Source organism: Artibeus jamaicensis, unplaced genomic scaffold (genome assembly GCF_021234435.1).
Source record: "Artibeus jamaicensis isolate MK-2021 breed Jamaican fruit bat unplaced genomic scaffold, CSHL_Jam_final scaffold_537, whole genome shotgun sequence".
In the NCBI taxonomy this organism is placed as follows: domain Eukaryota; kingdom Metazoa; phylum Chordata; class Mammalia; order Chiroptera; family Phyllostomidae; genus Artibeus; species Artibeus jamaicensis.
The window spans coordinates 43,773,041-43,915,061 of NW_026522047.1; the positions used below are offsets into that span (position 1 = coordinate 43,773,041).

At 50.6% G+C, this 142,021-nt stretch overlaps 3 protein-coding genes across 3 annotated transcripts; all 3 read right to left on the bottom strand.

The window, feature by feature from the left end:
- Positions 1-10,377: 10,377 nt before the first annotated feature.
- On the bottom strand, positions 10,378-78,317 carry LOC119056011 (mucin-16). The gene is given in 64 exon segments (XM_053658467.1): positions 10,378-10,470; positions 12,027-12,106; positions 12,302-12,343; positions 13,725-13,891; positions 15,861-15,928; positions 16,246-16,409; positions 17,435-17,583; positions 18,374-18,441; positions 18,767-18,897; positions 20,192-20,364; positions 20,529-20,596; positions 20,688-20,809; positions 21,743-21,808; positions 23,116-23,151; positions 24,561-24,733; positions 25,539-25,606; positions 25,702-25,826; positions 28,990-29,025; positions 29,304-29,476; positions 29,926-29,993; positions 30,085-30,209; positions 31,684-31,719; positions 32,245-32,330; positions 32,332-32,562; positions 33,237-33,304; positions 33,563-33,687; positions 33,811-33,846; positions 33,958-34,130; positions 37,048-37,115; positions 37,311-37,435; positions 38,968-39,030; positions 39,262-39,297; positions 39,616-39,788; positions 41,391-41,458; positions 41,795-41,916; positions 44,019-44,075; positions 44,274-44,309; positions 44,420-44,592; positions 45,189-45,256; positions 45,533-45,657; positions 46,788-46,847; positions 47,108-47,143; positions 47,583-47,755; positions 48,400-48,467; positions 48,560-48,690; positions 50,562-50,627; positions 50,839-50,874; positions 51,182-51,354; positions 52,883-52,950; positions 53,148-53,272; positions 54,026-54,106; positions 54,304-54,339; positions 56,965-57,000; positions 59,007-59,179; positions 61,057-61,124; positions 61,212-61,342; positions 61,966-62,031; positions 62,257-62,292; positions 64,152-64,324; positions 67,436-67,503; positions 67,583-67,707; positions 68,933-69,361; positions 69,782-70,171; positions 76,543-78,317. Coding segments are annotated over 64 exon segments (8,085 nt in total). The 5' UTR covers positions 77,816-78,317.
- An 850-nt stretch (positions 78,318-79,167) lies between these two features.
- Positions 79,168-82,469, bottom strand: LOC128626354 (mucin-16-like). The gene has a single exon (XM_053658468.1). It carries the CDS (start codon positions 82,318-82,320, stop codon positions 79,168-79,170), a length of 3,153 nt encoding a protein of 1,050 aa, XP_053514443.1. The 5' UTR covers positions 82,321-82,469.
- Positions 82,470-82,495: 26 nt separating this feature from the next.
- LOC128626355 (mucin-16-like) lies at positions 82,496-85,557 on the bottom strand. Its single transcript, XM_053658469.1, has 3 exons — positions 85,185-85,557; positions 82,659-83,306; positions 82,496-82,551 (listed from the first exon to the last, which is right to left on the bottom strand). Exons 1-3 carry the CDS (start codon positions 85,507-85,509, stop codon positions 82,496-82,498), a joined length of 1,029 nt encoding a protein of 342 aa, XP_053514444.1. The 5' UTR covers positions 85,510-85,557.
- Positions 85,558-142,021: the final 56,464 nt, after the last annotated feature.

The following is a 142,021-nucleotide window of genomic DNA, read 5'->3' on the forward strand; positions in this document are numbered from 1 at the left end:
ACGGTCCCCTCAAGGCGCCCATGGTACCTGTGAGCGGATGCGCTGGACCGCGACCCAGATCGGGTAGGGGCGACAGTCAGCTCCCACAGCCCCTGCAGGGGCCGCCTGGGCGAGGAGGCCAGTGGGACCAGCCGGTCAACTGTGTTTGACAGTTGCTAGGAGACGGAGAGGCTATGCGGGGGCGGGACTTCCTGCCACAGCCACTGGCCTCGCATTCAGCGTACGTACAAAGTTTGGCTCTCCAAATTTGGAAATCAATTAGTTGCATCATTCATCGGCTCACTCATTCAATCTTTAAAAAAATTTCCGCTGTGAACGTGAGCACCTGTGATACGCCTGACCATTACTTACAGTGTGGGGAAAAAGGCAAAGCAAGCAACGGGCCCTGCAAACTGAGATCCCCCAAGCCCATCCCAGACCTTTCTCACATAGACTTTGCTTCTGTCCCCAATGTCTTTAAAATTTCATGAAAATTCTGTTAGTGATTGTGAGCCCAACCGGAGCTGAGGAAACAGGCTTCGAGCAGTGCAGCGATTTGCCTGAGGTCAGACAGGGAGTATGGGCAACATTGCATCCAAAGCTCGGTATCCGCTGTAAAACCCCACCCCCACCCCCACCCTCCTAGGCGAGCCCTGGCTGCTGTTCCCTCTGTAGAAGTCTACCGACCGCTGAAGGGGAGGGACACCTGGCAGAGGTGACTGAAAGGAAGGGGCAGAGGCAGGCTTCACGAAGGAGGAGACAAAAGCCAAACTTTGGGGTTTGCCAAGCAGTAAAAGCAAGAGAGGGCATAGCAGTCAGAGGCACCGGCATATGCAAAGGCCCGGAGGGGTGAAAGAATGTGGCAAGTTCAGGTGAGGGATGATGAGGCTGGAGTGGTGGGTGGGGCTCCTGGTCCACGGCCATGGAAGGCAGGCAGGGCACTAAGACTGTGAGCAATGGGGGGAGTCATGCTAGGTTTTCTGGCCAGAGACGTTAGTACCACTCAGTAGTAGTTCATTCAAGAGACTGAGACCTGACATTCCACACACACTTAACTGCTGGGAAAACTGAGGCTTTGAGCTGAGATATGACCCACCCACGGTCAAAGAGCAACCTGTGGCAGAGCTGTAGCTGGAACCCAGGGCCCCTGCCTTCTAGTGCCCATCTCCCTTGATTACTCCCAGGGGCTGAAAGAAACTCCTTCCACAATGCTGCCCACTGACTGGGGCCCTCCGATACTCTTAAAGTTCAATCAATCTAAAAAATAACACTGGACCTTAAACGCCCACCATTGAATGCCATACCTTGAGGTTCCACCAGCAGCCTGGGGGTTACAGGCTATAAACCAGGAAGTGTAAACAGCTGCACAGAAGGCTGTAGGAATAAAGTCTCCAGGTCACAGCAACTCCCCAAAGGTCCCACAACAAGGGAAGGTCGGTGATACCACGGACAGACAGCAGGCTTCCTGCTTTTCAGGTCCCACCTGCTGGCCCAGGGCTGGCTTCCCTCCAAAGGGTCTTTGACCACATTACCACTCAGGGCAGCAGCCAATCTTTCCCGCACCTTCTGTTGGGACAGCCCTGAGCTCAGGATTGAGAAGCCATTGTCTGGGTCAAAGGGCAAATGCCAGGTCCTGGGTGTGTACCAGAATCACCCAGGAACATTGCAGAACTTTAATTCTGAGGCTGCACTCCAGACCTCAGGAATTGATTTTCCTGGGGGTGAGACTTAGGAACTGGTAACAAACTGTATTTTCCAAGGACAAGCACCTGAACATATTTCCTCCCACATGTTCTACTTACAGTGTGACGTCAACACTCCTTGAATACTGTAATGGGTATAGTCTTCTCTCTTGAACCCAGATAGACTTTGTAACCACCTCAACTGATAGAGTATAGTGAAAAATGACACTATATGACTTCAAACGCCATACAACTACCATGCGTAGTAAGTCTTCACTTAACATCATCAATAGGTTCTGTGACTTCAAGTGAAAGAACACACACCAAAAACAATTTTATCATGGGTTAATTGATATAAACAACAGTTAGGCTCTTACAGCATCTCGCTGATGTTATAATGAAATAATCAACAAAAAGACATTGTTTCAAGGCCTGCTCTAATTTTGCCTTGTTCTCTTGGGGCACTCATCCTAAAAGATCCGACCACAACGCTGGGAAGTAGCACAAACAGCCGCATGGAAAAGACACGTGAGATGCGCTGGCCAACAGCCCCAGCTGTTCCCCGCTGACTTCCAGCCTCAATTACCACGCATAGTGAGAGCACCAGACTTGCAATAATCCCAGCTCCTGGTCTTTGAAACACTGCGTACAGCAGAAACCAGTTGCCTTGACTAAGCCCTCCCCAAATTGTGGAATTGTGACCAAAGTAAATTATTATCATTTTAAGCTACTAAGTTTAGGGATGACTTGTTGCACAATAACAAATACCTGGAACAGAACGCATATGTTTTAAAGTTACCTCCAAGAATCTTGCACAGCCAAGATTTGGAACTACTGCCCTGAGAGAGGTGGTGTCCAGGTCAAAACCCAGGGCATCATGGGGTGGAATGAGGGCAAAAATTATAAACACACAGGTTCTAAGGTGTAAGAGGTGGGTTCATAACCTCACCTTAGAAAGATGGTTTCAGGGTTGACAAAGTCAAAGCAAAAGGGGGCATCTGTTTCAGTTGTCTACTGCTGCGTAACAAACCATACCAAAACTTAGGGGCATAAAATTGCCACTCGTTACTCTTCAAAATTCTATGGGTTCACTGGTGTTGCCTGGGCTTACTCACAGGCCTATGCTCAGCTGGAGGGTCAACAGGGCTGGAAAGCCCAAAATGGCACCACTCAAATGTCTTGCAGTTGGTGCCATTGGATGTGGCACCTCTCCTACCCTGCACGTGGCCCCTGACCCCACCCCCAGGCTGAACTGGCTTTGTCACATGGCATTCTCAGGGCAGGGTTTCAAGAGGCCAAAGGTGGAAGCTGCAAGGCCTCTTAGGGCCTAGGCCGGTAACTGGCACAATGTTACTTCACCATATCCCACCTATAAAGAAACTCTGAGACTTCTGGCCAAGATGGAGGCATAGGTGGAAACACTGTGCCTTCTTGCACAACCAAATTTAAAGACAACAAAGATTTAGAAACAAAAATGCAACCAAACAGACAGTAAAGTAAACTGTACTGAAGTCCAAGAACAACGAACCATTCATCCAGACTGGTAAGAGGGGCGGAGTTGGTGGCAGCAGAGAGGGGTCCTGGCAGGGGGAGGCAGTGATTGGCGACCTGGGAAGGCACAGATGGAAACCCAGTAAGGCTCACAAGGTAGCTGGCTGACCAAGGACACACATTTGCATGCAGAGAAACCAGCCAGGTTTAAAAATGGTCAGCGAGACAGACCACACAACACAGGGCCCCAGTGATGGGAAATAAAGTCTAAAAGCACTGACTGGAAAAACTTTCTGGGGCTGAGGTGTTGGGAGAGGCTCCTAGTCCCACAGGAAAGTTCATTGGGGAGACCTACAGGGTCCTAGAACAAACACAAGCCCACCCACCCGGGAACCAGCACCAAAAGAGCCCAATTTGCTTGTGGGAAGTGGCAGAGAGGACTAAAATCTGAGAGAGAGCAGGAAAAACACCATAGCTCCCTCTCTGACCCCATCTGCAGTCACAACCCAGGGACTGGGCTGACCCGCCCCGGTGAACACCTAAGCTTTCGCCCCTCACATGTAACAGGTGCAAACAGACCAAAACGTTATGGCTCAAGCAGAAGAACAGCTCAAAGCCCCAGAGCCAATACTTCTAAGTGACCAAGAGATAGCCAACCTATCAGATGCAGTTCAAAACACTGATCAGGTAATCAGGATGCTCACTGAACTGGTTAATTAGTCACAAATTAGATGAAAAAAATGAAAGCTACACTAAGTGAAATGAAGCAAATTGCATAGGGAACCAATAGTGATGGAAACAAACCTGGGACTAAAATCAATGGAGTGGACCAGAAGGAAGAAAGAAATGACCAAACAGAAAAGAATGAAGAAGCAAGAATTCAAAAAAAATGAAGAGAGGCTTAGGAACCTCCAGGATAGCTTTAAACATCCCAACATCCAAATTATAGGGGTACCAGAAGGGGAAGAGGAACAGCAACAAGTGGAAAATGTATTTGAACAAATAATAATTGAGAACTTCCCCAATCTGGCAAAGGAAATAGACTTCCAGGAAGTCCAGGAAGCTCAGAGAGTCTCAGATAAGTTGGACCCAAGGAGGAACACACCAAGGCACATCATAATTACATTACCCAAGATTAAAATAAAGGAGAGAATTCTAGAAACAGCAAGAGATAAGGGGACAATCACCTATAAAGAAGTTCCCATCAGACTGTTGGCTGATTTCTTAAAAGAGAACTTACAGACAAGAAGGGGCTGGAAAGAAGTTTTCCAAGTCATGAAATCCAAAGACCTACATTCAAGATTGCTCTATTCAGCAGAGCTTTCATCTAGAATGGAAGGGCAGATAAGGCGCTTCTCAGATGAGGTCAAGGAGTTCATCATCGCCAAGTCCTTATTATATGAAATGTTAAAAGGACTTATCTAAGAAAAAGAAGATAAAAAAATATGAACAGTGAAAGGACAGCAAACTCACAGTTATCAACAACCACACCTAAAACAAAAGCAAATTAAGAGGACAGCTAGATCAGGAGTGAACCATAGAAATGAAGATCACGTGGAGGGTTAGCAACAGGGGAGTGGGAGGAGGAGAAGGGGGGAGAAGGTACAGAAAATAAATAGCATAGACAGTAGATAGAAAATAGACGGGAGGGGGCAAGAATAATATGGGAAATGTAGAAGCTGAAGAACTTGTGACACATGGACATGAACTAGAGGGGGGGTAATGGAGGGAGGGAGTGGGGGAAGTGACAGGGAGAAAATGGGACAATTATAATGGCATAATCAATAAAATATATTAAAAAATAAAGAAAGAAACTCTGAGGCCGTTCCTGGAAATGGTGGCCAGGAGGAGAGACTTGAGGCAGTGATAGAGCCCAGTGGCCTAGGCACAAAGGCTGGAGTCGAGGGTCTCGGCTGGTGACTCGAGCATCTCATCCACGTGTCCCAGTGGCTGATGAGTGCCTTGGTGGACCACTAGGGGCTGGACCACAGCATGGAGAATGAGATGGTGGTGGACTGGCTTACGTGGATGGGTCCCCCCGAGGTTGCTGGGGTTCAGTCCTTGGGGAGTCACTACCCCCATTTTCCTTGAAAGCCCCAAAGGGGGTGCCCTGTCAACTGGGTAACTGGTTACACCTGGAACCCCCGGGCCCTGCTACTAAGACACTGCCAGATGGCTGACCTTCGCTCCTAGGCAACTGTGAGCACGTGAGCTGGAAGTGTCAACAGAAGGGCCGCAGTCCCTCAGAGGTTTACTGTGGGCCAGCCCTTGGGGAGTCTGCACTCACTACCTACATATGGTGTCCACCAGTGTCTTTCTTGGGGCCAAAGTTGGGAGGGTCTGAACCTCCACACAGGGGACTATTTTCTCCAACAGCTCTAGTGGGATTTCCTTGCCAGCTGGTTAGCTGGTTACATGTGGAGCCCCGGGCCCTGCCACAATTTCCTGCCAAGCAGGTTAACCTGGGCTCTGAGGCAACTATCACCATGCCACCTGGGACCCCCTATCTACTGGGGGGTGGGGTCTCCCCGATGTTTGTGGGGGCCCAACCCTTGAGGGGTCTGCATTCTCTTCCTACCTATCAAGATACCAATTGTGTATTTCACAGAACTAGAAGAAACAATCCAAAAATTTACACGGAACCAAAAAAGACTCCAAATAGCCTCAGCAATCTTGAGAGAAAAGAACAAAGTTGGAGGAATCATGTTACCTGATAGCAAACTATACTACAATGCCATAGTAATCAAAACAGCATGGCACTGGCATAAAAACAGACAGAAAAATCAATGAAACAGCACAGAGAACCCAGAAATAAACCCATGCATATATGGCCAACTAATATTTGACAAAAGAGACAAGAACATACAATAGGGTAGGGACAGTTTATTCAATAAATGATGTTAGAAAAATTGGATGGATACATGCAAAAAAAAAAAAAAAGAAACTAGACCACCTTCTTATACCATATACAAAAATAATCTTAAAATGGATTAAAAGCTTAAATGTAAAACTGAAAACCATAACACTCTTGAGTAATTTCTCTATGTTTTCTTGGACATTTTTCTTAGTAATATATATTTTTTCCTAATATGCCTCTTCAGTCAAGGAAAACAAAAGAAAAAATAAACAAATGGGACTACATCAAACTAAAAAGTTGTTGTACAGCAAAGGAAACCATCAGAAAATTGAAAGACAACCACTGAATGAGAGAACATATTCACCAATGATACATCTGATAAGGGGTTAACATCCAAAATTTGTGAAGAAATCATACAACAAAACACCAAAAAAAAAGCGCCAAACTAAAACAAACCCAAACAACCCAATTGAAAAATGGGAAAAGGACCTGAATAGATACTTCACCCAAGAGGGCATACAGAAGGTCGATAGACATATGAAAAGATGCTCAGTGGCATTAAGCACCATAGAAATGCAAATTAAACACACAATGAGATATCATCTCTCTGATGAGAGTCAGAATGGCTCTCATCAATAAGTCAACAAACAACAAGCGCTAGTGAGGATGCGGAGAAAAGGGAACCTTCATGCACTGTTGGTGGGAATGCAGACTGGTGCAGCCACTGTGGAAAACTGTGAAGGTTGCTAAAAAGATAAAAATGAAACTGCCTTAGGACTCAGAAATTCCACTTCTGGGCAAGTATCTGAAGAAACCTAAAACACTGATTCAAAAGAATATATGAACCTCCATGTTTATTGCAGCATTATTTACATTAGCCAAGCTATAGAAGCAGTCCACGTGCCCATCAACAGAGGAGGGGATAAAAAAAGCCATGGTGTGTATATACAATGAAATATGATATGATCATAAAAAAGAATAAAATCTTACCATTTGCTATGGCATGGATGGACCTAGAGGGTATTATACTAAGTGAAATAAGTCAGTTAGAGGAAGACAAATATCATGAATTCATTTACATGGGGAATCTAAAAACAATATAAATGAACAAACAAAACAGAAACAGACTCATGGATATAGAGAGCAGACTGACGGTTGCCAAATAGGAGGGGTGCTGTGGGACTGGGTGAAAAAGGTGAAGGGATTGACAAGTGCAGATTGGTAGTTACAGAATAGTCATGGAGAATGTAATCAATAATATTATAATAAATATGAATGGTGCTAGATGGGTACTGAAAATATCAGGGGGACTACTTATAAAGTATATGATTGTCTACCCACTGTGCTGTGTGCACCTGAAAATAGTATTCAGTCAATATTGAATACAAACTGTAATGGAAAAAAATAAAAACAGGAAAAATCCTCACCCATAATAAATGCATTGGTGTGTGGCTGCAGGAATGGTTAACTCAGTACTGAAAGGAGTCAGGGCTCTCTTTCAACTACTCTATGATTCTCAGTCATTTCCTCATTGTCACAAGAAGGCTGCTGCAGCCCCAAACATCACATCCTCACATGATAATGTCCAAAGGCGGGAAGAAATGGCATTTCCTTTCCTGAGCTTCTTTTCCTAAGGGATAAAAATCTGTTCCACAGGCTTCTCAGAAGATTTTGCCTTTGATCCTAGTGAATAAATTGGGACCCAGAACTGCAAAGGGGGCTGGGAGCATGAGTGTTCATCGAGGGAGGCTGACTTTGCCATGATAGCCATTGTGTACAGAGCCAGCAGGGTCAGCCACAGCCAATCTGGGGTCTTCCTTAGGGACAACAGAGACAGCTTACCTGTGCAGAATAAGGATTAAAATAGGGCGGGCCCACATCCCACACTCCTGCAGGAAGTTAGCTGAACCCCCTCTTCTCCCACAGGTCAGAGGGCACCCAGCTCCCAGCCTCGCTAGGAGCCACCTGAGAGCCAGAAGACAAGAGCAGTAAACCTGAGGATGGTGGAACCAGAGGACCAGACCCCCGTCCAGAGGGGGCTTGGCAGTCGGACAGCAGCTCTGGGAGCAGAGCCCTGGATGAAGGGTTGTTTCCACAAACTCAGGCCTATTGCCAGGCTCACCGTCAGTGGGCAGTGCCCTCAGCCTTGCTCCCAGGGTCCCGACTGCCCTGATGCTGCCATCTGATCTCCAAACAGAACTCGCTCCCCCACCTGCTGAGGCTGGGCTTCCTGAGCTCACAGGTGCCTTTTCCCCAGGCCTGAGAGCACAGACACCCAGTGGGGCTGTGGTGGAGGCGGTGTCCTGGGACACAGGTCCTGGATCAGGACACTGGATCTCAGCCAAGTTGTGTGCCCCCTGCACAGATGAGTAAACCAAGACTTGAAAGGAAGTGTGATTTCTTTTGATTTAGATTTAATGGAGAATATTTTGGTTGCAAGTGAAAGGATCTATCTCAGGTTATCTGGAGTGAAAAGCAGGAATTAATTAGAACATGGAGCTGGGAAGAACAGTTTCAGAAAACCAGCTCATGTGAGCTGCAGGCTCAGCTTGATCCAGAGCAGGGGGACTGGAAATCCGTCTCCCATTAGTTCCACACAATGATGGGTTAGGGCCCAGTGACCCGGGATGGAATAAACCCCTCATTGTCAGAGGTGTATGAACAAGAGCTGGATGGTCATTCCTAAAGAAGATCATAAAGAGGACTTGACCTCCATGACTGAGATGCCAGGTCCTAAAATGGTATAATGCCCATCTCTGAGGATGCAGACAGGCCTTGGCTTGTTGTGTCATCTTAGAAAGCAGAGAAGAGAAAGAGGGTCTCCCTCCCTCAGGGTCCCCGTGGAAAACCCAAGAAGGGGCTCTGATTGGCTAGCTCCACTCCTGGGCCAGGAATGGGAAAAGGAGCCCCTGGCCTTGGGGTCCCATCCCTGGGCATGGGGAGGGGAGAGAGGTTGTGTGGGAGAGGGCAAAGTGGTACCAGGAGCTGAAATTAGTTATTTTAATGGAATCTCTTCTTCTCTGTCCTCCTATGTATTCATCTTGAATTGTAGTAGAATGTATTTTTAATGTCTTATTTTTTAAAACTAACTTTCACACTTATTGTTCTTTCTTTTCCTCGAAACCCCTGTGGCAGTTTTCTGGGTTCACAGTTCTTCCTGATGTACATTCTTTACTGGTTTTCTCGACAAAGCCCTAGGGGTGGTCTGCTTTGAGATCGTCTGTATGTACGTAAAAATGTCTTTATATCTTTCTTTGACAAATCGCATAGCTAGGAGTTTAGTTTCTTAGTAATTATTTTTCCTTATTATTTAATATTTCTTAGCCTCCCTCTCTTTATGGGAATAAAGTGGGAATAAGCCCTAAGGTTAGTGAGTGTAACTGGGACAATGCGGTCGGAGCTGGTCAGTCATGTTGCTTAGCAGATGTGAAGTTGTCATAATGATAGTTATTATAATCTCCAGAAAGTACGTTCTCAGAGAATGACTGCTTAAGACTGAGGAGCAGAAGTTCACACCAAAAAAAAAAAAATGGAATGGTTGGCATCACAGGGACTTCAATTTTTAGCCCTTGGGTATCTTCAGCTTGTGGCCACCTGCAGAATGTGCTGAGGTCATATAGCCCATTTCTGCAAACCCAGCTCAGGACGGCACCGCTGGCCTCGTGCCTGCAATGCTTTGCGCTGCTTAGTGGGGAGCTTCTGCTATAGTGGTCCAGTTGCTTTCTGTGCAGAGAAATGTTAAAAAAGACTCATCCTCTCATATTTCCCCCCTGAGTTTTATTCATTGGTACATCCAAAGCAGACACTACTTTCTAGAGCCTGGATTCTGGTCACTTCAGCTCCCAAGTCCTAGGGCTGAATGCAGAGTCATTTCTAATCCATTCCCTCCATTCCAGCCTGTTTTCTGTCTTGGAGAACCATGAGCCAAGAGGTGTCACGGAGGCAGGGTCATCTGGAAGTCCCGGCGAATGTGAACTTCAGGGAAGGAAGTACTGTCAGGGAGCCTGAGACTGCCAGGGCTTTGGGGGCGGGGAAGACGGAGGAACCGAGGTAGGCGTGGTGGCTGACACACATCAGGGGAGGCGTGTTCCAAAGTTTCCCGAGAAGGGGAACCTCAAGGTGAAGAGGGTGCGATGTCAGACCATGGCAGTTTCTGCTTCGGTGTTCTCGGGGGTCCAGTGATATGAAAGCGCAAGACAGATTTTGCAGTAGCCCTCAGGACTTGAGGAAGGGGAAGGATTTTATCTTAGCTTCTTGTGAATCAGATGGGGGCCGTGTTACGAAGGGCCCGGAGACTGTGATGGACCAGCGTGGCTGATTTCTGTTCCAGCCAAGCTCCTCTGGACCCTGGGCCTCGGGCAGATCTCATCACTGCAGCGTCCTTGGATCTGGGTGGGGCAGGTTCCAGGCATCCTTGCCGAATCTCAGAATCTCCCTCCTTCTTTGCCGGCACATGGTGACCTGTGGAGGTGAGGAGGGGACCTCAGAATGGACTGCTCACATGCCCAAGTGTGGGAGACTGGCCAAAGCCACAGAGACCAGAAGCGTCCCTCTCCTTTTTTAATTTAATTTTCTCCCTCGGTCCTCTTTTCGTCTTTCCTTTTTTTCCTCTTTTATTGCTTTCTTTCTCTCCCCCTTTTCGCTCTCATTTGTTCTACCGTTTGCCCTCTACTAACCATTTCTATCGCCCCCTCCCTCCCCGCCTCCCTTCCTCACTTCTTCCTTCCCTGTCCCCACGCTGTAGCTTAAGTGGGGTATGACCGACATACAGTAAACTGCATGTATTTAAAGTGAACGACTCATTGTCTCCCGAAGTGTTTTCATGCCCCTTCTGTAATTCCTTCTTACCTGCCATGGGCAGACACGTTCTTACTCTCAGGCAGCCGCCGCAGTGGTTTCTGTCCCTACTGATTAGCTAGTATTTTGTAAAATTTGTGTACAGATGGCATCATACAGTCTCTTCCTTACCTAGCTACTTTCACTCAGCATAGGTATTGTGACATATACACATGCCATTGTGTATGTTAGTAATTCTTTCTTTTTTATTGCTGAAAAACACCGCATTGTGGGGTTATGTCATGGCTTGTGCATCCATCCACCTGCTGGTGGGCGTCTTGGCTGTTTTCCGTTTGGGGCTGGTACAAACAAACCTCGTCTGGACATTTGTGTGGAAGCATCCACAGATGTGCGTTTTTATTTCCCTTGCATAAGTTCCTAGGGGCGAAATGGCATGGTAGGTTTTCTCTTGCACTCCCTGAGAGTTACGGCTGCTTCACATACTCACCAACATCCGTCATATTCATTCTTTATAATATTTTAGCCATTCTCCTATGTGGTGGTAGCTCTACCCTAAGACGGACTTGTGACGTCAGTCCCAGGTCCCTAATGGTTAATGCTGTTAGGGAAAGAAACCAGCAGGCCACACACAGACCAGCAAAAACACTTGCAAACGTGTGTCCATCAGGGGACTTGTATTTATAACACGGCCACGAGCCCCACAACAGCAAGGCTGTGTTCTGAGAAATGTGTCGTTGGGGGACTGCCTGCGGAGCATGTCACAGCACAAAACGACACATGATGAAACCAAGCACAGGAGAGAACAATGCTACCAGGTGACCTAGTAAGTCAGCGTGAGATGTGTGAGGCTGCTGCCCACATAACACGAGATGCTGTTTTCCAGCTACAAAGCGTGCACTCTAAAATGATAAGAAAAGTGGTATAGTAAGTGCCTAGCCATTGTTTATTTTAGTTGTTAAGTACTATGTACTACACACAATTTATACTTTGATCCAAGTGGACATGCGGTAGGTTTGTTTATACCAGCATCAGCACGAACACGTCAGTAATCTGCTTTGCCACGAGGTGGCAGGGAGTTTTCAGTTCCATCGTAATCGTATGTGAACACCGTCATGTATGTGGCCCATCACTGACACAAATATTGTTACGTGATGCAGGACTGTCTATAAAAAATGCTCACTACCCAATGGCAAGAAGACAAGCATTACTTCCTCACTTACCAGGAAACAGCAGATCAGGCACGTGATGAGCGCCAAGAGTCCCACCAGGCAGGTCAGGATGATGGCCCAGAAGGGGACGTCTGGGGAGACAAGTGCCGGGCTGAGCCGCCTCCTCGCATTCCCGCAGGGACCTTGCTCCCGCGCTGTGCCTCAGCAGTGCTTGACATGGGCTGGCCAACGGTTGTTATCATGCAAGTTCTCGTGTACAGAGTTCTTATGGATGAGGCACAGCATCAAGATATTCCCTCCCACCTCAGGGCTGCTGGGAGGCTTACCTGAATTCTTAGTCAGGGCGTCATGTCTGCTTGGAGCATACCCTGGCAGGGAATAAAGTGGAGCACGCATGTGAGTGTTAATAAAACCCCTCAAACACGGAGAAAAATAGAACAATATCATAAGCATCCATCACCTAGTTTTAGCAATGTATATTTCATACAATTAAAACAATATTTCATCCAGTGCACGAATTAGTAACACTTGCCACTCTTTCTCATCTCATGTTTTCACTGAGATAACAAAACAGACATCATGATGTTTCACTCCATTTCAGTTTGCATCTCTAAAAAATGAGGATGCTTTGCTGCATAACCCAAGGCCATTAGCACACCACAAGAGTGTGTCAAATTAAATCAGATTCCTACCTCTGGGCAGGTGGACTTAAAGTCGGCTGGATCTTCTTAGGATCCTCAGGGGAGGATGGCTCATCCCAGGCAGCAAAGGGGCAAGCACATGGGATCTCTCTAAATAGGTAAATCCCCACTCACAACCTCTCTTCTCTGCTTAGAAACACATTCACCCCATTCTTCTTTATCCAGTTGTTTTATGCTCATTTTCCAGGATTCACCTATAATATAATTTCCTCCAGGAAGACTTCCCTGATTACCACTTCTCTGATTACCAGGTATGGACTGGTTTACATCACTGACAATTGCCTATTCTTTTCAACTACACCATAAACTCCATGAGGGTAGGGACACATTGCACCCGTGGCCGTGGGGGGAGGGTTGCAGGTCCCCCACTTCTACAGTTTCTCCCTACCCGACTTCTTAAGATGTACGGTCCAATATGGAGCTGTCACGAAGGGCTACTTAAATCACATTTAATTTTAATTAAATGAAATTAAAAATCTGGTACCTCATAACATAATCAGTAACAATAAAAACAAGTCGTGTTAGCCACATGTCAGACGCCCAATCGCTCTGGGCGGCTAATGTCCTGGACGGCACAAGTAGAGAACGTTACCATCGCTGCAGGAAGTTCTATTCAGTGGTGATGAGCTACAGCAGTGCTAGGCAGACTACAGCCTGTGGGCCCAGTCAGGCCCACTGCCTGTTTCTGTACAGCCTGTGAACCAGAAAGTGGATCCATCCCATCACACCCGTCAAGGCTGCTTCACCCATAGTTTGCTGCTGAAAGCCCTCACTCACCGTTGGTCAACTGATAAGGAGATGGAAGCCCAGAGTGGGAAAAGGGCTAGGCTGGGGCACGGGGCGAAGTGAAGGCAAACGCCTCCTATATCCCACTGGGTGTCCTTTCCTCTCCCTCAGCAGTGTGCAAAGCCAGGGGGACTGTAGCACTGCCTGCCAGCCTGAGAGAGTTCGATGCTGACTCATCCCCAGCCCTCCAGATCCCCAGAAACATACCCAGGTGTGGAAGTTAGACCCCCCCACTCCTGTCTCAATAACCAGGGAGTCTTACCATCCACTAGGACACTGCTCCTGTCCAGGGTGAAGTTCTGCAGCTGGGTACCATTCTGGGTCAACTGGAGAAATTCCTCATAGATGGCGACTCTGTCCATGACCTGTGCCGACAGTGAGACGTGACACAGGGAGTCCACCCCAGTGTGGTTGCTGTGCGGGACAGACCTGGAAGTGCAGAGGGGCAAACGGGGGTCTGGAATCCTGTCCCTGACGCTGGGTTCCCTGTCCTGAGCCTGCCAGAGAGAACTTCCTGCAGTGATGTAAACGTCTGTGCCTGCCTGTCCAATCTAGTCGTTAGTAGCCACAAGTTGTTACCGTGAAAATGCAACTGGTGTGTGTGAGCGAAGAACTCAATATTTCATGCCATGTAATTTGTAAATAAAGAGCCTCAGGGAGAACATTTTTGAAATGGAGTGAGGACTTCTGAAAACCCATAAAAACACAGTAGAGATGGTTGAAATCAACTTTTCAAAAGCCAGAAATGAACCAAAGGCTTGTAACTATTTGAGGAGCGTTTTGTTAAGAAAAACAGCTGAATCATGATAGAGAGAAGAAGCACTGTGGCACCATGACTTATCACATTCTTCCCCTTCTGCTCTCACAACGTCCTCAGTAATTTGAAATACATCTGTCTTAGAACCACGGTAACTGGGAAAACCAGCAGCCAAGGGGCCATAGTGGGTTTGGAGTTTCCCCAAAAGGTGCATCCCAATTTGTTTCCACTTGACCAGGAGTCTGGCAACTCCTGGAGATACCCCCATTCTCAGGGCTTCTCTTTATTTGACTCAGAGCTTGCTCAGCAAGGAAAGCCTATCCCCAGGGAACTTGCTAAAAACAATCAGTGGTGACTGTGTTTGCATTGTAGCTGCATGAGGGAGCAATATCAGTTGAGTCAGGCAAGAGGTGAATCAAAAGCTGAAAAGACACGTTGGGGGAATGAGATGTTCACCAGGCTTTGCAAATCTCCAGGGCACCGGAGGGCACCCAGAGGGCCACAAGAATGCAGGTCTGTGTGCATGTCCAGGAAAGACCCGAAAAAGTCTCAATCACTCCTCTCTACCTGAAAAGTTGGCTTAATATATTTAAAAATTGGTTAATGTAATCCACCATAGTAACAGAATAAAGTACAAGCACCACATTATCTTAATTCATACACACAAAAGAATCTCACAAGATAGGTCTCTTATGATTAAAAAAAACTGCTGAACAACTCGGAGATTTTAAGAAGAAATCTCTCAACCTGATAAACAGTCCCCAAGAAAAACCCGCACCCAATGCTGCAGTCAACGGTTAAAAAAAACAGAAAAGTTTTCCCCAAGGCCAGGAACAAGACAATGCTGTCTGCCCTCATCTCATATGTTAATCATATTGTGTTAGACATTTTAATGAGAACAAGTAGGCAAGAAAAAGAAATTTGAAAAGGCACCCAGATTGGAAAAGAAGATGTAAAACTGTTGACTTTTGCAGATGATATGATACTGTATGTGGAAAATTCTGAGCACACACACACACAAAAAAACACAAGCACACAATATGTGAGTGATATCTCAACAGGTGTATGAAAATTTAAACTGCCACAGGGGGTTACTGACATTGTCTAATCACATTGTCCACAGCACTGGACAACATGAGTAGACTGCTGGATTCTAAGTCATTTCATGATAGCTCTCATCTTCCAAGGATTGTGGATTCAGGAGCTGATCACTTTCTCTCTTTTCAAAAGATTTTATTTATTTATTCTTAGACAGAGGGGAAGGGTGGGAGAAAGAGAGGGAGAGAAACATCAGTGTGTGGTTAGCTGTCATGCACCCCCTACTGGGGACCTGGCCCACAACCCAGGCTTGTGCCTTGACTGAGAATTGAACCAGTGACACTTGATTTATAGGCTGGCACTCAATCCACTGAGCTACACCAGCAAGGGCTCAGGATGTGTTTGCTTAAGACATGTATTCTACAGTCCATATCCCATGGACTCCAAAACCAGGCACCTCCATCTATGCTGAGGTTTTTATATTCCTAGGGTGCTCTTGTGTAACAGCTAGGAACTGAAAGGTTGTAGCATAGGGATACTGTTACCTAAAAACGACGGTGTATCCTTTATGTAAAAAAGAAGCTTACAGATTTTAGAACTCACCTGAACGCTAAAACTTGACAGTCGGAAAAATAACTTTTGATGCTGCTGTTTTGGAAGAGATGGTTGAGCTGAAAGACAAGATAATGTTTCTTTCATCAAAATCCCAACCTGGGAGGTCTCAGAGAATGTTCAGCTACTGAGCAAACTTTTTTCTTGGCTTGACAAAGACTAGTGCAGGTATGTGTACCAAAAAAAAAAAAAAAAGGCCTTGTTCCAGTGTATGACCCTGGCACAGCTAGTGAACCTGTCTGTGCCTCTTTCTTCATCTGTAAAAAGGGAGTAGGAACCTGTATTCATGAAGTGTTATGAAAGTTACCAACTGACTACCTAGCAACCATACATCTGTTCCTACTTGGGAACAGAGTAGACACAACTCCATTCTCACCGCGTTCTCCACACTTCTCTTGCTCCGCTGGTGTTTGGTGGTGCCTGGCTGGGCTATATCCTGGACATACAGTAGGTTGGTGACGGTGAAATTCAGCTGGAAGTGCTGAGAGCTGGGACTGCTGGTTGGTTTGTCTGTCGGCAGATGAACTGATGTCTCCACTTCTAGAGTAAAAAGAAAGTATAAAATTCCCATATTGTCCAAGGTTTTAGTAAGAGGTTATTCAAGCCAGTCTACTTATTTCTGGTAACATGACCTGAAGTGGGTTTTTATAGGTGGGCTATAGAAGACCCTCCATCCACCTGCCCACCTTGAATCTATTCATTTGTCTACCTCTCCAACCGCCTTTCCATCAGGAATGTGAGAGTTGACTAGGACGTTTGGGGGCGGAGACCGGGCCTCCCTGAGGCATAGTTGGCAAGTGCAGGTGCTGACCACCCCACTAGGCATGTCGCACACCTTTGCTGACCTAGGTTCCTAACGTGTCTTGCTGCCTCTGGTCCTCTTTCCCCTCCCAATCCATTCTCCATGCAGCACCCAGAGACAAGCTTTTCAAAGCAGAGCTCAGAGTGTGCTGTGTTCTTCCACAAACCATTCCAGTGCCCAAGAAAGTCCCTGACCACCTCTTTAGCCTCAGCTGTCACCTTTCCCATGTCAAAGTGCATGCACCAGCCACGACACACTTCTTACAGTTTCTGCAAATATACCACGCTCTTCATATCTTCTAGGTTAAAGACACATGCAGCCCAATCATCTATCTCTTTCCATAGGCTGGGTCCTGTTCTCCACCACACCTTAGTTTCTTTATCACTTCCTCTTGAAAACATTCTAAGACAAGGATGTGTGTCCCTCCTTGTGGTTCCTACAGGCTCTTGAAATCCCCTTATAGGAATTTCCACAGTGTATCATTAGTACCTATTTACTTGTATTGAATATCAGTTCAATGAATGAGTGAATGACTCACAAATAGAGAACCTAAAAAGACACCTCAGGATCCTCCACGTTTGGAGTTGGAAAAACAAGGATTCCTTTGAAGGCAGTTGCTGCATGTTCTCTCCTGCCTCCTGCTGGATGACCCGCTGCCATGAACACTCCCCCACCAGAGCCTACTTCCATTCCGCTGCTGCTGAAAAGACCCATCCCTCCTCCAAGCCCCATCTCTGCATGAAACCAGCCTCGCATCTTGCACCTGTCACTTGAATATCCGCCAAATGATAGGTGGCGCCCAACCAGTGGGATGAAGCATTGAGGGTCCTGTCCAGAAAGACTTGCTTCACCACGCTGGGGTCTACACTGGAGGAGAACAGTTCCCGGATGGTGACGGACATGGAGCCCAACCTAGAGTCAGAGATTGTGGGGACTCAGCCAGCATCCAACACTGGCAGTGCCCCCGAGTTCCTGCTTCACAAGAGTCAAAGACTTAAGGGCAAAGACAGTGGGGGATCACCTGCCTGCCTTTTCCCTTGGGATAGAGAAGAGACCTTGATCCAGGAGGGAAGGTTTTTAGGAGTTGAGGAGGTACTAGTGATGAACATCTACTGGGCACCCCTAAGCAGTAACTTACACATTCCCCCGCCATCGCTGTGGTAGAAGGTATTATTATAACTATTCCCATGTGAAACACCAAGAAACTGAAGTTTGGAAATATTCAAAGTTCAACATTCAGCTTCAGTACTCAAAACAATGTGTCCCATGATCCTCCTCTCCAGTGTAGATGTCCTAGTTCCTTGATCTGTCCCTCACAGACCTGGGGGACAACCCAGCTTGGACAGTTGTTCACTTTGCGGAGCCTCAGTTTTCCCACCTGAACAATGGGGGCAATCATTGTATCCACCCACGGGTGGAGGATTAAATGAGTTGATCATGCATGACAGTGCTCAGCATGGAGCCAGGCCATAATAAATCTTATTATTGGGCTGATAATAGTTGAAAGTGTCCAGAAGGGGAGAAAGTGGTGGATGCTGAGGGTTGGTGGCCCCATGAGGCTAATCCTTTTCCCACCTATGGAAGAGGATGGTAGGATTAGCTGACAGGGATGTGGGGAGAATGGCACCATGTCAGTACTTTCAGATCAGAGATGTGCCACAGGCTACCAGCTCAGCCAATGCTTCGAATCTTCTCAACTTACTTCAAGTCAGTAACTAAGCAGGAGTGGAATGCATCTTGTAACTGGCTGCCTCTGTAAAGTTTGGTGACCTAGAATAAAGGGGAGAGGGAGTGGGTGAGACAGGGTGGAGACAGCCACTGGAGCCAGTGAAAGAACACAGGCCTTAGACCATGGGAGGCCTGACTTTGCTCCCAACTCAGTGTGACTTTAGGCACACAGCTCCCCCTTCTGAGCCTCACTCTGCCCATCTGGGAAATGGGGAAGGCAGCCATGGCTCTGCCTCTGGAAACTAAGAGAACTCAGAATCTAATTTGAGTAAACTGAAGCATTGACACAATCACTTAGTAGATATAAGTTAGAGGGATGAGAGGGGCACTGGGGCAAGGAGAGATGAAAGGGTTGAGAGAGACACACCTTGTCCTGGATGTCCCTCAGCAGGGTGGTGTACTCGGAGGACATGGGGTCTGGGTTGCTAAGATTCCAGTTGATGATGCGGAAATTTAGCTGGTACTCACTCGGGATAAACGCACTCTGGGGGGCATAGCCTGCGCCATGAAAAAGAAGAAAAGACAGGTGGAGATGCTTGACTTGGAGCACCGAGGCACGGTATCACAGAGAGCCTGACTGGGTTCAGAATCAGCCAATGTCAGGCCACACCCTAGGCCCTGTGGGTGTCCCTAAATGGAAAGTCACCCAAAGAGTGGGGAAAAGTGGGAATTTACAGGGATTCTCCTGAGCTGAGCTTCTATGTTTGAGCTTATGCAGTGACTACTTTGTGGGATGCTTTTTCCACCCTTTTCTCTCCCTGGAAAATCCACCCTTCTATTCATGCTCCAGAAGCCCAAAGATACGGAGTCCAGAAGAGCAGGGAGCCACCCATCTATCTTGTTCTTGTCATGCCCCAGTGCCTAATACAGGTCTGGGCACAAATATATTTTTCAGGAACCTCTCAATTTGTTCCCCATCTCTGATCAGAGATGCAACTGGTTACATGGTGTTGCTGCAATTTTTGTGTCCCTAAGTAACCATTAGTTCACTTGACTATGAGTTTTCAGGGACAGAAGTTTGACTTTTACCCCATATCCATCCAGATCATGGTTTGGGACAGAATTCTCACACATATGCATTTGCTGTGAATGAACGGGAACTGCAGCAGATGATGACAGATGAGGGGCTGAGACTCTCATCTTTTTGTTTGTTCCCTCATTCATTCACCCGTTGAGTACTACAGTGCGCCAACATGTGAATAACTGAGGATTCGGTGCCTCAGTAGGAAAACCTGATTTTGCAGAGTTGGATAATTAAGCAAGTAATGGCAGTCAAGTGTGGTGAGTGTTCGTGTGGTGCCTCCCTAGGGACTCTGGACCATGTATAACAGGCTTCCTCATCTTCAGAACTACTGCCTTTGGGACTATAGAATTCTTGGTGGTGGGGTTCTCCTGTGTATTGAAGGATATCAGCAACATCCCAGCCTCTGTCTACTAGATGCCAATAGCCCTGTCTCCCAGAAGAGACAATTAAAAATGCCTCCAACATTGCCCAGTACCTATGGTGGCGGGGGGCAGAACTGCCCCTGGGTGAGAACAACTGCAATAGAGGGGCCTCAACTTAGAAGAAGCCCTGGCCCAAGAGTAAGGTGTCTGTAATTCTGGTTTTGAATTAAAATTCATTACATTAATTTGGTTTAAAATTTTCATGTTGCCTGGAATAATAGGAAAGACCCTCCCCACAGATGCTGGGGAGGTATCTCCCAGATAGAACTTGGACTGATTTTCTTAAAGGAATAAAGCAAAGATATGTAACAATCACTGTAAATCCGAGTTCAACATAAAAACTCACCATTGACAAAGAGGCTGCCTGGGACCAGGGTGTAGGGGCCCAGTTGGGTGACTCTGTGGGTCAGCTGGCTGAGCTCCCAGTACAGCCGATCTCTGTCGAGCCCGTGGTCCAAGGGGTTAGGGGGGTAGGTGCAGATGGCATCCACGCTGGTGGCTGCCCCACCCTTCTCAGGCCTGGGGAGAGAGGGATGTGGGGACTCTAGAGAGAGAGATTCTGAAAACTCTGAGTGTGGGGGCTAGAAAGATGGAGAAGCAAATGGGAGATCAGTGGGAAGACCGAAAAGGGGATGGTCACCAAAAGTGGCCATTACTGGCAAATGCTCAGGAAAGAGTCTTACCTGAGGGAGATCAGTCTGCAATCCACACAGCAGGGGCCCAGACTGCTCTTCTTGAACAAGGATCTGAGCTGGAGAGAAAGGAGCAGGAAGAGGAGCAAGAGGATGATGGGCTGGGTGAGCTTTATCACCCATCAGGAGCTGCCGGGCCCAGGGTCTCACCAGGTGCTGCAGGACCCTCTCAGTGGAGTTGAATGTGGACGAACCGTTGCTCATGTCTGCTGAGTACTGGAGGTTGGAGATGGTGAAGTTGAGCGTGAGGGTCTCCAGGTTGCCCAACAGAGCTGCAAGAAGGGGAGGGGAGTGATGGCAGTCACTGAGACCTGAGTCCCAGTGAGTCCTGCAATCTGATCATCTGTTGTTGTCTCTTCCAGGGCACCACCCACGCCACGCCAATGCGGTCAAGTTCAAATCATTATATCCACTCAGTAATATGAGTATTGCTCACCTCCCCTTCAGGTCACACCAATTCCACATGCAGGATGATCCTCATACATCACCTCTCTCTATCCGTCTCCTAGTCCCATTCTTACCTTCTCTCACCGGGACCAACACCCCAGCAGGCTCAGTGGACACCCTGTCTCAAAGAGGTTCTCTACATTGAATACTAGCAGGAATTTCTGAAACAGAAGTCTCACTATCGTCACCACTTCTCTATATCAGCCCTGATTCTCTGTGGTCTTCCATGTTGGGCTCAAGCTTGTTGACCTTGCACTCAGGCTCCTTCCCAGTCTTGTTCTTGCCAACCTTTCAGTTTCATGTATCCACCTACTCCATATTAAGTTTTATGCTTCAAGCAAACCAAATTCCTCCTAATTCTCTACGCTATGCTGCTTGTGCCCATTGACCCTTTGCTCATGGAATCCCGCCTGCCAGGGGATCCCCTCTTGTGCCCTGTTTGCCTAGAGCTCTCCTACTCTTCTTAAAGGGTCTGTTTGAGTGAAACTTTCACCAGAAAGCTCTTCCCACTCAAATTATGCAGAAGCCTCTTCCCCAAACACCCCCCATTGTGTTATAAGGGTCTGTTAATCCCCCAAGCCTAGGGACAGGAAGGCAGGCATTAAACTGAATTGTTGGTATAATCTTTGGGATCAGGATAATCCCCCTAAAACTAGGAGTTTCACACCCTGCCTTCCCAGTTCCTGTGTGACAGTTGTCTGGTGGAGGATTGGGGCTGGCTAGCTTCTCTTAGGGAGGAAAAGGGACCCCACAAATACCTGTGGTTGCCTCTGGTTGCACAGGGGATGATGAGGTGGGCAGGAATGTGGTGGCTGGCTCAGGAGCTGTGAAAATGGCTGTTATCATGGAGGAACAGACCCCCCCCCCCCCGCTGCAAAAGTGGGTGAAGTCCCATTAGGCTGTCATGGGCTCCAGCAGAGGTTGTCCCAGGAAAACCACTCACAGGTGTACCATAAATGAGAATGAGCAAAGGAGTGATTGTGTGAGCAGTGGGGTGAGCAAACCTGTGAATAAAATGAAGTCAAGAGAGTAAGAGTGGGAAAATAAGAGAGAGATTGAACAAAGAAGACAGAAAATGGACAGAAAAATGGGATACCTGGGCCCTGGCTGGTGTAGCTCAGTGGATTGAGCGCGGGCCTGTGAACCAGACAATCGAGGTTCGATTCCCAGTCAGGGCACATACCAGGGTTGCAGGCCGGTTCCCAGCAGGGGACACACAAAAGGCAACCATACATTGATGTTTCTCTCCCTCTCTCCTTCCCTTCCCCTCTAAAGATAAATAAATAAAATCTTTTTAAAAAATGGGATACCTGGGATACCTGGATGGACAGAGGAAGAACTAATAAATGAAGGGCCAAAGAGTGATCAGGGAAAATGAAGACAAGTTAGAAAGATAGAAGGAAAAAAGGAGAGGGAAGGACAGACAGGTGAATGGCAAGAAGGATGGGTGGAGAGACGGTTAAAAAGGAGAGAAGAATAAACTCACAGAAGCTGGAGAGATGAATAGAAGGACAGATAGAGGGCAAACAGGTGATAAGCAGAAGAATGGTTGTTTGGGTGGATGAATGGAGGGAAGGAAAGAAAGAGAGGGGGAAGGATGAATGGAAAGGATGAAGGGAGGGGTGGGGAGAGAGGAGAGGAGAGGGAGGAAAAATGTGTGTGAGAAAGGGAAAGGTGCTGGGATAATGGAAGACTACCTGGGTTAAAGGTTAAATGAAAGGACCAGTGAAGGAGTGCGTGGGCGGATGTGGCCTAACCACTGAGCAGCCACTGGAGTTTGCAGCTTGACGCTGAGGCTCCTTGTGGGGCCCCTATAAAGGATTTTGTTGGACAACAAAAATGTTGGAAGTGAACTTCGAGTCACTATCTGACCTCAAACCCCTCTCCCCGTAGGGAATGCTTGTTCAAATTGCTTCTTCCAACCCAAAGGATGTGGGGAATTTAGAAAGCCAATATTGTGGATGCAGGTCCAAAATGGGCCAAGGACTCAGCATTCTTCCTCCCACTCAGACCTTGGCCCCGCTCAGAAGACCAGCCTGAGTTTGAGGCAATCTCCATTTGACAGTGAGGGAAAAGCTGGGCTCAAAGACCCAGGGAGGCTGAAATGGGCACTGGAGGCAAAGATACGTACTTGGAGGAGGCTCATCTGGACCTTGTTCATTATAACCTGGAAATAAACAAGTCCCAGGTAAGGGGCGGTGGCAGGACAATCCCGGATGTTCTATGCGTTTGACCATGTGGGGTTCCTGCCTGGATTCCTTTCCCTGCACATACCAGGTGAGTTTCTACACACCTTCTAAGGTGAGACTCAAGTGTGATATCCACTATAAAGGCTTTCCTGATCCTTCCATTAAAAATGACCCTTTTCTACCCACCTATCCAGCGTGCCCCCAACAAGAGACTCTCACACACTTGTTTATCTCACACACATACGTGTATCCCCCCACATATCCATATATGCCATCACCTTCCCTCCCTCCTTCCCTCCCTCCCTCCCTCCCTCCATATTCACTCTATCCCTCCATCCAGTGAATATTTATCGGGACTTATTATGGTCCAAGTTCCATGCCATTTGGGGAATATACACTGAACAAAACAGTCTCTGTCCCAGTGGAGCTTACATGAGGACAGACTGTGCCGGTAGCCTGAATCTGTCCCTGGTGCCAGGCGTAAGGCCTGGCTTACAGTAGATGATTGGTAAGTGCCAAGTGAGTGAATAAAATGAAGCATGTAAGTTGTGCAGTTTGCAAAGGGGGTGTCAATCCTAAAGCGGCCCCTGCAATGGCCAAAGTGAAGGGAACAGATGTGAACTCAGAACACGAAGACCCCGACTGGCCACAAACCTACTGAGGGTGTGTGCAGGCCCCCTCCTCCCTCTGTACTTCTGTGTCCCTCCTCGCTAAAGTGGGAGTCATAGAGGACCAGATGGTCTGCCCGACCACCTGATGGGGCCATGGGGACAAGAAAGTGTGCATTGCTGAGTACCATTTCCGGGTTGTAGATGGAGAGGAGGGAAGCTGAGTTATTCCAATCAAACAACCACACCATACTCTGTTTCTCAGAACCCCAGACGAGGGTTGCCCTTTAAACCCTGTTGCTCCTGGATTCTAGGCTGACAGCCAGAATGTCCGAAGCTTGGATTCCCTGGATGTTCAGAGGCCTGCCTTTCCTCCCTGGCATAGGGTCCCACCCAGCAGAGAAGTGTATCCTTGGTCAAGGGAGAGACAAAAGCAGGGAGGGGAGAGGGCTGTGGGATTTTTTTTCCCCAAGTGTCTTCCAGAAAGACTGGCACTAGGTACTGACAAACTAGGGATTGTGACCTGGCTCCACCCACTCTCACGCTACAACCACTTACACAAATTACTTAACCTTTCTAAGCCTCAGTTTATTTATCTGTAAAATAGCTTTAATCAAGGATCAGCCTTACAGGGTATCTGGTGGGGGGAGGGAGAAGAGTCCATGTGGAGTAGAGATTCACACCTGAGTTTGTCTCAACTTTTCCCCTGGAGGACGGCTAAATGGGAGCCCTCTGGAGTCAGGGGGCGGCCCCAGTGGAGGGGGCTGAGAACTGCTAACCATTGAGGTAGAGGCTGTCCTTATCCAGAGAGTAGGGGCCCAGCCGAGTGATGCCCCGGGTCTGCCGGCTCAGCTCATGGAACACCTGCTCGGCAGGCAGACCTGGGCCGCTGGGAGGCTGGCGGTAGGTGCAGAGAAAGTCCACCCTTGTATTGGCGCCATTATTCACAGACCTGGGGAAGAAGAGGTTGACCTTTGGGGGATGCAGTTCACTGGGCACCTCTCCACCTGTGGGCCTTGCCCCCCTCAGACCCCATGTTTCAGCCTTGAAGAAACTTTGGCAGTTTCTCTACCAGGCCTCTGCCACCCCAGGACTTTGCACCTGTGGTGACTTCTGTCTCGAAGTCTCTTCCCCTCTCTCCTTCCCTGGGACACAGCTCAGAAGTCACCTGCCCAGAGAGGTCCCTCTGTCCCCCTGGGTAAACCTCCTTCCCCACCACTCTCTACTGTTGCTTTGCAGCACCTTACCACACCTGAGAGCACTTTACTTCAGTGTTTACTCCCTGACTCCTGTCTGCCCTCTCCACTGGATGAGGGCAGCGGCAGGGCCTGTCTTGTCACTGTGCTACCTGCTCCCCGCCTCAGAGGTGCTGCTCCATCGTGCCAATTGGATGAAAATGTGAATCGAGAGGTTCTTTGTAAATACCAACAGAACACAATCTGACCCAGAGGCGTGAAAATAATTGCCCATTGGATACAGACTTTTTGCCTGGGGTGATGAAAAGTTTTGGAACTAGATGGTGACAATGGGTGTACAACATTGTGCCTGTAACTGATGTCACTGAATTGTGTATCTAAAAATCATGTACTTAAAAGGGTAGTTTTGTGCCTATATGTGTTTTTTTGCAATATAAAAAAAATGTGACTTTGAAAAATAGAGGCAGAAAAGGACTGTCCAAGAACAGCCTGCCACAACCAGGGGTGTCCCCCACAGTCAGAAGTCCTTTGAGGGTGGGCTACGGGGGCCTGTGCTCTCACCTTAGCGAGGTGACCCTGCAACCTGCGTATCGGGAACCAAGGCTGCTTCTCCAGAACAACCGGCTGAGCTGGAGAGGAAGGAGAGGGCCAGTGTGGGTCAGAGGCAGGCACCAGTCTCTGGGACAGGCCATGGAGGGGTGGGAGGGGTAAGCAGGCCTCTCACCAGATGCTGCATGAGGGTGTTTGTGATGTTGAACTTGAGGGAGCCTGGATGGCCCATGTCTGCCGAGTAGTGTAGGTTGTTGATGGTGAAATTCAGGGTGAAAGGCTCCTCCTTGACCTCTGCAGCTATGGCGGGTGCAGAGAGAGCCAGTGCTCACAGGGAGGTTGGGGGGCCCAATGTCCATTTCAGAGTGGGAACTCCTAGGGCCCATGTGCTCCTCCTGATAAGCCTGCGGGTCACTTGTCAGTGGAGACAACTCCAGCAGTGAGTAAGAGCAGGCTTAATGATTTGGGGGCATTGAGAGGGGCCATTTCCACCCAGAAGCAGGAGGGGAGGGGTCAGTGAAAACATGGTGGCTTTTTGCAATAGTTTCCCAGGAGAGAAGTCTTTAACTTGTCTTGCAAATGGGGAACGGATGACCCCTGATATTTTTATTAATATTTTCTCTGTTCCCCATCTCTATCTTTGTCTCTCTGTGCCTTAATCTCTCTCTCTTCCTTTTGATATATATATATATATATATATATATATATATATATATATATATATATATATATATATAAGAATTTTGGCTTTTTAAACCACTGCATAGAAGATTGGCATTCCTGGTTGTAAGGGCAGGAGACTGATTTATTTATCTCTTGTCCACCTTTCTATATATCTCTATCTATCTATTTATCTATCTATCTATCTATTTATCTATCTATCTACATCTATCATCCTTCCTGCCATTACAACAAGTATGTCAACCTTCTGTACATTGATTTTAAAAGGTTAAAAAATTCTAGCAACTATAACCAACCTTTCTGCATTTCCATCTACTCATCTGTAAGATGAGATAAAAATGATTCCTACTTCAAAGGTTGTAATAAGGTTTTAACAAGTTAATTTTTGTAATGTACTTAAACACAGTACTGAATGCTGTGCTGAGCACAGAATGAACACTATGTGAGCATTCATTACATAAAATTAATAAGCAAATACTTCCTTATTATGTTGGAGCTTTTTACATGGATAAATATAAGTTGGGCACTGGAGTTACTCACATTAAATAAAGAAGGAAATCAAAGTGTGGAAATGGTCATCTGCCCAGGGTCCCATGGTTGGGAGGAGGGAGAGTTTGGTTTGGACCCAAGTCCTTGCTTGTGACCACCCCTGTTGTGCTCTTGCTCAGACTCATGCAGCTGGTACAATGTTCAATAGTTAGAATGACCTGTGTAGACCCCAACACAGGTCTACACAGGTCATTCTACACTGTGTAGAATAAATGAATGTATGATGCAGGTGAGACCAGTGGGCCCATGGCTTGACTCTTGAACAGTAAAATGATACAGGGCAGAATGTTTATTTAAGACAAAACTCTGGGGGAGCGGGGAGATTACTTCCCCTCTCCTCCCTCCCTCTATTCTCTTCGCCACTCCTTCCAAGGTTCCTTCTGTCCATACTTCCTTCTACTGTTCCATCCATCTTCCTTTCTATCCATCTATAGATCCTTCCTTCTCTCCCTCCCTTTTATTCTTTTCTTCCTCCTTTCCCTCCTTCCTTTCTTCCATCTTTACTTTCAAACGTCCATCTTCCTCCCCCCTCCATTCCTTCCTTTCTTCTACCAACCATCTAAACTATCTATCCATCCATCCTTCCATCTTCCTTTCTATCTCACTGCTTTTTATTAGTTCTTCCCATTTATACCTCCTTTTGTGTACCCCTCTGTCCATCCTTCCTCCTACCCGCTTCCTTCCATGTACCCATCTTTCCTTGCAGCCTCCCTCCATTCTCTGCTTTCTTCCATCTTTCATTCCTCCTATCCCTCTTTTCTCCCTCCCATCTATTTTATACATCTTTCCTCCCTTATTCTTTTTTTCTTCCATCCATCTTTTCTTCCTTCCATCTGCACATCCATCTTCTCTCCTTCCCTTCTTCCATTCTTCACCTCTTCCTTCCTTCCATCCATCCATCCATCCATTTTGCATTCCCTCCACGTGCATTGAATTGTTCCTATAATGCTCCAGGAACTACTCCACGGACTGGATAGTGAGGAACAAAACACAGTCAATGGAGATGACTTTAACTTATTTTTCATAATAAAATTTAGGAAGAGATGGTTGTTACAGGACCTCAGAAGTCCAGACTTGTTTTATGGTTTGGAAAAAGTGGAGGAGGCCAGTGATGGACCCAAGGACAGTTTGACAAACACACCCCTAATGAGAGGGCAATTAATTTTTGAAAACCTACAATCTTCATTGCAGTGCTTCAGAAGCAAAGGGAGTTTGGCCGGTAAACTGAAACACGGTACATGCGCACCCTAAATAAGCATGCTTTGGGGAATAAGTTCACTCATGGTTGAGGGCTAGAGTGTAAGTTTTGGAGCTACAGGAACTCTGGGTTCTATTATTTATTTGCTGTGTGGGCTGGCAGCCCCTCTTAGCCTGAGTTTTCTCAGCTGCAAATGGAGTTCAGTCACATGGTTGTATTGAGAATTAAAGGAGAGTGTCCATGTTTCGGAATCAATTGTGTCTTCTGCCAAAATTTGTAGGTTGTAACCCTAAAAACTACTGCCTCCATAGGTGACTGGACTGTAATTGAAATAGGGTGTTTAAAGAGGTAATTAAGTTAAAATGAGGCCATTGGAGAAGGGGGGTGATTATCCAATCTAACTGATGTCCTTGTAAGGAGAGGAAATTAGGACACACAGTGAGATACCAGGAAGGTGATACAGAGGGTGGATCAGTTGAAAAGGCATCAAGAGGGAAGCCATGGGCAAGCCAAGGAGGTTGGTCTCAGAGGGAACTGGCCCTGCCCACAGTTTGATCTTGGATGTCCAGCCTCCAGGGCTGTGAGAAAATAATTTCTGTTGTTTGAGCCACCCGGTCTGTGGTATTTTGTTATAGCAGTCTGAGCTGACTAATACAGTGTGTAACTCAGATGGTGCCTGGCAGGTAGAAACTTGAAATAAATGTTCACTGAAAATTTAAAAAATGGGTGTAACACTAAGTTCGAGAAACTCTAATAACAATGAAGAAAGATATGAGTAAAAGGATAAGAAAACAGTACCAAAGGCAGGGTTTTAGAAAAACCGGGTGAGGGTCAGAACGTGGTGGGGAAACATCGGTGTCTGAGAGGTCCTCACCCTGGACTGGAACTCTCCACTGGAACCCCAGGAGAAGGAGAGGGATGAGTCAGGGGCCCTGCCGGGTGTTTCTCTCACTGAGGACAGAAGGTGAAGGAGAGCAACCGCTCCCAATACTAAATGGGGAATGAGACCCAGGAATCGGGGCCAGGAATACTCACTGGTGGGAGTCAAGGCTGTGGCTCCATAGGTGTAACCTGCAGAGAGAAGGCAAGAGGCACTGGGTGAACATAAAGGATTAAGGGTAAGGGGTTTTTGTGATAAAAGCAGAGGGAGGAGGCAGTGGAGAAATATCCAAGAAGAAGGCAAACCAGCAACAAGACTGCAGGTGGCTGGACCCAGTGATCACTTCATCCCAAGGAAGGCCAACCCAGGCCAGAGGAGAAATGGATGGACCAAAGCTTGTTTGAGAGAAATACAGGCAACACGAAACCCAATCTGGGGAAGAGATGAGAGCTGCAGCTAAGCCCCTCACCATTGACGTGAAGGCTGTCCTTGTCCAGGGTGAAGGAGCCCAGCCGAGTGACACCGTGGGTCTGGTTGCTCAGCTCCCAGTACAGCTGCTCTCTGTCTAGCATGGGGCCCGCAAGACCAGAGTGGTAGGTGCAGACAATGTCCACTCCAGTGGCTGCTCCATGTTTCTCAAGCCTGGGGAATGCAGGACATGGGGGTGTGGAATACTGAAGGGGGTCATTCTGGGCAAGAAAGTGGAAGGGAGTGCTCTGAGAGAATGCTCAAGGGGTAGCTCTGAAGCCATGTGGGGGCTCTCCTAAATGTCTCTCACCTGAGACAACCCAGTCACAATTAGGGACAGAAAACATCTTAATTAGAATTTGCAGACAGGATGCAATAGTTCTTCTTATAGGAGAGTTTTCACTTAAAACTGAATGTTCTCTAAATTACATAAACTATAAACATGATGCCTCTTTTCTAAGCCATGAGCATTCTTACCACCTCTGGGCATGAAGATGGTGTAAAGGTGTCATGGAGGGTGCTGGGCACCAGTGGTGCCAGGGATGTGCCTGAGAACTGAGCCCTGCTGGCCAGTGCATGAGGGTCCACCTGATCTGGTAAGTCACTCTATCTGGATGTCTCACCTGAGCGAGGTCAATCTGCAGTGAGAGTAGAGGGGGCCAACACGGGTGTTACGGAGCAAGAGCCGCAGCTGGAATGAAGACGCGGTGGTGAGTAGGAGGGCTGAGGGGCTGCGGGTGGGCATGAGGTGGGGATGACAGTAGTCATGGGAGGCCACTCACCTGGCGCTGCAGGATCCTCTCAGTGGAATTGAACTTCAAAGAAGCTGGGCGCCCCATGTCCTCCGTGTAGTGCATGTTGGTGATGGTGAAGTTCAGGGTGAAGAACAGTAGGGTGGGGCCAGTGGCTGCCATGGGGAGAAAGAGAAATTGGTTCAGCTGGGAACAGAGTAAAGACCAAGTGGCTGGGGCTCTAGCTGTGGGGCGCCAGTACAGCCATGGGCTGCAGGAGCTGAAAGAGAGAACATTACGGGATTCCCAAGACCTCGGGAACGTTCACTCATTCACTCAGCAAGCATCTATTGAGAGCCTACTGTGTGAGCGGCTCTGTGCTGGACTCTGTGGTTCAAAGACAAATAGGCCACGGTCTTCCACTGTTGTGACCAGAGAATTATGATGTAGGGAAGCAGAGGAGGTGCCCTTCAAGGAGAGCCAGCCCATCCATGACCAGGGAGAGCTTCCCAGAGGAAACGTCATTTCTTGTGTCACCGAAAGCACAAGTAACAGGTGACAGGAGCTCCGCAGGAAGACAGAGCAGTTGTCCCAAGAACCTTGAAGTGCTTCCACCACAGCCTTGGGGAAGTGTAGACGTGAGACTGGAGGGAGCCTCTGAGCCCAGGAAGAAGGGCTGTGGCTACGCAGCTCAGGAGTTTGGGTGCGATTTGCAGAGCAGGTGGTCACCCAAAGATGGTCAGTAAGACAGGAATTATGTGGACAGAGATGCATCGGGAGGCACGCTGCAGCCACTGTATGGAGGTCAGAGTGGAGGCACCTGCAGTCGTCCTGGCAAAACTCTCCAGTGGCCTGAATGAAGGCCGAGTGGTGCTCGTGCAGAGAACAGAAGGACTCGTGGGCTATTCCAAGTGGAGAGGAGATGAGCTGGTGATGGGTGGAGGTGGGATGTGAGTGAGAGGGTAGGTCAAAGTCAGTGCCTGTGTCCCTGCCTTTGGTGATGAGGAGCAAGAGTAAGTTTGGGGAAAAGATGATGATTTTAGGGTCAGAGACCAAGGGGTCAGATGACGTCTAGGAGGTTGGGAGACCCAGGGCCAGGAGTGGCTGTGTGGTGTGGGCTGGACTCAGGATTTGGATTCTGAGCAGCTGGACCCTGAACAGCTAGGGGGGTCCCTGAATCCCACGGAAATGAATGTGTTCTCCTTGGGAAGGTGAGTGAGAAATGAGAGAAGTGATCTAGTATGAGTGATTTTATAGAGATGACTTTGGTGGCAGTAGGAGCCCTCCTACCAGGGGGCCTGATAGAGGGGGACGGAGCCAGAGAAGTGAGGCGTATGGACGTCACAGGAACTGAGGGGGGAAAGCAGGAATAGCATCCAAAGAGTACTGTAACCTTAGGGGAATGGTGGCGTTAGCGGGTTCTAGTTATAAAAACGTGCCCCTCTCTCTGTGCAGCATTAATCCTGGAGTCAGTTGTGCGCTGAGTGGGGAGGATGGGTGATGTTTAACCACATTTCCACGCATGACCTCTGAACTCCTTTCAACCAGATGGGGGCGTGGGTAATGGGGGGAAGGGTTGGCTGGTGGAGCAGCTCCTGTTTTTAGGGAAAAGGCAGCGGTCACGGGTACACAGAAGTCTGAAATACTCACTTTTGGGAGTGGTGGCTGAGAACAAATGGGTGTGACCTGTAAAGGGAGGGAGAGATGGTGAGGAAGGGAGAATTCTTCAACAAAAAGGCAAGCTGGCTGTTAGAGAGATGGTGGCTGGACTCAGAGCTGGGACTCATCAGAAGAAAGAGCTCATCTGGAAGACACAAAGACCGTCCCCACCCCAGGGAGGCAAAAGCCTTCTCAGATCTCTCTGAAACGTGAGACTCCAATGAGAGCCTGAACCTAGGCTGAAAGCCTGCTGTCCCAGAGCCACTCAGTGGGGAGGAGGCTGCCCCCACACAGCCCCTCACTGCTGGTGCAGACACCTGCACCACAGAACTGGGGAGTAAACACCCCGAGTATTTGGGCGGGTGGGAACCCCATCGTCCTGGAGATGCCATGGAGGAGGCGCCCACTTCTGGGCTCTGTGGGTACTGGTCCCGTTTATCCCAGACTGAAGGTGAGGTGGGGGTGGAGGGTGGAGGCAGTGGACTCCTGGTCTCTGTTCCTAAGGGCTGGGACTTAGAGGCTTGAGGAGACCCCTGAGCTCAGAATACTCACTCCTGGGGGTGCTGGTCTGGATCCGGTGGGTGTAACCTGCAAAGGTGGAGAAACGCTGTGAGGGGGAGGAGAGATTAGGGAAAGGGGCAATGGAAAGGGAGGATGCGAAACAAGCCGAGATTCCAAAAAGATGGCAGTCCTTCACCATCGACATAGAAATTGTCCTGGTCCAGGGTGTAGGGGCCCAGCTGGGTGAAGCCACGAGTCAGCCGGCTCAGCTCCCCATAGAGGCGCTCGGTGTCCAGCCTGGGACCTCCAGGGTCAGGGCGGTGTGTGCAGATGACGTCCATTCCAGTGGCTGTCCCATCCTTCCTGGGCCTGGGGAGGGTGGTTAAAGGGGATGACAAAAAATGAAGTGAGTTTCTAGGAGGGATCCTGAGTTCCTGGGGGCAGGACAGGAAGAGGCCATAGAAAACGAAGAGGCTGTCAGAGAGCTGGGAAGTCAGACTCAGTTTCCCTGAGCTCCCCGACTCTGGCCTTCCTCACACTGTGAGCTGAGTCAGTGGGTGGGGAAATTATTAAATGGCAAGACAGAAACTGTTGTTGGGTGAGAAGATTATTAGTAAATTGCAAGGCAGAAACCTGCATCTGTAAGGCATGGGGTTGGGAAAGCTCATTCTTGAGACATGTAGGGAGATGGAATCTGGGATTAGAGCAAGTGGAAAGGACACTATTATCTTGAGAAAAATGCTAGAATCAGAACTGAAAACCTAAAGGAAATGCCTTTGCTGGTCAAAGGGAGGGAGGAGGAAATTCAGAAAGATGACCAGGCTAGGAGCTCAGTCTTGCTGATAAGCTCTGCAGAATCTGGGGACCATTGTGGGGATGAGGGGAAGGAGGTGCACTCAGAAGAGGCATTTGTCCTGGAGCAAACACCTCCTGAATTCCACCTCTCCTAAGGACATGGAGGGGGAGGGCAGGAAGGAAGCAGACCAAATGCCTCAGATCTGGAAGCTCCTGAAGCTGCTCTAGCTGGCTATTCAAGGTCTCACCTGAGGAGGGTCAGTCTGCAGCCTGAGAAGAGTGTGCCCACACTGGTATTCTTGAACAAGTGCTTGAGCTGCGGGTGAGGACAAGGGAAGTAAACAGATGGGCTGAAGGGCAGGGGCAAGATGGTCACTTATGGTTGGGACAAGAGTGACGTGGGCAGGGTTAGCACTGACGGACAGGGCAGGAGCGGGGGGTGGTCATTGGTGGGCAGGAGGGAGTGTAGGTGGGTGGCTTCAATGAGCAGGACAGGGTGAGGTGGGTGGGACTGGCATCAGTACACTGGGCAGAGGGTAGGTGGGCAGGTCCGGCATCATGGCATGGCTCTCACCAGACGCTGCAGGAACTTCTCCGTGGTGTTGAATTTCAAGGAGCCTGGAGGCCACATGTCCTCCACATAGTGCAGGTTGGTGATGGTGAAGTTGAGGGTGAACGGCACGGGGGGTGGTTCTGTGGCTGCAGTTGGAGAGGGAGAGGAAGGTCCACCCTGAGTCAGGCCTGGGATAGATACGGGGGCAGGGCCTGTTGCTCTCACCACTGGTGTGTTAGGGGGGCTTCTGAAAGCCACTCAGTACTCACCACTGGAGGTAGTTTCTGAAGTCTTGTGTGTGTAGCCTGCAGAGAGAGAAAGAGCAAGAGAGAGAGAAGGTGCTGGCTGTTTGGGAGGAATTAAAGAGGGGAGAGTGAGGGCTCAGCAGCACAGCAAAGCAGGGGGCCACTGCTCACCATTGACATAGAGACTGTCCTGGTCCAGGGTGTAGGGACCCAACTTAGTGACACTTTGGGTCAGCTGGCTTAGCTGCCAGTACAGCCACTCTCTGTCTAGTCCCGGGCCTGCGGGGTCAGCGTGGTGGTTGCAAGCGATGTCCACGCTGGTGGCTGCTCCATCCCGCTCAGGCCTGTAGAGGACGGGACATGGGCAGAGACAACGAGGATCCGTCTGTGGAAGGTCCTTGAGAGCACTGTGCAGCTCTTGTCAACAGGCCCTGGGATGCTGGGTCACCCACCGTTGAGTGAATTTGCTCGAAATTGCAAAAATAGTTCCATAAGAGCCCAGATCCTGAGTCCAGGACTCCCGTCACTGGCCTCCCTGCCCTCTACAATCCACTCTATGCACAGAAGCCAATTCTCACTCCAAATGACAACCTGTCCTTGTTAGACATTTGCTGAAATACTTTTCGCGCCCTACTGCCTGTGGGTGACTCCCCAATGTCCCAGCACCCAGGCCTGCCTTGCTACCTCTCTGCCTTCCTCCTTGCAGGCGAGTATTTCTGCTCTGCACGTCCTCCCTGCCTTAGACTCTGCCTTCCCCACAGGTTAACTCCTCTCCCTGCAACACGCTTCCGGGCCAGAGCTGTGGCTCCTGCCATCACTCACTGCTCTCTGAGGATGAGGTTCCATCTCAGGTCTTCTATCTCCTATACTTCCCTTACCTCTTAGCACTTCAATGATGTCACTGGGCCTCTGTTTCTCATCTATAAAATGGGTCTACCCATGGTATCCAGGTATATCATCTGAGGACTAAACATGTTGATAATAGTCTGTGCTTAGAGTAATGTAATTAATATATATACATGTTTGCATATGTATATAACGCACGCTTCTTGATGGCCGAATCAATGCTTTGGCACCTGTCAAGTTTCTGGAGCAGAGCACTGAGCTTGGCACACACTAGGGGCTCAAGAAATGTTGTGGATGGAAAAATAATTCATGGAACCGCCAGTCAGAGAAGTGAGAGGACGTGTTCGCTGTGGGTGCATCAGCACCCCAGCCTGGGCTCTAAGGAAGATGACCTCATTCCATCTCTATTGGCCCCTTCAGGGAGAGAATCCTTTCTTGAACTCTATTTTTGAAAGTCTGGAGAGTTATTTTGGGGAGATGACCACTGAGGCTAAACCCTCCAAAAGACACCAAAATGTGGACCACTCATGCTCAGAAACCCCCACTGCTAGACGACCTCAAGCCGAGTCCACCTCTCTGCACTGGAAGGGAGCTGGGAGTCGAGGGCAGAGATGACATGAATGAGGCTGGATGGATGTTTCTTCACAATGAAAACAGGCAAAGCAAGCTTAGCGAGAAAAGGCCTCTGCTCTCAGGAGACCGGGCTTGAATCCCGTCCCGCCGTTTGGCCTCTCTGGGCTCCAGGGGAGTTCCTGAAGTCATACATGCCCTGACGTTTCATCTGTAAAATGGCGATATTAATAATGATGTTCAAAGAGTTTTGGGAGATAATGTCTGAAAATCATTTAAATGTAGCCCTCGATTTGCACTCCTCGGGGACATTTGGCAATGTCTGCGGATTTTTGGTTGTGTAACTTTGGGGGGTTGGGATACTACAGGCGTCTAGTGGGTAGAGGCCAAGATGCTACTTGAACATCCTATGAGGCAGACGACAGCCGCTTACAAGAATGATCTGACCCAAAATATCAATAGTGACCATACACGAAGAACCCCACTATCCGATGTACACTAAGTGCTTGCTCTATGTTGGCCTTCGGAAATATTTATATTCAGGGGTGACATCAGCAGCATGCCAGCACGAGTGGACCTCCAGGTCTCTCCCCTTGAAGTTACAAGTTGGGCCGGTATAATTCAATGAAAGATTCCCTGCTCAACACACATGTGTCTGAGACACAGTGCACCAAGACGAGGAGAGGTGGGCATGTCGGAGCGAACAGTGGAGACGGGGCAGGGAGGGGAGAGAAGAGAGACAGAAGCCGCACACAGTCTGGTGCTCCCGAGGCTTCAGCAGACACAAAAGCTGGTAAGAGTTGGGGCGTAACCGACGGGGGCAAATCAGAGGGGCAGAGAGAGCGACTGGGTCTGGGTGGCTGGCACACACTGAGGCTGGGCCCAGGGCCAGGGGCAGAGAAGCCGTGTAAAAAGTCCCAGTGTGCCCTGAGTGGTGTGCCCATGTTGATTGGGGATTGTCTGGTAAAGCAAGAGGTCGCTGGTTTGATTCCTGGTGAGAACACATGCCTGGGTTGCAGGTTCGGCCCTCAGTTGGGGTGCGTAGGAGAGGCAGCTGATTGATATTTCACTCTCAGATTGATGTTTCTCTCGCTCTCTGTCTCCCTCCCTTTCCCTCTCTCTAAAAATAGATCAATGAAATATTTTTTAAAAGTCGCAGCATGCCACAGACCACCAGAAGGAAACAAAGGATCCTCACACGTGGGAACGACCCGCCCCACTCCCTGCGGCCCACAGGGCAGTAAAATCCTCACTCAGCAGGTCACAGAGACTGAAAAGTCTAAATAGACCAACCCATAGTAAGGGAACCGGAACAGTCATAGACACAGACAACAGAACGGTGGTCACCAGAAGGGAAGGGGGTTGGGAGGGGAGGCTGAAGAGGGTAAAGGGGTCAAACACACGGTGATGGAAGGCGACCGGACTTTGGGTGGTGAGCACACAATGCAGTGTGCAGATGATACGTGACAGACTTGCATACCTGAAACATGTAAGTTTGGTTGTTAACCCATGTCATCTCAACAAATTAAATTTAAAAACTAATTAAATGCAGGGTGTGTTGAGGACATGGTAGGCTGTAGGTTTAGTCTTTGTGAAGGATCAGGGATGCATCTTTTATGACAAATTTGGTGCATACTTTCAGGTTATTATGTTTTATCATTTTGTTCCTATTTAGTATTATATGTGCGATTTGAGGCTCTTGAGGATGAGAAGGTCCAGAATAGGGACCAAGGGCCAGAAGGGGATGGTGGCTGTTTCATGTGGGCAGCTGGAAAGGGCTGAGGCCAAAGGGAGAACCCAGCTCTAGGGGACTGTGCCTCGCTGGGACACCTCTGTTGGCCTTACCTGAGCGAGGTGAGTCTGCAGCTGGAGTCGAGGAGGCTCACACTGGTGTTCTTAAACAAGGCTCTGAGCTGTTGAGGGGAGAAGAGGAAGTGAGTAGAAGGACCAGTAGGGAAGGACAGGGGCAGGGCTGGGATGAGGTGGGGGCTGGTGTCAACTGGGGGGCAGAAACACATGCATGAGGCACAGTAGAGGTGGGGTGACCACAGAAGTGGGCGTGGCGGGCATCGGCGGGCAGTGAGGGAGTGAAGTGGGCAGAGTCTCACCAGGTGCTGCAGGAGCTTCTCTATTTTGTTGAACTTCACTGAGCCCGGAAACTGCATGTCCTCCATGTAGTGCAGGTTGGTGATGGTGAAGTTAAGGGTGAGTGGCACCAGGACAGGGCCAGAGACTGCAGTGAGGTTGAGAGAGAGGACATCACACCCCGATTCCCTGCCTGAGCTGAGGGGTCAGGAGCAGTAGGGCAGTGAGTCTGGTATTCACATCTAGGGCTCAGAATGACTATTCCCAGAATAGGAAGCTTTATGTTGAATGACACCAATAATAGTTAATAGTAATGGTAATAATGGCAATAAAAACAGCCACAATAATAACAGCTGGTGTTTGGTGAGAGCTTACTCTATGCCACCCTGTGCTTATACAATCCTGAAACAACCCTTGGGGTACATCCTGCTACTTACCCCCCACTGACAGACCAAATGGGTGAGAGAGACAGTAAGGCATCTCCCAAGGCCACGCGCCTATGTTAGGGCAGCTCAGGCTCTAGAGTGCGAAAAACTTAGAATTGAGTCCTGAGCATGTGCTGGCTGTGTGACCTCAGAAAAACACTGATTCCTCGAGGAGCCAGTCCACGCCTCTCTGAAATGGACAAATAGCAGTGTCCAGCTGCGGGAGTTGAAAACCTTATATATGAGGGTCCCCTTTATGTGGCAATCAGTGAGTGCTGCTCTTTTACTTTGCTGCTGTTGTTATTATTGATGCCTGCTTTCTCTGTTGACCCCTTTAGCCTCTGCCCTTTGGGAACTAGTCCTGGATTCGCACTGGACTTTTTCTATTCAATTCCAGTAGAAGGTGGAGTTTCAGGAATTGTTACAGAATGCACTGCTGGATCTGATCTCACCAACTGATGCCCCACCCCATCCCCCACACTCTGGGTCCCCTGGAAGGCCACTTGGGGTAGACTATAAAGATGGCCACCAATTCTTCACCTCCTCACACCCACACGCTTGCCATGTGGTGCTGCAGCCCCTCCCACCAAGAGATGGGAGCCTATTTCTCCAGCTCTTGACTCTGGCTTGGACATGACTTGCCTGGACAATGAGAGGAGAGAAATGTGATGCAAGCAGAGGCCTGAAAGGCACTCGTACGATAAGGTTTGCCCTCTCTTGCTGCTGGGAACCTTAGGGGCCCCCTGTGAACCAGCCGGAGCTAGTCTGTTGGATGACGTGAGGCCACATGAAAGAGAACTGGGGCACGCCACCCATCAGCCAGGCATCCTCCAGAGTCACCTAGTTTACCTGCAGGTGGCTGCAGTCACATGAGGAAGCCTGGTGCAGACCACTCACACTGCAGAGCTGATCTGTATATTCCTGAGCAGCAGTCAATGACTGTTTTAATACAGTAGATTTGGTGCTCACTTGTTATATAGGAGATGCTAACTGATACAAAACCTTAACAGAAAGCAACGGGTGGATTAAAAGGAGCCACACCTTCAATCTGGAATTGAAAACCTGAGGTCACAGAGCTCTTCAAACACAGAGATGGAGGTGTACTGGCCTGTGATGAGGGTGTGGCTCCCCAAATTTACCCTCTGCACACTGTCCCCTAGCCTTGACCTGCCCGAGCATACTGTCTTGACTTCTCATTGTGAAGCATAGCGGCTTATTTGTGGGAAGGTAGTAGACATGGAGAGAAGGCTCTTACCTGTAGAACTGGAGGGCATTAGAGCTGATGAGTTTCCCAAGGAGGGTGTGGGAATCGCAGAAACTGAGGAGGAAGCATCAGAAAAGAAAATGACGCAGCTTCACCTCAAAGGTACCAGAGATAGTTCGACCTTGATACCCAAAATGAGTCACAGAAGTTGGGGGGCTGTAACAAGGGCCCTAAGGCTTCCTTCCCCCCATTGAGGCCTTAGCCATAGGGAGGAGCAACCGGCTGCTCCCACCTATCTCTGTGGGGCCATGGGGCCATGGGGCCACCTAAAGCCTGAACACTTACCATTGGAAATGGAGGTCGAAGCTGGTTTGGTGTAACCTGCAGAGTGGATACAAGTGAAGTGGAGGTTTCAAAGGTTATTAAGAATGGGATGAACGGGGTGGGCCACTGGGGGGAGAGCAGAGGCCATCAAGAGTTTGTGTCTCTACAGACAGTGAGCTGTGATAACCTTTCTCCGCCCCTCTCTGTGTGTGATATGTGCACACATAGTGGAGAATGCAGACCTTACGGGAGAGGAGGAGTGAGGAGAGAGATATCTAGAAGCAGACAAGGGTGTATCCTCTGGCCGGAGCTCAGGGCATCAAGAGAAGAATCCACCTGCTGCTGCAGAGGACCAAGTCACCATGAGATGCTCACCACTGACATAGAGACGATCCTTGTCCAGGATGTAGGGACCAAGCCGGGTGACACCATAGGTCTGGTGGCTCAGCTCCCAGTAGAGCTGCTCCCTGTCCAACAGGAGGCCTGCAGGGTCAGGATGGTGGGTACAAATGGCATCAACTCCAGTGGCTGCTCCACCCTTTTCAGGCCTGGAGAGAGGACAGGGATATGGGGACAGGGCTGAGACATCCTGGTAGGACACTCTTTTCTCAGTCCTCTTATACGTGAATGCCGGCTCCTCTGCTCTCCTGGTCCAGGCTGAGTCACTCACAAGACAAGGGGCATCTTTGAGCCACAAAGGACCAGAGTGGATGAGTCAGATGACCATCAGTTCAACTGTAGCTCTTCCAAATAATGCGCATGGCTTCTCCAACCACTTCTCATGTCTCTACGGTGTGGGGAATGCTATGATGACTTGGCTGGAATATCATGGGATTCGGAAATGACTGATATAAAACATGCAGCCCTCCCACCCTATACATTAGAAGTGCTCATAATTAATGAATTGTTTAATTAAACAAATATTTACAAAGCACCCACAGTCCCTAGGGAAACTGGATAGCAAGCAGCTCTAGACAGAGACTCATCATCAGCTCGCAGAAGGCTGCTCCAATCCAAGTTTTTTTTCTTTTCTTTTATTGATTCCAGAGAAAGGGGAAGGGAAGGAGAAAGAGAGGAAAATAAATATTAAAGTGAGAGAGAAACATCAATTGGTTGCCTCTTGCACACACCTCGCCTGGGACCGAACCTGCAACCAGGGTATGTGCCAGGCTGGGAATTGAACCCATGACCTTTGGGTTTGTGGCACTGAGCCACACAGGCCAGGGCCCAATCCAAGTTTTGGACCTAGCATCTGATCATAAGACATTGCATAGCAGAGACGCCCACCCACTGCCCACCTTCTTGTGTCACCATTTCTCTGAGCATCAGGAAAAATGAGTCCTGAAGGGATAACCTGGGAGATCCAGCAGGTTGCACTGTCAGAGAGCATTATCGGGGAGAAACAGGTCCCCTTGCACCTCAGCAGGCTCGAAGTGACCTGGAGCTAAGATGCTTTTAGCTCTGGTCTCTTAGAAACTTGATAAAGGTGCAATGTCAATTGCATTGCCTGGCGGTGCTGCTGGTGGAGAAAATGGCCTCTGGTAGATGACCTGCATCTTTTCTGGGGGGACCTTAAATGGACGGACATCAGTACCCAGCAGGAAGCTCTAGTTTTGGGCTCCTTTAGGTGTGGGGCGACCCTGTTAACTGGGCAGAACTATTACAAGGTATACTGGCTCCCCTGTGGGCCTGTCCATTGGTGTTTCGGTTCTTTGCACGTGGGCTGTCGCCTGGAATGCCAAAAGAGTAGCCTTTCGACTGCCAAGAGCTTTCTTGCAAAAAAGAAATGCCCACTGCTGCTCTGCTGGAGGGCTGTTTGCTGTCCACGCCCTTCTAAGTAGAAGGGCAGTCGTGTATGTCACGTGTATGTCGAGTTCAGATCTTGCAGATCTGGCTGTCTGCTTGGATGATCTACAATGGGCAGGGCCCGGCACCAGCACCAGGGCTGGGAGTAGCTGGAGGCAAGCAAGGCGCCCAGCTGTGCTAACTCTCAGCTTTGTGCAGGTACAGGGTTAGCACCTGAAGGGGAGCATCTCCTTAAATTCTGTGCTCTGGGCACCTGGCTTCCGTTAGCTCAGTCTAGGCCCTGGTCAGCCCAACCAGCCCACACCTGCTATACCTCTGAAGGCAAGACAAAGAGGAGGTCTCACCGTAGTGTGGCCAGTCTGCAGCCAGTGTAGAGTGAGCCAATGCTGCTGTTGGTGAACAAGGGCTTGAGCTGAGGAGGAAAGAGTGGGTGGATACAAAATAAGTATAAAAGTAATCATCATATAAAACACAATATTTTAAAAGAAAACCGTAGCTCTCTAATCTTCTCATACCACATTTATTTCTCCAAAGGACTCTGTGGGATAAGCAATTTCATTGTCTCAGTTTTACGATATGAGACAATATGAGGAAACAGCATCACAAGACTAATCACTACTCCAAATTCACATCGCTTGTACTTGAGGCTGGAACTGCCTACCTCCCTACCCCTCATAGTCTCCAAAACTGTAGCAAGGAGAAGTGGGCTGGAGGTTGGGAAGAAAAGTGGGTAGCAGGGGGCTCTTACCAGATATTGTAGAAATGACTCTGTGGAGTTGAACTTTGCAGAGCCTGGCTGCATGTCTTCCGTGTGGTGCAGGTTGGTGATGGTGAAGTTGAGGGTGAAGGGCACCAGGGCAGGGCCAGGAGCTGCAGTGGGGAGGGGGAGGAGAGACCACACCCTGAGTCAGTGTTGGGCCAGATGTGGGGCAAAGGGTCACTGGAACACAACCTCTGCCTGCTCCAGAGACCCCATCAGCTTGAACATGAAAGGGAGGGGGTGCCCATGCCAGGGGCTTTATATGGGTATCATTTCCTGTTTGCTTCTGAGACTGGAGATGGAGTAGGGGTGGGGGTGGAGGCAGCGGTGAATTCTATTTTAATGGACTCCAACTTTTGCCACATACAGAAAGTGGAGATGATGGGATCAGCGTGCTACGTAATGATCCAAAGGTGGTGCCTGTATATTGGCCTCTAGGTCATGTATTTCCTCAGAGCAGGCTGGGATCCATTAGCTGAAATGTTTACATGTCCAGTTATTTTAAGCATAGCCCAGAAAAGCACATTTAAGCCATTTTGAGCCTGCCTGCTGGGCAGATCCTGTGAAACTGCACCCAGCACCTGATGTTCATGAACACAACAAGCCTGGTGCCTGTAACCCTCCTAAGCTGCTGCTGCCCTTCAGAGTTGGTGAACCCAGAGGTCCCCCGCTGGGCAGCCGAGTGACATCCCCAGGGCTCAGAGCCTCCTCTCCAACCCCCTTGTCCCCTGTGTGCTCCCTGGCCTTTCCCTCCTCAGGAGTGGTCCCCATGCCACGATCTCTTTTCTTTTTAGTTTTTAGTTTTCAGCTACAGTTCACATTCAGTACTAGTTTGTATGAGTCTCAGGTGTGCAGTACAGTGGTTAGACAACCATGTACTTTACAAAGTGTTCCCCTGATATGTCCAGTGCCCACCTGGCACCATGCAGAGCTTCAAGCTGGTAACAACCACTTCCACAAGCAAACACTGGGCCTCATTCAAGGTAAAGGGCTATAGTTTTTGTAGTACTTATATATTTCTTAACCACTCAACATATGTAAAAACTTCTGTTTCACTAGACTCCTATTTTTGTTATGTCGCTGACAAGGTTTCTGAGCGTTGAGCCCCAGCCCCATTTTTTGCCCTGTGAGTTCCATGGTGTGGTTTTGCAGAGCTCAGGTTCGAGATTCCCCGGGTCGGGTTAGAGCCAAACGATGCCCAACAAACAAAACGCCGACGGCTAGGCCAGATGCGCAGAGGCTTCTGGCACCACTGCCTCAGTTTGTCCGTTTGTCCGTTTGCGTTATAAAAAGTGGGGGGATGGGACAAACACACGCAAAATACTCATGAAACCCTGGAGAAACCACCTCGTGGTCCCCAGACTTCAGTAAACTGCACATTCCTTAATGCGCTGCTAAAACGAAACGACTGTATGTGTTCACTTCAGCCGGAGAGGCTGCACAGTTCACTACAAGCGAACAAAGTGGGGTTTAGGGGGGCTGACCCCCGTGCAGTCAAAAACTGCATATAACTTTTGAATCCCCCAAACCTTAAGCTGACCCTCAGTATCTGGAGGAACTGGTTCCAGGACTCCCTGAGGCTACACAGACCCACGATGCTCAGGTCCCCCCTGCATTAAACGGTGTAGATCTATGCAGAGAGTCAGCCCCCCGACATCCAGGGACTCTCGACTGCAGATAAAAACAATACAGGTATTCCTTGAAAAAAATTCACATGTAAGTGGACTTGTGCAGTTCAAATTCGTGTTGCTCGAGGGTCAACTGTATACATTTGCAAGGAACAGATTAAAAAATGTATTATAAGAAGAATAAAGTCATATCTACTCAATATATTCAGAAAAGACATTACTCAAAACAAGCTATTGGTTAATTAGGTAAACTGAGCAATGGGTCTTTACTGATTTGGCTTTGGTGAAGTGGCCACTGGGTAAATCTGTTCTCAGTGAGAGGTTCTGCCTTCCATTCTTCCAAGGGTTGTGGGATAATCTAGAATTCGGGGTTTACCTACAGTTTTCAGAAACAGGTTACAGGGAATGGCCTAGGACTGGGGGTGGGGCTGGAAATCTGCAGGGGCCTTGGTAGTCCCGTCACACCCTCAGAGTCAGCCTTGGTCTCTCTGGAGTGACACCACCTACTCCACCCCTCCTCGATGTCCTGTGATTAGAACCCAACAGAAGTGACTGGGAGCATCTCTGTAGAAGAGAAGGCCTACCTGTGGGCCCGGAGGAAGGAGGTGGGATCCCTGCAGCAACTGTGGCCACCATGGACACTGGAGACAAAAAAAAAGCCATGAGCTTGGGGTGGGGAACTATCCCATCACCTTGGAGATTCCAGAGAGGGGGTGGCCATGCCTGGGAGTAACTTGGGTGCCGGTCCCTGTTCGTTGGAGGCTGGGGGCAGGCCTCTCCCATTCCTAAGGGCTGAGACTCACAGGGCTGAAGAGACTTCTAAACCTCAGAATACTCACTGCTGGGGGTGGTTGTCCGAGTCTGATGGGTGTAACCTGCACAGGTGAAGAATGATAAGGTGAGGAGGGGGAAAGATGAAGGAGAATGAAAAATGAAAGAGAACGTGGGACCTGCTGAGATGCAAGAAAACACGGCAGCCCCTCACCATTGACGTAGAGACTGTCCTGGTCCAGGGTGTAGGGGCCCAGCCGAGTGACGCCATAAGTCAGCTGGCTCAGCTCCCAGTACAGCCGCTCGCTGTTCAGCCCAGGGCCCCCTGGGTCAGGATGGTGTGTGCAGACAATGTCCACTCCAGTGGCTGTCTCATCTTTCCTGGGCCTGGGGAGGGTAGTTAAGGGGGATGCCAATAAATGAAGTGAGTACCTAGGAAGAGGTCCTGACATTCCTAAGGGCAGGACAGGAAGGGCCATGAAAACGAGGAGGCTGTCAGAGAGCTGAGAAGTCAGACAGATTCTGAGCTCACCGACTTCTGGCCAGCCTGGGCCTTGGAGCAGGGTCAGTGAGTGAGAGAATTAGTATTCCATTGCAAGGCAGAAACCTACATCCTCAAGGCATAGGGGCAAGAGAGCTCATACTTGAGACGTTTAGATTGGGATCTGGGGTTAAAGCAAGTGAGAAGGACGTATTTGGCTTGAGAAAATTCTGGGGACAGAACTGAAAACCTAAAGGAAATGCCTCGATGGTCAAAGGGCAGAAGGGAATTTGGAAGGATGATTAGGTTAGGGGTCCAATCTTGCTGATGGGATCTGCAGAATCTGGGGACAGCTGATGGGGAGGTGCCATCAGAAGAGGCATTGATCCCGAAATCCATCTCTGGTGGGGACCTGGACAAGGAGGGCGGGAAGGAATGGGACCAAACTCCTCAGGCCTAGGAGCACGTGAGGCTGCCCCGAATGGCTATTCCAAGGTCTTACCTTAGCATGGTCAGTCTGCAGCCCACGTAGAGGGGGCCCACACTGCTTTTCTTAAACAAGATTCTGAGCTGTAGAGAAAAGAGAGGGAAGTGAGCGGAGGGGCAGGGCAGAAGTGTGAGGAATAGGGATGGCATCAGTGGGTGGGGCTTGTAGCTACAGAGACAAAGGTGAGGTGAGGTGGTGAAATCTTCCTCCCCAGGTGTGACTCAGGTGGGTGGGCAGGACTTGCATTGGTGGTTAGGGCTACAGTGAGGTGAACCAGGGTCAGCTTCCATAGGTGTGGAAGGAATTAGGTGGGCCAGCCTCAGGGGCTGGGGCAGGAGTGAAGTGGGCGAAGCTCTCACCAGGCCCTGCAGAACTTTCTCAGTGGTGTTGAACTTCCAGGAACCAAGGCGACCCATGTTCTCCTCATAGTGCAAGTTAGTGACAGTGAAGTTGAGAGTGAATGGCATGAGGGCAGGAACAGTGGCTGCAGTGGAGGAGGGAGAGATGCCCACTGAGCCCACCCTATGCTCAGTGAGCACCGGGGAGGGGTATCCTCTTCCAACACCGGAAACTTTGACCGGGAGGAGATCCCAGACAGCAGCAGGAGCTGAGGGGCACTGAGGACAAGTATGACTAATTGCATTATGGAGGTGCATTCACCCTAAAGCAGAGAGCAAACACGGCGCCCTCCGCTCTGCTGAAATTCCAGGCAGATAGCCCCTTTTCTGGAGGGCTTTCCTTTTAAAAAAAAATTGCACCCAAGTTGCTTCTATGAGATCTACTTATTTATTGTCTGAAATTTTTATTTGAAGAAACACATTGTGTTTTTACAGGTCAGGACCTGTTTTAAGTGTTTTCCTTACATTCTAACTCATTTAAGCCTTGAGCCAGGAAGATAGTAATCTTTATTTTACAGATTTAAAACTAAGCCCAAGGGAGGTGGAATAACTTGCCCCACATCACACAATCTCTAAATGGCAGGTGTTGTGGTCCCAGAGCCTGTGCTCCTGACACCCCGACCTGGGACCACAGGCAGATCCCACCTACAGTGACCACTTTTCTGGCTGAGAGAACAGGGGTCCAAAGGCCTTCAGGAGGCCCTAACTGATGAGTCCGACAGTTGTGAGTAACACAGCGGTGAGGACAGCTCATCTAGGACCCGCATCAGGGACCCTGGGTCTTAGCAAAGTCTACCACAAGCCAGTGGGAGCCCAGGTGGAAAGTCAGCCCTCGTTGCAACCAGAATCTGCCCAAATCCCTGACTAGGACCTGTAAGAGGGCATTTCGAGGCATACATGGAGTTCAAGCGGTTCCCTGGTTTCCTGGGAATGAAAACTAAAGAGCCTAGAGAATGAAGCCCCTACCCCCCCCCCCACACCTTCAGAATTCACCTGAGGCCATTCTGGGTATAATTCAATACCCATTTATGCCCTCAAGTCCTCACTGTCTGTCTGTTGCTTTTGAAAGCCAGTCAAAGACTAGGCCCCTTCCCATTCCATTTGCTTCTGCATTACCAGGGCCTTTTATGCAGTAAGTGCTAAATGAACACTTATTGAGTGAACGAGGAAATGGGCGTGGCTCTTCACTGGGAAATCACACAGAGGAAGCCCCTACCGATGGAGATGGGGACTGGGGTCCCTGAAGTTGCTGGGGGGATGGTGGAGGTCATAGCAGCTGAAAAGAAAACACAGTGAGTCAAATACGGTGGATGAGGGCTTCCCCTGCCAAACAGGGCCCATCACGGCACCCTCAGACCTCTTCCCTATCTGTGCTCACGCCTGTGCCAGGCTTCTCTTTTCTGAGCAGGACAGTGAAAGTGTGGAAAATCTGAAGTTTTCTGACTTTTTCTTTCCCTAGAGAGCTGTGGCAAGGACAGCAGAGAGGAGGGGTGGGCCCTCGGGCAGAGCAACAGTAGGACCCAGATGACTACTCACTGCTGGGGGCGGAGGTCAGGGCCTGGTGGGTGTAACCTGCAGAAAGAGAGGGAGAGAGGCTGAGGAGTTGTAGGGATGGGGTTGGCAGAAACTGTCAAGGATCTGGGGCCCGCTGAGTGTCTATGAATCTATTTAAGCAGTAGTTTTGGAGTACCCCCAAAATGAAGACCCTGTAGACAAACCCCCAAGAATGTCACTAGAGCTTAGGGAAGAATTTTCTCTATCAGGGCATCTGTCACCTTCACCCCTCTGCCATCTGCACCCAAGCCCCTTCTCTGAGTGTCTGATCTCTCAGTACATCTGTGAAAAAGCTGTGAGTGTGTGTCTCTTCCTGAGGGAAACAACCAAAGGTGCAGGTCGGTTTGGGACCAGCTGGTATCCTCCCCACGCCCCAGAGGACAGGAGACCCAGAATGTGTGCCATGAGCCCGGGGCACACAGTCTGCAGTGGGGCCCCCACGGCGGCACAGCCTCACCATTGACACAAAGGCTGTCCCTGTCGAGCGTGAAGGAGCCCAGCCGGGTGACGCCATGGGTCTCATGGCTCAGCTCCCCATACAGCTGCTCTCTGTCCAGCCCTGTGCTTGTGGGCTCAGAGTGGTAGGTGCAGACGGCGTCCACTCTGGTGGCCGACCCGTCCTTCACAGGCCTGGGGGTGGGGGAGGAACATGGGTATGAAAATGCGTAGGACTGATGATGGGGGGACTGCAAGGATGAAATGTCTAGAAAAGCCACGAAGCTGAAATAATTTCCTTAGAAGGCAAAAAATAAAAAGGCAAAATATCTAGAACTTATGAATAATCAAAGGAAGAAGATGGATTAAAACTCAAGCTGGTACAATGCTTGTTCATCTTCCTGCCGCCCTACTCTCAGATCAGGGTGAAGAATATTCAGGTGGGGGCAGCCCCGAGACCTTGCATAGCCTTTGAGCACCTTAAATGTGGGTTAAGAAATGGCATGCCACAAGGCTGTTCACTTTTGCTTTTTAAGTATTCCCCAGTACAGTATAATTTGGAAATGACGAGGCTCAAACTGCTGGGACCGGGAGTGGAGGTCAGGGCCTGGTGGTTGTAACCTGCAGAAAGAGAGGGAGGGAGGCTGAGAAGTTGTAGGGATGGGGTTGGACCTGTTGGAGGACAGAACAGAAGCCTGAGAAACAGGAACTGGGAAGAGGCTCGGTGGACAGGTAGCCAGAGCTGCTGCGCTGGGCAGGTGGGAAATGTGCACAGGGCGGAGAACAGAAACGGAATCTGGGAGGCATGGGATGTGAGCATCCACTTCTGAGCCTCTCACCTGAGTGAGGTCAGTCTGCAGCTGGAATACAGTGGGCCGATGCTGGTGCTCTTGAACAAAGAACCAAGCTGGGGAGATATAAGAGGGAGGTAAGCAGGAGACGGGGAGTTGGCAAGACAGGGGTGAGGAGGGTGGGCAGCAGGCACCTCGAGGCTCTTACAATGGGCTGCAGGACCTCTTCCGTCATGTTTAATTTTGCAGATCCAGGATGCCCCATGCCAGGCACGTACCGCAGGTTTGTGATGGTAAAGTTGAGGGTAAATGGCACCAGGATAGGGCTGGTTGTTGCAACTGGAAGGGAGATGAGAGGATCCTCCTGAACCTGCTAGGACTCTGTCCAGTTCATCTTGCAGCCTCTGAGCCCTCACACTTATGGGCTCTGGTTTCTCTACCAGAGGGCTCCACCCTGCTTGGCTCTTAATCCAAAACAGGCAGGGTCCACCATGTAAATCACACCCAATGCTCTTGGTATTTGGAATTGGTTCTTCTCCTGGGAGCTCTGATTTGGAGTTTGCTAATGTGACGCCAAGTCTTTATTGGCCTGGTTATGTGACCAGACTCACACCTCTGGTTCCTGGTTATAATTTTAGTTCATCCATTCATTCGTTGAACACGTATTTATTGAGCACCAGCTATGCATGAGGCATCACATCAAATATATGTGCCATCACCATGGGGCACATATATTTCTAGTTAGGAAAATAGAATTTATCTCAGGTATTTCAATAGAAGGAATCTAACACAAAAATACAGAGAGAGGTGAACAAAATCAAGAATCCCTCAGCCCCATAGGGCTATTGGGGAAAAGGAATGAGAGAACAGCATAGCAGCAATTGCTGAGGCCATGAGGGGACACAGCCCCTGCTGGAGATGCTACAAGAAGCAGAGGGAGGGAGGAGGAGAAGCACCCTGGCTCTTCTCTGGCCCTGCCCACCACTGTTCCCCCGATGCCTCCTATTGGCCGAACCTCACAGGCAGCTAGTTAGCAAGTGTGAGGAAGCCTGGATCAAACAGGCATTCTCAGTTACGACCCAGCTGAGCCTGAGCCGAGAACTTCCAGCTCATCGATGCCTCCCCGGAAAACCATAGAGCCACTCACACCTCATCTAAGGACCTAATTTCCTTGAATTCTGCCCCAGAATCCTGTGGCAACGCTGCTGACAGGGTAGCGACTGCCTGAGGTGTTTTGTGGATAGGGATTCTGAAGCTGTCTGGAGTTCAGGAAGAAGAGGTGCTATTACCATTTAGGGATGTGGGCCATGGACGAGGGCGTGGGGGGCACCGGCACAGATGCCACATGTTTATACTGGGTGGGGTCTGACAGGGTCCCTAAAAATTAGAACCAGGGAAGGAAAGGAGTGTTTGCACTCATCACAGAGAATCACACTTGATTCCTTCCTTTCCTGGGAAAATCCACACATTGCCTATAGACCTACTATGTGCACATCACTGCAGTAGACACTAAGGAGCACAAAGGAGTAAGACAGAGTGCTTCATACTGTAGGTTTACTTAATTGTGAGGTCAACAGAAATAACCATAATTGTCAAATACAGAGAAAACGCAAGCATGTACAATATACTTATTTTTAAAAATAAGCCACGGGATTTAAAGTGAGTGATAAACAGAAGGTTTCTATGTCTTCTTTGCCTATAATGGTAGAAAGTTTTCAAAGGCATATTAGATAACACTAGGTAGGTAGTGAGCACAGCACCTGGCCCATGTTCAGCACTCAGTAATGTCACATGTTACCCCTTACCTTTTGATCACCACATCATCACTGCCACCATCACCGTCTCTACCATCCCCACACCATTACCACCATCATCATCAGTGCCTTTGTCACCATCACCAACACTGTCATCATTACCACCACCTCATCATCACCGTCATTGTCACCGTCCGCTTTATCACCATCACCATCATCACAATATACACTCTTATATCACAAAATATAAGCTCTATGAAGGCAGAAATTTTGTAAAATTTCCTGTTCCCTGATGTATCCCCAGGACCCAGCACAGAGTAGCTGCTCAATAAAGTTCATCGATTGATTCATTATTACATTTACTCTGACTTTCTGTCTTTATTTGAGTGAATAATGCCAGAGATGGTAACACCCACCAGGGATTCTCTAACTGATGTACCATTCGCCAACACTTACCTGGGGCGCTGGAGAATGAAGATGGGGTCCCCAAGGTCCCTAGGTCGACTGTGGAGGTCCCAGGAGCTACAGAAGAGCGCTTGTCAGTGAAAGCAGAAAGGCGCCCCCATGGCAGAAACACAGCAGGGGGTATTATTATTACTATTGGACTCGCTGCACGCGTGCAAGCTGGGATTCCCTCTGCAGCTGGGGAAGAGGGGAAGTAGGTAACCTATGCCCTCCCAGGGGCTCCCTCCCTGTGGAGTGGGGGTCACTGGGACATCGCTTGTGTACTCACTGCTGGTGAAGAGTGTGGGGCTCCGATGGGTGAAACCTATAGCAAGAGTGAGGGAGGCTCGTGGGTAAGGGTTAGGGGAGAGGTGGGGGACCCCATATGGTCAGGGCTACCCTGGTGCAAGGAGGAGGGTTCGTGGGGAAGACAGAGGTTGTTGGGGACTCTCCGTCAGCACCCTTATACCAGGAAAGAAGGCCCTGAGGGTGAAGTGAGTCCAAGATGAAGAACAAACCATGAGGTCCATTTAGCCACATGGCCAAGCCCCAAAGGGCCAGAAGAGAAACTCTCAAGTCAGCAGGCAGAGGCTGCCCGGTAAGGAGAAAGAGAGCACACGGCAGCCGCTCACCATTGACCCAGAGGCTGTCCCTGTCCAGCACGTAGGGTCCCAGCACGGTGACGCCACGGGTCAGCTGGCTCAGCTCCCAGTACAGCCGCTCTCTGTCCAGCCCAGGGCCTTCGGGGTCAGGGCGGTGAGCACAAATGACGTCCACTCTGGTGGCTGTCTCTTCCCTCTCAGGGCTGGGTGTGAAGGGCCACACGGTTGGTCCAGCTCTCTCTGCACCATTCGTCCTCCCCTCCCTCTTTCTGCCCCCCCGAGACAGAGGTGGGGGCACTCTAGTTAACAACGAATCTGCTGCCTCAGGAAGATGACCTCCACAAACAAATAACTAGGAAGCCACCAGACTCCAGGCCCCTGCGGGCCCAGGAGCACGCCGTGTGTGACAGACAGAGAGGGCACTACCGAGAGGGCGAACTATCGAGAAGCCAAACGAAGCCAGGACAGCCAAGTCCTGTCACAGGTCCTGGCGGACATGAGGTGCTTCGAGCCAGGCCGTAATGAGTGGCTGTGGCCCCAGGACAGATGACCACTGCACGGCCAGTGAGTGCCACTTTCCTTCAGGGAGCTGGAGTTTTCAAATGGTGGGATCAGAAGGCTGAAGCCACCCTCTCTAGACAGTAAAAACCAGCGGGACTGGGATAGTTTTAAAGCAACTCAAGGGACTAGATGGCTGGCGAGAGCTCTGAAAGTGTGACTTGTCCAGCCTACGGCCTCCTTGCCTCAGCATCTCCAGAGGGAAAGGGCTGCCCTGCCCCAGGGCCCCGGGTAGAAGGCCTCCCACAGTGACCACCGCCATCTGCTGAAGACTAAGTGTGCGGCAGGCCCAGTGCTCGGTGCTCATGGTGCACTCGGACCCGCAGAGCTTCCCTGCGGGCTGTGTGGCTCAAGTCCCACAATTTCTATTACACCCACTAGAGTATATGTTATATAGTATACAACACCACTGTATATAATATAAGATGTAATAAACATTTGCATTTAATATATGATGATATATATTTACTTATAGTTTGTTATTGTATTATGTCTTATATATATAACTATATAGTTTATCTGTTATACCTATATCTAATTATATACATGTATATACACTAAGTAATATAAATTATGATTTTGATCATGTATATTAGGTATTATACCAGTGTTAACCCATTCCCACCCCAGGCCTGAGTGTCCAGCCGTTTCTAACCCTTCCCAGGGGAAAGTGTCCCCCTGAACTCCCAGCCATCCTTGGCAGGGCAGGCTCCCTCCGCTGAGTCTGACCCACTAGGAGCAGGCTTTCTCTCTGGAACACTGGCTTTCCTTCCCCTCTTAGATTCTCTGGGCAATTTCCTTTAGGGAGGTTGTCGGATTGGTGTTTTCCACACCCTGCAAGGTCAGGATGTGAGCAGAGGAGACAATGCAGCTTCAGGGCTAGGAGTTTGGATCTACAACCCGAAACCTGGGATTTCTGTGCAAGATGGGCACAAGCTGCTTATCCCCCTGAGCCTCTGTTTCACCTTCCGCTCCTGCTGCAACAGGCTGTTGCAATGACTGATGAGATTCAATACAAAGTAACAGCACAGTGCCCTGGGTCTTAGTAAATTTCTAGATCCTGTTGTTGTACTCTCAATGCTTAGTATCCATGGGCAGTCGTTGTTCAAAGTCGTGGAGCCCAAGGTCAGGGTCCATCCCCCTGGTGGGCTGTGTTCTTGGGGAGGGTCTCACCTGAGTGAGGCTAGTTTGCAGCCTGCGTAGAGTAATTTCAGGCTGCTGTTCTTGAACACAGACTTCAGCTATGAGAGAGGAGAGGGGAGGTGAGAAGGAACCACTGAGGGAGGCCTGGAGGAGCCAGGAAGGGCTTTGGTGAGTTAAGGCAGAGCTGGTGAGGGTACGGGCAGAAGTGGGTGGGCGGGGCTGACACTAGAGCGCGCGGGGGGGGGGGGGGGGGGGGGGAGTGGGTGGAGCTGGCGTTGGTGGGCAGGCCTCTCACCACACGTTGCAGGATCCTCTCTGTGGCGTTGAATTTCCTGGAGCCCCGGTGCCGCATGCCCTCCTCGTAGTGCAGGTTGGTGATGGTGAAGTTGAGGGTGAACGGCACCAGCAAAGGGGCCGCTGCTGCAGCGGGGGAAGGAAAAAGGAGGCGGAGCCTGAGTCCGACCTGGGCCGGACTCTCAGACAACTCTGGGGTTGGAGATTCAGCGCCTGGGTCTGAGGAAGCAGGGGTTTAAAGCATGCAGGTACGCAACCTTAGGACCTAAGACTGAAGGCTGTCTAATGAGAAAAGCAAGACACTGTTAAATGCAGTAGCGTGCACATCCATGAGAATGGCCGTTTTGTTTATAGAAAGGAAAACAACACGTGTTGCTGAGAATGTGGAGAGACTGGGACACTCGTGCATTGTTGGCGGAAACGCTGGTGGAGCTTCTGTGGGAATCAGCTCCTCAGACCGCCAACACAGGACTGCCACAGATCCTGGGGGGGGGGGGTTGGGGATCACACCCGACCTGACATTGTGTCCCCTCCGCCCAGCACAGAGCACGTGCCCAGTGATGTCTGCTAAACTAAATATTTCGGTGCTCCCAGTGCTAGGTGCTGTTGCGCACATTTCCATTTAACCTTCACAACGACCTTACAAAGTATTATTCCCACTTGTCAGGTGAGGAAACTGAGGCACTGAGAGGGTAAGTAAATTGTCCAAGATCAACATCTGGACAGATGAGGAGGGCACAGTCTCTGCTCTTGAGGAGTGCGGAGCAGAGCAGAGGGTACCCATAGCAGCTCTAGTTCCCTAAACAGCAGCTTTGCTCTGCAAGCCCCAGGCCCCAGCTTTAGGGCTTTCTAGAGGCAGCTGGGAGAGAAGTCACCTACCTGTGGAGCTGGAGAAGGGGGCTGGCACCAGCGAGGTCTTTGGGAAGAGCGTGGAGGTCACAGTGGTTGAAGAGAAATGGTCTGGAGTAAGAATGGGGATGTGAGCATGGCACGGATGACTCGGTGCATCCTCCCAGTCCAGCCCAGGCCGCTGCTGTTGGAAGTGACTGAGACAGTCAGGTTGTTTGGCTGCCTCTCCCGCCAAGGCCCTGGGGTAGGGGATCGGCTGCTGTCCATGGGGCCTGGAGTGCCTGGCCATCAGCACCCTAAGTACTCACCACTGTGGGTGGAGGCTGAGGTCCGATGGGTGTAACCTGAAATGAAAAGGGGAGGCGGCACTAGGACAGGAGCAGGGAGGGATGTCCAAGACCAAGGCTGAGGACCACAAGCCCTTACTTACCCCACACAGAGATTCAAGTCTACACAGTTCAACAGTAATGATTCAGGGGCAAGTACATCTTGTTTCTAAAGGGCTGCGAGACCAAAGACCCGGTCTCTGCCTTCGTGGGCTTGCAGTTTATTTGGGAAAGTACCTACACCACCCTTTTGTGAGCATGGGCTTGCTAACTGCTTCTCAGGGTCTAGGTGGCGTTTGAGATTGTCAGGGGGCTAGATGAAGAGACAGACTCTTGAATCTCCATTAGCTTTGGCCAGAAGGATACTGTCATTCCTCCCCCTGCAGGAAGGTTGTGTGCCTTGGGCAGGCGCACAGACCACTTCTCTGGAATGCATAGATGCCAAGGAGAGAGAAGGATTTGCACACTCGGGGGTCGATGGGGGTTCTCAAGTCATCAAAGGCGATTGCTCAGGCAGAAGACCACACATGGCAGGGTCCCGTGGCAAATGGGAGAGTCCACATGCCCTCTGGGAAACTAAAGGAACAAATACTGTATAATCCTAGTCACTATTACATGAGGTCCCTAGAGAAGTCAAATTCATGGGCACAGACGGTAGAATAGTAGTAGCCAGGGCCCGAGGGGAAAGGAAAATGGAGATTATTTTTTTAATGGATTTAGAGTTTCAGTTTTGTAAGATTAAAAGGTTAGTTACATGACAGTGTGAATATACTTCAACTATTGACCCATACGCCTGAAATGGCAAATTTATATTATGTATATTTTACCACAATTTTAAAAATTTAAACCAATTGCACATATGTGTGTGTGTATATATGTATGTATATATATGTATATATATATAATTTAAACCAATGGCATATATATGCACACACACAGAGTTTCACTCTTTTTAAAAACTCTTTCCTCTAATAGATTTATTGAAGGCAGGTCCGGTCATGGAGCTATGTGTGAGGGAGTAAGGATAGGTAGATAAAGTTAAGATAGAAATCCCATATTTCTGACAAAATAGAACTAAGAAACGGAACTTGTGTGGTCCAGAGAGGAGGGAGCTTGCTGCCTGCTAAAACAAACAAACAAAAATAACAGTAGCATCCCCAAGAGGACAACCGCACCCAGAGTACACACGAGCATAATTTACAACATCCAGAATACCACCCCAAATTATGTGACTTAAAAGAATCAGTAAAAAAATCTACCCAATCAATGAGGGGAAGACAAGTAACAGATGCAAGTGCCAAGGTGACCCAGGTGTTGGAATTAGCAGGTACAGACTTTACTGCAGCTGTTGGAACTGTGATCCATGAGGTAAAGGTAAACACACTTGAAATAAGTGTAGAGATAGACATTCTCAGCAGAGGAAGGGAAACTATTAAAAAAGAATCATATGGAAGTTGTAGAACTGAAACACACAGTATCTGAGGTTAAAAAAAAACCCACTTGATGGGCAGGATGAAGATGATAGAGGAAAGGGTGATTTTTAAAGATATAGTAACAGAAATGATCAAATCTGAAGAACAAAGAAAAAACGATTTAAAAAATGAACAGAGCCACTGAGCCACTGGCTCAGTTGGTTGGTATCACCCCACAGAGCAAAAGCTCACCGGTTCAATCCTTGGTCAGGGCACATGCCTGGGTTGTGGTTGGTCCCCGGATGGGGTACATACAAGAGGCAACCAATTGCTGTTTCTCTCTCACATCAATGTTTCTCTCCCTCTCATTCTCCCTCCCTTCCCCTCTCTCTAAAATAAATAAGTCTTTTCTAAAAAATGAACAGAGCCTTAGGGACTTGTGGGACACTGTCATTTCATTGGAGAACCAGAATGACAGAAAAAAAAGTGGTGTGGAAAAAAAGGTGAAGAAATAGTGGCTGAAACTTCCACACATTTCTTGAAAACTTACATTTTTGGATTCAGAAGCTTAGAAAATTCCAAAAGTATAAACTAAAAAAAAAAGAAAAAAACGAAAAACAAACAACAAAAACCACCAGCCCAGACACTTTCTCTAAGGTGGTCTGGGAAGGTCTTTCAGAGAAGGCGATGGTGGGCCTGAGGACTGAAAGGCAATAAGGTGTCAGGAAGAGCTCAGCTTCAGGAAGGGCTGGCATCAGGGCCAGACGGCGGTCAGGACACCAGCAGAACAGACAGACGTCTGATCTGGCCAGCATTCCCACGGTGATGGAGAGAATGAGGGGACCGGCTAAGGCTGCGTGGTTCGCAGGGACCAGACTACGCAGAGGTCCAGTTTTGTGGACCTCAGAGAGCAGTGTCTGCCCTGCAGGGCTGAGAATGGGTGATAGAGACGTGAAAGATTCTGGAGAGAATGTGGAAGTCACTGGAGCTGAGGGGAAAAAATGGGAGAAGAAATTGAGTCCGATCCTGAAAGAACGAGGGGCAGAAGCTGTTCACTGGCATTTGGGCTTCTGTCTTGACTCAGAGCAAGACCCTAGGTGGGTGAGGGGCTGCTGTGAGCCTGGGGCCGGACACTTCAAAGAGGGCGGAAGTAGCTTCTCTCCTGCAGAATGCACTCTGGGGAACAGGGGTCCACTGGGCCCTGATCGACGCTTCAGTTTTGAGTACTCACTGCTTGTGGCGGGGGTCCAGCTGCGACGGTTATAACCTGCGGGAAGGGAGGAAGAGTGAAGTCCTGTTGGATGGGTAAGATTTAGGGAAGAGGTAGGTGGCAGGCGTGGAAATACAATGCATGGACAAACTTTCTGAGGTTCATAAATGAACAATAACATCTACATTTCACTTGGTGGCCTTGTCCTTTGAAAATAATGATGAACATCATCACCATTATTATCACCAAAGTAAAAACACAATAACAGCTGCCCATATTTATTAGGAATGTTCTACGCACCAGAAATAATGCTGAACGCATTACCAGGGTAATGGGGCAAATTTACAAACTACCGTGGGTTCCAAGCCTTATCTGTGTTCTCTCAATCCATTAAGATGATTTTATCTGTGTTCTCTCACTTCTCTTTCTTCATAATATTTTATGATAGTATCATTTTATTCTTCTAGCTTAGTTTCTGGTTTTTTGGTGATGGATAACAGACAAAATTGCAGCAGCTTAAGAGAGAAGGTGAAGTGAAGCAAGATGGCGGAAAGGGAAAGCACATGTGCTGGGGGTACTGGAGAAACTTGGGGGGGGCGGGGGGTGAAAAAGGGGAGACTTGGGGGGGGCAGGTGGATGGTGGAAAACCTGGAGCACGAGAGAAGTGGGGAAAAGAAAATTTTTCGTGAGTGTTCCTCTCGGTCATGGATTGCATCTCCTGTGATGCTCTGTGAGAGAGTTGAGTAAAGACTGGACCCAAAGGGGCTCTGGGATTTTCCTGGGTTATTGTTGAGTAATCTTATTTGATTTTCAGGACCATCCTGCCTGGTATGTATGTTTATTCTATAAACAGGACATTAGTGCCTGGAGAGGTTACACGACTTGCTCAGCATCGCACAAAACAGACACCTGTCGCTCACCAAGTCCCATTCTATTAACCACTGCTTTAAGTCGGTCCCAGGTCTTCTATGGACACACAGCAGGGTGAGCTATTGTCAGGACAAATGTATGTTTCAAGCCATATGTAAAAAGAATTACCAAGCTGATATAGAGGGTAAATAACGAATCAAGCACTAGGTTAGCGTGTTAGACTAGGGTCATTCGCGCCCCTTCCTGTCCTGAGATTCGAGCTTCCTCTGTGTGAATGGTCTGCATTGTGGCCTCATGGTTAGGAACTTGGAGTTTAGACTCAATATTGGGTTCGAATCTTGACTCTGCCAATGCATTATGACTAGATTATTCTGGGCAAACGACTTCCTGTCTGAATGCATGATGACTCTCTAAAAATGTGTATTATAGCTCACAGGGTTTAGAGTCAGATTAATAGGTGATAATACAAATGAAGACCTTGGCACTATTGCTGGCACATTTGGGTGAGAACCGGCCACTATTACAGTTATTCTCGGTGTTAGCATTGCTGTTAGGGGCACTGTGGCCACCCCTCGTGGTGTGCTGGCTGAGTGTGGTATTGTTCCAGGGACAGTTTCATGAGTGTCATTCTGAGCTGGAAACGCAGAACATGGCTGTAAAGTTGTCACGATGGGAGAGGGAGGTAGAGGGAGGGCTGGATGGGCACTGCCGCCCGCTGGGGAAGGCGTAGCTGCAGGGCCTGCATCACCCACTTCTGTCTCTCAAGTCTGCGTGACCCTGTCAGGCTCTGACAGGAGGAGAAAACATTTCTTTCCAGGTGGTAAAAAAGGAAAGAAAATCGACCTCCCGTGGCGTGTAAAGCACTAAAAAATGAGCCCCCACGGAAATGCTAGGTTTGCACCAGAACTGCGAATCTCTGTATAGCAGTTTCTCAACCTCAACATTGTTGACGTTTTGGTCTAGATAATGTTTCCTGGTGGGGGGCTGCCTTGTGCGTGGTGGGATCTTTAGCAGCACCGTTAGCCTCTACCCACCAGACGTCATTAGCATTCCTCCAGTCATCACACGAAAATGTCTCTGGACATTTTTGCAGGGGACAAATGTCCCCTGCCAGCAGAATCACCTCCAGTTGAGAACTACTGGTGTAGAGACAGGGGACCATAGGAGACTCCAGCTGCAGCACAGACGCTCACCATTGACATAGAGACTGTCTCTGTCCAGGGTGTAGGTACCCAGCAGGGTGACGCCATGGGTCAGCCAACTCAGCTCCTGGTACAGCTCTTCTATGTCCAACTCAGGGCCCACGGGGTCAGGATGGTAGGTGCAGACGATGTCCACTCCAGTTGTTTCCCCATCCTTCTCAGCCCTAGGGTGGTGGTGGTGTTAGGGAAATAGGGACATTGAAAGATACGGGGGAGTCATATACTTTACTCAACTCTTTCCTTCAGATTGACCTATCCCCCCAAGTTATAGGATATTCCACGTTATTGGGTCTTGACTGGTTTCTCGGGCATGTTCTTTTCTGGGTGCTATTCATCTAGGCACCTTCCCACTTCATAAAGTGGCTGATCTGTGGGGCTTCATCCTTAGGCAACTCTACTCTCTTGCCTCTCATTCTTCTGGGGTCATTGATGACTCTACCAGTTTTATTACTGTGAGGTCTTCTCTCATTCTGTCTGGCCAAGACCTCTGCCCTGGGCTCCATCAGCTTTAGGATGTCCTTCAGATCTCTTGGATTCCAAATATATCAAATTAAGCTTATCATCATCCCTCCTAATAGCACAACCTGCTCATCCTCCCATGTTTCCATATCCATGACAGAGCCAGAGATGCAAAAGGCTTCCTGAACCTTCTGCCATCTTTTCCACCCCCGTCCAAGCAATATCCAGGTCTGGTCCAACATGTCACTGGTCTCACCTCCTGTCCCATCATCACTGCACATTTTTCCATCCTCAACTCTACCAGTGTTCAACTTAAAATAAATGATGTCACGTCAGAGCTCTGCTTAGAACTCCGTGTTTCCCCATGGTTCTGAATAAATGTGACTGATACTATGGAACACCTACTGGTTGCTCCACTTTTACATTTGCTGTCTTTTTTTTTTATCTTTACAGCAACTCTGTGAGATCAATGCTGATATGATTCCCACTTCATATTTGAGGAAACAAAGTCATAGAGATGTTAAAGAACTTCCAAAACCTCACAGGGCTGGAAACAGGATGTGACTTTATTCATCTGGACATGCAGATCATCAGTGCCCAGCCTTTTGCTGTGCAGAATACTATGAAAACTCCTTCACGTGCCTTTAACCCCAGCTCCAACCTGAAGGCTTTGAGAAGTTATCCACTTCTCAAAACTCATCACGTAATTTACCTGTCACTCGCTCAGTCACACTCCTGTGCACCCATCCGTCTGCTTGGCCGCTGCCCCAGTCAAGCAAGCTACTTCCTTCCTCCTCCTTTCTTCCTGCTTCTTTCCTTCCTTCCTCTCTTTTTTTCTTTTATTCAATTGCTATTTTCATTCCACACTGTACTCTTCAATTTCACAGAATTTCTCTCATGCACCAGGATATTTCTCACATCGGCCCCGTTACTTAAGCTACACTACCCCTTGAAATACCTCTGCCGACATTTCTTCCACTTGACTGTCAAAATGTACCTCAGGCACCACCGTCCTCAGACAGCCTCCACTCCACTCCCCAGGCTGAGCTAAAAGTCCACTCCCTGGGCTCCTATGGCTCCCATGTGACACTTTGTCATTGTACTAACCCCATTCATATGATTTGTGTGCATGTTGTTTAAGTTTATTTATTTAGTTTTTAATTTTTTTATTGTTGACACTATTACAGGTGTCCCCCATTCTCCTCATATAGTGGCTGTGGACACCTTGAGGAAAGCCCATGACTGGTTCTCTCAGTGCCTGTAGCATCTGTCACAGGGAGTTATCTGACAGTGTCTCCTTTCATGTTTGCTTAAGGAGTCAGTGCTGCATCTTCTGATCATTGAGCATGAATGCTCTGTGGATCTGCTTATGCAAATAATGGAAGACCTTTCACGGATACCTCTTTCAGGGAGCCTCCCTCTGATGCACTCAGTCAGAAGCAACGCCTTCCAAATCTGAATCCCTGAAAGACCCCCATCATTTAATGATTCTTGCTTTGTAGTTGTCATGTTCAGGTTCTCACCTCTGGGTGATCTTGCCTGTGACAATGCCCTTCATATGTGTTAGGAAAGACAGTCTTACCTGAGCTGGGCCAGTTTGCAGCCAGAATACAGTGGGCCGATGCTGGTGTTCTTGAACAAATGACCAAGCTGGAGAGGAGGGAGAGGGAGGTAAGCTGAAGATGCTGGGTGGGACGAGAACGAGGAAGGCTGGATTAGGCATCAATGGGCTCTTACCAGGTGATTCAAAACCCTCTCAGTGGAGTTGAACTTCGCAGATCCTGGGCGCCTCATGTCTGGGGTGTAGAGCATGTTGGTGATGGTGAAAATGAGGGTGAAAGGCACTGGGGCTGGGCCCACATCTGCAGCTGGAGGGAAGGAGAAAGGAAACCCATTACAACTTTAGGCCTGAGCTGTATATGGGGGAACCGTTATCTCTCAGTCCACAGAGTCCAGTTGTTGAGGCCTGAGCGGTCCCAGTGGAGTGCCCTCCCTCCACAGCCAGCTGAGGGGGAGGAGGGACCTCCGTGCTAGACGTGTGACATCAACTCCAAGGGGAGCCTCAGCCCTCACATCCCAGAGTGTTCAAAGGCCGACAAGTTGTGGGCATTTGGGTGGGAAGGGGAGGTGCGGAGATTTTTTGTGCTCAGCCTTGGGCCACAAAGACTTGAGCAGTCTAGGAATCCAAATCACACTGATTGCCATGAAGGAAATGGTGTTCTGAGCAAGCGCACACTGAGCTGAGATTAGACAACAAGGAGGAACCAGGCACACCGAGTTCCAGGAACAGTAAGTGCAAAAGCCCTGAGGATGGAAGGATGTTTGGGCAGGGAAAGAAATGAGACTGCTGTGGCCAGAGAGTAGGGAGTGAGGGAGAGAATGAGACAGTTGCGCTGGGCGGGGGGGCACCACAATCCAGATCGCGCAGAAATCCATCAGCCACGGAATGATGAGAGGTGAAGCCCAACGGACTCAGAGGTTCGATTCCTACCTGTAGAGCTGGGGGTGGGGCTCACAGATGCTGCGGGTCCTGGAGAGAACGTGGAGGTCACCAGGGCTGAAAGAAAATACAGTATGAATAAAAATTGTTGAGCCCTATCATAAAGCACTGAGAGGGTAGAGCTGTTCATGGAACTTGCATCTTTCATCTGAGGCTTCTGGTAGGCTGCACCTGCTCAGGGGCTAACCACCTGGAGTATGGGGTACAGTCCTCTTTTGGGGGATGAGGTTTGGGGAGGAAGGGTCCCAAAGACATAAGGACATCGAAGCCCTCGTTACTCACTGCTAGTGGTGGGGATCCAGTCTCGATGGTTGTAACCTGCAGAGAGGCACAGAGGAAGGGTGAGAGGGTGAGAGGAGGTTAAGAAGCGGGTGGGGGTAGAAATAAAAACACGAGCACACAACCCCGTCCCCCCCGAGGACTTTTTCTGAGACACATCAGTCAATAACAACAGCACTCTTTATGAGTTAACAGTAGATCTTTATGAGTTAACTGACTCATACTGTGCTAATGATAATTTCATCCTCGTTACCATTACCCAGAGAGACAATAATGATCTTGTGAGGGTTGATTAAGTGCCTGGAAGAACAGCAAACTTATCAAATAAATAATAGGGACAACAATTTTATATGAGAGTTTCCAGCCTTATTTGTGTTCCCTTTATCTGTTAACTATAGTTTTATCTTTGAGTTTTTCCCACTACCCAACTCTCCAAAGACAGCCTGATCTGTGATGATGTAGTTCTCAGACTTCTGTAATGTTGAATCGAGATAATAAAGGAGAAAGATGGAAATGGGGAAAGAGAGAGAGAGGGAGAAAGAGAGAGGAGGGCTTGTGGAAGGAAGAAAGACTGGATATCATTCAGAGACTATAAAGTTGAAAAATAAGAAGAAAAAGAGGATCTTAATAAGTATGGTTCTGGAATACAAACTGGATCCTCTCCGATGCACTGGAAGTAATGCAAGCAAAACTTTGACTTATTTTATATTTGATGATCTGACTGGGTGTCTTAAAATGGAACTTACCTCTGAGACTGGGCCAAGTAGAGCCATGTGACTTACTTGGGTTACTCAGGTTTTATCTCTCTGGACTCTCACAATAATCTTAGGTGGCTTTTCTTCAAAAAAAAAAAAAATCCCATCTGGAAAAGGATGTTGGAATTGACAGAGGTCTCACGGCCCAGGGCTACACAGTAAGACAAAGGCCGGGCCAGGGCTTGATTAAATCAAGATCAGTAATCCACCAAAGCCCCCACTGGTGATGACCACTTCTAAGTAAACTCCAGGGACTCATAAAATCCAATACAAGTTTTCATCCGGGTAATAAGAAAATAACAGGGACAAAATTAATCCAGCTTTAGATCAAATTGTTATATTGGAGGCCCACTGGTCTGCCTCTCCATCCTGAGGTTTGAGGCTTGTTCTTGCCAGGCTGGTCTGCAGTGTAGCCTAGAAGGTAGGCCTGGGCCAACTGGGCCTGGGGTCCAGAGCCAGTTTAGGGTTCGATTCCTGACAGTACTGCTTACATTAATTATCGGATCTTGGGAAAGTGGATTCCCCTCCCTGAGCCTCGTTTTCTCCTCTGTAAAATACACACGATACCTTCAAGAGTGTCGGGCAGGGTTAGTAATACACAGTGTGTATAGCATTCTGGGTCATAGGAATCCCTCAGGAAACACCAGCCTGTAGTGTTGGTGGTGTTGTAGGTGTTTTTGTGGGTGTTGCTACTAAGAGTGTGTTTGCAAAGGAATTTATTGCCAGAAGCAGTACTAACAATTTGCCGTTTGTGGGTCAGGTGGGGTGCAGTTCCAGCTGACCCTTGGAGAATGGGGGAGGACATGAGCTGTCCTAAGGAGGTGAAGGGGGCAGACTGGTCACTGCACTGGGAACCCATCGGCTCTTGTGTTGACTGCCATGGGCTTGCTCTACCCTCTTCCTTCCTTGATGTGTGCCCGCTCCTTTCGGGTTTCTGTGAATGATCACTGGGGTGAAGAAGACTAAAGGCAACTTTTATTTCCAGGCCTTAAAAGGTGCCTTTTAGCTGTTACAAAGGGAGACACCTGAGCCGCCCATGGAAATTCTGGGGGTGCAGAGAAACCTGGGTACATAGAGTAATGCACTTCAAGGAGACCCCATCTGGGAGCAGGAGGAGGTCCCACCTGCAGCAGGGCGCCTCACCACTGACGAAGAGACTATTCCTGTCCAGGGCGTAGGGGCCCAGGCGCGTGACGCTGCCGGTCTGCCGGCTCAGCTCCCAGTACAGCCGCTCTCTGTCCAGCCCGGAGCCAGTGGGACCCGGATGGTGGGTGCAGACCACATCCACTGTGGTGCCTGTTCCCTCTTTTTCAGCCCTGGGGAAGGAGGGACACAGTAATCGAGACATACGGGTGGTGAGGACGCTGGACCACGCTCTCCTTCAGCGGCACTCCTGAGTGTTCACATCAGCACTCTTCCCTGGGTTTCACACGCTTTCTAAAGCACATCTTGTTCTCTCTGATGGGAGAATCCAGACCCCTCAGCTCCTTACATGCAGAGTTTTACAGGTTACTACAGCTAGGAGTAGATAATGTTCTTCTCATCCTCGTTATCTTTTTATTAATTGGTTGAAGCTCATTGTTTCAACTATCAACCCCCCGGCACTCCCTGTTCATTTGAGAAGGTAAATGCAGATGGTGTCTCTTTAGTAGTAGCTTAGTCCTGGTTGGGTTGTGGGGGTGGAATTGTGGAGCCCCCAGGGGAAAAACCCTGAGGATTCTGGCACCATGCAGCCTGTGGAAGTGAAAGCAAGAGGACTGGAGACTTTGGGGAAGGCACCTGTGTGGCCAACAGTGACTCTGAGCAATAACCATCACTGAACCCGAGAGTTGGGACTTTTATCTTAAGGTGGCAGATCTCAAGGCTGAGGTCAGCCCTTTGGGAATACGTTTTGAGCAGGCAGTCAAATTTGGAGGAAAACAAGGAAAATGAGTTAAGAAGCAACACCGTCAACTGGTTCAAAAATTACTTTGTCCTGAATTTAAGCTGACCCTGAAGTGTTCCGTTCAAAGTGGAGGCTTTACAGGTAGGAAGAAGGAACCTCTTCCTCCCTTGCCTGTGAGTTCTGCTTGCTGTGATCCACGCCAGTCAAAGTGTTCCCATCTCATTAACATACCCCATAGCGTCACGCAGCAGTTCCCAAAGTGTGGTCCGGGGACCTCTGGTGTTCCCAAAACTATTACAGGGAGTCCACTTGGTAAGGACTACTTTCATAATAATCCTAAGACATTATTTTCACATTCATTGTCTCAAAAGCATACAGTGACATTTTTTCCCCAGGTGCTGTGAGGTGAAATGTTGTAAAACCTTAAATGCAGAGGCAGATGTCTTGGTATCTTCTACTAAGCCAGACACTAAAAAAAATTGCAAAAATGTACAATGGCCCTTTTCTCATTGTGCTTCTTTGGGGGTGGGGTGGAGTTATGGCTGTTGTTTATAAAAATATGTCACATATGTTAACATGTGACAGGTTTATTATTTTTAATGAGTAAACGTATACATTTTTTGTTTTAATTTCTAACAAAGTTAATATGGGCAGATATAGCCCCAAGTCCAAAGGCTGGCATTGTGCTTAAAAGAAATAATTCTAACCCCAGGTTCAGATTCTAGCTCCTTTACTTAAGCAAGTCACTTGACTACTCTCAGGTCAGGTAATAATACTGTCGTGAGGATGAAGTGAGTGAAAACGTGTAAATCACCTAGACTGATTGGATGGCAGGTACTATGAGCAATATTACTACTGATTTCCCCATATTGTGGAGAGATGGGGGCAGGTACAGTGGGCCCCACTTGCTGGAAGACACTCTGATGCACAAAATACCAGGGATCTCTCCCCATGCAGTGAGGTGGGTAGAGGACCCGCTCTCTGGCAGGATGACTTGGTATATCAAGTCATGATGGCTGGATGGAGGAACCCACAGTGAGCCCATAGGGTCATCAAGTGTAAGGAAAGGGGCCTGAGCCTGTGGACCTCAGAGACACCGAGTGTGGATGTAGGCAGAGAAGGGAAGACAGGACATTTGTGCAGAGCTCAGGTCCATTTGAGAGTTTTAAGATTGCAGTGTATCCTGCTGGTCCTCAACTTTTGATTTGTCTCTCCCCTTGCTTCAGTAAGACTTTCTTTGGGAAATCTCACCCAGTTTCCGGGGAATAAACTGCAGAGCTGCAGTGTCCACAGTTTGTCTCCAGCAGGGTACATATGAGCTGGGACCGGGAGAGTGTCAAGGACTCTGGGAACCCAGTTGGTAACCGTGCTACACTAGCTGGAACTATGAGATCCCATTAATGGAGCACTCACAATGGGGCAGGCATTGTGATGAAGGATGAGCAGCTCCAAGAGTAAGGCACTGTTATTATCACCATTTTATAGATAGTGTGATTGGAGATCAGACAGGTTATGAGACCTGTCCGAAGTTACACAGGTAGCAAATGGAAGAGCAGGGGTTCAAACTCAGGCACTTTGGATACACAATGTTGCATTGCCTCTCAGCAAAGGCCCAAGTAGCTGTGATGGACCAGGGTATGGAGGGCCAAGAGAAAAGAGAAGTAGGATTTCTTAGGCATTGGGAACTGCCCTGCCTGGTTTAAGAAGCTGTAATCTCCTGTGGCTAAGGCTGAGTAAATGACCTTGGGACCATACGCCACTTAGGAGACAAATCTTATCTTCCTGGTAGGGGCACCACCTCTGCCCCCTTTCTCTTCACCCTGCTTGGCACCAAGCGGATGATTGGTTAGCCAATGACAGGTAAGATTCCAAAAAAGAGGGGTGACCTAAGACAGGCATGGTCATGAAGGGGCCCTCAGGGAAGGACTTGGGGGGCTATAGAAAAAGGGGGTGATAGAGCCTTGCCCCTCGGCTTTGACATAGCCTGAGTCCTCATTGTGTGCGAGAAGTCTCCTAATCTCTTGGCTGCCTTATTTTGCCTGCCTAACTTAAGCCTGCAGCAATGCTGGAGGTGGGTGCGGCCCGGTGCTGGAAAGGGTGGATTCCCTAGGGTGATCAGGCCTAAGAAAGAATGCCTAAAATCCTATGAAACCTACTTTGCTAATACCTTCAATTTAAATGATAAGGGTCCAAGCAGGAAGTGAGTTTGTTCCCCAAAGTGGAACAAACTCTTATGGCCCTTTAACTATCTAACCCTGACTCAGAATAAGCCCCCAGGATTCTTCGAATGTTATCTCTTGTTTAATCATTTCTGCCTGACAATATTGATGAGCTTTACATATATGCCCTGTATTTCTGTGGAAAATGAACCCAGTAAAAGCTTGTCAAGGCAAGGTTAGACGTGCTCTCCCCCTTGAGAGAGAATCTGAGCTGTTCCTTTTCCTTCACAGGTAGTCCATGTGAATTTGTCATGGCATCCATAATGCCATGGACCCCAGGAGCCAGGATCCGCCCCACGTAGGTGCTTTAGAGGAGGTCTCACCTGAGCGAGGCCAGTCTGCAGCCAGCATAGAGGGAACTGATGCTGCTGTTCTTGAACAAGGGCCCCAGCTGGGAAGGAATGAGAGGGAGATGAGCAGGAGGGACCAAGACATCAAGGTGCGATGGGGTGCTAGTGGGGTGCTCTCACCAGTTGCTGCAGGCGTCTCTCGGTGGCATTGAATATCTTAGAGCCCAAGTTTCCCATGTCCTCCCTGTAGTACAGGTTGGTGATGGTGAAGTTGACAATAAAAGACATCAGCAAAGGAATGGTAGCTGCGGTGAAGAGGGAGAGTAAAGTGAGGCTGGCCTGAGTCAGGCCTGGCACACGAGGTGGGAGGGAGGCCCTGAGGACATGCCTTCCTTCGCTCCAGTGACGAGTGGGGCCTGGCCTGGGCTGTCCTCCTTGAGACACCTTGTATAGAGTCGCTGTCCAATACCCCCTCACACAGGGTGACTAACCATCCCAGTGTCCCCAGGACCATGTGGGTTTCTGGAATGCAGGCTCTCAGTTTAGAAGTGTGACTGTCCTGGGGAAACTCAGAGGCATTGATCAGCCTATGCCTACTTCTCCTTCTCTCTTACCATTTCAGCACAAGCCAGCACCTGGATCTCTTTGTCCTGGGGAAATTATCAGGCCTGGCAGTGACAGGTGGGAGCTGGAGGGTTAAATGCCCCAGATCCCTCACCCTCACACGGGATAACTCTAAGGTGTGTCTGGTATGCTTCCCCCTTCCAGCTTTCAGGACAGGTTTCTGTTGTTGAACCTGCCCCATACAGTGGGTGACCCAACTGTTCCTCTTTAGTGCAGCAGGCCCTGCTAATGTGTCAATAGGCTCTGCAACTTGAAGGGAAGCAAAACAAAACCAATTTCACAATAGACTAATTGATATAAAGAAGAGTTAAGTTCATACGATATATCACCACATGTTATAATAAAAATTGGTGTTACTTGGGGACCTGCTGTATACACCCCAAAGAATTGAAACAGGGACTCAGATGGATACTTGTACATCCGTGTCCATAGCAGCATAAGATGCCACAGTCAAAGGTGGAAAAAACCTGGTTTCCCATCAGCAGGTGAATGAACAGATAAAATGTGGTCTATCTACACAATGGAATATTATTTATCCATAAACAGGAATGAAGTTCTGGTACAAGCTACAGCACAGAGGAATCGTGAAAACATCATGCTAACTAAGATAAGCAAGATACAAAAGCGCAGAGATACTGTATAATTTCTGTCGTGTGAGATATCTGCAACAGGGAAATCCACAGAGACAGTGACCAGACTGGAGGCTACTGGGGACTGGGGGTGGAGTATAGAAAGGGGGTCATTGCCTGATGGGTATACAGGTTCTGTTTGGGTGATAAAAATGTTGCAGAAATAGACAGTGGTGATGGTCACACAATAGTGTGGATGTAATTAATGCCACCAAAATGTATATGCAATGGTTAAACTATATAGGATAACTAGACAGAGGAAGAAAGTTATTCTTACTCGTTCCTGAAGTCACACTCGCATAGGCTGACATGGACATGTTGGGTGTGGTCGCAGGGACAAAGGAACTTCCGGCCAGTGTACTGGAAGTGGCTGTCGTCTTGGCCATGGTGGGGCCTGAATCAGAAGCAGCTAATTTAGTGGACTCAAGAGTTGTAGTTTTCAGGGTGGTGGTTGGACTTGATCCTTCGTGACTGATTTTAGATGTAATCAAGGTCATAGTGCCATCTGTTGCAGTCTGGGAAAACTCTGGGGGTCCAGCTGAGATTGCAGGTGGTGAGGTTTGTGTGCTCCAGGAAGCTACAGTGTAAGACTCGCCAGTGGTGGCAGGGCTGCTGCCAGGCTCCAGAACACCAGGGGAAGCAGGCACGGCTGGAATGACTGTGCTGACCACTGATGCAGGGCTGGTGGCTGGGAAGCCTGTGGTCTCTGATAAACAACAGAAAAGAGTTGAGGCTGAAATAGTTGTACTGTGGTCTGTCTCAGGACGGGAGGGGAGGAGGACTGTTCCAACAGAAACATGGAGTGAGGCGGTTGCAGGCAGATTGATCCTGCTGGCCTCATTCACAACTGTGGTGAAAAGAAAGGATGCTGTTTTTCATGGACTGAGAAAAACTGTCTCGGTGGGAAATACCCCACTACCCTCCCACTCACAGCACGTATATGGAGAGGCTGTGATATCTACTAAACAAGAAAAAATAGCCCAAACAAAAGGACTGGTGATTCCCTCTGCAAAGGGGTAAAGAAAAAAGGAGGCTTTAGTCACGAGTTCACCAGAAGTAGAACTTAGAGTGGGAATAGCCATGCTGAAATCTACCTCAGAAATAGAGACCTGAAACATAACCTTACCTGGCACTTCAGAAGAGACTGTCAGAGTTGGAATAGAAGAATTGGCTTCAGGCCTGAGGTCAGTGGCCACTGAGGATGTGGGTTCTGATTCACCATGAAAAACAGTGGATGTTGTTTGAGGAAGTGTTAGGCTGGTCTCTGTCAAATAGGTGACCATAAACACTGTTGTCTCTGGATCACGAGGGGACAGAGTCAGAGGTGGAACAGCAGACCTTGCTTCCGAGTCAGACTGGGTGGCCCATGAGGCCGTGGTCTTCAGGGCCGAGGTCACCACCCCTGGTACCACAGTCTTGACGGTCCTCCCTGGAAGAGTTGAAACAGCTTCCACAGCAGCACCAGTGGCCATCGAGGGTGCGCTGTCTGATGCACTGCTGGACACACTGGAAGTGCCTTTGGGAAAAGATGGGCTGGTGTCTGAGGACTGGGTGACCAAAGAGACGCTTGCACCTGGATCCTCGGGGGATGCAGTCAGGGTTGCCGAACAGCTGAACTGGCTTCTGTGGTGTCTAGTTCATGTGGGAAATCGGTCAGCGTTGGAAAAGGTGGAGTGGTCTCTGCCCCAGAACTGGTGGCGACTGAGCTCGGTGCTCCTGAAACATCAGGGGAGTCCGTCTGAGTTGGCTTGGGCTGACAGAGTCCGGGCTGCAGGGTGAGTCACCCCTGAGGCTGTGGTGGCCAGTTCATGAGGAGAAAGAGTCAGAGGTGGAGTAACCGCACTGGCAACTGTCTCAGAACTAGGAACCTGTGAGGTCAGCAGCCCTGGTGCCCCAGACGACACAGGTGTATTGGGACCAGCTGGACTGGCGCCTGTGCCAAGACTGGGGACTGTTGGGGTAGTGCTGTCCGAGACACTGTGGGAAGCACTGCTGCCTGCCCTGGGGACAGTTGAGCTGGGCTCTGCAGGACGGGTGACTGAGGAGATCTTTGGATCTGATTCCTCAGTGATAAGAGTCCCAGTTGAAAAAGTCGTACCTCCTTCCTTCCCAGAACTAGTGACCGGGGAGGTGGCCATGGTGAGCACATGAAACGGGACAGTCACCGTTGGAAGGGCTGAACTGGCTTCTGCCTCGGGACTGCTGCTGCCTGTTGAAGATATGCTGTCTGATTCACTGTGGGAAACTTCAAACGGTGTTTGGGAAGCAACGAGGTCAGTCTCTGAGGGACGGGTGACCAGGGACACTGTTGTGCCTGGCTCAGGAGGGGACAGAGTCAGAGTTGGATCAGCTGACCTTGCTTCCGTGTCAAACTGGGTGGCCCATGAGGCCGTGGTCTTCAGGTGAAGTTGGGAAGCAGTCAAAGTTGCAGCAGTTGTGCCAGTCTCTACCCCAGAACTGGTGGCCCGGGAGGTCACCACCCCTGGTGCAACAGTTTTGACAGTCTTACCGGGAAGAGCTGAACTGGCTTCTGCCCCAGGACTACTGGCCATCGAGGGTGCACTGTCTGACTCACTGTGGGACACACTGGAAGTGCTTTTGGACAAAAATGTGCTGGACTCTGCATGACGGGCGACCAAAGAGACTGTCGTATCTGACCCATGCAGGGACTCGGTGCGAGTTGAGAAAGTCCTGTGGCCTTGTGTCCCAGAACTGGTGACCGGGGAGGAGCCCGTGGTGAGTACATCAAGTGGGAGAGTCACTGCTGGAAGGGCTGAACTGGCTTCTCTTCCAGAACTGGTGGCCGTTGAAGATATGCTGTCTAACTCACCAGGGGGAAAAGTTGGCGTCTTTCTGGAAACCGAGGAGCTGGTCTTTGCCGAGTGGACCCGTGAGGCTGTGGTGTCTGGCTCATGAGAAGAAACAGTCACAGTTGGAACAATGGAACTGGCTTCTGCTGCAGGATGGGTGCCCCACGAGGCTGCTGTCTCTGGTTCAGGTGTGGAATCGGTCAGAGTTGGAAGAGTTGTAGCAGTCTCTGCCCTAGAACTGCTTACCTGTGAGAAGTGCACCCCTGATACAGCAGGGGAAAGGGCCAAAGTGGAAATGATTGAAGTGGTCTGTGCCCCAGGTCGGGAAACCGAGGAGACTGTTGCACCTGCCTCAGGAGGGGACTCGGTCAGAGTTGGAACAGCTGACCTGGCTTCCGTTTCCAAGTGCGTGGCCCAGGAGGCTGTGGTCTCCGGATGACCTTGGTCGGTGGTCAAAGTTGAAGCAGTGGTGGTGGTCTCTGCCCCAGAACTAGTGACCCGTGAGGTCACCACCCCTGGTACCACAGTCTTGACGGTCCTCCCTGGAAGAGTTGAAACAGCTTCCACAGCAGCACCAGTGGCCATCGAGGGTGCGCTGTCTGATGCACTGCTGGACACACTGGAAGTGCCTTTGGGAAAAGATGGGCTGGTGTCTGAGGACTGGGTGACCAAAGAGACGCTTGCACCTGGATCCTCGGGGGATGCAGTCAGGGTTGGAACAGCTGAACTGGCTTCTGTGGTGTCTAGTTCATGTGGGAAATCGGTCAGCGTTGGAAAAGGTGGAGTGGTCTCTGCCCCAGAACTGGTGGCGACTGAGCTCGGTGCTCCTGAAACATCAGGGGAGTCCGTCTGAGTTGGTTGGGCTGACAGAGTCCCGGCTGCAGGGTGAGTCACCCCTGAGGCTGTGGTGGCGGGTTCATGAGGAGAAAGAGTCAGAGGTGGAGTAACCCCACTGGCAACTGTCTCAGAACTAGGAACCTGTGAGGTCAGCAGCCCTGGTGCCCCAGACGACACAGGTGTATTGGGACCCGCTGGACTGGCGCCTGTGCCAAGACTGGGGACTGTTGGGGTAGTGCTGTCCGAGACACTGTGGGAAGCACTGCTGCCCAACCTGGGGACAGTTGAGCTGGGCTCTGCAGGACGGGTGACTGAGGAGATCTTTGGATCTGATTCCTCAGTGTTAAGAGTCCCAGTTGAAAAAGTCGTACCTCCTTCCTTCCCAGAACTAGTGACCGGGGAGGTGGCCATGGTGAGCACATGAAACGGGACAGTCACCGTTGGAAGGGCTGAACTGGCTTCTGCCTCGGGACTGCTGCTGCCTGTTGAAGATATGCTGTCTGATTCACTGTGGGAAACTTCAAACGGTGTTTGGGAAGCAACGAGGTCAGTCTCTGAGGGACGGGTGACCAGGGACACTGTTGTGCCTGGCTCAGGAGGGGACAGAGTCAGAGTTGGATCAGCTGACCTTGCTTCCGTGTCAAACTGGGTGGCCCATGAGGCCGTGGTCTTCAGGTGAAGTTGGGAAGCAGTCAAAGTTGCAGCAGTTGTGCCAGTCTCTATCCCAGAACTGGTGGCCCGGGAGGTCACCAGCCCTGGTGCAACAGTTTTGACAGTCTTACCGGGAAGAGCTGAACTGGCTTCTGCCCCAGGACTACTGGCCATCGAGGGTGCACTGTCTGACTCACTGTGGGACACACTGGAAGTGCTTTTGGACAAAAATGTGCTGGACTCTGCATGACGGGTGACCAAAGAGACTGTCGTATCTGACTCATGCAGGGACTCGGTGCCAGTTGAGAAAGTCCTGTGGCCTTGTGTCCCAGAACTGGTGACCGGGGAGGAGCCCGTGGTGAGTACATCAAGTGGGAGAGTCACTGCTGGAAGGGCTGAACTGGCTTCTGTTCCAGAACTGGTGGCCGTTGAAGATATGCTGTCTAACTCACCAGGGGGGAAAAGTTGGCGTCTTTCTGGAATCCGAGGAGCTGGTCTTTGCCGAGTGGACCCGTGAGGCTGTGGTGTCTGGCTCAGGAGAAGAAACAGTCACAGTTGGAACAATGGAACTGGCTTCTGCTGCAGGATGGGTGCCCCACGAGGCTGCTGTCTCTGGTTCAGGTGTGGAATCGGTCAGAGTTGGAAGAGTTGTAGCAGTCTCTGCCCTAGAACTGCTTACCTGTGAGAAGTGCACCCCTGATACAGCAGGGGAAAGGGCCAAAGTGGAAATGATTGAAGTGGTCTGTGCCCCAGGTCGGGAAACCGAGGAGACTGTTGCACCTGCCTCAGGAGGGGACTCGGTCAGAGTTGGAACAGCTGACCTGGCTTCCGTTTCCAAGTGCGTGGCCCAGGAGGCTGTGGTCTCCGGATGACCTTGGTCGGTGGTCAAAGTTGAAGCAGTGGTGGTGGTCTCTGCCCCCAGAACTAGTGACCCGTGAGGTCACCACCCCTGGTACCACAGTCTTGACGGTCCTCCCTGGAAGAGTTGAAACAGCTTCCACAGCAGCACCAGTGGCCATCGAGGGTGCGCTGTCTGATGCACTGCTGGACACACTGGAAGTGCCTTTGGGAAAAGATGGGCTGGTGTCTGAGGACTGGGTGACCAAAGAGACGCTTGCACCTGGATCCTCGGGGGATGCAGTCAGGGTTGGAACAGCTGAACTGGCTTCTGTGGTGTCTAGTTCATGTGGGAAATCGGTCAGCGTTGGAAAAGGTGGAGTGGTCTCTGCCCCAGAACTGGTGGTGACTGAGCTCGGTGCTCCTGAAACATCAGGGGAGTCCGTCTGAGTTGGTTGGGCTGACAGAGTCCCGGCTGCAGGGTGAGTCACCCCTGAGGCTGTGGTGTCCAGTTCATGAGGAGAAAGAGTCAGAGGTGGAGTAACCCCACTGGCAACTGTCTCAGAACTAGGAACCTGTGAGGTCAGCAGCCCTGGTGCCCCAGACGACACAGGTGTATTGGGACCAGCTGGACTGGCGCCTGTGCCAAGACTGGGGACTGTTGGGGCAGTGCTGTCCGAGACTCTGTGGGAAGCACTGCTGCCCAACCTGGGGACAGTTGAGCTGGGCTCTGCAGGACGGGTGACTGAGGAGATCTTTGGATCTGATTCCTCAGTGATAAGAGTCCCAGTTGAAAAAGTCGTACCTCCTTCCTTCCCAGAACTAGTGACCGGGGAGGTGGCCATGGTGAGCACATGAAACGGGACAGTCACCGTTGGAAGGGCTGAACTGGCTTCTGCCTCGGGACTGCTGCTGCCTGTTGAAGATATGCTGTCTGATTCACTGTGGGAAACTTCAAACGGTGTTTGGGAAGCAACGAGGTCAGTCTCTGAGGGACGGGTGACCAGGGACACTGTTGTGCCTGGCTCAGGAGGGGACAGAGTCAGAGTTGGATCAGCTGACCTTGCTTCCGTGTCAAACTGGGTGGCCCATGAGGCCGTGGTCTTCAGGTGAAGTTGGGAAGCAGTCAAAGTTGCAGCAGTTGTGCCAGTCTCTACCCCAGAACTGGTGGCCCGGGAGGTCACCACCCCTGGTGCAACAGTTTTGACAGTCTTACCGGGAAGAGCTGAACTGGCTTCTGCCCCAGGACTACTGGCCATCGAGGGTGCACTGTCTGACTCACTGTGGGACACACTGGAAGTGCTTTTGGACAAAAATGTGCTGGACTCTGCATGACGGGTGACCAAAGAGACTGTCGTATCTGACTCATGCAGGGACTCGGTGCCAGTTGAGAAAGTCCTGTGGCCTTGTGTCCCAGAACTGGTGACCGGGGAGGAGCCCGTGGTGAGTACATCAAGTGGGAGAGTCACTGCTGGAAGGGCTGAACTGGCTTCTCTTCCAGAACTGGTGGCCGTTGAAGATATGCTGTCTAACTCACCAGGGGGAAAAGTTGGCTTCTTTCTGGAAACCGAGGAGCTGGTCTTTGCCGAGTGGACCCGTGAGGCTGTGGTGTCTGGCTCATGAGAAGAAACAGTCACAGTTGGAACAATGGAACTGGCTTCTGCTGCAGGATGGGTGCCCCACGAGGCTGCTGTCTCTGGTTCAGGTGTGGAATCGGTCAGAGTTGGAAGAGTTGTAGCAGTCTCTGCCCTAGAACTGCTTACCTGTGAGAAGTGCACCCCCTGATACAGCAGGGGAAAGGGCCAAAGTGGAAATGATTGAAGTGGTCTGTGCCCCAGGTCGGGAAACCGAGGAGACTGTTGCACCTGCCTCAGGAGGGGACTCGGTCAGAGTTGGAACAGCTGACCTGGCTTCCGTTTCCAAGTGCGTGGCCCAGGAGGCTCTGGTCTCCGGATGACCTTGGTGAGTGGTTAAAGTTGAAGCAGTGGTGGTGGTCTCTGCCCCAGAACTAGTGACCCGTGAGGTCACCACCCCTGGTACCACAGTCTTGACGGTCCTCCCTGGAAGAGTTGAAACAGCTTCCACAGCAGCACCAGTGGCCATCGAGGGTGCGCTGTCTGATGCACTGCTGGACACACTGGAAGTGCCTTTGGGAAAAGATGGGCTGGTGTCTGAGGACTGGGTGACCAAAGAGACGCTTGCACCTGGATCCTCGGGGGATGCAGTCAGGGTTGGAACAGCTGAACTGGCTTCTGTGGTGTCTAGTTCATGTGGGAAATCGGTCAGCGTTGGAAAAGGTGGAGTGGTCTCTGCCCCAGAACTGGTGGCGACTGAGCTCGGTGCTCCTGAAACATCAGGGGGAGTCCGTCTGAGTTGGTTGGGCTGACAGAGTCCCGGCTGCAGGGTGAGTCACCCCTGAGGCTGTGGTGTCCAGTTCATGAGGAGAAAGAGTCAGAGGTGGAGTAACCCCACTGGCAACTGTCTCAGAACTAGGAACCTGTGAGGTCAGCAGCCCTGGTGCCCCAGACGACACAGGTGTATTGGGACCCGCTGGACTGGCGCCTGTGCCAAGACTGGGGACTGTTGGGGTAGTGCTGTCCGAGACACTGTGGGAAGCACTGCTGCCCAACCTGGGGACAGTTGAGCTGGGCTCTGCAGGACGGGTGACTGAGGAGATCTTTGGATCTGATTCCTCAGTGTTAAGAGTCCCAGTTGAAAAAGTCGTACCTCCTTCCTTCCCAGAACTAGTGACCGGGGGAGGTGGCCATGGTGAGCACATGAAACGGGACAGTCACCGTTGGAAGGGCTGAACTGGCTTCTGCCTCGGGACTGCTGCTGCCTGTTGAAGATATGCTGTCTGATTCACTGTGGGAAACTTCAAACGGTGTTTGGGAAGCAACGAGGTCAGTCTCTGAGGGACGGGTGACCAGGGACACTGTTGTGCCTGGCTCAGGAGGGGACAGAGTCAGAGTTGGATCAGCTGACCTTGCTTCCGTGTCAAACTGGGTGGCCCATGAGGCCGTGGTCTTCAGGTGAAGTTGGGAAGCAGTCAAAGTTGCAGCAGTTGTGCCAGTCTCTACCCCAGAACTGGTGGCCCGGGAGGTCACCACCCCTGGTGCAACAGTTTTGACAGTCTTACCGGGAAGAGCTGAACTGGCTTCTGCCCCAGGACTACTGGCCATCGAGGGTGCACTGTCTGACTCACTGTGGGACACACTGGAAGTGCTTTTGGACAAAAATGTGCTGGACTCTGCATGACGGGTGACCAAAGAGACTGTCGTATCTGACTCATGCAGGGACTCGGTGCCAGTTGAGAAAGTCCTGTGGCCTTGTGTCCCAGAACTGGTGACCGGGGAGGAGCCCGTGGTGAGTACATCAAGTGGGAGAGTCACTGCTGGAAGGGCTGAACTGGCTTCTCTTCCAGAACTGGTGGCCGTTGAAGATATGCTGTCTAACTCACCAGGGGGAAAAGTTGGCGTCTTTCTGGAATCCGAGGAGCTGGTCTTTGCCGAGTGGACCCGTGAGGCTGTGGTGTCTGGCTCAGGAGAAGAAACAGTCACAGTTGGAACAATGGAACTGGCTTCTGCTGCAGGATGGGTGCCCCACGAGGCTGCTGTCTCTGGTTCAGGTGTGGAATCGGTCAGAGTTGGAAGAGTTGTAGCAGTCTCTGCCCTAGAACTGCTTACCTGTGAGAAGTGCACCCCTGATACAGCAGGGGAAAGGGCCAAAGTGGAAATGATTGAAGTGGTCTGTGCCCCAGGTCGGGAAACCGAGGAGACTGTTGCACCTGCCTCAGGAGGGGACTCGGTCAGAGTTGGAACAGCTGACCTGGCTTCCGTTTCCAAGTGCGTGGCCCAGGAGGCTCTGGTCTCCGGATGATCTTGGTCGGTGGTCAAAGTTGAAGCAGTGGTGGTGGTCTCTGCCCCAGAACTAGTGACCCGTGAGGTCACCACCCCTGGTACCACAGTCTTGACGGTCCTCCCTGGAAGAGTTGAAACAGCTTCCACAGCAGCACCAGTGGCCATCGAGGGTGCGCTGTCTGATGCACTGCTGGACACACTGGAAGTGCCTTTGGGAAAAGATGGGCTGGTGTCTGAGGACTGGGTGACCAAAGAGACGCTTGCACCTGGATCCTCGGGGGATGCAGTCAGGGTTGGAACAGCTGAACTGGCTTCTGTGGTGTCTAGTTCATGTGGGAAATCGGTCAGCGTTGGAAAAGGTGGAGTGGTCTCTGCCCCAGAACTGGTGGCGACTGAGCTCGGTGCTCCTGAAACATCAGGGGAGTCCGTCTGAGTTGGTTCGGCTGACAGAGTCCCGGCTGCAGGGTGAGTCACCCCTGAGGCTGTGGTGGCCAGTTCATGAGGAGAAAGAGTCAGAGGTGGAGTAACCCCACTGGCAACTGTCTCAGAACTAGGAACCTGTGAGGTCAGCAGCCCTGGTGCCCCAGACGACACAGGTGTATTGGGACCCGCTGGACTGGCGCCTGTGCCAAGACTGGGGACTGTTGGGGTAGTGCTGTCCGAGACACTGTGGGAAGCACTGCTGCCCAACCTGGGGACAGTTGAGCTGGGCTCTGCAGGACGGGTGACTGAGGAGATCTTTGGATCTGATTCCTCAGTGTTAAGAGTCCCAGTTGAAAAAGTCGTACCTCCTTCCTTCCCAGAACTAGTGACCGGGGGAGGTGGCCATGGTGAGCACATGAAACGGGACAGTCACCGTTGGAAGGGCTGAACTGGCTTCTGCCTCGGGACTGCTGCTGCCTGTTGAAGATATGCTGTCTGATTCACTGTGGGAAACTTCAAACGGTGTTTGGGAAGCAACGAGGTCAGTCTCTGAGGGACGGGTGACCAGGGACACTGTTGTGCCTGGCTCAGAAGGGGACAGAGTCAGAGTTGGATCAGCTGACCTTGCTTCCGTGTCAAACTGGGTGGCCCATGAGGCCGTGGTCTTCAGGTGAAGTTGGGAAGCAGTCAAAGTTGCAGCAGTTGTGCCAGTCTCTACCCCAGAACTGGTGGCCCGGGAGGTCACCACCCCTGGTGCAACAGTTTTGACAGTCTTACCGGGAAGAGCTGAACTGGCTTCTGCCCCAGGACTACTGGCCATCGAGGGTGCACTGTCTGACTCACTGTGGGACACACTGGAAGTGCTTTTGGACAAAAATGTGCTGGACTCTGCATGACGGGTGACCAAAGAGACTGTCGTATCTGACTCATGCAGGGACTCGGTGCCAGTTGAGAAAGTCCTGTGGCCTTGTGTCCCAGAACTGGTGACCGGGGAGGAGCCCGTGGTGAGTACATCAAGTGGGAGAGTCACTGCTGGAAGGGCTGAACTGGCTTCTGTTCCAGAACTGGTGGCCGTTGAAGATATGCTGTCTAACTCACCAGGGGGGAAAAGTTGGCTTCTTTCTGGAAACCGAGGAGCTGGTCTTTGCCGAGTGGACCCGTGAGGCTGTGGTGTCTGGCTCAGGAGAAGAAACAGTCACAGTTGGAACAATGGAACTGGCTTCTGCTGCAGGATGGGTGCCCCACGAGGCTGCTGTCTCTGGTTCAGGTGTGGAATCGGTCAGAGTTGGAAGAGTTGTAGCAGTCTCTGCCCTAGAACTGCTTACCTGTGAGAAGTGCACCCCTGATACAGCAGGGGAAAGGGCCAAAGTGGAAATGATTGAAGTGGTCTGTGCCCCAGGTCGGGAAACCGAGGAGACTGTTGCACCTGCCTCAGGAGGGGACTCGGTCAGAGTTGGAACAGCTGACCTGGCTTCCGTTTCCAAGTGCGTGGCCCAGGAGGCTGTGTTCTCCGGATGACCTTGGTCGGTGGTCAAAGTTGAAGCAGTGGTGGTGGTCTCTGCCCCAGAACTAGTGACCCGTGAGGTCACCACCCCTGGTACCACAGTCTTGAAGGTCCTCCCTGGAAGAGTTGAAACAGCTTCCACAGCAGCACCAGTGGCCATCGAGGGTGCACTGTCTGATGCACTGCTGGACACACTGGAAGTGCCTTTGGGAAAAGATGGGCTGGTGTCTGAGGACTGGGTGACCAAAGAGACGCTTGCACCTGGATCCTCGGGGGATGCAGTCAGGGTTGGAACAGCTGAACTGGCTTCTGTGGTGTCTAGTTCATGTGGGAAATCGGTCAGCGTTGGAAAAGGTGGAGTGGTCTCTGCCCCAGAACTGGTGGCGACTGAGCTCGGTGCTCCTGAAACATCAGGGGAGTCCGTCTGAGTTGGTTGGGCTGACAGAGTCCGGGCTGCAGGGTGAGTCACCCCTGAGGCTGTGGTGGCCAGTTCATGAGGAGAAAGAGTCAGAGGTGGAGTAACCCCACTGGCAACTGTCTCAGAACTAGGAACCTGTGAGGTCAGCAGCCCTGGTGCCCCAGACGACACAGGTGTATTGGGACCAGCTGGACTGGCGCCTGTGCCAAGACTGGGGACTGTTGGGGTAGTGCTGTCCGAGACACTGTGGGAAGCACTGCTGCCCAACCTGGGGACAGTTGAGCTGGGCTCTGCAGGACGGGTGACTGAGGAGATCTTTGGATCTGATTCCTCAGGGTTAAGAGTCTGAGTTGAAAAAGTCGTACCGCGTTCCTTCCCAGAACTAGTGACCGGGGAGGTGGCCATGGTGAGCACATGAAACGGGACAGTCACCGTTGGAAGGGCTGAACTGGCTTCTGCCTCGGGACTGCTGCTGCCTGTTGAAGATATGCTGTCTGATTCACTGTGGGAAACTTCAAACGGTGTTTGGGAAGCAACGAGGTCAGTCTCTGAGGGACGGGTGACCAGGGACACTGTTGTGCCTGGCTCAGGAGGGGACAGAGTCAGAGTTGGATCAGCTGACCTTGCTTCCGTGTCAGACTGGGTGGCCCATGAGGCCGTGGTCTTCAGGTGAAGTTGGGAAGCAGTCAAAGTTGCAGCAGTTGTGCCAGTCTCTACCCCAGAACTGGTGGCCCGGGAGGTCACCACCCCTGGTGCAACAGTTTTGACAGTCTTACCGGGAAGAGCTGAACTGGCTTCTGCCCCAGGACTACTGGCCATCGAGGGTGCACTGTCTGACTCACTGTGGGACACACTGGAAGTGCTTTTGGACAAAAATGTGCTGGACTCTGCATGACGGGCGACCAAAGAGACTGTCGTATCTGACTCATGCAGGGACTCGGTGCCAGTTGAGAAAGTCCTGTGGCCTTGTGTCCCAGAACTGGTGACCGGGGAGGAGCCCGTGGTGAGTACATCAAGTGGGAGAGTCACTGCTGGAAGGGCTGAACTGGCTTCTGTTCCAGAACTGGTGGCCGTTGAAGATATGCTGTCTAACTCACCAGGGGGAAAAGTTGGCTTCTTTCTGGAAACCGAGGAGCTGGTCTTTGCCGAGTGGACCCGTGAGGCTGTGGTGTCTGGCTCATGAGAAGAAACAGTCACAGTTGGAACAATGGAACTGGCTTCTGCTTCAGGATGGGTGCCCCACGAGGCTGCTGTCTCTGGTTCAGGTGTGGAATCGGTCAGAGTTGGAAGAGTTGTAGCAGTCTCTGCCCTAGAACTGCTTACCTGTGAGAAGTGCACCCCTGATACAGCAGGGGAAAGGGCCAAAGTGGAAATGATTGAAGTGGTCTGTGCCCCAGGTCGGGAAACCGAGGAGACTGTTGCACCTGCCTCAGGAGGGGACTCGGTCAGAGTTGGAACAGCTGACCTGGCTTCCGTTTCCAAGTGTGTGGCCCAGGAGGCTGTGTTCTCCGGATGACCTTGGTCGGTGGTCAAAGTTGAAGCAGTGGTGGTGGTCTCTGCCCCAGAACTAGTGACCCGTGAGGTCACCACCCCTGGTACCACAGTCTTGACGGTCCTCCCTGGAAGAGTTGAAACAGCTTCCACAGCAGCACCAGTGGCCATCGAGGGTGCGCTGTCTGATGCACTGCTGGACACACTGGAAGTGCCTTTGGGAAAAGATGGGCTGGTGTCTGAGGACTGGGTGACCAAAGAGACGCTTGCACCTGGATCCTCGGGGGATGCAGTCAGGGTTGGAACAGCTGAACTGGCTTCTGTGGTGTCTAGTTCATGTGGGAAATCGGTCAGCGTTGGAAAAGGTGGAGTGGTCTCTGCCCCAGAACTGGTGGCGACTGAGCTCGGTGCTCCTGAAACATCAGGGGAGTCCGTCTGAGTTGGTTGGGCTGACAGAGTCCGGGCTGCAGGGTGAGTCACCCCTGAGGCTGTGTTGGCCGGTTCATGAGGAGAAAGAGTCAGAGGTGGAGTAACCGCACTGGCAACTGTCTCAGAACTAGGAACCTGTGAGGTCAGCAGCCCTGGTGCCCCAGACGACACAGGTGTATTGGTACCAGCTGGACTGGCGCCTGTGCCAAGACTGGGGACTGTTGGGGCAGTGCTGTCCGAGTCACTGTGGGAAGCACTGCTGCCTGCCCTGGGGACAGTTGAGCTGGACTCTGCAGGACGGGTGACTGAGGAGATCTTTGGATCTGATTCCTCAGTGTTAAGAGTCCCAGTTGAAAAAGTCGTACCGCGTTCCTTCCCAGAACTAGTGACCGGGGAGGTGGCCATGGTGAGTACCTCAACTGGGACAGTCACCGTTGGAAGGGCTGAACTGGGTTCTGCCTCGGGACTGCTGCTGCCTGTTGAAGATATGCTGTCTGATTCACTGTGGGAAACTTCAAATGGTGTTTGGGAAGCAACGAGGTCAGTCTCTGAGGGACGGGTGACCTTGGATAGGTGTTTGTCACCCGGTTTGGTTGCTGTTTGCAATTGAGTTGCCCAGGGTAGTGTATTCTCCCCCTGAAGTTGGGCCTTAGTCATAGTTAAAGTAGTTGGGCTTTTGCATTCTTGAGTAATAGTGTCCATTTCCGTCACTTCTTTCTTTGTCTGTGCTGTGCCAGTTTTACCTGGAGCGGGTGAAGTTCTCTCAGGTGTGACCCATGAGTCTGTTGTGTCTTGTCCATTTGTGGAGCCAGTGAGAACTGTAGTGAAGGTGGTTGATTTAGTCTCAGGAGTTGTTATCAGTGCGTTCACCGCTGTCAGTGCAGCAGGGGAGGCAGTCCAAGTAGAACCCGCGAAACCTACTTCCTCTGCAGAACTGGTAACCATTGCAGGTGAGCTGTCTGATTTGCTGTGGGAATCAGTCAGGGTTGCCCTGGATGCAGGCGAGCTGGCCTGAACAGGATGGGTGTCCCATGAAGTTGTGGCCTCTGGCTCACCATAGGAAACACCCAGAGTTGGAACCAGTGTGCTTGTCTCTGCCACAGAAGGAACCCCCAGTGTCGCTGATCTGCCACGGTACATGGATGGGGTTGTCCTGTATACCACTGTTCTGCTGGTCTGTGCTTCCGAGCTGGTGACCGAGGAGGCGGTCCTCTCTAGATCATTGGGGGAGACAAATGCAGTTGCAATGACCAGTCCTGTTGTGCTGGTGTTGGCTGTCTTACCCGATGTCCTGTGGACAGTCAGCATTTCCAAAGTAGGAGCAGACACTCTGGTGGCTGAAGTTGCTCTGGTGGTGGTGTGTGTTCTCTCTGTCCCTCCTGTGGGTAGTCCTGTGAATTGTGGGATGGACACACAATTTGGACAGAATGATTACCACTCAGCACAGGCAACAGGTTTTTTTTCATCCACATGAGGAAAGGGAGAGAAACATCTCCACCCAAAATGTACCTGGAATGGTTCTGGAGCAGGGAGAGGAATTATGCTCAGTATTCCCCTACCTTCCCTGTATGGTCTTGGGCTCTAACTCCGAAGCTGACCACTCCCTGCTCTCAAACGTTTTCTGTACTCTCCATCCTCCGAGCCTTTCTTCAAGCAGTTTTCTCTGCTTGACACGACCATCTGTCATCAGCTTCCTTACTTTCTGTTTTACTTCAAACTCCAGGTCAAATCAACCTTTACAAATTCATATCAAAATTCATTTCTCCCTTCTCGTTGTCTGCTTATCCTACTGCGTGAACCTGCACTGCTCCACGCCTTATAGTCTCCTTGGTAACAGTTGTTAATGCTTGCCTGCTTGGCATATAGTAAGTGCTCAAGAAATATTTGTTAATTAGTAAATTAATTAATGATGAACATGTGGATGGATGGAGATGGAGATACACACACACATATGTAGAGAGAGAGAGGAAGGTCTCTTACTTGAGAGAGATCATGTATCATTGTGCTTCAGAGCTTGGATTACAGAATAAGATAGTCCCACAGCAAGATTCTGGCTCCTCCACTAAATAGATGCATTACCAAATCTTGCTAGATCTTCAGCCTCTCATCTACAAAGTAAGGCTAAGTATAGTGGCCATCTCAGAGTGTTAACAAAAGAGCACCAAGAACAGGGCCTTCTGACTCACAATAAGACATTATTACTACTACCACTGCCATTACCTACTATTACTACCCTTACCAACACCACTGCCACTACGAATCATTACTGCTATTACTACTACTGTTGTTAATATTGTTACTACTGCCACTGCTGCTCCCTACCATTCCCACTGTCATTGCCATTATTGCCACCTATTACTATTGTTATTACTACTATTGGTATGACTACTAAAGTGAGTGCTACTGTTACTATTACAACTACTATTGCTACTCTTACTAGTACTTCTACTTCTTGTACTTCTACTACAAAGTAAATGTTTACTGGATTAAATTTGCCGGGGACGACAGCAGCTGTCCAAGGTGACTAGAAGTCAGCCTCTGAGGAAGAGTAAGGTGTCATCGGCTGAGTCAACATGACTGACCAGGGCTTCAGAAAGTGGTTCCCAGGAAGGAGGAGGAACCTGGAGGCTTCTCAGTAACGACCACAAAGCCTGTGGGAGCCTGGTGCAGGGAGAAAGACAAAACGAAGGGGATTTTGACCCTGCTGGTGAAGCTACATTGCTGTGTTGCTGAGAATACCCTGAAAAATGTGTTTCTGAGAGTAGACATTGTGTGTTTGATGGTGGTAGTGGAGATGAGGACGATGAGCAATTGTAAAGCACCGGGCATCCTTCCTCTCTTTGATCGTAACCAGAATGTTGGGTGGATGCCCTATTATTGTTTTACAGAAGAGAAAAGCAGGTCCTCTGAGATCATAATTAGCCAAGATCACACAACTACTGACTGATAGTGTAGAAATCTGAACTGGTAGTTTTGTCTGCAACCTGAACCTATGTTCTAACCATTGTTCAGATTAATTTCGTAAGTAAATTTCAGGATCCTGTGGGGTCCAAAATGGGAAGACAGGATATGAGGAAAAAATGTCGGTGGGAGGAGGGGACTCTCACCCAGAATTCCCTGACCCGGTAGATCTCAGCCTGGGGTGATGGGTCGTCAGAGCTGTGTACGTGGTGGGTGCTACAGGCATGAGTGGGTGAGGCCAGGGACACTGTGAAACAGCCCACAGAGCGTGATAACCTCCCACAACAAATAATTATCTAGGTTCTTACTCGTCAACTGCGTTGGGTGTGGAGACACTTGAGAAGCATTTGTCACTGTTCCCAAGTCCATGTTCTGGGTTATTCTGGTATCCATGATGGGCGATAAAGATGTCCTGACTGATGGGGTCCAAGTTTCCTGACTACTGACCATAACCATGGGTCCAGCAGCAGTGCTTATCTTTGCCTCATGGGTGGCATCTACGGCACGTGGAGGGGTTGGTGAGGAAGTAATCCCATGGGGGGCTGGGCCAGTAGAAGAGCCAGTGGTAGTGAAGGTTGAAAAGGGGAATGATGTTGAAGCTGATGAAGGCAGGGTCCTTGCAATGGTGGACATAGAAGTATCCCCAAGGACTGGTTCTGTTCCACAAAATGGACCAGATGAGCAGGCAGTGGAGCTGACACCTGGAACTGCTGATGTTGCAAAGGAAGTTGTGGATTCTGACAAAGAGGGTGTCAATGTGTCACCTGGCAAGGTCTCAGCTGAGGACAGAATGTCTGTGGCACCAGGTCGGGGACTCTTCACAAGATGAGTAAACTGAGGAGGTGAAGACATAGGAGTGGATGGAGCTGAGATGAAGTCCATGGCCTTGTTTGTCACCTTCAGTCCAGAAGTTGGATGCAAAAGTGGCACTGTTTCAAATGATGTTGATGTAAGGGGCACAGACATTGCTGATGTGGCAAGAGTGGTCTCCTCCAAAGATGGGGCAGTATCTATGGGATATGTGATGCTGGCTGACTCAGAGTAGACTGGGACAGAGGAATGGAGTTCATATCCAGAACTGCTGGTCCCCACACTTGTAATGCCTGTGTTTTGGGAAAGGCGAGTTGCCCCGGCATCCGTGGAGGAGGTTTCAGAAACAACCAGTATCTCATTTGACGGGCTGTGCAAATTGGAAGAAAAACTGGCTCCAGATTCAGAGCTTCGAGATACCATGTCTGTGGTCCTCACCAGGACAGGACTGGAAAAAGAGGTCTCTGGGCTGAGAGAGGTTGGGCTAAACCCTGGTAATACGGAGGAAAGAGGTGAAGGTGAGTTCATGGCAGGTAGTGATGTAAGGAATGAAGGGGAACTGATTTTGTCCATAAAGGAGGTGCTCATTCCTGACAAATCACCTGAAACCCCGCTCGTAATAGCAGTCAAACCTGAGTGCGATACACTTGGAGTCACAACCAAGTCAGTCCCTGCCCAAGAGGTCATTTCTGATGAACTCAAGGAAGGTGTGTCTGGTGACGCAGGCCCAGAGTGACGTGTTAGCCTGGTAAGGGACACTCCTGAAGGTCCTGTCCTGATGGAGGAGGTAGAGAGCCTGGGAATTCCTGTGGCCATGTCTGGTGTCTTGGTGGAGTGAGCAGGGCCAGCAAAGGGTGTCTTGCCAGAGGTGATGTCTTCTGTCCCAGAGATGTTGGTACCACCCTCAGTGGGCATGCTGGAAAAGACGGCAATTGTCTCCGTGGCTGAGCTCACCAGCTGGGAGGTGCTGGTCCCCCTCAGGTTGGGGGCCACAGAGGATGCTGGCTCTGTCTCAAGCCATGGCGTTTCAGAAGAGCCAGGAGTTGGTGTGGAAACAGTGGTTTCCATGGAAGAGCTAACCATTGGAGAAGTGACTTTGGATGGCCCTGAGTTGGCTGGCACAGAGGAACGTGTTTCATGTCCAGAACTGGCAGACCCCACATTGATTACAGCTGAGTTTGGGGAAAGGTGAACTGCCTCTGACTCAGTGGGAGTTTGGGGAGGGGCCAGTGTCTCGATGATGGCGTTGCTCAAATTTTCAGGGGAACGGGCTCCAGCACCCAAGCTTGTGCCCACCATGTCTGTGGTCTTCACCTGGCCAGAGGCCCAAAGAGTGGTGAGTGGAGGAGAGGAGGACCCAGTTTCTGCTGCTGCAGGAGACGCGGGCAAAGGTGAGGTCGGGGCAGGAATAGAATCGAGGGCGGAAGAGCTGCTTGGTTGCACAAAGGCAGGCCCTGTCCTTGACACGTCCTCAGGACCTCTGCTGGTGAGATTTGTCACCTCCGAGTGTGCAGAACTTCGAGTTTTAGCCAAGAGAGTCCGTGCCCCCGAGATCCTTGTGGATGTGTCTGGTGGCGCTGTGTCCTGTGCCACAGCTCCGGGGCGAGCTGTTTGTGTCGTGAGTGGCATTTCTGCAGGTTGTGTCGTAACGGGGGAGGGAGAATTTCTGGGACTTCTTGTGGTGCTTTCTGGTGTGTTTGTTGAATGAGCTCGGTCAGAAGGGAATGTCCCTACAGGGGACAGGTGGGCTAAGGTGGGTACGTTTTCACCAGATCCTGAGGTGAATTCTGGTGATCTTGTGGTTTCCATATCCGCTGAATGTCTTGTAGATGCTGAAGACTCCGGTGCAGTAAAGAAGTCCCTAGTGGACACATCAGGCCTAAATGTGGGCGGTGCACTATTTACACTGGTCTGTGTGCTTGGTTTACCAGAAAAAGTAATGGAAATAGGGAGTCCCATTATTTCAGGCCTTTTGGGGGTCAAGTGCATACCTGAAATCTCAGGTACCAAGATGCTCACTCTGTGGTCATCAGAAAATGTTGCAGTGGGAGCAGACATCGCGTCCTCTGGACTTAACGTTTTCAGTCCTGTGCCGCCCTCAGTGATTTCATCCGGACACGAGGAAAGTAGGGGGCTCAGCCTGGTTCCAGTTGGAGCTGACGAGGAATAGGCAGAGCCTGCTGCAGTGGTCGATGCTAAGGAAGGAAGTGTCCTCCCTGTGGAACTCACCTCGGGCACACTAGTGACAGGTACGTGAGCAGCTGTGTCTGTGACAGTCCCTGAGGAGGTCCCCACTGCTGGGGTGCTGTCTGTGGTCCTGACCCTCCTCTCTGGGCTAGGCATTCTAGTGGAACCTGACCTTGCTCCCCTGTGGCTGGAGGTGGTGACCTCCAGAGCAAGACCCCCACTCTTGCCTGTTAGTCCTACAGGAAATGATTTCACGGAAAGGGCCCTGGGTGGAGATGCAGTGTCACTGGTCTCCAATCCTGAAGTGGGCTCAGACTTGGGTCCCTGCACAGGGGAGGCAGCAGCTGGAAAGGAGCCGGCTGTCTCTCCTGCCACACCCATGAGGCTGGCAGTGGCCGCGCTGTCTGGTCCATCAGATGTCCAAGGTCCTGCAGGAGTAATGTGGGCTGTGGGGATGGTGACAGCTGTGTCTGTGTCCACAGAGGTGGCACTCAGTGCCAGGTCCCTCCCAGATGTCGGCTCTGACCGTGGGACAGCAGATGAATAAGCCTTGCCCACAGGGCCCTGTGCCTGCTGTCCGGTGGTCACTGCCTTCTTATGGGGGGCAGTGGGAGGACCGAGTGCAGTGCTGACCCATGTCACGGTTCCAAGTTCAGATTTATCAGTCACCGAGCTTGTGGTTTCCTGGGGGACTGGAACGAAGCTTGTTGCAGAGTCTCGAAGGCCGGGGGAAGATGTGCCCAATGGAACGTCTGTGCCCACTGTGGCCCCCCCAGTGGAGCCAAGCCACGTGGACAAGCCCCTTTCGGTCGGAGTCAGAACTGGGCTGACTCGCTGGACATTCCCTGTGGGGCCTGAAGAGGGAGACTCTGAGAGCAGGGCGGACACTCTCCTTCCGGACGGGCTGGCCCCTTCTGGTGTCCCCGAGTACGTGCTGACCTGAGTCTCAGCTGGATTCGGGGAGCGAGAAACCCTCTTTGTAGTCACTGCCATTTCCTTAGAGGACTCTGCTGGCACCGCAGTTCCTGTGGGCAGGCGAGGGAGTCTGGTGCCAACACCCCCCGTGGCTGTGGACTGAAGGGCGGCTGGTCCCGCCGAGGCCTCCACAGGAGTGGTCTGTGTGAGTGTTTCCCCGAAAGGAGGCGGCACAGTGGCCCCGATCTCATGGCTGCTGCTGGGCTCCTGTGACCTTGGCTGTGCAGTGTTGTCAGATGGCCCCGGGCTTCTGGTGGGCAGGCCTGTGACTGTTACAAAGTGTGCAAGGAGGTGAAAAGGGGGGTTCTTCTGGGTGTGCTTCCCCTCCCTCCCTCCTTACAACTCAGGTGGACGCACCCTCTGCCCATAATTTGCTGCTTCGGATGGCAGGAACCCTGTCACCCATGACCATGTCTCATGGTGAGTATAGGAGTGTGGTCTACGACCGGGCTGCAGAGCCGATTTTGGCGCCATGCGGACCTCTGCGCCCCAAATCGAGTCTTAGGGGAGGGTAAAGGCTCTGCCCAGGAGTGGGGGGGGGAGCTATCCCTTCCTGTACTTGATGTATTTTAATCTGATGTCTGTCTTTTCCCCCTAAAACTCTCACTCAGAACTCTGAGTCCAACTGAGAGGTAGCTCGGTGGCTTGCTTCCAATAGGTTAGGGGAAGGTGTAGATCCAGACGAGCTTATTTCCTGCATACTCGCATATTCTTCACCTCCCTCCTCCGGGAAGAACAGAACCATTTCACTTATAGACAGAAGGACACGCCACGTCACTGCTTTCCGGAGTCACGACCGACGTGCCCATCACCCTAAGCACCTCAAGGAGACAGAGTTAACTTCCTGGTGCATTGCGTCCTCCAAGATGGTGACTCCTTCCCGTTTGGGACGGTTCCCAAACAGCAATCATTCCCAACCTGTTCTCAGTATGAGTCTCAGGCCCCTTTCAGTACGAACCATCTGCTACTGAAAGTCTCCTGCACTTGAACTGGTCTCTTGTGTTCTTGGAAACACATAGGTGCCCTAACTGAAGAAATGGGGCGGCGAGACCGACATTTTTAGGAGAAAGCCAGCTGGTACCAAGTTCTCAGACTGTTTCTGGCAAAAGGACAATTTACCAGAGAACGCATAAGGAGGCGCCCAGGGAGACAAACGTCAGTGTCAGCCGTCATACCTGCAGAGTAAACTGCTGCCATAGGTGTCGAAGGGCCACTATCCAGCCACAAGGAACTTTCATACACGGGGAGGTTGGCCGTGGACGCCACAGTCCTGGCAGTGCCTGCGGGAGAGATGGGAGGGCTGGATGGATACCGACAGGTTTAGAAGGAGGGCTCGTGGGGAAAACCGTACGTGTGCACTTCGGAAACAAAGACCTTCGAGGGGGGCGCCCGGGAAAGCTCAGGGCCCCGTGTTCACCCTGGCCTGGCTCTCGTCTGGGTGCGAACGGGTGGCCCAGAGAGGGAGTTTCAACGCCTAAATGTGCAGTGGCAGCGTTCCGCCAGGCGCAGCACGCTGCTTCCAGGTGTGCACCCCAAAGACCTGAGAGCGGGGACAGCAGCATTACTCACGGAAGACAAAAGCCAGAGAAAACTCAAATATCTACCTCTGTCTAAATACACAAAATGGAACACCTATCTAAAATGTGGTTTTTCAGCTTTTGAAAAGAATGAAATTCTGACACGTGTCACAGCATGAATGAGCCTTGAAAACATTACACAAAGTAAAGTAATCCAGGCACAAAAGGGTGAATGTCGTGTGATTTCACTATAGGAGGCACCCAAAAGAGTCAGATTCACAGAGAAAAAGAATGGGGACTCGGGTGCTGGGGGCGGAGACCGCCAGGAGTTAGCGTCTCCTGGGGACACAGTCCCATCAGGGATGATGGGAACAAGCGCACAGTGGGTGGTGGTGACCATGGTGCAACCAAGCGAGTGTGCTTCAAGGCACTGAATTGCACGTTTACACATGTTAGGTTATGTTACCACAACAGATAAGGGTGTGTGTGTGTGTGTGGTGTTCATCAGGAAAGGTGACAAAGCACAAAATGGAGACAGGCTGTCCTGCGACTGTAACTCCATGTGGGTGACTTCTATATTGAACCAGAAACCACATCTAGGGAACCGCAGTGGCCACCCCAGCCAGGAGGATGTCCCCCTGCAACCAGAATCCTGAAGCAAAGCAAGTAAGAAACCTTGTGGATAAAAAGAGAAAGATTCCTCACCATCTTCAATGACCAATCAAGGAAAAACACCCCCATTTCCAAGAAGGCGGAGGCAGCAGGTCCTGACTCACGAATGAGGGGAAGCTGTCGGGGACTCAGGCACCCCCCCCCCCAGAAGTCTCACCTCCGCTGAGATTCCTTCCTGAGGAGGAAGAAATCTCAGAAGATTGGCTTGTCTGTGGCCAAATACTGGTAAATGCTTCTGAAAAGGTCCAGACTGGGGCCGTGGGACCCAGGGAAGAGGCCGTGAGCCCTGCTCCGGTGGCAGGTCAGAGGAAGCGGGGCTGTGGCTCACGGTGGGGGACGTGTGAACAGAGGAATTTCTCTCCCCTTCAGCTGATGAGCTGGACCACGAGGTGACGGAGCTTGCCCCTGTACCCTCCCCAATACCCATGGAGTATGGGGTCCTGGGGAGGGATGGGAGCGATCTCGTGCCTACAAGTCCAGAGGCCAAAGAGGAAGCTGACCCCTTCTCAGGGGACATTTCCCTGTCCTTAGGAAAGAGTAAGGTATAGCCTGTGGTCCCTCCCATTGTGGGAGGAGTGGCTGATGGGGTGGTCATCTCAGGGGACCCAGAGGCGGCAGAGTAAGAGGATGCTGGCCCAACCCTCCTTCTGGTCATGGATGATTCTGACCAACGGCCACTGTGCCTTCCAGGAGTGGCTGCCTCAGGGGAAGCCGGGGCCCCAGCAGCACTTGGGGTCAAAGGCAGAGATAAATCCCATTTGGCAGCCAAGCTTATTCCCAGACCGACTGCGGTTTCTCCATGGTCAGCTGTCTGTGTGACCACGCTGCTGGTCTCCGCAGAGCTCACAGTGGCAGTGAGACTCTGAGCCTCTGCAGACCACTCTGGCGGTGGGCTTGTCTCGCCATGAGACATGGAGCTGACTGGCACTGTGGCCTCTGACAGCGTGGGTCTGCCCCTGGGTGCCTGAAGGCTCAGCGGCCACGTGGTCAGCGCTGCTGGAGGTGCGGGCTCTGCAGAGGGGAGAGTAGGGAGGGGCAGCGGAGGCGGATTCTTCCTGGCCCCTGTGCTGGGGTGTCTGGGCGTCTGGACGCGGGGATCCGGGTGCTGCCTCTAGTCCCCGCAGCAGTGATGCCTGCGGTCACCGTGTCCCAGGACAAGTAAATCGACAAGATGGACGAACCCGGGTCAGGGCTCAGGGCGAATTCTTGGGACACTGGCTGGAAAGGAAATGAAGTCTCGAGTCGAACCTGACAATCCAAGCTCTTCTAGGTGCTGGTCCAAGGTGGTAGACTCTATTTCGGAGAGCGCTGGTATCCACTTCTGGCTTTGAAAGTTTATGAGGAGGTGTGGACATAGGTGAGAAAGCATCAAGTGTTGTCTCGGATGAACTCGGACTTGAGACATCTGGGTCGGTTTGGAGAACTTCCTCGGTGGAGCTGTCACTCAGCCGTGTTGCCCGGGGTGGGGGGGGGGGGACGTAGTGAGGGCCCCCAGCCGAGGTGTGACTGAGTTGTGCCCACCAGTACTGAGGGCCAACGGCTCACCTGGGCCGCCCCCACTGATAGTGGGAGTGGCGGCTTCTACAGAGGCTGGTGCTGCGGCTGACGGTGTCCCCGGTGCGGGAGACTTTTCTGCCACGTTTGTGTCACGGGCTGGAGTGGAGCGTTCGGCTGAGTCTGTGCTTGTACGTGCTGTAGTGGCCGGGCTCGCAGGATAGGGTGTCTCTGGGGTTCTCGAGCTTCCAGCACGAGTAGCTGGGCTGCGGGGCTCTGGCCTTGCGAGGCTGTCTGGTCTGGAGCTTCTTCACCGCGTCGGGTAAGGACAGGCGAGTTGAACTGGGGACCCGGCGATCTCCGGCGCTGGTGTAGGTGGTGGAGGCCCCGGCGCCACCGGTGCCGGCCTCTCCCCAAACTGACATCTCCCGTTGGGCCCCAGAAGAGTGAGAAACTTCATCTGTCTCCATCTTCACCGCGGACACCGGAGTGGTGGTCTCCACTGAGGCGGAGGGGGCGCCGGTGCGGCCGCCGCGCTCTGCAGCCGCGTGCGCTCGGAGGCCGCTGCCGGGTTTGCCTGCCGGCCGCGCCCCGGGGAGGCGCCGGGGGCGCTGCGTCTCCTCTCCGACGCCTCCGCCCAAGGGGCCGGAGACGGGGTACCCGGGGGGACCGCGGCGCTTCTCCCTCTGCGGGCGCTGGTTGAGATGTTAGTCGGTGACGGGGAAGGCGCGAAAGGTGAGCTGGGCGTGTCCCGTTTAGTGGTTTCGCCCGTTTTCATGGCCGCGCCTGCGGCGACGCTCGGGGCTGAAACGGTGGCGGACTTGGCGGCGTCCTCAGCGGGGCGAGGACAGGATGCAGAGCCGGCTGCTCCCAGCAGAGCCCGGCTCAGGGGTGAGGGGGCCGCAGCCCTCTGCGGAGCCGGAGGCCCGCTCGCTCCACCCCCGGAATCCGTAGTCCCTCCGGGGGCCGCGCCGTGGGGAGCTTCAGAAAACGCGCCGGCCGGTCGGCCCCCCTTTCCGGAGGCCTGGAGCCGGCCGCGCCCAGGGACTGGGACGGAGGCACGGAGAGCGCGACCCAGGGTGAAACCCGTGGACGGCCCGGGTGGAGATGTGGCTCCGCCGGGCAGGTGCGTGGCCCCAACCTTCTTTCACTGTTCAGAGCCCCTCATGGCTGTTACACTGCTGGCAACTGTAAAGGGAGCAGTGGCTGGGCCACTCGCGGTGTCTGTCATGAGCGTGGCCGCGGATGGTCCCCCACGAGAAGTTCTCCCCGTGGAGCGGATTGCTGGGGAGGTGAATCGAGTGACCCCCACAGAGGCAGAGGCAGAGACAGGAGTGGCAGGGGCTGCAACAGGCGACCCTGTCTCGAGTTTGGGACTAGCCTCTGGCCTAGTTGTGTTTCCAGGCGCGGTGGAGTAATTCAGCGGGCGTGGGCTGCTGTGGGTGATTCGGGAAGGGCTGCGCCGGCTGCGTCTGCCAGGGGCGGGGTGCGGAAGGCAGAGCCGAGAGGGAAGGCCCCGAGTCCACCGCGGGGAAGGCTCCGGCGGGCGCAGAGGTGGTGGCCAAGATGGTCTTTCCTTGGGAAGCAGATGTCTCAGGAGGAGAAAGCGATGAATTCGAGGCTCCCCTTGAAGTCCCTTCAGGAATAAATAGATGGGTGCTGGTGTCTACTGAGGTGGAGGGGACAGATGAAGAAAACGGTATTTTCCTTCCAGAAAAACCAGTGTGGGTGAGAGTCCTAGGACCACCTGACCCTTCAGATGCCAAAGTCCTGGCTGCAGGGCTGCAGGGTGTGCCCCTGGTCTCAGAGGAAGTGCTGAGGGTGTGGACGCTGCCTGCTGTCCCTCCTCCTGCTGGAGATGGACGGGCTGGAGGGGTGCTTGTGACTCTTCCAGCACCTATTGCTGCCATGCTTAGTGTCACCGACAGAGGGACAGCTGAGCTGGGCCCGGTTCCTCCTGTGGTCTCAGGGGTGGCTGTGGTCATGGAGGAGGTGATTCTCTGCACTGACCCTGTGCTGGACCGGGACACTTCGTCACTAGGAGCAGACGCAGGTGCCCGTCGTCATATGTACTGCAGCGCTGGTCTCAGGAGAGGGGAGGGCACGTCTGGTGTCCAGTGCTGTTGGGTCCCGGCTGGTTGCACCCCAGGAACGTGGAGCCCCTGCAGGTGAAGTGTCAAGTCGGGAAGCGGAAACCGCCCTGAACAGTGGGTTTATGTTTCCTGGAGCAGGTCCGTCGGCAGTCGTGGTCTCTGATGAAATTGTGGGCATGGGGACCTTTGTCTCGGAAACTGTCCAGTCCGTGTTTGTCTCCGGGGACGCTGGGGTTGCTGCAGGAAGGCGTTTCCTGCCCTGGCTGCTCTCCGTTCTGTTGTCTGCCTTCACTGAGATATCACTGAGAGAGAGGTGTGCGCATCAGGGACCTGGCCGCTGGCAGTCTCTGCGGTGCGTGTGCCTGTAGACACTTCTCTGGCGAAAGCATCTTCTGTGGAGCTGGTCCTGAAACTGGCCCTTATAGAACTGAATCCATTTGCCTGTGGTCTCAGTGATGGGCTGGTTCGTTGCTCTGAATTCGCAGTTTCTCTAGAGGTTGAGTCACTGAGGGCAGAGGACATCATGTCCGAGGACTGGGTGGTTCTTTCCTGAACCCAAGGTGCAGCTGTGGTCTTCACTGAAGAAGTGAGGGGCGGGACAGTTTCTTTCACCGCGGTTATACCTGATGAGGTGTCCTGTAGCAAACCGGCTCCTGCGGGTCCAGAATCCGGCTCCAGTGTGGTCGCTGCCCTGCTGCCCCCTGTTGACAGGGACAGGGTAGGAGCGGTTGACCCAGGGAGGCCTGTGGGTTCAGGCAGGAATGGGTCCACATTTGCCCCTCAGGGGGTAGGTGTAAGAATAGCGCCCTGGGGGAGGTGGCTGCTGCAGAGCTACCGGGCGCCCTGCAGTTTCCTGCTGCAGCATCTCTGTGCTTCTGCTGGACACATGTGTGTCCAGAGCGCCATGGAAGGGGAGGCTGGGGAAACTGGGCATCCCTTCGGACCCAGCAGACACAGTTTGGGCAAGAGACAGGGAAGGGTGTTGCAGCCACAGGAGTCTTCTTGAATGAAATTTGACCACCCAGTTCCCTCCTGCAAAACTTGAAACAGAACCTCACAGGATGAAATTCCTTAGTCTATCATGTTCTTAGGGATCCATCTCCCTGTCTGACGCTCTCTAACATGGTGGTTCTCAACCAGCTATGACCACCCCCCACCCCACCTGACCCCGGAATATTTAATATTATCTATACCTTTTCGGTGTCACAATTAGTGGTGTTCTACTGCCATCTAGTGGTGAGAGGCCAGGACGCTGCTTAACAAACCCATAACATACAGGAAACCCCCCTAGCAAAGCCCCAAATGCCGATCAATAGCATGGAGGTTAAGACACCCTGCTCCAGTCTGACCTCCTACGACATCCTTCCACGTGTCTTCTGTAAGCCACAGCTACATTCGTGCAGGTCCCCAGCCAACCAGATCGTTTTCTGCGCTCATCTTTCCTTTCTGCCTGCAATTATCACTGTCACTTTTCACAAATTAACACGTTTATCACATTGTATTCCTTCCTTTGTCTTTACTGAATTTTCTAAGTGTCCTACAATGAACATACATTACTTCCCATGTCATCTTCTTTTTTTTCTTCTAAAGACAGAATTAATACCAGCTCATTTAAGAACATTGGAAGTTTCAGCGAAGTCTGAGGAGGAGAACAAAGGCCCCTGCTCTTTTTTTTTTTTTCTATAAAGTTAATTTAAAAAATACACAGCATCTGCTCAAGCATCCCCCCCCTGGATGTCTTTGACGCTGTGGTACTGGGATTTATTAAAAGCAGGTATCCGGTCTTGGTCCCATTTCTGGCTCAGACCTCCTAGAACCCCTGGGATTTCCTAAGAGGGGGATCCAGTGTCTGTGTTAACGCCGTGACTGTTGGAAAGCCTCCAGGACATCGCAAGATGAGGGCTGGTTCTATCGCCTTCCAAGGACCCACCTCGTGACTAGGGGGACAGAACTTTCAGGGGAGGGGTCGGGCACTGGAGGCTGAATCAGATGCCAGTGGTTGATGATGTCATCAATCGTGACTATGTATTGAGGCCTCTATAAAAAAACAACAGAAAAAGAGTGTTCAGGGCCGTTCCAGGCTGGGACCCAGCGGAGGTGCGGGAGGTGCGGGAGGGCGGCTGTGCCTGGAAGGCAGGGACTCCTGGGCCTGTCCACCCTGGCCGGCCCTGGGCACACCTTCCATCTGGCTGCTCCTGAGTTATCTCCTTTTACAGTAAAGCCAGTGAACTAGTGAGTAAACATCTCTCTGGGTTCTGTGAACCACTCTAGCAAATTAATTGAACCCAAGGAGGAGGTCATGGGAACCCCTGATTATGGCGAGTTGGACAGAAGTCCAGGAAACAAGCTGGACTTGTTACCTGCATCACCAGTTGGAGGAGGGGTCATTAGAACCTCCTGTTGTAGCCAGTTGCTCAGTAGCACAGGTAGCAGCCTGGGCTCGCACCAGGCACCTGAAGTGTGAGTTGTGGGGCTGGGAGTTTGTGGGGGAGAGAAGCAGCAATCTTGTAGAGCTGAGCCCTTCACCTGCGGAACCTTGAAGCTGTCTCTGGGGGAATATTGTCAGAACAGAGCTGAATTCTCAGACACCTCTTCGTGTCCCGGAATTGCTGGGTGTTGCATGGGGGGCCCCCGGCAGGCCCACATTGGATCCAGGAAGCCAACAGAGAAGCCCTTTCCGATGCCGTGTTCCTTCTCTCTGAGCGCCGGCGCGTGTCACTTTAACCTGACTTCGCATGCTGTGTCTCAGTTCTTTGGTGGCATTATAATAGACCAGAAGCTTCTAAAGGATAACTATATATTTATTAGATGGATAGATATATCTTTGGAATCTGCATCTCCTGTACTTAACATAGTGTTTTATATCCATTTGTTGCATGAATGAATCCAACTTGGTAACAGCACAGGTTCAGGATCAGTATCCAGTAAATGAAACAAAAGTAAAGCCCAGCCCTGACCGGTGTGGCTCTGTTGGCTGGGCATCCTGCCACAAAGCGAAAGGTTGCTGGTTCGATTCCTGGTCAGGACACATGCCTGGATTGTGGGTTCTGCCCCTGGGAGGGGCACAAATGAGAGGAAATCGATCGATGTTTTTCTCCTTTTCTTCCTCCTTCCCTTCCTCTCTCTTTAAAAATAAATAAATAAAGTCATTTTTTTAAAAGTAAAATTCATTGAGTCATCCATATGTGCTCCCAGGAATATTCTGCTGAACTAAGGATAACATCGGCCTCCGCAGACTTCTGGGGACAATCGTCCTGTAGAAAGCTGCCACCTCAGAGAGCAGGGATGGTGAAGATGATGAGGGAGGAAGAAATTGTTCAGGATCTCTGTGCCAGATCCTCTGTTTATGGGCACTGCCTCTTTGAGTCTCCATAGCAACCCCCTGAGGTTCTTACCATTCAGTGAATTTATCTGAACAAATAGTGTGTGACACGGAGTAACACACCTGACCCAAGCTCTCCACCATCACGTCATTACTCCTTCTCAGGACACAGATGCAGACTACTATGAACGAGATTTTTTTTATGTATCCACAGTCCAGAACCCTCTCCAGTATCTGGGTGTCACCGGCTAGCCCCAACCCCCCCCCCAGCTGCGCTGCCCGAGTTTTGTTCGATGGACTCCACCGGGGGCCACTCGGGATGCAGAATCAGCCACCCAGGTGCAGAGGCACCAGCCCACACACTGCATCGGCTCACTCTGGACTGAGAACTCTTTCTGAGAACGTTCTGGTAAAAAAAAAAAAAAGAAGCCCCAAACTGAGATTACATGCTGGCCTTCTGCCCTCCAACTCGCAAGGAGTGAACTCCCAAAACAGAGTCAAGATTGGAATGGGAAGAGCTTGCTAAAAGCAAAGACAGGCAGGGACCGAGGGCTGATTCTGTCGGGCCACCATCCCATAAGCAGTCGGAGAGGTGGATGCCGTTTTGGGGGCTGGAGCACAGAGGAGGCTTCCCTGGCACGTTTCAGAAACCAGAAACCGATGTGAATGCCCCGAGGCCCTGACAGGTAGGTGCGCAGCCAGAAGGACGACACTGGGACCAGCACCCCAAGGGGCCCCTGCCCTGGGTGCGCAGGACTGCAGTGCGGAGGGCGGCGGGGACCGATCGCTCACCTGCGGAAAGGGCGCACTGGCAGAGGAAGGACGGAAGTTTCACCCCATGGCCTCCACCCACCAGATGTCCACAGCCCCTGTCCTTCCAGAAGCGACAACTGAAAATACCTCCGGGCACTGCCAGCTGTCCCGAGGGCAAGAATCGCACCCACTGAAGAGCCACTGCTGAGGAGGCGTTGTCTAATCTAAATTAGATTTTACAAATACTCAATCACACATTTTCCCCCTCATTATAGGTAGGAAGCTGGAGGCTCAGAGAGCTAACCTCACTGGTCCAGGACGTGGCAGAGGTGGGGTTTGAGCCCGGGCTATTCTGGTGCCAGCGTCTGTGCTGCTGACTGTGAGGTCTCTGTGGCGCAAACACAGGGAACAGACCAGACTCCCGGGACAGGGAAGGCCGGTCACTTGGGTGCAAGTTGTGGAGGGCAGGTGAAGAGCTCAGGTGGGGCTCAGGCCTCAGATGACCCCCTTTTGCCAGTGCTGGTGCCTCCCGAGTGGGGTCTGGGCAGTTGGGTCCCAGCACCGGGAAACCTGCCTGTGTTTTGACTGGGCTGATGGCTGCTTGCAGGGCAGAGAGCCCACTGACACAATTGCATCCTGAACACAGTGTAGATGTAGAGAAAGAAAGTGGGGGGGGGGGTGGAGCAGGCACCCAGGGGGGTCAGAGGGAGAGGAATGAGGGCCAGCTGTCCCTCTCCTGCCTGCTCTTAAGGAAGCGAATATCTGTAAGGCAGGGAAGACAGAGACCTCAGGTCCAAGTCACTTCCTGGACACCCACTGTCTCCCCTTCCTGAAATCAAGCCAGTTGCCACCTCCGCAGGACAGGGAACAAAATGCACAGTGGGAGCAATCTGGAAAAAGTACACTCAACTGGATATGAATCCCAGCTGTGTCGCTTGCTTGCTGTGTGACCCGAGGCAGGTCACTGTACCTCTCTGAGCCTTGTCTCCTCATGTGCCCAAGGGGAATGATAACACAGGGCTGTTGTGAGGACGCAGTGAAATGATGCACATGAAGCCGTTAGTGCCATGTAGGGCAGGAGGATGGGACTTACTAACTGCTGCCTGTTAATGGCCTTGATCATTACCTACCCACAGAGGTGGTGAGTGATCCTGGAAACGAAGAACTGTGTCTTGACTGTCTGGTGGCTCCAGATGTTCCTTGGTCTGAGGATTGGGCAGAGACCCCTGCATTCCATGGCGCACCTGCAGAGGAAGGACCGAGACTGGCGATCTCAGTAGAAGGCAGCAGGGAGGCAAGTCTCTTCCTCCAGACCTCGTCCCCTTGTTTCCACAGGACTCTCTATGGAGACTCACCCACAGACACTGCAGTCTTCCATTCACTCACTCGTTCTAGACCCTGCACCCCACGGTCATCCGATAGAACACAGCGTAGTGAACAAGACGGGTCCTTGCTCCGGAGATGAATTAATTACTGACGGCCTTAGTACCACGTCTCTCCCCAGCTCAAGAAAAGCAACTTTCTGTTTCATGGCTGCTCTGGGTGTCTGTCCCCCGAGACCAGACTTCCTCCCCTCCAGCTCCCTGGCTACTTGCCCAAAGGCCTTCTGAGTGAGGGGACGGCAGCATGTGCCCCAGGCCTCTAAGCTGCCCCCCCCCCCCCCGGCGGAGGCCTCCATCCTGGAGCTGGAGGCCCCGGGGGCAGTTGCCATTCATATTTGGGTTTGGTTTTTAACCAGCTAAGAGTGATGACTTAGCATTCGAGCGTGTTCCAGGTTCAAGTCCCACTTTCCCACTGGTTATTGTGTGGCCTCAGGAGGCCCCTTGATCTTCAGTTTCAGGTTTCTCGTGTGGTAGTAATAAAAGTGCCTAAGCGCTGTGAACATATGAACCTGTAGGATATTACAAAAGTGGAGCCAATAAAAGTATCTAACAACAGAAGCAGGTTTGCAGGCACACAGAACGGACTGGCGGTGGCCAGCTGTGAGGGGCCGGAGGGGCGGGTGGAAAGGACAAACTGGCCGCTGTGGACAGTGGCAGGGACGTAAGGTTCGGCAGAGAGAGTGAGTCGCTGACATTGATGCCACCAGGTAGGCACTGCACTTGGGGGGGGGGATCACTTTGTGAATTACATAAATGCCTAAGCATCATGCACTGCTTCAAAAACGAATGTTAAACGTCAACAGTAATTGAAAAATAAAAAATAGAAAAACACTAAAACAATATGGAATGTCAACTCTGATTGAAAAATGATAAAAATAAGTCATAGAAATGAAAACATCTAACAGCATTTTTAGAGAAATTAAGTAAGTGATGCACTTCAAACTCTTCCCCCTTAATGAGTGATAGATGATCGTCACTATTTTTACCATCAATACAGTTTTTCTGCCTCTGCTGTGTGGGGGTGGGGTGGGGTGGGGGAGGTGCGTCTCGCGCCCGGGGAGCCTTGCAGCTCCCGCCCCGCCCCAGGGGCCTCCTCGGTGGGTCCTGCCGCAGTCTGAAGGGTAGGCAGAGACAGGATGGGCGGTGCTTCTCGGAGACGTCGCTGTGGAGAGGGCGGGGACTGGACCAAGAAGGCCGTGGTCGCAGAGGAAGTCCCCCAGACAGAGAAGCTGCCCCAGGGTGGGATCGGAGAGGAAGTGCTTGGGGCCCCTCCTCGGGGCAGCCCCTGGGACCCCGCCCAGTGGGGTGGGGAGGGCCGCAGAGGACAGGGGCAAAGCCGGATGCTTCTACGCGAGCTCCGGAGAGTCGAGGGTCGGTTTGTGCTGGGCTCTGGGAGGAGGCTCCGGCTGCTAGAGAAGACGCCCACTGTCTTCACACCTGGCAGCTGCAGAAGCCTGGGTGTTTGCTCTGGACAGGGCAGGGGGGCAGCGCGCCCTGAGGCTCCCAGGAGGTATAGACCAGGCGTTCACACCAGGTGAGGTTTCTGCCTCCCTCCCTCACACAGCACATGCTTACTGCATATCCACTACGTGCCAGGTACTGGGACAGGCTGCAGCAGAAGTGACAGGTATAGAATAACTGCAGGAGAGGGACCAGGGTAGAGGGTGACCGACTTCGCTTGGTGTGGACTTTCTCAGTTTTAGCGCTGAAAGTTTCAGAGCCCATGAACTCCCTCCATCTCGGGCCAACCAGGAGGGTAGGCGACCATCCTGTGACTCGTGTTCCCGACCTGGCGTCTGCCCCCACAGCTCAGGGGAAGTAAGGCCCTGGGAGCTGGGAGCTGGTAGCAGGAAGGTGAGGAAGCCGGCTGGTGTCCATGCTCAGCAGACAGACTCGGTCAGTGACAGTGGAAGCAAAGCGTGTAGGGAGCCACACGACCTGGGTTTGAAGCCCAGCTCGACCCTGGACTCGTGGGGAAACTTCCTCCCTGAGCTTCTGCCCCTGGCCTGTGAGATTCGGATACTCATCTGGACCCTGAACCTGCCCTCAGGAGTGGGTGGGTCCCTCTATGAGCCACGTGTCTGGCCTTGGGTCTCCAGAAAGGCACCCCCCCAGGGCAGCCCTGGGAGCGTCCAGTGACCAGAAGGACAAGCTGGTCATGAAGAGGCCCGGGCCGTCCCGCCCTCCTGGACCCATCACCTTCCTTTTGAGGAGACCACCAAGCCACTGGGAAGAAAGGCGACTCTGTTTCTTCAAGCTGAGGGGAAATCTGAACGAATCTTTTCTCTTCTCTAGGAGGTGAGTCACAGTGGTGGGACACAAACTGAAATTCTGGCCTGAGCAGGCCAGACGCAGAGGGCCCAGGGGCCTCTCAGCTCCAAACGCCCTCCACTCACCCACGGACGCCCACCGGCCCCTCCCTCGGTAACCTCCTCTGGGCCGCAGGTGTCTCCGGCTGGGCCCAGGCTGAGGTAATGGCCACTGCCCAGGCACCTAGCAAGGCACTCAGCAAAGCAAAACGCGATCTTTTTACTCAATATGCTGTCCGAGCCCTGGGGGGACCCTGATGGGAGGGGAGGTGGTACCCCCATTTCAGAAAACTGCTGGGGAAGGAGAAATCTTCATTCTCCCTCAGCCTCTTCCCAGGCAGAAGGTAAAGAAAGGTTGGGGCTTAGTAAACATCCAGAAACTGGGATGCGATCCTTGCTGTGTGACTTGAACAAAAGGTTTAACCTCTCTGAGGCCGTTTCCTCTTGCGCAGAAAACAGAAAAACAAGTCAGTGGTGCCTTGTTCTTGACGGCACAGGCTCCGCCGAGATAATGCAGGTAAAGCTCTGGCCCCTGGAGGTGCACAGCACCGACCGATGGTTACTGAGGCCCTTTGGGATCTTGGAATGTCCCCGCCTGATGGGTGGGAGGGAAAGAGCTCCGTGCGCGGGCGAGGAGACCTGCAGACCAGGTCCAGGCTGAAGTGAGAAGCGAGGGAGAAATGGAGTTCCTCCATCCCTGTGGCTTTTTAAAAACTGCTCTTTGGGGTGATGGAAATTCAGAGAGGGTCGGTGTCTGGCCCCAAAACGCCCAGCCTGTTGGCACTGGATTTAGATTTCTCTTTATCTCGGCCCAGGCATGAAAGGAGTCCGCCAGCATTTGAACCAAAAGTCCTGGCCTGACTTCAGGGGACTCCTGCCCGGAGGGGCTGCCCGGCTGTGTGCTGCCGTGGGACCGGTGTCTGCCCAGTCCAGGCTGCAGGCCCTCCTGGGGCAGCGGCAGGAGTCCGACCCGCTCATACAGCCCCCCCACCCCCCCCATCAGAGCCTTGGAGGCTCCCTTGGAGACTCGGGACAAAAGCAGTTAAGCAACCTCTCTTTGTGGCAACGTGCTTGGGGACAGCACAGGGGACACACCCCGTCAGAAGTGGCAGGATTGTCCTGTAAAACCCGCCCACCATTGTGTGGACATCTTACAATGGTGTCCAGCCGCAAAGCTGCCCCCGGGCCAAAGCCCAGCCTTGGTGACTCAGGGCTGGGGGCCTGGGGTGCCTCCCCACCTGCCAGGCTGGGGCTGGGGAAAGGGGTGGTGACGGCTGCACACCCGGCTGCCCCCCAGCTGCCTGCGTCCAGGGCCTCACATCAGCTCGGGACACAGAAGCCCCTCCCCTCTCCCCTTTGGGTCCTGTTGGCATTAAAGACGGTCCTTTCAACAGTCCTTTCTCCAGGAGGAGCCAGGGGACAGACACTGAAGCACCGAGCACACCGTGCGTGTGTCCTTTCTATAAGCCTCAGGCTGTCTCGGACCAGACCACAGGAGTCTGGCTGGGAAGTCCTGACTTCCTGCCCGTGAAGGCAGCCCTGGTAAAGCCCTGTGGGGTGGTGGGGAGGGTTCGGGGGGGTTCTGGGCAGCCCAGGGGCCACACACAGGGGATCTTGGGCCTTCTCTCTATAGGGCAAAGACTGGTCTTTCCCCCTAATCCCACTCAGGACCTCCACCGTTCTGAGGCTGGTGGGCTTTCTGTGGGCAGCAAGGCCCAAGCTGACCCCCATAATGACCCCTTGGGATCTAAGAACAGACTCCGGTAACCCTCACAGGCTGCCTTCCTGCTCATTCGCCTCCCCTGAGCAACCCCCTCCGGCTGCACTCACAGTCACTCTGACTTCAGGCCTTTGCCAGTCACTTCTCCCCACCAGGGGCACCCTTCCCTGTACCACGGAGTGTGCCACCCCACCCCACCCTGTCATTTAGGCAAACTCTCCCCTCTCCACCCCCCTAAGATGGCAAAGCTCCTGCTCAGTTTCGCACCCCAAGCGTCTGGGCACCCCCTCCCTCGTCCACCAGCCCGGAGCTCTTGGAAATCCGGACAGCACTTGCTCTTCTCCCACCTGAGAGCTGGGCACAGGTGCGGGAGCAGAGGTGTTGATTTAAAAAAGAACCACAGGGAATGAGTGTGCGAGTGAGCGTGGGAAAGGAGGAGTGCCTGGACACTTCCACACTGATCTCGGCAGGAATCTGACTCACCAACGGCAGTTTTGTGGACTTGCTCCAGTCAGTCCAGAAACACAGCCTCGCCTGGCGGGCTGTGGAGCGAGCCTGGGCTGGAGCGAAAGGCCCCCTGGCGGCCCCGAGGGGCTTGGGGAGCGCCAGGCCCCTCTCACCTCTCCGCAGCAGTCTGTCTGGCTCCTCCACTGGCCCCAGCTTGTCCCACTTACCTGGACTGAAGGTGAAGAGGAGACTCAGGACCAGAGCCGTCAGGTGCCCCGACCGGCGGGGAAGGGGGCGTGCAGGGCCCCCCCAGCCCATGTCCTGCCTGCCCACCCCGGCTGTGCGCCGCACCCCTGAAGAAGTCCCTACTACTGAACGCTGCGCAGCCCGGGCCCCAAGTCCTGGGAGGGCGGTGAGGACACGCCTTGCTGAGCTGCCCAGGATGGGCAGGGCCACCTGGGGGGAAGCAATGGTGACACCGCTGCTGGCAGAGGTCAGCCGGAATCATTCTGTGCCTGTAGTGACTCACACCTGCAGGCAGGTGCCCTCCTGAGATGGGCCACAGGGGGCCCCCACCCTCCCAGACAAAGCTTGGTTCCAGAGTGTACGGTGGAACCATGAGACCCCTGTGGATCTGCTTGGGCTTCGGGAAGGACAGGGACCTGGACATCAACCTGTCCCTTCCTTGGAAGCCCCTGGCTTCCACCTGGGACACCTTCCTGCTCAGGGGCTGGCCCACCAGACTGGAGCTGGGTGGACCTGCCCTGGGGGAGGAACCACTGGCTCTGAGGGTACTGGAATGCTTGGGAGGGGGGAGGAGGCTGCATTCCCCCGTGGGAACTCCCTGGCAGCCGGCGGAGCGAGGGCCAGGTCTGCAGTGCTTTCCGAGAACCACCAGAGCCGTCCTGTTCCGCTTCGTGCCCCTCACGGCCCACTGAGTGCTGTGGCCCCTCACTGCCTGAGCCCTTCGGCCGCCCCTCGCCAGGGTCCGAGAGGGCCCCGAGGAGCAGCCCTGGGGTGCCAGGAGGGAGTTCGGGGTTCTGCCCCTGCTCCTCAACTCCACGGCCCCCACAGGATTTCTTATCGCCCTGGACCTGGGCCTTACGACAGCGGCCCCTCCCTTGCTAGCTGCCCTGCATTGAGTGGTCCTCCCCAGACTTCATACACTCAGTGGCCCCTCTTCTCCCTGGTCCAGGCACGCAGAAGACTCCTGCCCCTCAAGCCTCTAACAGCCCAACAGACAGGAGTTTTTCTTCTTCCTGAAGGGAAGGCATGTGTGGGGGGAGCCTGGTGCTCAGGGGGTAGCGTTGGACACCCTGTGGGGCCTCATACCGCTCCTGGACTTTGCACCCAGGGCCAGACTCCACGGACCTGTGGCCGGAGCGAGCTTATCAGGAGCACACAGGTTCTTCACTGTCCCGTGCCGCCTCCTCTTTCCTCTCCGCTTGCCCTGATCTCCTTCGTTCACTCAGGACAGACACAGCCTGAGCCCTGGTGAGCTCCAGGTGGCAGGCCAACCCAGGTGGGCACACGAACCAGTGCAGGGGGTCCAGCTGGGGTGGTGGAAACATAGAGATGGGTGGGAGACTCCAGACCCAAATCGGGAAGGGGCAGAGAATCAGGGAGTGCTTCCTGGAGGAGATGCCACACGTGCCAAGGCCTGAAGGGTGTGCTAGATGGGCTGGGCCAGGGGAGGTGGGAAGAGGAAGTGAGAGGATTCTGGGAAAAGACACAGCAGTAGCAAAGGCAGAGGCTGCAGAAGGAAGAAATTAAATCTGGCCTTTGAAGAAATTAAATCAACCCCACCCCCAGTTCTCCACTGAGGCATGGAGCTGGTAGCAAAGGGTCACTGAGAGTCCAGGTACCGGGTTCTGCAGAAGATCACTGTCCCCCACTTCACAGAGGGGAAACTGCCCCCCAGAAACACACCAGGACCTGCAAGATGAGTGGCCCAGCGGGGACCAGACCCCGGGCCCCTCGACTGCCCGACTCTTCCCATTTAAGCAGTGCACCTCTTCTAGGACGTGGCAACCGGGGTGCGAGGCCTCGGGCAGAGGGGCCACCCAGCTCTTAGGGGGGACACACAGGGGTGAGCAGGTTTGGGTTCATGATGGGCCACGACAGCTCCTGTTTTCTGGACACCGGCTGTGTGCCGGGCGTGGCTCCCTGTCACCACCACGACGCCGGAGCCCGGTCTTACCCCCTCAGCAGCGCGGGGAGGTGGCTGCTCTGCGCGGCTGCCACGTGGGCGAGAGCGACCAGGCTTAGCGAGCTGCCCTCAGCACGGCCGGTGGAGGCAGGGCTGGAGCTCAGTTTGGACCCAGAAGACTGTTTCTCCCCCGGGGTGATTTTTTCCCCCAGAAGACATTTTGCAATGTCTAGAGTCACTTCTGGTGTCACGAGGGGGAGGGGGTGCGGTTGGCGAGGAGGAGGTGGAGGACAGCAAGTACCTTACAGCGCACAGGACAGACCCCTGCCAACAAGAAACTGTCTGGCTCCGAATGTCGACGGCTCCCTTATAGCCAGCCCCGACCCAGGGCCGCACTGTCACCCACCGGAAACGCCTGTGCTAATGTCCATGTTCTGTGCCTGCGCCATCCATCCAGTGAGCTTCACATGGCCACCCAGCCCTTGAAATGTGACTGGTATCACCAAGGAACTGAATTTTTCATTTTGTTTAATCTTAGTTGGAAAAAAAACCCCAATATGTGTGCCCTGTGCTCATTGCAGCATTATTTACAATGTCCAAGATATGGAAGCAACCCAAGTGTCCATCGATGGACGGATGGAGAAAATAATGGAATATTATTCAGCCATAAAAAGGAGCTTGCTATTTGCTACATCATGGATGGACATTGAGGGTATTTTAAAAATATTTTATTTATTTTAGAGAGGGGAAGGGAGGGAGAAAGAAAGGGAGAAAAACATTGATGTGTGAGAGATATGTGGATATATCAGTTGCTTCTCTCACGCCCCAAATGGGGACCTGGCCCACAATGCAGGCATGTGCCCTGACCGGGAATCGAACCAGTGACCTTTGGGTTTGCAGGCCAGTGCACAATCCACTGAGCCACACAAGCCAGGGCTGGATCTTGAGGGTGTCATGTTAAGTGTGATAAGTCAGAGAAGGACAATTACCGTATGACCTCACTTAGGTGTGGACTAAAACCCCCCCCAAACCCAAGCTCGTAGATAGAGAGTAGATTGGTGGTCACCAGAGTCAGGGGCTGGGAGTGGAAGAAATGAGTGAAGGCATCGAAAGGCACAGACTTGCAGTTATAAAGCCCGCGGCTGGGGAGATGCAGCGCACAGCGCGGGGAGAACAAACACCTGCCCCTCAGCTCAGCTGTCGGCAGCCTAGTGGGCGGGCGAAGACCAGCGTGGCCTTGCAGGTGCCCTTTTTTGACTGGAATTTTGTAAAATCTAAATAGAGACCAAGTAGTTCCAATGACAAATTGAGGGTCCAAATGGAAATGTACTCTCAAATTCAAAAGGCACGCCGGGTTTAGAAGATATGCCATGAAGAATGTAAACCATCTCCTTAGTAGCTTTAATACCCATTGCTTGTTGAAAAAACAAATATTTGGGTGCATTGGGCTAAGCAAGACATGTGACGACAGTGCCCTGTACCCACATCTTTTCGCTCTGGAAAACCTACAGTTACATATGTAACGTGGGTTCTTTCTGTTGTGTAAGACTGCTCTGGAATCTGAGTGCTCCCCGCAGTAAACAATCTTAATGATTTAAGATAACATGATTATTTAATCATTTGATCTTAATTTTTACTATAAAAACCCTCCCCTCTGCGCTCTCTCTCCCAGTGTGTCCATGACAGGGGTGGGGTGAGGTCCATATTCCCTTCTTGGTCCCTGACGGTGCTGAGCTACGTTGGCAGGACCCCTGGGGAGCTGGGGAAGAAGGGGCGGGTGTCTGGGTGCTACCCTCTCAAGGTCACCTGCACTTTGGTGAGCACAGGGAGAGAAGGCTGCACTGGGGAAGGAGCAGAGAAACCTCTGGCTCCTGCGGTACACAGGCTGGCTGGGGCCTACGCCAGCTTCTCTGTCAGACGGCCTCGATGGTGGCAAAGGGAAAGACCAGGGCTGCTGAGCTGAGCCGGCTGAGCAAGACAGATGGCTGAGCACTGCCTGGGCCGGTCAGAAAAGTAGAGGAGGGACCCACTGCACCAGCGGGAGAGCAGGGTTTCGGGGACAAGGGAGAGGCCGTATGTAAACAAAAGGCAGAAGATGCCCAAGAGAAGGGAGCTTCCACGCAGAATGGACGAGGCCAGATTGTCAGCGTCAGATGCCCAGAGGGAATGAGGCCGGTGTGGGAGGTAGCCTGGGTTCAAATCCCCACTGGTCCCAGCAGTGGTGTGATAGCAATAACGACAGTAATGTGCACTGACCGCTGCTGCGTGCCAGGCGTCAGGGCCACGGGAGCTGGCGTTAAACTGCAGCAGCAACAGGAGGTGTTTATTCAACGTTTTCTCTGAGCTTCACCCTCCGCAGACCTGATAGCTAATTTAGTTCTCGGGGTATTCCCATGAGGTGGTTTATTCATCAACCCATTTCATAGAAGAAGAAACTGAGGCACAAGCCCATGCAGGGCGGTACTATGTATTTCCATTTATAACAAGTTCAAGAACAGGCAAGACTAAAAGATGAGGGGGAAAGCCAGAAAAATATTCTGGGGGTGGGGTTGTTGTTTGGAAAGAGGCATGGGGAGAAGGCTGGAGCAGCAGCTTTTACCAGCCAGAGGCCATTACGGTCCCCAGAGGACATGTGGCCTGTTGGCAGCTGAAACTGACAGGTGTTCTCAAAGACGTACAAATGGCCAACAGGCCTGGAGAAAGATGCTCCACATCGCTGACCAGCAAGGAAACGCCAATTAAATTCACAATGAGATAGCACCTCAGGAACAAAATCACTATCCGAAAGCGGTATCTGCACCTCCGTGTTCATCACAGTACTGCTCACAAGGGCAGAGACACGGAAGCTGCCTTCAGTGCCCAGCAACCAGTAAGCGGAGACAGAGCGTGATAAATGCAGATGAATATAAAAAGAAAGGAACTCTTGCCATTTGTGACCACAAGGATGGCCCTGAGGGTGTTGTATTAAGTGAAATAAGTCAAACAGAGAAAGACAAATACGGGGTGGTATTGCTTACCTTTGGAATCTAATACATGCATTATCGGTAGACAGGTGTTTGCCAGAGGTGGGGAGTGGAGGTGGGGAAATGGGTGAAGGTGTCAAAAGTTTAAAACTTTCAGAAAAAAAAACAACTGAGAGGGGAGGGTGCTCCTGGCACCCGTGGGTGGTGGCCAGGGCCCACGCTCAGCGTCCTGCCAAGCACAGACAGCCCTCAGCCCCAAACGGCAACACCGAGGAGGCTGAGAAAGCCTGCCCTGGAAGGAAGGAATGTTCTATGCTTTGAGCTGAGGGAAGTTACGCAGATGTAAAAATTCACTGAGTCATACATTTACCATGAAGACATCTTGTGCACTTCACAGGGTGGACGTTACACCTCAACAGAAAATGTCTAAGAGTTAACTTAAACATTTCAAAAATGCAACTGGCCGAGGGTGGTGTTGAGCCGAGGCCTGTCTGGATAGTATCTTTCCACCTGCACAACGACACCGCCCTGCCTGTCCCCTCGCTCTGGTCTGAGTCATTCTCTACAGCTCCCATGCTGTCCCATGGCACACTTAGAGCAAAATAGCAGTCCCTTACCTTGACCTTCACAGCCCTTAGTTCCGGCCTCAGCCACCTCCTGATCTTCTCTTCTACTCTCCCATCTCTGCTCTGCTGCACTGATCTCCTTGCTGGAGGCACACGTGAAGACTCTGCCGACCTCAGGGCCTTTGCATGAGCCTTTTCCTCTGCCTGGAATTCTATGCAACTGGCCTCTTCCCATCCCTCAAGCCTCTAATTAAATGTTACCACCCTAAGAGGTATATATACCCTTACCACCCCTCAAATGGCCCTGCCTTCCCCACAGTTTGTCACCTCAATATCCTATTTATGTCCTCCTTAGCACAGGCCAATTGTCTACATTTCTAATTATTTTAGGATCCTTGTGTTCACTTGTCTATTGTCTCCAGTTCCCCTGGTGAGCAGGGGTTGGGTCCCTCTTAGCGTGACGCTTAGCCCCTTGTGATGTTATGCCCTTAGTATTTTTGACAGCGATAGCTAAATAATTCAATTCTTAGTTAGGCCTTAGTTGGGCATATTAACCTGTCTCTCTGCTCAACTCTGTTTGTTCTCATAAACAAAGTCTGCAGTGGTTGACGTGGTGTCTATCAAGCTGGAGGAGATAAGCTCAGGGTCTCTAAGAGAATTTATGAGTTGTTTTGCAGAGAGAAAGAATGTCTCCAAGGCAACCAGACCAGCTGCTGACTCCCAGGAGTGTGATGAGAAAGTGTGTTACCTGTACCCCAGTTTCCTGGGACCCCTCCACCCCTGCCCTCCACCCTGTTGCACACAGACTCCCTGCTTTTGCTTTTTAACAGGGGCAGGGTGAGAAATCTTGCTCTCCTGTGCTCTGCACGTGACTCAATTCTGAGAGGTGATTCTGCAACGTCAGTCCTGGTGACAGCCTGCAGGGATGGCACACAATAGGCCCTCATGAGTTTGCTGAATAAAAATTATACATTCCTCAGATTTCCTCGACGGGGTTGAGAAGGAAAGCCTAGTCTGCTTAATTTGGCCGTGTGGCAGCTTCAGGCACCAACCTCCTGGGAGCATGCTCTGGGAAACACTATCCATCCTCGGAAACGTCTATGTAATGCGTCTCTGCCAAGCGCTCTACCTTAGTTCAGGCCTTCATCTTCTCTGGCTTTTCAAATACCATTTTCACTCATCCTCTGCCTCCAGCTCCACCCTGAGTTTACCCCCACCCAGCCAACGAAGTGACCTTTCAAAAATGCAAAACCAGCCATGCCCCTCCCCTGGCTTGAATTCTTCAGTGCTTCCTCATCCCTTTCAGGGTCGAGGTCGAATGCTCCAGCCTGGCTCCGAAGGCCCACCCTGATCTGGGACCTGCTCCCCACATTCACCTAATCAGCATGTCCCCATAGACCGGTGTGTCAGCCACGTCAAAGCACCCACCCTTTCCCCCAGGGTTTGACATGGCCTCTCCCCTCCGAGCCTTGGCCCAGGGGCTCCCTCTGCCAGGACTGCCCTCCCTCACTTCATGCATTCTCCCAAAGGCTTTACTGACGTGCGCAGTGATTCATGGAGCCCCACCACCTCACGCAGGCAGAACACAGACTCCCCTGCCTGTGTCCAGAACATCCTGTAACTTTCTACGTGAGAGAACCTAATCACACGCTCACATGTCTCTGTTTTTGTTTCTCAACACCCTGGATACGCAAATACCACACAGGGTACCTGACATACAGTAGGTGTGCACACAAAATAATAGTTTGCTGACTGATTGATTCATTTATTGACCAATCACTAGGCCCCAAGCACTGGGGATGAAGAGATGAATGGGACGAACATGGTTGAAAAATCAAATAGGATTCTACCTTCTGCTCTCTATGTCCCTCTGGTGCCTCGTCTTTCTGACCTCGGTAGTTCTCTGTATGTGGTACAAAGACGGAGCCCACACTGACTCATTCTGAAACCCAGACACAGCCGGGCGATTCTAGAAGATGGACGGATGGGAGGATTTAAGGTCCATCTACTGGGGATGAATTATCCTTAACTGTGGGGGCTGCTCTGGGCACTAGAGGAGTTTGTTAGCATCCTCAACTTCCACCCACAAGATGCAAGTAGTACCTCTACCTCCCTGCACCCCACACCCAGGGGTGACAACCAAAGTGTCTCCAGATGTTGCCATCTGTCCTCTGCCTGCAAAATCACTCTTAACTGAGAACTACTGGATTATATCAATACCAAAGAATCTGAGCCAAAGACAAAAATCCAGTTATCAAAAAGAGAAGTGATTGCAAGTGTAGCCCAGAGGTTAAAAGCTCATGGTTCTCATGGGGGAAAAAAGGATTGACTTATATGCTTAAGATTTATAGACTTTACTGGGTCTGAATTATATTTCCTTATAAAAGCAAAAAAAGAGGCATGGAAGTAGAGATCAGACTGACAGCTGTCAAAGAGCCAGTGGTGTGGGCCAGGCGGAAACACCACAGTGATGCATCTGCCCGGCAACAGGCAGTCACCAGGCTTCATGCCGTGATCACACTTGTGGGGCTGTAAGCGTCAGATCACTGTAATGTCGCCTGCGGCTGAGATAACTGTACAGCAACTATCCTTGAGTAAAAATCTTCTAAAGAAAGGAGAAAGGAGGGATGCTAGTCTATATCATTCTGGGGTGATTCTCACAGTCTGTATTTTGATAGGGATTTGGGTTACACCAGTATGAGCCTTTGTCCAGAGTTAGCAAATTACTCTGTGCATTTCATACAATGTAAACTTGATCTCAAATGATAAACATTTTGAACAGATATTGAACTCTGGTTAATTCTCTGCATGGCGAACTGTTTGGGGTGGGGATGCTGATAAGGCGACTTCTTTGGAATATGTGGAAAATAAGATGACTAGACATGGTGGATTTAAGGGTGGAGGGATGGAGGGACGGGTGAGTGGAAGGGACGATGAATGTGTGGGTGAGTGACAGACGGATGATGGGACGGGCGAATGGGTTGATGGAAGGGTTAGTGGATGGGGGATGGGGGATGGATGGACAGATGAGTGACAAAGCAGGTATGGCAAAGTGTGAATGCAGAATCTGGGTGTTGGGTATATGGGAGTTTACTGCAACGTTCTTTCAACTTTGCTGCACATTTGAAAATTTTATAACAAGTTATTGGGAAATAACACTTTGGGCTATATCTTACAATTCTGCATAATATATATGTATATATATGTGTGTATATATATATATATATATATATATATTCTTATTTCTTAAAAAAGGAAAAATATATAGTCTATATATTTTGGGGGTCAGGTTCACCTCTGACCTGGCTGTGCCTTTTTTTGTCTGAACCTACCTTCCCTCCCATCAGCCTGGGGTGGTGATTTATTGAGTTGGAGTTACAGGCACAAGCTCCAGAGTCAGACACAGGACTCAAATCAAATCTCTGCCCTGCACAGGTGTGCAGCTTTCGATATGACATCACTTTCTGTGCATCTTGAACAGGACAAGGACAGCACTTACTTTGTGATACTGCTTTTGGGGCTGAAAGGAGAAGCCTCGCGCCCATGTAGCAAAGCCTGTGCAGATGAGAGGTGGTACTAACCATGCTCATCTGGGAGCACTGTGAAACGACCACCTTCTGCCCTCACCCTGGGGAGCCTTTGAGACTTCAGAAAAGCACAAGGGGGTGGGGGCGGGGCCAAGGAAATAGGTTCTTATAATGATTTGCAGTTCCCAAATCTATTCATTTTACTTTCCCCAGACAAAGCAGCCTGAGAATTAGGGATTCAAAAGCATGTCTGCTCATCCTCACTTGCAAATCTTGAATGTAAGATTATGATGCCTTCTAGGACTCGCCGTGGGTTCTCCAGCCCTCAGCTCAATGGTCTATTATACATGATAAGTCACTGTATCCATATTTCTGAATTATATGAAGGTAGAGGCTAAGATGATGGAGGTGGTGGTGGTGTGGATGACTCTGAGGGCAGAAGTCTTGTGTTATAGGTTATTGTGTTCCCCGAAAGTTGCAAAAGTCCTAGCCCCTGATACCTGCGCATGGGACATTATTTGGAAATAGGATCTTCACAGATGATCAGGTTAAAATGAGGTCATCAGGATGGGCCCTAATCCAATACAACTGTGTCCTTTAAGGGGGGAATTTGGACACTGAGGCAGACATGCACAGGGAGATCACCCTGTGAAGGTGGGGGCTGATGCAGCCACAAGCCAAGGACTCTTCCTGCGAGTCCCCCCATCTGCCACCAATGAAAGTAAACAAGACATGATCTGCTTGGGCAGGAGAGGTAGCTGATCCCTCAAAAGGGAAGGGCCTCGAGCCCCTTCCTCCAGGGGTTTTATTGGGTTGTAATACACTGGAACACAGGGCAGCAAGGATCAAGTGGTAGATAACATTTCAAAGAAACCTGAGGGCTTAGTCTGAGTCAGTGTCTGTCAGGAAGGGGGTTTGCACAAACTTTAGGGTTTCCTGCTTGGACCCTTGACATATGAATGAAAGCACTCTTATCAGAGCAGGTTTCATAGGATTTTGAGGAATTCTTTGTGATGCCAGATTTTTCCCTGAGCTCTACTCTGGCAAGGCAAGAAGCTGCACCCCTCCCCATCAGGTATTCGGGCTTAAGTGGATTAGAGCCAGGAAGTGCTTCTCTCAGAGGACAAGGGGACTTGAGCTACGTCACACAGCTGGGGGGGGGCACGGGTCCATTGCTTGCTCTTTGTTGCAGACCTCTGAGTCCTTCCATGATGGCCTCCCAAGTGATCATATCTGACTTAGGTTACCCCTCCTCTGAGGGGACTTACCTGTCAACAACACAGACCAGGCATTGGGGGCAGGGAGAGGAAACTGAGGCAGCATTTGCTACCAGAAACAAGCTTTGTCTCTTGTGGCTAGAATTCCGGAGGTCACTAGCTCATCCTTAGCCACAGGGGGTAGAGATATAATTCCTGAAACCAGGCAGAGCGGTCCACAACAGAGGGCTGCCCGCAAACCACCAGAAGCCAGAAGAGGGCCATGGAGTGGACACTTCCTCTCCTGAAGCTCTCAGAAGGAACCAGCCCTATCCACACATCGACCATGGGCTTCTAGACTCCAGAACTGTGAGATAACACACTTCTGTTGTCAGAGCCACGCAGTTTGTGGCACTTTGTTACAGAGGCCTTAGGAAACTCATATACCTGTGAATAGCAACAAGGAAGTCAGCAGTGGGGCCGGAGGGGAGGAGACAGTGATTCAATTCAAACTGACAGGTGTTTGCCAGATACTGTGCCAGGTATGAATGTGTAGCAGTGAAGAAGAGTCACAGTCCACACCCTTAGGGGGCTTAGAGTGATGGAAGGAAGCAGATAGTAAATGAGGAATAGCACACATGTCACTGTGGTGGCAGGTGACTTACAAGGTGGGGATCAGACAAGGGGAGGGCAGAACAGCCTTTGAGGCAGAAGTTTTATTCAAGGGGATAGAGTCCCAGAGAGAATCTGGAGGGAGAGGTGGCAGGGTTTGGAAGGTGGTGGACCCTGGTGTGGTGGGCAGAGTAACGGCCTCCCGCAGTTGTCCTGTCCTAACCCCGTGAGCCTGTGACTGTGGCTTTACATGGCAAAAGGGACGTTGCAGATGTTTCCATTGGAGCCCACTGGCCTGAGCTCTCCCTCACTGGAGTTCTGCAGCCCACGAGGTGCAGGGCCTGGTCAGGTTTACCTGTCTGAGCCTTGGCTTCAGACCTGAGGACATGTGGGGAGCAAGGGAGGGAACTGTTGAGAAGAGACAGCCTTGTGGGTGATTAGAAGACCCCCGGAGGCCCTTACAGAAGCGCCGCAAATTAGCGTGCTGGGCCATTCTTACTGCAGTGACCACACCTAGCACTTTTGAGCACTTCTGACTTACCAGGTCCTTTCTTCTGAGTTTCAATGATTTGCCCAAGGTCACATAACCATAACTAGGATTCGAACCCACAACCCCTACAACTTAGACCACACACTTTTTCCAGCTTCTCAGGCCCTGCAGGGTGGGCTCCAGTTTCGAATCATGTCCCTCTCCTCTGTCTCTATCCACTTCAGTCACTCTGGCCATTTTTCAAACTCTCATGCACTGTCTAGCCTCCCACCATCCACCACAGGGCTTTGCACAGGCTACTCTCTCCATTTGGAGAATTCCTCCTGCTGTGCACCTGTCTGATTCAGCCCGTGGATGACAGGACTCAGGTGCCCCCTTCCTGATCCAGCACTGGAAACTCCTCCTTAGTATTGATCCCTTCTTCTCTGTACATCTCATTGCAATGCCGAACTGCACACAAACTTTACGGTGGCCTTTGTTAGTATCACCTCCCCCACCAGAATCGAAGCTCCACGAAGGCCCACCTGGGTCTGCCTTCCTCCCCTTTTGAGCCCACACCCCATACAGTACGTGGGCACAAAGTAGGTGCTCAGTAAATAGTAACTGCATATGTGTACATGTAAAGATACTTCCGTGGCACTCACCAGGCATTACACAAGTGCCTTAATGCTACACACTTAATGACCAAATGCCATCCAATGGCTGCCAATAGCCCCATGCAACCACCTGGTGTGGCCAGTACAACGCCACCAACAAAGACCCTGCATTTTTAATTTTATTTATTCTTACTTTATTTGTCTACCCTGAGAAAGAAAATAGGTGTTAAGAAGGGCTCCTACTAGCTCCTTTGGCTCAAATTTATAAGCAGCCTAGCAGCCATTGCTAAACAGGGGCCTCTCAGGCAGTTTGTGCTTTAGGAAGAAGCCTGCCCTGAACTGTGCCTGGCTCCTTCCCTCAACCACCTGCCTGCACTGTGTTCCTGCCAGCTGTGCCAACGCTTTTGGTGTGGAATGCTAAACTCGTGTTTCAACCAATACGACCGAGACTTTCCCCATCCCATCAGAATTGCGCAGCCGTATCCTAGTTAGCATCTTCACCAACCAAACTGGCTCCATTCTGACCAATCAGAAGGGTGCTTTTTGGACCAATCAAACTGAGAATTGGAGTCCTCATTTGCATGAGAACAGACCAATCAGAGACCAGAGGCAGGCAATTATGAGTCAAGTCCTGAGAGGCTCTGGGATGCGCTTGAGCCCCAAAGCTGTCTAGCCAGACCAGAGTGGAGCAGCAGGAGCAGAGCAGAGCAGAGCAAGTCGCTGCCACACAACACCAAGGTCCTCACCCTCATGGTCTTCTCCCCCCTGTGCTGAGTCCTGACTGAGCTGTAACACTGAGTTGTTTCAAAGGCCTGCTCTAGCTATTCTCACTCAATAAACCCTAATTGAGCTGTTTTCACTGAATAACATCTCCCCCATGACTGCACACCGCAAATTAGGGACTCCTGCTGGCACTGAACTGGCTCCAAAGGTCACCAGTTAACACATTTAAATGTGAAAACTGCCCCTCAATTCAGTTATTAGAGAACTTTTAAGTTCGTTTGGGACAGCTTGGGTACATAATCTTCTCTTTCAACGATAAGATCAAGTATTTCCCACAAAAAAGCGGCTAGTCCAAACTGAGATGTACTGTGAGTATAAAATCTGCATGTGATTTTGAAGGCTTGGGACAGAAAAGAGCATGTAAAGTGCCTCACTAACCTTATTCCTAATGAGGTCTTATCAAGTTGAAATAATAATATTTATCACAATAGCAAGAATGTTGATATCAACATCAAAATAACATCTACCAAGTTGAAAGGTAATATTTTGGATAAACTGAGTTAAATAAAATATATGTTAAAGTTAATTTCACTGTGTGTTCCAGCTATTGTAACAAAATATCACAGACTAGGTGGCTTTTAAACCACAGAAAATTTTTTCCTCACAGCTCTAGAGGCTGTAAGTGTGAGGCCCTCTTCCAGCTCACAAATTTCTTGGCCCTTAACGTGGTGGGAGGGGCCAGGGAGCTCAGTGGGGTCTCTTTCATCAGGGTGTTGATCTCATTATGGCTGAGTCCTGATGACCTATCAGCTCCCAAAGGCCCCGCCCCTAAATCTATCACCTTGGACACTGGGATTTCAACTAAGAATTTAGGGGTTTGAGGGACACAGATATTCAGACCATAGCACCTGTTTGGTTTTACTTTTTAAAAATACTTTTTAAAAACACGGTTTTTAGAAAAAACTTAAAGTTACACATGTACATCCCATAATATTTCCACTGGGCAGTGCTGTACTAAAACTACCCTCGTTTTTTAGAGGTGCAAACTGAGGCACAGAGAGGTTAAGTAACAAGCCCAGTGAAACACAGCTGGCGAGTAGCAGAATCAGAGTCTGAATCCAGAACATGTGGCTCCAAAGCCAGTGCACTTAGCCACTGTCATGGCCCCAACATTCCTCACACATTAGTGGGGGAAGCCTGTGGGAGGGTGGTCCCTGAAGATCAGCAGGCCCCACCCACATCCCGGAGGGAGCTCTTCTGCACCAAGATGGTCTGCGCTGGGCTGAAAAGCCAGGTCAGCCACAAGGTTGTCCCTCCGCTACAGACTCCCACCCGGGGCGGATCTGCATCTTCCTCCTCACACAATGAGAAGGAAATATTTGCAAGCATCAAGTTGAGGAAAAAGTGAGGTGTGGAACAGAACGCAATTGTGTTTCTGGATGGTTGGGTTTAAAGTAAACAAAACTTTCTTCCTCTTTCTCTTTGACTGTGAGTGGCCCCAGGGAGAGAGCCAAGGCCACTGCCCTGCTTCCAGGGACACCTGTCCCTTGCAGAAGGGTCCTCAGCTGGTCAGCGTCTCTGGGACTCAAGCCCTTTCCTGGGACTTCAGGGGTCAGCCTCTCAGAAAAAATACAGAAGAGGAATGTCAACTCTTTCCTTTGACGCTAGAGAGTTTCTACTTATGGCCATGCCCACCTGTCATGAAAGCCAGAGTGACCTTCAGTCAGAGATAGTCACCCCACACCTGTACTACACACCCCGATGCAGTCACTCACAGGTCCTCACCCCCCACCGGTGTGCTCCCCCAGGGATACAGACTCAGAAACGTACTTCACTGACACCCTCCACCTTATTCACTTAGAAACCTTCCACCACTGTTACCGGTCTCGCCAAGTGCATCCTTTTCAAGAAAATCCACAACCAGAAGCAGACCTGCAGGACTCCTGTGCCATTGTGAAATCTACTGCACAGGCCGCAAGTCACCCCACACCTGTCACAGAGTACCAGACCCCAGAGGGGGTGGGTGAAAAAGGTGGAGGAGAATAAGGAGACAGACTTCCAGGTATAAAACAAAGAAGCCATGAGGATGTACAATACAGCACAGGGGATATAGTCAATAATATCTTAATAACTGCAGTGGTGGGTGGGTATGAGATTATCATGGTGATCAATCACATCATACATAAGGTATATGAATGTAGAATCGATATATGGCACACTTGAAACTAATACAATATTGCATGTCAACTATAATTTAAAAATGAATTCAAGATGGTCTGTAGACATATGAAAAGATGATGAACCTCATAAATCATCAGAGAAAGGCAAATTAAAACCATAATGAGATATCATCTCTCATCTGTCAGAATGGCTCTCATCCATAAATCAACAAGCAACACATGTTGGATGTGGAGAAAAGGGACCCCAGGGCACCGCCAGTGGGAATGCAGCCTGGTGCAGCTGCTCTGGGAAACTGTGTGGGGTCTCTTAAAAAATTAAAAATAGAAAACTGCTATTGTTACAGGGTGCAGCCAAGAGGGAGGCCCCAAATAGAGATTTGGAATGGGGTCCAGAACTTAAGGTGTCCAGGAAATATTAGAAAGATATATAGTATGTGCTCACCCCTCCCCCTGATCCCCAAGGTGTGAGTTAGGGGAAGGGACAAATGGAGCAGGGCCATTGAGAGCTGTTTTGTACAGCAAGAGCTTTTTGGCTAACCTCTGGCATAGTCATTTAACATATCTATAACCTTTAACTGGTTTCATAGATATGTTAAATAGCTGTGGCCATGCTCTGAGCCAGGAAGATGGAAGTGGCTTCCACCCAAGATGTAACTGGGAGGCAACTCCCCCTGGTTACAGTGCCCATGTGAGAACTTGGAGATGAGTGGTTCCACACCATGGGGCCACACCTGCCCAGACTCACGATGGAAGCCCAGTAAAGCTGGAAGAATACGGGAGTGCTAGCAAGTGTAGTTGATTGTGGGAGGAGTCGGAAATGGGGCTGCAGAGGAGGATCGGCGGGAGGATTTAAAACCCAGACGCAGCAGCCATTGAAGGGAGAGCCACATGCTTCTGGCAGAGTGGAAACCCCCCCACAACCCCCTGAAGCTTTGGTGGAGAGAGGACCGCATGGCTGCTGGGAGCCTGAATCCCAGACTACTTCTTTTCCTGAGATACGGTACCCCAGATAAGGGCAGAGGGAAAAGGAAGCACTGTGTGAGTCTGTGGGTATCCTAAAAGACTTTGATATTTTAATGAAGACATTAGGTCACTACTTTAAGTCTGTATAGCCTTAAATAAACATTTCGTTTCCTTTCCACAAATCTCTGGCATTGAGAGATGTCTTTCTTTTGGCGGTGGACAAACGAACCTAGTGGGGGGTCCTTTTGGCAATAGTATATTGTACCCCCACCCCCCCGTTCAGTAACACTATGACTCAATCGTCTCACTTCTGGGTATTTATCTGGAGAGATCCAAACCACTAAATGGAGAAGAGACATGCACCCCTATGTTCATCGCAGCATTGTTTACAATCGCCAAGCTATGGAAGTGGGCCGAGTGCCGTCACTAAAGGACTGGATAAGAAGCTGTAGTGCATACATACAACAGACTATTAGTTGGCCATAAAAAAGAATGAAGTCTTCCATTTGTGACAGTATGGATAGACCTCGAGGGTATTACGATAAGTGGAATAAGTCAGTCAGAGAAAGACATATACCATGCAATGTCACTTATATTTGGAATCTAAAGAACAAAAGAAATGAACAAACAAAATAGAAACAGACTCGTAGACTAAAAGAACAATCTGATGGCTGCCAGATGAGTTGAGGGTTGAGTGAAAAAGGTAAAGGATTAAAAAGTACTAATTGGTAGTTATAAAATAATCATGGAGTCCTGGCTGGTGTGGCTCAGTGGATTGAGTGCCGGACAAAGAAGCAAAGGGTGGTTGGTTCAATTCCCAGTCGGGGCACATGCCTGGGTTGCAGACCAGATCCCCAGTATGGGTGTGTGAGAGGCAACCACGCACTGATGTTTCTCTCCCTCTCTTTCTTCTCCCCTTCCTCTCTCTCTAAAAATAAATAAATAAAATCTTAAAATAAATAATAATGACATTGGAAAAGGGAATTAGAGTCAATAATATTGTAATAATTATGTATGGTGCCAGGTGGCTGCTAGAATTATCAGGAGGATCACTTTATAAATTGTATAAATGTCTAACCACTGTGCCGTATACCTGAAACTAATGCAAAATAACACTGAATGCCAACTGTAATTGAAAAATTAAAAAAATAAAATATTGAAAATTGTTCTAAAAATAGGTGGTATATATAAAGGAATATTATTCAGCCATAAAAAAGAAGAAATCCTGTTCTTTGTGATAACAAGGATGGACTTGAGGACCTTATGCTAAGTGAAATAATTCGGACAGAGTAAGGCAGATATTGAATGACCTGGCCTGTATGTAAAATCTTAAAACACAAACAAACTCATAGGTACAGAAAACACTGGTGGTAGCCAGAGGTTGGGGATGGGGAGTGGGCAAAATGGGTGAATGGGGTCAAAAGATATGAACTCCTACTTATAAAATAAATTAGTCCTGGGGATGCGTAGTTACCAATACTCTTCTTACGGCTGAAAGTTGCCAAGAGACTGAACTTAAAAGTTCTCATCACCAGAAAAAAAAACCAATTTATAACTATGTGTGATTAAGGGTGTTAACTAGACATTATGGTGATCATTTTGTAATATATCGAGAGATCAAATCATTATGTTGTACACCGGGAACTCACATAATTCTACATTAATTATATGTCAATTTTTATAAATGTAAAAATAAACAAGTTCTTACCCTCGGAGGTGTTCACATTCACCCCTGTGGCCCAAACACACTTCCCCAGCAGACGCTCTGCACCGATGCCCACAGTGGCCTGGATGCAGGACCACCCATGAGCATCGCCAGGAGCTGACCCCCACGTGCTGGAAGACTCACAGGCCAACAACAGCACCGCTCACCAACCGACCTGCCCAAAAAGACACACACCAGCTCCCGTGCACGCCCATGACCAGCCCCACATGCTCACAGGGCGTGTGGACTGCTGACTTCTTCACCTCACGGCCCCACAAACTGATTACTGAAACTCTGCAGCACACCCAAAAATACGGTTTTTGCCAATCTGGCTAAGAAAATAGGTATAACTTTGATTCATCCCCACCGGACAGCTATTGTATTGTTGTGTTGGCTGTCATTTGTTTAAATTTGATCATCTAAGGAAAGGAGGACAGGCATTACATGTGTTAAACATTCTCATGGCCCGCTAATTGATCACTGCTGATCTGGACCTTACCGAGGAAACAAATACACATAAGACCAAGGGTGTGGACAGACAGGCAGGCCGAGTTCTGATGCTTCTCAGGCCGTAGCCAGAGACCGTTTATCCATTCACCTAACAAACACGTATTGAATGCCTACTGTGTGCCAGGCACTGTTTGAAACATTCAGGATACATCAGTGAACAAAACAAAGATTCCTATATCGAAAAGCATAGAGCCCCTGCAACACCTCGTATGGGAAAGTAAAGAAGTGCTCAGAGATGAATGGGCACGTGTCGTGGGACAAAGAGCCAGCCAGAAAGAGCTCCCACTCAGCCTAAGTACTGTGGTTATCAATGATACTCCATTCGATGCAATAGGAATTAAGAGTTTATGCTGGTATAAATCCATAATGAATAAGTTACTAAATGAGGGGAAGGGAAAGCTGTCCATACAGTAGAATGCCACGTAATAAGTGCAGAAGGAATGGTGGTGCTACAGCACCCTCGCAGAGTGCCCGATTCGGCAGGAATCACCAGGGAATCACCAAATCCCTTTGACTGGGCCTCCGGGTGCCCAGGTATTTGAGCAAACATTATTCTGGGTGTTTCTGTGAGGGCATTTTTGGATGAGATTTCCACTGAAATGGTAGACCAAGTAGAGCAGATTGTTCTCTCTCATGTGCTCAGGCCTCATCTGATCCCTGAAGGCCTGAATGGAATAAAAAGGCTGAGCAGTCCCCAGCAAAGAGAGCCGCCCTCCTGCCTGATTACCTTCCCCTGGGACATCCCTCCTCTGCCTTAGTCCTCGGAGTGAAACGCTGGCTCTTCCTGGGTCTCAAGCCTTCTGACTTCCTGCTGGAACTACACCTTAGCTCTGCCGAGTATCCAGCTTGCTGACCCCCCCCCCCCCCCCCCCCCGCAGAGCTTGGGGCTTGAGAGCTTCAGTAACTGAGTGAGCCAAGTACTCAGCTCCCTCTCTGCACACACACACACCCCTCTTTATTGTTCTCTTCACTTAGGGAGTTCCGAGTGTTTTAGGAGCTCTGTGCCAGAAGGGAAATGAAGACCTAGTGTATATTCCTTATTGTAAATCACCGCAGCACGAAGGCTATCTGGCTGGTGATGAGGACTCTGCTGTAGGACCTTCTCCCAGCCCCTATGTGTGTTTCCATTTTAGCAAGAATCCTAAGTTAGTTTAACAAGAACCCTCCACCCTGATGATTCTCATATCTAATATCTGACATAACAATGTAATAATATTTAACATCTAGTTGGTTTAGCCAGAACCCTCCTTACCCCGAATGTTTCCCCTTGGTAATTTTCCATCCATTAACATCTACCTGACACCTTGGCTGTAAATTCCCACTTGCCCACACTGTGTTTGCAGGTGGGCCCAGTCTCTCTTCCCCAGTGAAAATTTCCATCCAAGGGGTCCCTATGCCTATCTTGATGGCTCCCTTAAATAAAGTCTTTCTTACTGTGCTTTAAAAGGTGTCATTAAGTACTTTTTTCTTTAACACTGCAGAATGAATGAGTGAGTGAATGAGCACCCTTTCAAAAGTCGGTGTGCCAGCCATTAACTTCTGCTGGTGTCTTCCTGCACAGTCCGGTCATTGTAAGTGCTCAGTAGAGGGCAGCTGTGGTTATCCTCCTTACGTTCCTACTCTCCAGCCTCACGCATCCTAGGAGAACCAGAATCCCCCAGTTCTTCACTCACCACACACACACACACAGCCCCAGAACTTTCTCTTGGGTCCCCCGACCAGATGCAGGAGACTTCCCATCACTCTAGACCAAAGCCCCCTTTTCCCGGCTTCCGTGAAAGTGACAAAGAACCTGGGTGTGTTCCTTTCCTCTGCTGTGAGTTTTTACCCCAGGGCTTTCTGAAAAACTAACGTGGGCACCACTAATTCCCCTTCTCAACCACCTGATGCCCCTGCATCCTGATACACCTGCCTCTTTTCCCAAAAGCCAGATACCAGCACGTCCTCTGAGGTTTTAAAATCTATCTATAAGTCGACCACTTCTCCCCACCTCCCTGGTCCGCCATTAGGTCTTTCTCCTGGAGGACCCCAAAGCCTCCTAATGGCCTTTCTGCCCTGTTCCCCCACAGGTCTGTTCTCCACGTTCCCACAACCAGGAAGGGGTTGTGAATAAGCATCAGAGCACCATGGCCAGAGCTTATGGCCCTGCCCTCCTGTCAGAGTAAAAGCCAAATTCCTCACAATGACCTAGGACAACCTACTGATTTATCCCCCACCCGCTACCGTCTGTACCTCTCGGTCCCTCCACTAATTCCTTCTCCCCCCTGTTCACTCTGCTTCGGCCGCACTGATCTCCCTGCTGTTTCTCACTCCTCACTCCTGTCTCAGGGCTCTGCACGCACTGTTCCCACCACCTGGAACATCCTTTCACCAAATATCTACAAGGCTCCATTCCCACCCCGGTCAGTCCTTCGCCCAGATGTCACCTCGTCCAGGAGCACGCCCACCCCACACCGCGGTCCCGAAGCGGGGGTCCGCAGCACTTACTCCCCCCCACCTGTGTTGGCCCCGCCCCTCTGAAACGTCAGGTCCAGGAAGGCGAAGGCAGCGTCCCTTTTGCTCTCCGCTGCATACCCCGTGCCTCGCACACCGTAGGAGCTCAGAAAGCGTCGTAGGTGAATAAATGATGAAAAAGAGCTTCTGCTCAAATCCTTCCCTGCCGTCATCTCTCTCCCCTGCCCTTGAACCAGCCCCAAACGTTCTCCCTACTTCTCCTTCCTTCCTTCCTTTGAAAATCCCCACCCCCTTCCTGAAGAAGGGTGTGGACCCCTGGTCCTGACTCCCAAACCCCACATCTGTCACTCACGGGCCGAGTTTCCTCGGGAAAGTTGTTCAGTCCTTCTGAGCCCCGGCTTCCTCAACTCTAAAATTACGGAAGTAGAAACTCTAACTTCACATGCTGTCCGAAGGGTTAAGGGGGAGCGGTTACTGATGTGAAGCTCCCAGCACAGTGGGGATCCCGGTGTGAACCTCAAGAAAACGGTGGAATGAGCTGTTGCAATAATAGTTCCTACCTAAACATGACTGAGAATTATAACACTTTATATCATCATTATTAGTAATAGTTACATTGCCCCTTACACTGACTTCCAGGTCACCCTTACTCGATTACAGATAATTGGTAGACAGGGAATAAATGAATGAATGTGTGGTTATTGAAGTTTTGTGGGGGGAGATCCTGGGTCCCAGTGAGAAGTGTGTAAGATGGTCCCTTTCCCAGACAAATGTCATGCAGATGACATTACACACGTTTCAGAAGACTGAAGGCTCCTTTCATAACTCCTCCGCCCACAACCCTTTGCCATGTGGTTTTCCAACCATGGGAAGCTGTTTCAATTTTTTTCATTGTTTTTAGAGAGTGAGGAAGAGAGAGAGGAGGGGAGAGAGAAACACCATTGGTTGCCTTGCATATGTGCCTGGATCCGAGGAACCAGGGCAGACTGGGGGTCACATGTGTCTGTCTGCACTTGATTGAGCCCAAAGTCCAGGTATGTGCCTTGACCAGGAATCGAACCTGCAACCTTTCAGCTACAGGTTGATGCTCCAACCAGCTGAGCCAGGGCTGCTTTTATTTTCTCAAGTGTCACAAGGATGTCTTAGGCACCAGGAGTCATACCTCCCTCAAAAGCTTTATGTCACAGCCTCCTCATAACCTAAGGCAACTTTTACCACTGTCTCCTCACCTCATCTCCTGAAACCGAGCTGGTCTTGTGACCTCTGTGAGGGAGAGGTAACAACTGCATCATGGACAGCAGCTTCAACGTGCACTCCGGGGCAGCCCCTGTTCTCGGCACCTCCACAGTGAGTAACACAGCTCATCCTTTAAAACCCCTCAAACTTCCCCAAGTGAATGTTCAGGAGAAGAAGCAGGAGGAAGAGGAGCAGCAGCAGCAGCAGTAGGAGCCCTCCTGGAGGAGAGTAACCCGTCCCCCCCAAGGAAGGCCCTGGTTTGACTTTGTGGTGATTCCACACACTTTTGGAAGCTCTCAGAGGCCAAAGACATCTCAACATCCTTGTTACACAAAATTTTTTAGAGAAAAGTCTGCACTGTCAGCACCAGGGTCTGCCACAGACCAGGCAGCTGTCTTTCCAAGACAACAAACAGCGTCGGCAGCGCCCAGGCCTGAGGCCTGAGGTGCAGTCCTTAGCCAGCTGTATGGGCCTCCCTGAGCCTCAGCTCCCTTATCTGTAAAATGGAAACAAGAATAGTAAAACCTCCTCAAAAGGTTTTGTAAGGAGTGCCTGAGAAAGGCCACAGGCGATGGTCCCAGCTAACCGGCCGTGTTGAGCAGACTTGGGCTGCTTTTTGCACGGTGGGGGCTTCGGGGCCGCCTGGCTCAGACCCAACGCTCCCCAGGGGCCCAGCTTTAGTGAGGCCCCAAATCCTCCCTGGCTGCTGCTCATGGTCTGCTGGCCCCACCCACCCTTCCAGCTTTATTTTTCACCCTTCCCTGCCCCCTGCCCTCCCTTCCACATGCTCTGCATTCCTGCAGAGCCAGCCAGTGCGGCTTGGAGCACGTACACCTGGTGATGTCTACACCGAAACCTTTGCTGATGCTGCCCCCTCACAAGAGCGCAGGGCAGAGAGAACGGGCGCAGGCATCAGACCCCAACAACCTCGGACGCTATCCCAGTTCTGCCTCTGGAGGGCTGCTGTCCTTTAGCAAGTGACAAAACCGCCCTGAGCTGCCGTTTCTCGTGCAGAGTGTGGAGAGAGTTCAGGGTGCCTTCCAGGTGCTGACTGAGCACCAACAGTGGGCAGGAGATGGGCAGGGACCCAGGAGGTAGAGTAATAACAATCGTTGTTATTATACAAATTAATAACATCAACATTATAATGGAGATCAATTAATGTTACTAGATTACATATAAGCCTATAAAAGTTATTATATATTTGTTATATATGTATAATATATTTAATTAAGTAGTATATGTAATTATATCCTAGAATTGTCAAATATGCAATGTCATACTCTATTATTGTATTATACAATAATTCATAATTAATTGTTATATGCATATATTTTTGTATATAGTATATAAATTACTAGCAATATATTATATTATTGTATATAATTTATATTATATATACATTTTACACTACGGTATGAATATGTAATGCTATTAATAGTGTGAAACAAATGTGCCCCGAGCAGGCACTATTCCCGAAGCTCTTCACATGCTAAGTCACGGAACTCTCACAACGGTGCTTTCATGTTGGGCACCGTCTAACGGACCACAGGACATTTCTGCGGCAATGGACAGGCTTCGGACCTTCCAATGTGGTAACGACTGGTCCTGTACAGCTACTAAACTCTCATAATGTGGCTACTATGGCTGAGAAACTTAATTTTTATTTTTATGTAACTTTAATTCACATAAATTTAGCCGCATGTGACTGGAGGCGACTGTGTTGAGAAGAGCAGCTCTGCGCACTTCACCTCCTGAGGTGTAACGTCCGAGATGCCCAGGGCTGGCTGGCTGTAAGGAAAGCATGCTCAGCATACCAAAATGCAGAGGTCTAATCTTGACTGCCATTTAGGGAATATGAGGCTCCCATTTCCTACTCGACTTGGAGATCCTAACTCCAGGTGAATATTTCCTCTAAACTTTATTTCAAGAAGAAGCAGCAGCAGCACAACCGAAGAGGAGGGGCACTGGGTGCTCTGACTCAGCACCCAGGAGACGATGGGGAGTGGTGGGGACTGTGGCAAATTGAAGAACTCTTCTAAGACCCCCAAGAGGAACAGCTGTGGCTCTGTTTTTGCCGGGAGGTGCACCTAGAGTGGCTGAAACTTCAAACTTTTCCAAAGAAATTGGAAACCTGGAAACTTAATGAACTATGAGTTTTAAAATATTGATGAGGAATGCAAATATTTTAAGACACTGTGAAGCAAAACAAACACACCCTTGGGATTGAATCAAGCTCTAGGCCATTATTTGCAAACTTTTGATTTAAATCAGTGGTTCTCAATCCTGGCTGTGCATTAAAATCTCATGCAGAACCTTTTTTTTTTAGGAAAACTACCAATTTTGGGTGGAGCACTGGCCTAGGATTGTTTTCAAAGCTTACAGCGGTGTTCACATAGGCCTTCAAGCAAGAGAGCCACTGAGTGAAATATCTTGGACCCTTCATGCAATAAACATTTGTTGCATGTTCATGTGCCACATTTTGTGACAAGAACAAAGGGGGCACTTGGAAAATGGGACAGAAACACGGGCAAACAGGCACCTCATCTCTCTCTCCCCATCCTCCTGTCTCTTCCCCTCCTTCCCATCTCCTCCGCCCTTTTGCTTTCTCTCAGTCCTTCCTTCCTCCCCATCTGTTCCTCCTCCTCCTTCTCCTCCCCTGCCTGCTCTTCCTGACTTTCCCTCCTCTTCCACCTCTCATTACCTCTCCCCTTTCTCTCTCTCTGTCTCTCTCTCCATCTCTCTTCTTGTGAATCTTTCACTCCTCACCCGTCATCCTAAAGAGAGAGGAGGCAAGAGAAGAAAGCCAAGCCAAGCTGTTATTTACTCCCATCTTTTCCTTCTACCTTTTCACTGACATTCGAGCCCTGCAGTGCGGGGGCGAGTGGTGGGGTGGGGTGGGGCTGAAGCCTAGGCCTTGCTGAGCCTTGAGCTGAGCGGCTCTCTTGCTCTTTAATCCTACCCAACGGGACTAGGAGGCTTGCAGGGCTGGAGGAAGCCTTCCGACCATTTCCTCCTGTAAGACCACAGAAGCAGAGCTGAGGGCGAACAACAAAGCTGTGTTTGCAGGGGAAATGGAAGGAGGGGGTTGCCCTACAGGGAGCATTTTTGTTTACTTTCAAAAACTGGAGGGGAGCGAAATCGTGAGTTGGAACAAATGGGGACTTTAAGATGGTTACTTTCTAGCTTTGTGCCAAGGGCTGTGTGTGTTCTGGGAGCAGGGTCAGCTGGGGCACCTTTAAAATGCAACTCGGGAGGACTTCTGCCAAGATGGAGGCGTGGGTGGAAACACTTTGCTTCCTCGCACAACCAAATCTAAAAACAATAAAGTTTTAACAACAATAAACGAAATCAAACCACAGAAAATCTAATAATATGGAGTCCAAAAATAATGAACCGCTCAGCTAAACCAGTGAGGGGACGAAGCCAGCAGTGGAGCGGGTCAGGCAAAAAAAGATCCCCCAACCCAGGCGGTGTGCAGGCAGCCAAGGGCGCAGATCCCAGGTGTGGGGTAGCTACTGGAAGGCACAGCCCAGTTGGCTGTCTCTGGTCGCGCATTCGCATGCTGATAAACCGGTGAAGAGACGTTCACTGAGACAGACCGCACAGGCCCCAGCGCAGGGCGGCAGACTCACACATTTGCGCTCAGATAAACAGGCGGGGGCGAGCAGTGAGTTGGAACGAACGAGCGGAGAGGACTGCCATTGTCCCTCTCTGACCCCGCCCCCACATACAGCGTCACAAACCAGCGACTTGGGTGGCCTCCCTGCCTGCCCGTAACAGACTAACAACCTGGGCCCCACCTCTCCTCATACGTAACAGGCACAAACAGATCAAAACATGGCTCAAGAACAACTCAGAGCCCCAGAGCCGATAAATCTAAGCGATGAAGAAATAGCCAGACTTTCAGATGCACAGTTTAAAACTCTGGTGATCAGGATGCACACAGAACTGGTTGATTTTAGTCACAAATTAGAGGAACATATGAAGGCTAACCTAATTGAAATGAAGGGAAATGCATAGGAAACCAATTGTAATGGAAAGGAAACTGGGACTCGAATTAAGGGAGCAGACCAGAAGGAAGGAAAAAATGACCAAACAGAAAAATATGAAGAAACAAGAATTCAAAAAAAAAATAAGGAGAGGCTTAGGAACTTCCAGGACATCTTTAAATACTCCAACATCCGAATTATAAGGGTACCAGAAGGGGAAGAGGAACAGCCACCAGTGGAAAACTTATTTGAACAAATAATAAAAGAGAACTTCCCCATTCTGGCAAAGGAAATAGACTTCCAGGAAATCCAGGAAGCTCAGAGAGTCCCAAAGAAGTTGGACCCAAGAAGGAACACACCAAGGCACATCATCATTACATTAGCCAAGATTAAAATGAAGGAGAGAATCCTACAAGCAGCAAGAGCTAAAAAGGGGACAGTCACCTACAAAGGAGTTCCCATCAGACTGTCAGCTGATTTCTCAAAAGAGACCTTACAGGCAAGAAGGGACTGGAAAGAAGTATTCCAAGTCATGAAAACCAAAGACCTACATCCAAGATTGCTCTATCCAACAAAGCTTTCATTTAAAATGGAAGGACAGATAAAGTGCTTCTCAGATAAGATCAAATTCAAGGAGTTCATCATCACCAAGCCCTTATTATATGAAATGTTAAAGGGACTTACCTAAGAAAAAGGAGATAAAAAAGATGAACAGTGAAAGGACAGCAAACTCACAGTTATCAACAACCACACCTAAAACAAAAGCAAATTAAGAGGACAGCTAGATCAGGAGTGAACCATAGAAATTTAGATCTCATGGAGGGTTAGCCACAGGGGAGTGGGAGAAGGAGAAGGGGGGAGAAGGTGCAGAAAATAAGTAGCATAGACAGTAGGTAGAAAATAGATGGGGGAGGGCAAGAATAGTATGGGAAATATAGAATCTAAAGAACTTGAGACACCTGTTCATGAACTAAAGGGGGAGATGGTGGGGAAGGGGTGTGCAGGGTGGAGGGGAATGAAGGGGGGAAATAGAGCAAATGTAATGGCATAATCGATAAAATAAATTAAAAAAATAAAATGCAACTCAGTTTTCAAGATTCCAACTCCTCTAAGACAGATAAGACCACCTTTACTCCCGTCGTTTCTCTCCTGTTTGTTTTATCTGACATCTGAGCTCTGGATGGGGGAGCTTGGGGGCCGGAAGTGTAAACTGGGAAGGCCCAGACAGAACAGTCCCTCTGGTCCCTGTCATCCAGCTGGGGTGATGCATCCCCACCCTGTCCCTGTCCTCTTGGCCGGTCCTCGAGATACAGGCCATGTTTAGAGCTCAGGTTTGATACCGTCCTTCTCTGCCCAAAAACCTACTATTCATCTGTTCATTCAGCCCATAAATATGAGTGGGGACCCCCACCCAAAAAATACCCAGAATCATACTCTGGAGAGTGGGCCCCTTTGTAGTACAGGCTTCCCCTACTAGGTGAGTGTTCTAGGAACCCATCTGTATCAGTGGACCAGCTGGCATTGTTGTGAGAAGCTGTGTTCAGCTTCAGTGAATTTTTTTTGAAGACTCAACACCTTTGCCCATTTCATGATGGGTGATTTACAAGTGCACCTGTCCATACGTTGCTGAGTGTTCAGCAGTTTTTGAGCAAAAATGGCTTGACCCCCATGCCCCACCCTTCCTAATCACACGATCTTGCCCCAGTGACCTTTTTTTTTGTTTGTTTCCCTGGATGAAAAAAGTCCTCAAAGGGGAACTTTTTGCCGATGTGGAAGAGGTGAAACAAAAAATGGCAGAAGCACTAAAAGGCATCAAAATCGACGAGTTAAAAACTGGTTTGAACAGTGGAAAAACTGTCTCGATAGGTGTATTGCATCAAATGGAGAGTACTTTGAAGGTGACTGAAGTTTAAATATGTAAGAATAAGTACACAATTTTTATAAATAAATTCTGGTTTGGGGGTTCCCTCTCATATTGTGGGTGTCTAATATAGGCTACATTCTATGCTAGAAGCTAAGGATTCTATTACTATTGCTATCATAAGAAAAACAGCCAACACTTACAGATCACCTAATCTGTGTCCTCTACGGGTTCTAGAGGTTGTTCAATCTTTCTTGAAACCCTCCTGTTTCTGGAAGAACAGGCTTGGCGAGGCCCTGAGTGACATGGCCTTGCCAGATACACACCCGGGCTGTTGGTTCTCTTCACTACCTTGTACCTCATCACCTTCACCAAACAGTCTAGTGGGAGAAACATGATTCACAGACAAACAGGGTAACTTCAGATATTGAAATAGTCTGAAGATTCCAAAGCAGGGTATTTTCTGTATTGTTATTTTTTGAGAGGTCACTCCATCCTTGGGAGAGCTACAGAGGCAACTATACTCAGGCAGAGCAAATAGCAAGTGCAAAGGCCCTGTGGCCCCAAACTCTCCAGGAACAACAGAGACCAGTGGGGCTGGAGAAAAGGGCCCCAAGGCAGCAAAGCAGAATGCAGCCGTTTTAGGCCATGGGACAGGTTAGGGCAGGAGCCTCGGGGCATAAGCAGGGGAGTGGGAGGCTGCTCTGTAAGCATCCTGGGTCTCCATCCAGTTGCCCTGGCCCCAGACCCTTCATACCCTTGCCCCTGTAAGACTCAAGCCCTGAGAATTCTCTGCCATCCCCTGAACGACAAGCACAAGGCAAAGCACCTGCAACCCTCCTCTCTCTGCTCCCATACTTACCCCCCTTTAAATTTATAGCCTGGACTTGTCTGTGTCGGGACAAATGAAAATTAAAAACAAGAGGCTTAAGTCTCCCAGTCTCCCAGTTTCTGTGGGAAATAGTAGCCTAACATCAGTGGGCCAGGCTCCAAACTGCAAAACCACTTCCTGTCATGAAGCTGGGAGGAATTTGGTTTCCCGGTGGATGGAGCCCATTTAGCTAAAATTAGATGGTCACCCGAATCACCAGGGTGAATCTTGGACAACCTATGTGTTGTCGACACATGGTGTCAAGTCCTCTGACTTGAGGATTAATGTCATTTATCTCAAAAACACAAAGATTCCGTCATGTCCCCTTATCCATGGGGGACATACTCTGAGACCCTACCTGTGGATAGATGTCTGAAACTGTGGATATCACCAAATTCTACACATACATTATTTTTCCTCTGCATACACAAAGTTTGATTTATAAAGTAGGCACAGTAAGAGATTAACAGCAATACCTAATAACAACTCAGAACAATTATAATAATACACTTAGTAAAAGTTATGTAAATGTGGTCTCTCTTTCTCAAAATATGGCCCTGCACACACCCTTCTCCTTGTGCTGATGAGAGATGATGGGATGCCTACGTGATGAGGTGACGGCGTGTGAGTGAGGCAGGTGGCCCTTGCCACCCGGTGTGGGGCTGCCACTGACCTGACCGTAGGTAAGACACTCCCCGGCTTCTCTGTGGTGGACCTGCACTGCCAGGATTGCTACTCTCACACTGTGGGGCCGTTTTTAAGTAAAATAAAGGTGAATTGAAGACAAATACTGTGATACCACGACAGGCAATCGATCTGGTCACCAAGACGGCTACTAAGCAGCTATCAGAGGGGCGGGGGCCATCTGCAGCGTGGGGACACCGGGCCAGAAGATGATCACTTCCTGGGCACGCAGAGCAGGACATTGTGGGATGTCAACACGCTACTCAGAACGGCACCCTTAAAACTCACGAATTGCTCATTCCTGGAACTTTTCACTAAATATGTTCAGACTGCAGGTGACTGCAGATAACAGACACCATGAAAAGTGAAGCCATGAATGAGGGGGACTAATGGGCTGTGGCTGCCGGCTTTGGGAGAGGGGAGGGTTCTTGTCTCCCGGTCTCTGGCCCATGGCCTGTGAACTGCATCACAGTCTGGTTTAATGCTTCGGGTTTAATGTTTTTTCATTCTATTTCCTCAGCACATGCACATCGCTTCCTACTTTTTTCTAGTCTACACAGTCTGTGCAAGATTCCCAGGAAGCCAGAGACGGCCCAGTACGTGCTTACAATCTCCCAGTGACATAGTGGGCTCTGCCTTCAACTCCAGCCTCAAATCCTGTGTGGTTCTGGACAAGAGACTCCACCTCTCTGTGCCCAGGCTCCCCCTTTCCTAAATTATGGTTATGTAAGACGGCACCTGTTTCAGAGAGTCACTCCTGGACTCACGGGGTGAAGGGCTTAGCACAAATCCCAGCAGAACGCAAGCACTTTAGTGAAGAATAACCACCCCGGCGTTAGGGCCGCTCCTGCTCGCCGGGTGAGCACCGTGCGGAACCCCAGGCTTCATGACAGTGCAGTAGTGCTCACACTCCCAGTAACAGCTAACATTTAGTCTTGACCGTGTGGCAGCCTCTGGGCTCATTCCTTTTTATTTTTCTAAATTGTGATAAAACACACCTAACAAAATTTGCTCTTTCAACTATTTTTAAGTGCACAGCTCAGTGGCTCTATGTACATTCACACTGCTGTGTGGCCACCGCCACCACCCATTCCCGGAACTCTTCTTGTCATCCAAGCTGAAACCTTGCCCCCACTGAGCACTGAGTCCCATGGCCTCCCCCAGCCCCTGGTCCCCGCCACCTACTTCCTGTCTCTGGGGATCTGACTCCTCTAGGGACCTCCTGTGGGTGGAATCACAGTGTCTGTCCTTCTGTGTCCAGCTTGTTTCACTCAGTGTGATGTCCACACGAGTCACCCGTGGTGTAGCAGGTGTCGGAACTTCCTTTCTTTTTAAGGCTGAATATTATTCCATTCCATATACATGTACATTTTATATAATCCATTTCTCTCATCCACGGATGGACACTTGGGTTGCTTCCAGCCTTTGGCTGTTATGAACAATGCTGCTCGGGACATGGGTGTGCAAATAACCTGTTCAAGATCCTGCTTGTAATTTTATATACCCAGAAGTGAAATTGCAGGATCATATGGTAACTTGTGATAAATGCAGGTTCCTGGGTTCCACTCCAGACTTACTGTCCCAGAAACTGTTTTAGAAAGTCCCTGAGACGGTGCTAAAATGCCCTCAAGTCTGAGAAGTCCGCAGCAAAGGTCCCTTCTTCCCCTCGCTTCACATCCCTCCACCAATGTGTGGGCTAAGTCACTCATCCCCGCCACAAGCTGGGCCAGTGCAAGACCCCCTCTGACAGTGGGGCCTCCTTCAGGGCTCACTGGTCACCCCATCTTCTTGGAAAAGCTTCCTCTGGGTCCACACCCCAGCTGTCTCTACTTTCCCAGCACCTCTATGATGAGTTGAATGGTCTCCCCACCCAAATTCATCCGTCCAAGTCCTAACCCCAACTACATACACCTCAGAATGCATAGACCTTATTGAGAAGCAGAGTGGATGCAGATACAGTTGGGTAACTTATGATGAGGTCAAACTGGAGCAGGATGTGCCTGTAACCCAATATGACCAGCGTCCTAGAAAAAGGAGAAATTGGGACACATACACGGCACATAATGTGGAGGTAAGGCAGAGACTGGAGTGAGGCTGCTGGAAGCCAGGGACCCCAAAGATTGCCAGCGACCACCAGAATCATGGAGAGAGAGATTTTTCCCCCTGTGGCCTCAGGAGAAGCCAGGCCCACTGACACCGTGATCCCAGACTTCTTGCTTCCAGAACTGTGAGATGATAAATTTCTGCTGTTCAAGCCGGAAGGTAGCCCCAGGAAACTCAAGCCACTTCCAAAGTCCTCATCCCTCCCCACTGGGCTCTTGCTTCCTCCCCTGAACCCCTGGGGGCATCGTGGGCCTGCTGTGTCCTCAAGGCCAGCAGGGTTGCACATAAGGGACTCAACAAAGAAATGCCCCAGTGACTGAACGACCCTCCCCAGAACAGCAGAGAGTAGGACTGGCATAGTGGGAGGAGCCCTGGATCTGGTCACACTCTCTGGCTCGGTGGTGCTGGAAAACCCTGACCCTCCCTGCACTCGGTACAGTGGGGCCATCAGAGAAGCTGCCACTCTAAGCAACCTGTGTTATCATGAACCCCACACGCCATCTCCTTCTAAGCCTGCGTGCGAAGTGTGGTTACTTCCGAGCACCACACACACAGAGGAGGTCCCATCCGTGCACCTCAGCCCGCCAGGATGTGCCCTTCCCACCTCTGGCAAGAACGGCCACTGCTCATTGGCTTTTCATGCCAGGCATTATCCCCACGATGCCCTGCAACCTAAGTGCTGTTAGCATCATCCTGTCCCTTTTACAGATGGAAAAAACTGAGGCTTCGAGAGGCCCAATCAAGTGGCCTCAGGAGTCATAGCCAGAAAGGGTTGAAGTGGGGATTTGACCCCCAAATTTGAGCCTTCAGCTACCATCCTTCCTAACCCCAGCCAGACTGGACCTAGGTTATAAGACAAAAATTTACAGAGGGCCTACTGTGCGCCAGGCATTGTTCTAGGCACTGGGAACACATTAGTGAACAAAACAATGTTGCTTTCCTTCATGAAGCTCAACGGTTAGGAGGGAGATCCACAAACAACTAAATAAATAACAGTGGAATGTAATACTGGGTGAAGAAAAGGACAGTAAGGAGATTAGGGGAGGGAGGTGGTCTCTTTCGGTGACATGTCTGGAAACATGAAAGAGAAGACCAAGCTAGAAAGGGACACCCAGTGCAGCGGACACTGTAGGCCATTCTGGAATGAGCTTGGGCCCTTGCGCACCTGCATCCCCTCCTCTGCAGTGGACCAGGACCGGCAGGAAGCCCTTACCTGTGGGCAGCAGGTATCTCAGTGCCAACAGCACCAGGAGCCACGAGCCGGCCATTCAAGGCATCGGGGAGATGTGAGGGCCACTCCTTGCCCTTGGTACAGTCACCCAGCTGAGCTCACAGTCATGTCCAGCACCCCCTCCCCAGGGCAGGGCAGCCAGGTGTGTGACCTGGTGGGTATCAAATGTGCCCAGCAGGCCTAATCCTTCTGAGGCCGGGTGGGGCAGGGAAGGGCTCTCTTCCCTGTTCCCAGGCCCTGATTGGTTCTCTGGGCCCTTGATTCCGCCTGCCTTGGCTCCCAGGAAGACAGGGACCCATGGGCGTGGAGAGCAGCCTGCCAGGCTCAGCCACAGGTGTCAGGGAAAGCCTCCATTCCCAGAACCTGGGCCACATCACCACCTTTGTGGGCCACGGGCACTTTTGCCTTCTTGAGCCCCCTCCTCCATTTAAATTACATTTTAAAATGTCTTTTAAATTATATTTTACATCAGCTTTGGCATAAAGGTAAATATAATTCATGGTGATGTGTATTTACTTTTCCCCATTTGGTCTCAGAAGAAATAAAAACATTTGGGGGAGCCCTGAAAACTTTCATGGGGCCCTGGCACTGCGCCTTCTCGGCCTGAAGGACAAGGCAGCTCCGCCCAGCCTCTGAGTCCTGGGAATGCCTCCTCAGAGGAGGAAAAGAGGGCGTGGTGCCTCCCGGATAGCCCGTGGCCTCTTGTTAGAGACTCAGAATGTGCACTAAAAGCTAAAATTCCCCTCTGGCAGCCATCAGATTGCTGCCTGTATCTATGAGCTCGTTTCTGTTTTGTTTTGTTTGCTTAGTTTTTTTAGATTCCACAGGTAACTGAGATCATGTGGCATTTATCTTTCTCTGTCTGACTTATTTCACTTAGCATGATGCCCTCTAGGTCCACCTGTGTTGTTGCAAATGGCAAGATTTCATTCTTTTTTACGGCTGAGTAGTATTTCATTGTGTATCTGTACCCCATTGTCTGGGGGGGATGGGTGGTAAGAGTAAAAGGAAGTAAGAGGTACAAACCTCCAGTTATTAAAAAAAACCCCAGTAAGTCATGTGATGTAAAGTATAGCATAGGAGAAACAGTCAATATTATTATAATAACCTTGTACAGTGACAGATGATTACTAGACTAACTGTGGTGATCCCCTCATAATGAATATAAATGTCAACTCACTCCATGGCATACCTGAAACTGATGTAATATTGTATGTCAACTGTACTTTAATTTTAACAAGTTGAAAATCCATGAAACTGTAGAATCCAGCACTTCCCAGACCTGTACAATGGAGCAGTGGTTTTAAGAACAGAGGGGTTAAGTTGCCAAAGCCACACAGCCGTTTGGAAGGCAGGCCGGTGGGGGCCTGCAGAACGCGCCCCTCACCGCCACCCTGCGCCTCCGCCTTCCGGCAGGAGCGTAGCAGCGCGGCGTGGGCGTCCTCGGGGATCTCAGGCAGCTCGGCTTCCTTAAACCCCGGTTTCCTCACCGGTGAAATAGGGATGATAATACCACCTGCTAGAGCTGCAACAAGGCTCTTTCTAAAACTTTTGGAATAATTCATGCTGCTAATAGCAAGCACTCTGGAGAATTAGTTGTTAAACAGTGAGATGATTTGTTTACGATGGCCATTTTCACCAATAAAAATCAAAAGTATTTAAAAAAACAATGAGAGGAATAGTTCAGAAATACGTATTACAAAATGTGGCTACAGTGGGCCCTTGAACAACACAGGGTTTAGGGGTACCAACCCCCCCAAGGATATGCTTCTATTAATTGTTAGAGAGAGAGAAACATCGATGTGAGAGAGAAACATTGATCAGTTGCCTCCCAGATGCCTCCTGACCAGGGACCAAACCGCAACCTTTTTTGGTGCTCAGGACGATGCTCCAACCAAAGGAGCCACTCGCCAGGGCTCCATGTGTAACCTTTGACTCCCCCACACTTAACTACTAAGGACGTGCTGTGGATGGAAACTTGCCAGTAACATGAACAGTCAATTAACAAGTATTTTGTATGCTATACGTACTGTATGGTGCATTCTTACAATAAAATAAGCTACAGAAAAGGAAATGTTAGTAAGAAAAGCATAAGGAAGAGAAAATACACTACAGTATGTATTTATTGAAAAAAAAATCCACACAAAAGGGGACCCATGCAATTCAAACTACGTTTTTCAAGGCTCAGCCATATGAAAGAGAATGGAGAAGCACTGAGCGAGGCGCTAACAATCATGGGCAACCTTACTTTACTGAACATCACAGGTGCTGCTTTTTTCTTTTACAGTCTGAAGGCAAGACCCTCCACCAGCAAAAAGATTACAACTCGCTTTATTGCTGTACTCACTTTATTGTGGTGGACTGGAATCGAACCTGCGCAGTCTCTGAAGTCTGCCTGAATATACTGAGTGTTGGCCGCATGCTGGGCTCAAGGCAAAGTCTTTCATGTGATGTTCCCCCTCGAACCCCGGCCAGGCCCCGAGGCGTAGATCAGGGCTTCTCCAACCTCTTGTGCACATGAGTAACCAGAACTCAGAATCTGCATTTCTGACGGGCTCCTAGTTCAGACTGCTGCTCCGAGGGCTGTACTTGGAGTAACCAGAGGTGCTTGCATTTTTCAGAGGAGGCAAACAGACACCCAGGGAGGTGAAGTGGCTCGCTCCATCTCACACAGCCTGTGAGAGTCAGGGCTGGAATGGGCCCCAGGATCTGACTGCAGAGTTTCGACAGCTGGGCTTTGAGAAATCCCACCTGGAATCTGATCAGAAAGGTCCCTTGCACCAGGCAGAAGAGCCGCGTCTCGTTCTGGGCCCTGGACAGGCACTGAGGTGTTTTAGGTGGAACAGTAGCAGGGTGATGCTGGGGCTCTAGCAAAAGTCCCTGATGGCTTTGGTAAGAAAGGTTTGGAAGGAGAGATCCTGGAGGCAATGAATGGGAGGAAATCAAGGAAGGCCTTCCAGAGGAGGCACTTGATTTCTTTGAATTGGAAATTGCCCACTAGGCTCCTCTTTTCGTGTGCAGCAGCCAGGGGTAGGGGTGACAGGTGTCCCTTATCATGGATGAGTATTTTAGCCACACCAAAACCTAGAGCCCAGAGGATCTGAGCCATGGTTTTGGCTCCTGGGTCCTCCAGCTCCCTCAAACACACTGGGAAGCTGTAGCTCTCTCCCCCTTGGGGAATGCAGGAACCCTGGCCAGAAGTGGCATTAGTAACTGAGCTGTCCCATTGTCCTCGAGCTGCGACTCCATTGTTTCCGCCCACGTGACCCAGAAAAATGCCCAGGAGCATGGGGGTTGGAGGGGGGTGACGGTTGCGGGTGTGAGGGGCAGTCGCTGCGGATCCTGCTCAGCTCCCTGTGACGTAAACACTGGGCCTGGGTCCAACAGAGCCAGGACCTCAGGGTCAGGCTAAGGGTCGGGTTCCAGGGTTTGGGCCTCTCCCCAGATTCTGATGTGTTTGCTGCACACATCAGCCCCCATGTAAGCACACTGGTTAAGAGGACAGGTTCCGGAATCTGATGCCGGAGTTCAAATCCCAACCTTGCAGCATGCTAGCTGCGTGGCCTGGGACAAGTTACTCAATCTCTGAGCCTCTGTCTCCTCATCTGTCAAGGGGGATGAGAAAGAAACTGCCTCACACAGGAGCTTTGTAAAGCAGTTGAGACGGCCTGGAACACAGCAGGCCTGCTCTGTGTGTTTCAATAAATAAAAGCAGGAATGAATGAGAAACCATGGAGCCAGCCATACCTGACCTTATTCCCGGGACTACGATTTGATTCTCATCACACCTGAGGGAAGGCAAGGCCTGGTGTAAGCTCGTTTCACTCATAAGGCAACTGGGCTTGGAGCTCACGGGCACATGCCAGTGGGTGCTGGTGCCTCTGGGCGCCAGGCTGGGGGCCAGACGACAACTTGGCACATGACACTTACTCCGGAGAGCTGCTGTGTGCAGCGTCCAGGGCAGTGCACCAGGAGCAGAAGAGCCTGGGTTTCAGTCCCACCGGGTGACCTTGGGCAAGTCACTTGACCAACCTGGGGCTCGGGTTCTTGTCTTTGAGGCAGAGATAACTCCTACCACGGAACTCCAGAGTTTAATTAGATACAACAGCCTGTTTATGGTTATCATCACTGGAGCAGATTGGCACCTACCTGGGGGGTAGAGGCCAGGGATGCTGCCCAACATACAGGGCGGCCCCACAACTGAGAATTATCTGGCTTCAATGTCAAGAGCCCGAGGTAGGGAAGTCATGGGGTAGAACTTAGTGATAGCTACTCGATGCACTCACTCATTACTATTACTGGTAAATAAAAGTGTCCTGGTGTGTGGTACACATACAGGCTCAGGACAGACTAGCACCTGTCTTCCCGGAACACACCCCTCTCCACCAAGCAGGTCCTGCGCATCTAACCCAGTGCTGCTGCTGAAAATATGTGAGCCCCAAATGCGATTTCAAATTTTCTAGTAGCCACACTCTGCAAAGTAAAAAGAAGCAGGTAAAATTAGTTTTGATCACATGTTTTGTTGAGTCAACATACAAAAAATATCGTTTCAGCAAATGATCAACATAACCAAGTATTAATGAGATATTTTACATTTTTTATACATTAAGTTCTTCAAAATTACATACCAGCCCCAAACCTATGCATCTTCCTCCCAGCCCTAAAACAAGACATAAACAGGTCCATGTACTGCCCAAAAGCCAATGACTGGGGTTCATCACTAATAATAATAATGATAACCGAGTGCCAACTCTTTGTCACCCTGCCTTAGGTCCACCTGCCTTCTCATGATCAATCACCCAATAACCCAATGAGGAGATTATCATTATTATTACTCTCGTCTCCGTTTTCT

Coding starts and splice junctions, on each gene's coding strand:
- LOC128626354 (XM_053658468.1), bottom strand. CDS start 82,320: ATGGCCACCTCCCCGGTCACTAGTTCTGGGAAGGAACGCGGTACGACT.
- LOC128626355 (XM_053658469.1), bottom strand. CDS start 85,509: ATGTCCACCATTGCAAGGACCCTGCCTTCATCAGCTTCAACATCATTC. Junction 83,307..85,184: donor ACACCCAACGCAGTTGACGA/GTAAGAACCTAG, acceptor CACAATTCACAG/GACTACCCACAGGAGGGACA. Junction 82,552..82,658: donor GAGAACTTCACCCGCTCCAG/GTAAAACTGGCA, acceptor GCCCAACTTCAG/GGGGAGAATACACTACCCTG.